Source organism: Dendropsophus ebraccatus, chromosome 3, assembly GCF_027789765.1.
Source record: "Dendropsophus ebraccatus isolate aDenEbr1 chromosome 3, aDenEbr1.pat, whole genome shotgun sequence".
Taxonomy (NCBI): Eukaryota; Metazoa; Chordata; class Amphibia; order Anura; family Hylidae; genus Dendropsophus; species Dendropsophus ebraccatus.
Window position 1 is genome coordinate 177,852,106 of NC_091456.1, and position 144,179 is coordinate 177,996,284.

The 144,179-nt window shown below is 43.3% G+C and overlaps 2 protein-coding genes across 6 annotated transcripts; both read left to right on the forward strand.

The window, feature by feature from the left end:
* Window positions 1-11,970: 11,970 nt before the first annotated feature.
* ZBTB7C (zinc finger and BTB domain containing 7C) lies at window positions 11,971-90,009 on the forward strand. 4 transcript variants are annotated; one of them, XM_069963217.1, is made up of 3 exons: window positions 11,971-12,034; window positions 85,218-86,390; window positions 89,053-90,009. In XM_069963217.1, exons 2-3 carry the CDS (start codon window positions 85,234-85,236, stop codon window positions 89,648-89,650), a joined length of 1,755 nt encoding a protein of 584 aa, XP_069819318.1. In that variant the 5' UTR covers window positions 11,971-12,034; window positions 85,218-85,233; the 3' UTR covers window positions 89,651-90,009. The 4 variants fall into 4 exon arrangements, with proteins under 4 accessions (XP_069819318.1, XP_069819317.1, XP_069819316.1 ...); XM_069963216.1 differs by lacking the exon at window positions 11,971-12,034 and adding an exon at window positions 35,733-35,939; XM_069963215.1 differs by lacking the exon at window positions 11,971-12,034 and adding an exon at window positions 66,717-66,904.
* Window positions 90,010-101,759: 11,750 nt separating this feature from the next.
* SMAD2 (SMAD family member 2) lies at window positions 101,760-142,879 on the forward strand. Of its 2 annotated transcripts, XM_069963219.1 has the most exons (11): window positions 101,763-102,227; window positions 117,254-117,519; window positions 127,753-127,842; window positions 130,206-130,399; window positions 134,256-134,390; window positions 136,217-136,291; window positions 136,881-136,934; window positions 138,277-138,489; window positions 138,587-138,724; window positions 139,575-139,719; window positions 141,207-142,879. In XM_069963219.1, the coding sequence occupies exons 2-11, from the start codon at window positions 117,284-117,286 to the stop codon at window positions 141,328-141,330; spliced, it is 1,404 nt and encodes a 467-aa protein (XP_069819320.1). In that variant the 5' UTR covers window positions 101,763-102,227; window positions 117,254-117,283; the 3' UTR covers window positions 141,331-142,879. The 2 variants fall into 2 exon arrangements, with proteins under 2 accessions (XP_069819321.1, XP_069819320.1); XM_069963220.1 differs by lacking the exon at window positions 127,753-127,842 and having other exon boundaries at window positions 101,760-102,227.
* Window positions 142,880-144,179: the final 1,300 nt, after the last annotated feature.

Genomic DNA, 144,179 nt, shown 5'->3' on the forward strand with positions numbered 1-144,179 from the left:
CCTAGCTTGTTTCCAAGAGATCTGAAACAGGTCATTTACTTGGAAATCTTCGCCCAGCCCAATAAAACACACAGAACCTTTAGGATCTAAAAATCACGTTCAATTTGGCTGAAATAAGTACTCCGTACGGGACCGCATGGAAATCCACGGCCGTGAGTTGGAACATTTCCGTCCTCAAACAATGGTCTTGTTCATTTTTCACGGCACCGTATACGATCCGGCCGTAAGCTCATACGTAGTGTGCATTGTGCGGGCGTATATCGTATACTTTCAAGCGAACGCATCAACCTCAGAACTACGTGTGTATATTCGCGGTTCGCACTACGGCCTGAAAGATACTTAGTGTAAACATACCCTCATGGTGTGTTTATACAGACAGATTTATCTGACAGATTTTGGAAGCCAAAACCAGGATTGGATTTGAAAAGAGGAGAAATCTCAGTCTTTCCTTTATGACCTGTTCCCAGTTTATAGTCTGTTCCTGGCTTTGGCTTCAAAAATCTGTCAGATAAATCTGTCTGTGTAAACGCACCATAACACACCAGGCAGCATCACACATGATAGGCTTAGATACACTGACAGAAAACAAGTCTACATTTTATAGGCTTAGATACAAAACCCAGCAGACACCATCACATATAACAGTCTTTGATACAGTGGCTTATAAAACAAAATTGCACACAAGTGGCTTAGATACATCAGCTCAGAATACAAATGTACTGTATTTGTGACAGGTTTAGATACATTGCTCATGAGACAGTATTGCAAATGATTGGCTTACATACAACTGCTATTTAGACTGTATCACACATGGCATACTTAGATAAATTATTAGTAATCAGTATCTCACATGTTAGGCTTAGATAAATCAGCACATCAAACAGTATAGCAAACGGTAGGCTTAGATACAGTCATTCAGTATCATGCACAGTATAGAGTGTAGAGTGTAAGCTCCAGTGGGCAGGGTCCTTAACCCTTATTGCTTGTACACAGATCTGGAATCAATCGAGATTTAATTAATAAATAAATTAATTAATAATAATAATAATAATAATATATAAAATTAATTATAATAATAAAATTATAAAATTAATAATTATTATAATAAAAATATAATACGAAATAATTCATAGTTAGATACACTACTTACCAGACAGCATCACATATCATGGGCTTAAATTCATTGGCTAAGAAGACAAATCCATATATGATAGGCTTAGATACAAAGCTCAGCAGACAGTATCGCACATGATAGGCTTAGATATCGTATCACACATGACTGGCTTGGATACATCAGCTCAGAATACAAGTTCATACAGGACAGGCATAGAAACAAGGCTCAGTGGAGAGTATCACACATTATAGCCAATACCAAGGGAGGGCCTGATCAATACAGGGTTACATAAGGTTCAGGAGAGAAGAAACTGAACAGAAGAACAGATCAGAAGCAACATGAAAAAATATTACTTTACTGAAAGAGTAGTTGATGCTTGGACGAAACTTCTAGCAAATGTGGTAGGTAAATCGACAGTAAGTGATTATAAACCTGCCTGGGATATACATATATCTGTCCTAAGATAATAAAGGAAATAGCATAAGGGCAAAATAGATGACCCGACAGGTCGGCGCTCACTTGCTCCTTACTATCGGGCTGTGTAATACGGCCCATAATATGAGGTCAGGTTGCTGATGAACTCACTGTGATTAATCCTCCTGGCTGTACAAAGTTGCTACAAAGTTGCAGATAGGGACTTGTTTACATCAGCCGTCTCAGAAAGGAGGGGGTTGAGAGCAGAGACGGACTGAAGAGCTCAGGCAAAGTTTTTTGTGTCTTCAGCAGAAAGCAGCAGCTCAGAACTTGGGCAAGGAGACTGAATAGAAAATAACAACACATCAAATGTTTTGTTTGAGCAGAATACTCCCTTGACGTATACCAAGGGGGTACGGTACCTTGACAAAACCAGAAGTGGATCCAATAGAAGACAGAAGTACAAGTCCTCCCTTTATATTCCCCATCCTGTTTGTATCCACTTCTGGTTTTGGCACAAAAACTGCCAAGTGTGAAACCAGCATAAACAGGTATTTCTATGCTGCATCTGTATATAGTAGCTGTGTACGGGCAATAGCATAGCTGCACTGACCCTCCTTGTTCCCATCGCTGTCTATATCTATATAGCCATACCAGATACCATATTGGGTTCTAGAGATAGCGTCATCAGGTTTGGCGTCTGATAAAGCTATGAAGATACACAGCACAGTTGAGTATGTAGTGCCGGCGTGGCTGTGTCATCCCTGCTACTGCCCGTGCTTAGCTGAGTATAGGCAGCAAGAAGTTGTTCCTAGTGCTATGTACCTCTAATAGCTTAATCAGATGCCATTCCCAATGCTCTGTATCACTGGCATCAGGTGCAGCATCTCGGATCGCTATTCATAGACTGACAACATCAGGAGCAGGGAGGGACAGTGCAGCTATGCTACTGCCCGTACACAACTAGTCTCATGAAAATAAATTACAAAAACTCTTCATTTAAATAGTTACCAATTAAAATTATTTAAAAAAAAATTAAAAAAAAAGTTTTTAATTTTCACTTCAAGAATTGACATTGAGGATTCCACGTGGAACTATGCCCTTGCCCGTAAAAATTCAGAGGATTTCTTAAGAAATTTATCCTACCCATTCGCTCAGTGTGAACATACCCTAAGTGTGCAGCAGTGCAAATTCACAGTGCTGTGATTCACGGGGCCCCATAGCAAAAAAGTTTAAGGGCCCCCTCCCCTACGCACAACACAAAGCAATGCGCACATATATGCAGGCTCTATGATGTGGCCAAAAAAATAAAATCTCTTGTGGCCAGAGGCACTGACTCTGTCAGTCCACTGTTTTTAACTATAAGGGCCCATTAGGAGCCCTTATGGATAAATACATAGGTGCAGGAGCAGACTACCTTCTGCTTAACCCCTTATGTACTGAGTGTAAGTGACCCAAAGTTCAGAAGACAAGGAGATGTCTGCTTTACTGCTGGTGCACTGATAACCCCTGACCTCTGCGCATTTTCCTACTTTATTGCAGGCAGCCAAGAACAGAGGTCAGAGGTTATCAGAACAGTGAAGCAGAGATCTCTTTGTCGTCTGCTTGTTAACCCTTTTTTGTGTTACAGCATGTAAGTAAACATTTGGTCACTTACACACAGCAGTACATAAGGGGTTAAGCAGAAGGAAATAAGATAGCTCTTATCCTCTCCCCTGGGCCCCCCTGCTGCATGGGCCCCATAGCAGCTGCCTATCCTGCCTCTATGGTATCTACACCACTGCTCCTAGGTGATGACCTCCGATGGTGTAAAAAAAAATTTTTGTTCAAGGATATTTCCACATAATTTTTTGAAATTTATGAAACTTTTTGGGGGAAAACAGGAAGTGCGGTGACATCCCAGGCACACCTCTAACCTAAATGCAGTTGTAAACGGTTAAAGCTTATTCCTGGTGATCTGTCAGACCTATGATTTGCCTGCGCCGTTTTGTTTTCCAGAAATAACCCTTCCATAACACTGACGTTAATGCATTTTGTCTGCGGAGAGTGCCCCCCCCCATATACTCCCCCCCATCCTGCCTTCCTCCGTCTGTAATTACTGAGCCCGGCTCCCGTCCACGCAGACAAGTTCTCATTGGTCAGTGTCATCCTGGATACGCTGGAGAATTCTTCCTGACATGGATGTGACTGTAGGGACTTCATCAACACCTCCAAGGGGCTCAGCAGCCGAGCTCAGTGTCTGACGTGACAGCAGGAAAAGGTCCAAGGTGTATAGATCTGTTTTCTAAAAATGCCATCTCCAGGCTTCTCATCTCATCAGTATTCAGGAAGAGCTGTGCCAAGGGCACCGGGATTATCTGCCAGAGACCAATATGTATCTCTTGCAGTTTGCTCACACAGCTGAGCATTTCCACTTAATACTCCAGGAGAGACGGAATTCTTACTTAATACACTCATATACCCTGAAGTGTTATTTCAGGGATTAGTCCGGGTGAATTTAAAGGAGAACTAAACACCCCACCCCCCATGTATGGCCGATTTATACTGCGGCGCAAATTGTCATCTGCCCTGGGGCCTACACCATTCACCGCCTTATATTTCTTTGCTAATGTCTCCCATTGTAGTGTTATATCAGCACTACATGGCGGTATTATTTCGACTCCCTTGTCTGCTAAGTGTCTTCTGTAGGTATTATTAGATTTAGGTGCTGTATGATGGAATTGTTTAGGGTTTTCTATGAACTGTTCACTGTAAGACATTATTATTATTATTATTATTATTATTATTATTATTATTATTATATTTCAGCACTATATGGCGGTTTTACATCATCTTACCTGACGTGTTCAGTGTTTGATTCTTCTATAGGTATTACTAGGTTTCTCCATCTTCTACGAAGTGTTAACTGTAGGATTCCACTCTAGGTGCTATTATGTTTCAGCACTGTATGGCGGTATTATTTAGGATAGATATTCCTGTAAGTGATCACTGCAGGACTCTACTGTAGCTGTTTCAGCACAGTATGGCTGTATTATTCCGGTTCTATCCTCCACTGAATACTCACTGTAGGACTCCACTGTAGCTATTATTATGTTTCAGCACAGTATGGCTGTATTATTCAGGTTCTATCCTCCACTGAATACTCACTGTAGGACTCTACTGTAGCTATTCTTATGTTTTTATGCTGTATGTTTTGGTATGTATGGCGATATTATTTAGACTCTATCTTCTTATGAGTGCTCACTGTATAACCATATTGTAGGTATTATTCTGTATTTGTACTGTATAGCAGAATTTTATAGGGTATACTACCACAAGATATCCACTGTGTGACCCTGATGCAGCCAGTATTATGTTTTGGCACTGTATGGCAATATTATTTAGAGTTTACCCTTCTTTAAGTGCTCCTTGTATAACTCTAGTGTGAACATTATTCTGTTTTTGTATTGTATAGCAGAATTTTATAGCATTTACTAACACAAGATGCTCACATGCTTACAGTATAGCAATTATTATGTTTCGGCACTCTATGGGTGTTTTATTTAGGCTAGATATTCCAATTAACGTTCATTGCAGGACTCTACTGTAGGCATTATTATATTTTAGTGCTGTATTAGTCAGGCTCTATCCTCCACTAAATATTTACTCTAAGACTATACTGGAAGCATTATTAAGTTTTTATGTTGTATGGCGGTATAATTCTCTCTTCTGCACTCTATTCTTAAAATGCTCATTCCAGGACTCTGCAGTAAGTAGCATTATGTTTCAATACTGGACGGCGATATTAGTTAGGGTCTATCCTCCACTAAATGCTAACCATAGAATGTTACTGGACGCATTATTATGTATTGGTGATGTATGGCGGTATTATTTAGGCTCTATCTTCCTTTAAATGCTCATTGTATAACCCTAATGTAGGCATTATTCTCTTTTTGTACTGTATAGCAGAATTTTATAGGGTTTACTACCACAAGATGCTCACAGTGTAGCCATTATTATGTTTTGGTGATGTATTGTGGTATTATTTAGACTTTATCTTTCTTTAAGTGCTTATTCTATAACACTAATGTAGGCACATTTTTTTTTCCGTACTGTATAGCAGAATTTTAAAGGGTTTACTACTACAACGTGTTCACTGTGTGACTCTGGTTCAGCCATTATTATGTTTTGGCACTGTATGGCGGTATTATTTAGAGTTTATCTTCCTTTCAGTGCTTACTGTATAACTCTAATGTAGGCATTGTTCTGTTTCTGTACTGTATAGCAGAATTTTATACGCTCATAGCGTAGCCATTATTATATTTTGGCACTGTATGGCAGTATTGTTTAGGCCATATTGTCCACCTGTGCGTTGTGTGATTATACTGTAGGAATTATTATGTGGGTTTCTTACAGTATTGTGTTCTTATTTACAGGGGGGCATAAATATTTTATCTTTTATAGAGGTGTGAACAACCGAACAGCCATTGTTTTCCATTAAAACAAAGGCCGTTCTTTTCATACTGCAGTGATATGCACTGAAGTCAATAGAACAATAACTGTTGTTTTCACACAGTGCATTGCACTCATTGACTTCAGTGCAAACCATTGCAGTATCAAAAGAACGGACGTTGTTTTAATGGACACCCATGGCCGTTCTTTTAAAAAATAGTACGTTGTGTGAACATAGCCTTGTTCTTTAACCTGTGGCCTGACAGCCTTTGGCACATGTTGGCACAGTAGGTGCACTCTACCTAATGGCTTTGGCTTGCTCTGGATGAACATTTCCGGCTGTTAGGCCGTCTATCCTTTCCAGCCCTACAAACTAAGTTACCCCTTTAATTCTGAAGTAAACTAAACCTATTACTTCTCTATTGGCGAGATCACAAAAATCTATTTTCCAAAAACAAATATGGATCCAAGCTTGAAGTAGAAAAGCGATGCGTCCGTGTTGACATATTGCGTCTTATAAGTCATCCTCTTCCATCTGGCCTCACAGCTGCCACACGTTCCCATCTCCGTAATTAATGAGCGGTGTATGATATTAAGAACCCGCATTTCTTTATTAGAAGTTTTTCACAGTTTTTACTTCAGTTATTGGGTTTGGAGTTGAATAACTTCAAGGAGTACGTTAAGTCCCTAGGTAGACCTCCCGGTGTCCTCCAGAATCTCATTAGTCAAGAGGAGTATGAAGAAATGTGCAGATCAGCCGGAACATTAAAAGTATAAGAATAAGTGAATAACTTAAAGGGATAGTAAAAAAAAAAAATCTTTCAAATCAACTAGTGCTAGAACATGCAAGATAATTTACTTCTATTTAAAAATCTCAAGTCTTGCAGTACTTATTAGCTGCTGTATGTTCTGCAGGAAGTGATGTATTCTTTCCAGCATGGAGAGCAGAAGAGGTTTTCTATGAGGATTTGCGCCTGCTCTGGACAGACATGGACGGAGGTGGCAGCAGAGAGCACTGTGTCAGACTGGAAAGAAAACATCACTTTCTGCAGGACAAACAGCACCTGATAAGTTCTGGAAGACTTAAGATTTTTTAATAGAAGTAAATTACAAATTTCTTGCACCAGTTGATTTTAAATAATTTTTTTGTGAAAAACCCCTTTTAAATATCTGGTTACAATGGTGCCATCAAATATTTTTTTAAAAAAAATTTGAATTTTCACAGTTATTTAACATAGTTTCCATGTATGGCTTCTATTGTCTCTAGAATAGTCACCACTGGAAAAGTCTTTATTGTCAGTGTTAAAGTGATCATTGTTTAAAAATTTCCTTTTCAAATAAATAAAACATATAAGGTAAAGAAGTACTCCGGAGAAAAAAATTCTCTTTTTCTAACTGGTTACATAGCTTTGTAAATGGCGTCTATTTAAAAATCTCTTTCAGTACTTCTCAGTTGCTGTATGTTCTGCAAGAAGTGGTGTATTCTTTCCAGTCTGCTGACACCTATGTCAGGAACTGTCCAGAGCAGGAGAGGTTTTCTATGGTTATTTGCTACTGCTCTGGGAAGTTCCTGAAGCGGACAGAGGTGGCAGCAGAGAGCACTGTTTCACACTGGAAAGAATACACCACTTCCTGCAGGACGTACAGCAGCTCATAAGTACTGGAAGACTTGAAATGTTTAAATAGAAGTAATTTACAAATCTGTCTAACTATTTGACACCAGTCGATTTAAAAACACGTTATTTTCTCCAGAATACCCCTTTAGGCCTAATGGTAAGAACGAAAACTGCAAGATTTCAGATAGTAAAGTAGCAAATTAGTAAAAAAAAAAATCGCCAAAAATCCTTACACATATATGTTTAACATAATTTAACCCATAGTTCATCTTCTGGTGACACATTCCCTTTAAATGTTTTACTTCTGACTTCCATCTCAGTACATGAAACTACATCAGCCAAAATGGTAACTCAGCTCACTGCCTATACAAGCTGTATGGACCGTTGTTATTACTTAGGATTGGGATATAATATATATTGGGGGGTTTTTTGTTTGTTTTTCCTGCTGGATTCTAGATAGGCAGGACTACACAATGGCTGATTGGAAAGTGTAGAAATGATCATGTAGGCCAGGGCTGTTGAAACAAAATGAGAGCTGTGCTCTGACTGGTTGCCATGGGCAACACAGTGTTTCTTTGATAAGTGAGGCCTATATATAGGCCTCTAAAATGGCGTGTGATCTGTATATGGTGCACAGGCAGCCATTTTGATATTGCCAATCAGTTATACATAACTTATATTACTGATTCCCAGCTGTGTCCAACCTGTGTCCTACCACCTGTTGCAAAACTACAATTCCCATCATGTCTGGACCGCCAAAGCTTCGCTTTGGCTGTCCAGGCATGATGGGAATTGTAGTTTTGCAACAGCTGGAGGCCGGAAGGAACCTCATTCAACCTCTTCCAGGAAACTATTAGCCTGTGGGTCTCCTTCAGTCCTGGTCTTTGCAGCAGCTGTAAAGCACAGACACCCGTCAGGCCTACGCCTGGTCCGTCCATAGAATTTGTGACACTCTATATATCTCACGCTGTGTTGCTGTGCGGTTACTGTTTGCTATATTATATCATTAGATTTGCTTGCAGTCGGGTCTCAGCGCCAGCAATGTTAATCTCCACCTTGTCTTTGGATCTATCTGTAACACCTAATCCTAAGAGACTGATTAGAACCTCGCAGCACTTGGCAGCCACGCAGAACGTCTGATCAGCTCAATGTAAAATTTCTGCCTCAATGCTCCCTCCTGCATGATCCGGGGAATTAATGGACTGGAGTCAGCACTATGGCGACTCCACCTGACCCCGGACAAGAACACTGGGGAATTCACATAGGTTTTCTAGATGTATAACGTATAGACAGACAGTGCTTGTATATCCTGCAGTAATGGGGACAGGCTTCATATAAGAGGCAGGCGGTTTTATAATTGAAGCCATATGGCTAGGGCGACATGGCGACAACGAAAATGAGGAGGTGGTATACGTGGAGTTTCCATATACCCATATACACTTGAACCCCTACCACCAATGAACCTGCTGCATATACATGTTCTGACACTTAGGAGTAGGCATGAAATTGTGGATGGGGTAATCTTATGGGGGGGACATCACATGTATCAAAATGTGCCATAGGGTTACACCATGGAAAAGGGGCAGATTTGTCCCGTATCCCCCCACTTACCTGATAGGTAGGCAGGGGGGACTGGGTCAAGGCGGGGAGGAGAAGGAAGGGCCCCCTCCCGTGTCTGATTTATCACGATTTATGACTGCCCGCAGGCATAAATAATGGCACAAATGTACACCTGCCCCCGAGCAGGTGTAGTCTTGTTGCACAATGGCCTGGGCCAGTCTGATTTAAAGGGAATATGTCACTAGGTGTATGGTGCCTTAAATGAGGGCAGCATAAATTAGTGACAGAAATGCTGAACAGATTGGTGTATTACTTACATCATTCTGGTCAGTCGTTCTTCTAATATGCAGGAGAATAGGAGTCTTGTCACACCCCTCCCCCCACCCGCCAGCTGCTGATTGACAGCTGACTGCCTATACACAGCATGGATTGATAACTGCCAATAAGAAGCTGGTGGGCGGAGTTTGCTCATGCTTATGAATATCTAGAACAACTGTGCTCATGCACATAATGGAGAGGACTACTTATTGTCCATGTTATTCAGGAGGAGATCTCTGGATCAGCTGCACAGAACAATGTAAGTGACACATCATTCTGTTCACCTGCCACTAGTTTATGCGACCCTAAAATAGGACACCACAAACTTACTGAGTCTCTTTAAGAAGAGGCGTGCGCTTCTTAGTAAATCTGTCCAGGAAACTGGGGGAGGGGCTTTATTTAAGACTGGCGTACTCGTATACCAATCTTAATAAATGTCTCCCCATGGTTTGTAGCTGGCCACAGAAGCCAATAAGGACTTTTACATGGACTGTCTGCAGGGTTAGTTGTAAGGGGGTGGCACACTGCTGATTCTTCTCCCTTCCCTTCTCAGAGGGTGAGACTACCAATAGTGGCCTGAATTTACCATTAACCCCTTATCTTCCCTAGACCACTGATGGGGTTTATTACAGTTCAGTGCTCGGAAATGCTCTGCGGTGGTGGTGTAGGCGCATTGAGTGCTTCACAGTTGGACCCCCCCAAGGATAAGAAGTAAAAGCATATTCCCATGTCAGCTTATTATTCCCTATCCTAGGGCATAACAAGTTGAGATAGGAATACCCTTTTAAGTCTTTAAAACTAAGGGTCCTATTACACAGAGCGATTTTTAATGATTAACGATAAACGATCGCAAACGTGATTGTTTATCGTTAACCTGAAATAGTTCACCATATTACACAGGACGATAGTCGTTAGATACGATCATTATTAAATCGTTATTGCGATCGTTTATGCCTTCTGATCCCAGGAAAACAATGGGCAATGTGCTATTACACTGAACGATTAGTGAAAAAATGCGGAACTTGAGCGAACGAATGTGGAATTATAGCGAACGATTAACGATAATTTTAGGTTCAGATCTAAATCAACGATCGACACACAAACAATTTTTCGATTGTTGCCTGCAATTACACAGAACGATTATCGTTTAAATTCGAACGATATAACGATTTTTCACACGTTAATCGTCCCGTGTAATGGGGCCCTAATGCTGCGTTTACACGTAACGATTATCGTGCGAATTTGCGCGATAACGGTCGAATTCGAACGATAATCGTACGTGTAAACGCAGCGAACGATCGAACGACGCACGATAAATCGTAGATTTTGATCTTTCATCAGGTCATCAAATCGTTGTTCATCGTACGCAAAAAATTCGCAAATCGTTCTGTGTGAACAGTCGTTCGACGATTTAACCAATGTGTGAGATAGGCTTAAACGATCGCAAAACGATCGCAGTGCGAATTTTCGTACGATATATCGTACCATCTAAACGCTGATCGTTATAAAAAATAAATCGTAAATCCGACATCGCTAATCGTACGATCGGGCCAATAATTGTTACGTGTAAACGCAGCATAAGTCTTTACAAACTATGTAAAGTGCTGAGGAATCCGTTGGCACTATACAAATATTAAAGGGGTTATCCAGTGAAACTTTTTTTTTTTTTTTTTTTAATCATCCAGTGTCAGAAAGTTATATAGATTTGTAATTTACTTCTACTTAAAAATCTGAAGTCGTCCAGTACTTATCAGCTGCTGTATGTCCTGCAGGATGTGGTGTATTCTTTCCAGTCTGACACAGTGCTCTGTCCATGTCAGGAACTGTCCAGAGCAGTAGAGGTTTTCTATGGGGATATGGACAGTTCCTGACATTGACAGAGGTGGCAGCAGAGAGCACTGTGTCAGACTGGACACAATGCACCACTTCCTGCAGGACATAAAGCAGCTGCTAAGTACTGGAACACTGGAGATTTTTAAATAGAAGTGAATTATGAATCTATTTAACTTTCTTACATCAGTTGAATTGAATGAAAAATATTTTTGCTGGAGTACCCCTTTAAAAAACAACAAAGAAAAAACATTTTATTACAATAGAACTTAACCTTATATCTATAGAAACAACCCTGGTAGTGCACGCCGCCCCCGGTGTCTCCACATCTCAGTTGCTCACCAGTCCTCTGTATACTGCTCTTATAATACGTGGATGGGCTGTAGAGATGGGGATGTGAACGCTGTTTGACGCTCTATGAGACCTATGCTACATCCAGTGCCCATTCAGCTCATCACAGCGCACAATAGGTTTGGTTCACAATCCCTTGCCAGATGAATACAACAGTAGAAACAGACTTTGGTTTGCTACAATATATCAGTGCAGGTGGGAAATGTAATATCCAAAATATATTATTACTGTTTCATCTCTTTTTTTATTCACTGACAGTAAGCAGAGATGTGGAAAACGATGACATAAAGTATATGGAAAAGTAGAACTTTGTGTTCTTTTTATTTTCTAGAATCCATAAGAACTTTTCTTGGTGCTGAAAAGAACTGAATGTAGACATCAGATGTGGGTGTAACTTTAGGTGAGTTGGTTTATAACCGTTCTAATTTACTATTATTCTGAGGTTTTTGTATTATATCAACTTTTAAAGGGGAACTCCAACAATTTATTTCTCAAATCAACAGGTACCAGAAAATTATATAGATGTGTTATTTACTTCTGTTTAAAAATCTCCAGTCTTTCAGTACTTATGAGTTGCTGTATGTGCTGCAGGAAGTGGTGTATTTTTTCCTGTGTGACACAGTGCTCTCTGCTGCCACCTCTGTCCATGTCAGGAACTGTCCAGAGCAGGAGAGGTTTTCTATGGGGATTTGCTTCTGCTCTGGACAGTTCCTGACATGGACAAAGGTGGCAGCAGAGAGCATGGGTAAAAAATACACCACTTCCTGCAGGACATACAGCAGCTGATAAGTACTGGAAGACTTGAGATTTTTAAATAAAAGTACATTACAAATCTATATAACTTTCTAAAACCAGTTGATTTAAAAGAAAAAGATTTTCATTGGATAACCCCTTTAAGGAACACATTCAGCTCTGCTACATCTCAGCAAATTTTTTCGTTCTTCTTATTGACCAATCCTTTTCCCTAGGAGATATCCTGATCCTATACAGGGTTGCATCTTGTGTTTTTCCATATATTGTATATATTTTCTGGGGCCGGAGCTCATCTCAGTAACCATAGAGCAGCCCCTGCTAAGAGACATGGCAGCCCCTTAGCCTTGCACTTTCAGCATCCACTCAATAAAGTGATTTATAGAAACAATGAGAGCAATAAGCACCGCACCGTGGATTTTTCTTTCCGAGCTTAAACAAACCAGCGGGCGGTGTTGGGGAGTGTGCCGGCGTTTTCTTTCTCCGGGCAGAAGAAAGGCGCAGGCCTGCCGCTGACATCCAGTTGGCACGAGAGCAAATGATTTAAGATCAATAGTAAAATCAATGGTGATGCAGGCGCAGCTGACGGGAGAGGACGGCGGGCACCTGAGCGGTGACAGTGCACAGGGAGGCGCGCTATACAAGAGGCTGCCTCCCCGGTGTGAGGAGAGCGCTCCGCCGCTGCCTGCTCTTTATTGAAGCTGTAAAGCTTTTGTCATTTAAGCCACATTATGGCAGGAGACAGAGAAAAAAATTCTACAGATGCCAGTATACAAAGTGTACAGACACATGGCCGTCCCTGGGTGTTTAACCATATTCCAGAATTTTTCGCTTTTTCTTAAAGGGAATGTGTCGCCTCCATTTTATGTTACTGATTGGATCTTGATACTGAAACCTGTTCTTTTTTTTCTAATCTATTTCTATATTGTATTTTTTTATTTTTATATGTAGTCCATTATTATGGGGGAAGCAATTTTGCCTGAGCTGTTTATTTTACAGCATTTGGTAATATGCTTTACAGCAAGACTCATGGACATAGACACAATAAACATCTCCAGACCCTATTCTTTGTATGGGATAAATTTGTGAGCATGCTCTGTGACCTGTGCAAAAGTCATTTTAAAGATAGAGGGATATTTCTGCTTTTGCTGGATGGTATGGGTAGAATTTTATAATGTAGATTAAAGAGGTACTCCAGCAAAAACGTTTTTCTTTCAAATCAACTGGTGTTAGGAAGTTATACAGATTTATAATTTACTTCTATTTAAAAATGTTACATTTTCCACTACTTATCAGCTGCTGTATGTCCTGCAGGAAGTGTATTTTTTCCAGTCTGACACAGTGCTCTCTGCTGCCAGAATCCTGATATGGACAAAGGTGGCAGCAGAGAGCACTGTGTCAGACTGGAAAGAATACACCACTTCCTGCAGGACATACAGCAGCTGAAAAGTACTGGAAATTTTGAGACTTTTTAATAGAAGTAAATTATTAGACTTTATAATTTTAAAAATTGAAATAAATGTTGGAGTACCACTTTATTGTTTTTATACTGACCACAGGGTAATGCTCCACATTAACATCAATGCCCAGGTCGTTTTTAGACATCATAACGATCCCATAAGCAGAAGTCCCTATGCCTGCCCCCCTCTCCTCTGTCCCCTGCCGCTGTTACAATCTTGTGACAGCGGCAGGGGAGAGAGGGAAGAGGGCAGAGGGCAGAGCGCACAGCCGCGCTCCCTGCCTTCCTTCCCCCCGCGGCCTTCGTAGCCAGGAAACTGAGGCTACAATGGACACCGGATAGATAATTCTCCCTCTGTAGAGGGAGAATTCTCTCTTAGGAGCCCTATAGATGCTGCGGTCGTGCTGACCGCAGTATCTATAGGGTTAACTGTCAGCACCGGAGTGCGGCTCCAGTGCTGAGAGTTGCGGCAGGTCCCCGACCATCACTGATAGCCAGGACCCTCCGCGGATGACACAGGCGCAGCTTCTATGCCTGTGTCATCCTGCAACGCAAATAAACGTCGCTGCAGCTTCAGGCATAGGCTGCAGCGAAATTAATTTACTGTGCAGCGGCGGGAGGGGGATAATATTGCAAACAATTTTGGACTGCGTACAATCCAGATGTGACATAATTATATGCAAATCCTATTTTTTTTATTTAATGGGGAAAAATGGTATGCAAATAATCTCATCTCCAGAAGGAGGAAACCCGTCTTATACTGGTCCAACCAGTCTCCTCCAAAAGGATGAGACATCTCTAGACATTCATCTTCCTTCTTGACGAGAGCTAATTTGCATACAGTTTTTCCCATGGAGCATTGTCTCCTTACTCCAACTGGTTCTCCTCAATGAGAATCAGTACTGCCCTGGTGACTCTTCTTTTTGCAGGATACTCTGGTTTTGCTAGTATGAAATAGTTTGCAGGCTATCTTTCCTTAAAATATCAGTGACCCCCCCCCCTTTTCCCCATCACTTGTCTGTATTGCTTTATTGTTTGTTGTTATAGGATTGTTAAGGTATGCGGGAATGTTAGTGTAGCGTGTGGTATGATGTATAGCATAGGGAGCCTGTGCTGTATGTTGTACTATTGCGCTGAGTATGTATTGTCTTATTTATTTGACTGCGCTGCGTCACAGTTTAAGTATGCTTGACGACGACTGATTGTAATAAAGATATTTTCAATCAAAAAATCAGTAAGCAGGTATGAGGGACCAAAACACGGATCAAAATGCATCTTTTTTTTTAGCGTACACAAAAATGTGGTCGACCACGTTGTGGTGTACGTTAAAAAAAAACATTTGGATACGCTTTTTGTTCCTTTTTTTTTTTGTTATAATGGAAGTAGGGATGGTCCAAACCTGGTTCGGACGGGGTTCGTACGAACCCGAACCATCCGCAATGATTACCGCTGTCTGCCCGCTCCGTGCAGTGGGCAGATCCAGTGGGAGGAACACCTGGAAAACTGGGATACAGCCATAGCCATAGGCTGTATCCCAGTTTTCCAGGCGGTCCTCCCGCTGGATCCGCCCGTTGCACGGAGCGGGCAGACAGCGGGAATCCGATGCCGAGCGTTCGGGTTCAGCCCATCCCTAAATGGAAGTCAATAGAAAAACAGATCTAAACTGATGCACACAAATGCACCAGTTTTTTCATCCGTTTTTCTTCAGTTTTTTTGCATAAAACAGATGAAAAGACGCAGTGTGAACCCAGCCTTACACATTGGGGGAGATTTATCAAACATGGTGTAAAGTGAGACTGGCTCAGTTGCCCCTAGCAACCAATCAGATTCCACCTTTCATTTTCCAAAGAGTCTGTGAGGAATGAAAGGTGGAATCTGATTGGTTGCTAGGGGCGACTGAGCCAGTTTCACTTTACACCATGTTTGATAAATCTCCCCCATTTTCTATAGAAATCAGGACATAGTGGATCCTCTAGAAACAAGTAGCCACTTCTTGCTCAGTTACAGACTCTCCACAGTAAATCCTGAACGTCTTCCTAGGGTGCTTGGAATTTTTTATTTCCTATCTGAGACAAACCCTTCAATCCGGATATGGAACTGACTTATTTCATGATACTGATCTTATTTCACAACTCATTAACAGCGCGGGAACGTTATTAAAAACGGATTATAACCCGGCCTGGAGAATAATTAGCAATGTTCATCACTTGTGCTTTAATCCAATTTTACCTTTATGCAGAATATTATCCTGATGTACTGCCCCATCCCTCAGGTTCCCAGGCTCCTCTCCATACTTCCTCTTATTGTTTTCTCTTCTCTTTCCAACAAACTATTTTCAACAGTCTAATAAATGAACTGATACTAGTGAAGTTATTTTACTACCTTTCTGTGGTTTCTCCTCTGTATTCATTGTTCTACGTCCAGTTTAGTGTACATCCTCTAACAGACTTCTTTTTACTGCTTTACATTCTAGCCAGGAATTCAGCCAACGTAATCTCCCTCACAGTACAGTAATACCTCGGTTTACCTTGGTATTTGAACACTTTGGTATTTTAACTAAATTTACCCCTAAAGTTTTATTTGGTACTTGAACATTGTTCGGAGATAACTGTCAGCTGAAATATTGTTCGAGAACACCAAGGTTACAGGACCAGGGATTTCCCTCATAATGAGGGGAATCCCCGCTATAAACTGGTGTTCCTCACAGCAGAGGGAAAGGCAGGAACAGGTGGCTGTTTGAACTTACTGCGCCACTCCTGCTTCTCTCTGCTGCGGGAAATAGCTCCTCCAGCCTATCCCAGCTTCCTGGACCCTTCTCCAGGTGGTTAGCGCTAAAGCATGGGCACTACTGGCAAAAAGCAGGAGCAGCACAGCAAGTTCAAACAGCTGCCTGCTCCTGCCTTTGCTGCAGGGAACACACTATAAAGGAGCGGGGATTGCTCGGAATCCCTGCTCCTTTATAGTAAGAAGTGATGCAAGATGAACCGCTACTGATAATCTTTACACGCTGTGGGCCGGGCGCTCTGCACCTGACCCATGGGGTGTAAAAAAAAAAAAAAAAAAAAAAGACATTTACATTGTTCCCTATGGGAACACAGAGCTCAGTTCTTGAACTGCTTGGTTCTGGAACAGCCTTCCAGAACTGATTAAGTTCGAGAACAGGGGTATTACTGTATACCTTTTTTGACAATACCCATTCAATACCCACTACATTCATAAATCTTCTGCATAGTTTGTTGGCTGAATTCGCAACTAGAGTGTACAACAGGAACTGGAAGTCCATTACATGATGTAGAATAGGGAAATGAAGATAATCAAGAAGAAAGAAAGCCAACAGAATGATAGTAAAATCATGAGGTAGCAAAAATCATACAGTAAATTGGTAAAATATATTACCAGTAGGATATGGATACTGTCTGCTGTCCGTATACTTTACCAGGTCATATGGGTTACCCACTACTGAGATCATCCACAGTGCCCATAGTTTTGGTGATGGCTCCCATAGTTGTAGATGGCCTGGGGATGTTCTGCCTTGTATAATATGGTGAATGCGTCTTTCATTGGGGCCTGCAGACAATAGGCCATTGTTGTCCCACTTCCTATATCGGCTTTGCTCACCACTTGGACCTCTTCTTTCGTCTTCCAGGACGCGGGTCGCGGCTGATTGCTATGAAACTACATGCATCTCGGAGAGGGCTAAAATATTTATAGATCCTCAAAATGCAGCAAATCTCTGAAGCCGGGGGCTGTAATTGTCTTGGATGACATTCGCTGAGGCTACTTGGCCCCGGGAGCCGAGATTTAAAAGATTTAGACCAATGTAGGTGGATGACGTCTACACAGAAATAGCTTAAAGGCATAAAACTGTCAATCATTGCTGTAAGTATTATTGCCTCGAGATCAGTGAGTACAGGGGGGTGAAGAGAAGGAGGAGGAGGAAGAGGAGGAGGGGGGTCATTGATTGTCACACAGTCATCCCCACATGTCACCGTGGTTGGAGAAGCTCTGAACACTTCTTTCCATTGATCATGGAACGTCATTTCATGTGACAGTACTGCGGGGGGTTATACCGCCATACCATGCTTACTATTGATCACCACCTAGTGACGAATAATACCAAGATACACAATGGGGGAGATTTATCAAACATGGTGTAAAGTGAAACTGGCTCAGTTGCCCCTAGCAACCAATCAAATTCCCCTTTTCATTCCTTATAGATTCTTTGGAAAATGAAAGGTGTAATCTGATTGGTTGCTAGGGGCAACTGAGCCAGTTTCATTTTACACCATGTTTGATAAATCTCCCCCAATATTCCGATCCTATTTTCCTTACAGTGACAATATAGTGGTAGATATCATATAAGGTTGCAGTTACATCTAGTGACCACAGGGGGGCGTCTTCTCTGATCTGAGTTCTTTGCTTTCCCTTTCTTCCATCATCTGGTCCAGACTTTCTCTTCACACCCCAAATGCAGTGTTTCAGCAGAAGAGCCTTGCTGGGTAACTCACATTAGGTAGGGTTGCCCGGTAGGTAGACACATGCTCCCATTAGGTAGGTGGATAATTTAGGTGGGTTCCACCATTAGGTAAGTATGTCCCACTAGGTGGGTAATCTAGGTAGATTTCCTGTAGGTAAGTAGGTGCCCCCAGTAGGTAGACAGTTACTATTACATTAGGTAGATAGGTCCGCCAAGTAGGTATGTTATTTTATAGATCCCCCTGGCAACCTCTGGGCCCATACTATTAAAGTGGGCGCAAGTTAGCAGGGCAAAAATGTGAAACTGCCCCCATGTGTGCACTGATAGAAGCTCCTGAGCTCACTTCATAGCGCCGCCGGACCCACTGGCGTATTGGTCTGTGTGGTCACATGACAGCAATGGGGAAGGGTGTGTGTGTTCAGCATGGACCAGGAAGTGATAATCAAAGAGCTGTGCAGAAGGACAGTGACAGAAACTTCTCTATACAGCAGTGTGAATGGCTGAGTGTAAGTGCAGGCAGATGTGAAACACAAGGGCTGACAGAAATTGCAGGGAGTATGACGGGCACAGTATAGCAGCACTCTCTGTCCGGGGAGAGAGGGGTTACAGCTATGGAGAAATTACCTCCACAGTCCTGTCCCCTGATGCAAGCCCCAGCCTGAAGTGGATCTGCTATGATTTGGAAGGTGAGGGAGACTTCCTGGGTCAGGGAAGAGTGCTGTAGACCACGCTATGCAGACCATGCCCCTCCCCCACTTCCCCTCCTACCCAGTACAGGGAGCTTTTACACCAAAGCAATGCTATTACACCAAGTAACAATTTTGAAAAACTGTGAGCTCTTCTTGCAAAACGCTCTTAATCCAAATTACTCCTAAACCAAGGTACCACTTTATTTACTTTTCAGTCTGACGCAGTGGACTTATGTAAATGAAGTGCTATCTAGACACCCCAAATCCCACAAAAAACAGTTGGAGAGCAAAATATGCTGCATCCTAAAGGCTAAAAAATTAATTGTGTCCTTACAGGGATACAACATAATATAAGACATGCAGCAGGCTGCTTCCCCGTTCTGTATCACGATGTTGTGTGCAGATTGTTTATCTGGATATTTCAGGCCATCTAACCCCATATTATGAACTGTTGGAGAAGACGCGACCTCTGCGGCGTTTCATGTTATCCACGTTGCTGCATTAATCCATTCGGCCGATCCCGCTGTACAAGAATAATCCCGCCGTTCCAGGCCTGTGCTTAGATAGCGCTCCTTTAATGTCGTGTAAGATGCTCTGTAAAGATTAGTGGCTCCCCGGACCTGCGGCGCTCGCCAGGACGCCGGGGTTACTTGTCCTTATGTGATAAGAGGTGAAATATTAATGTAAAGCCGAGAGGAAGAAATGGAAAAAGACAGATGTTTGTGTCAGAGGTCGTGGCAAGGTCACACACTAGATTATTATTATGTGTAGTGTTTTATCGGTATAATCAGAGTAATGAGTGCAAACATTTCCTTACCAGATTCTGGACTGAGTTACGGCTTATGTTTCTATTTCACTCATGTCTTAAAGTTACACTACAATGAGTTTGCTTACCCTTTTAAAGCATATTGCCTATTACAGGGCTTCAGAAAACTTTTTTTTGGTTGTTTTTAAAGGGAATTTGTCAGCACCTGGGCCCTAAGGTGCTGACAGTGTGCTGTAGCTGGCAGTTCCCCAGTGAGCATGGTGCCTTTAGGTAATGTGTCCATGCAGTTGATTATGTACAATCTCAGGTCTCCTACTGTAATGAAGAGTCAAAGAGGAGTTGTTGCTCAGCATTTGTGCAGTATTCTGGCACTCCTCACCACTCCTTCCTCCTCCCTCTTCTTCATGAATAATCAATGCTTCTCGGCCTCCTGCTCACTCAGCTATCAGTCAGTATCTGCCAACAGAGGACTGATCTGCAATCAGATATAGTTGAATGTCCTAGCCTATGTTGGAGCTGTGGTCAAAAGGTAAATCACCTGTCTAGAGACCACCAGTAAGTCCTTCTGTGGTTCAAATACCCTTATGAAAGTGAAATATAGGTCTTTTTTATTTCTTTTCTCATTATTGTATCATTTTTAACAATGCAAAGAATTCCCAATCAGGTCCAAATTAGTTTAGGTTCTTTTTTTATACAATAATGAGAAAAAAAAATAATATATATATATATATATATATATATATATATATTTTCCACATCTGATTGCAAATTCTTCACACTTTTAGGCCGGGTTCACACTACGTATATTTCAGTCAGTATTGTGGTCCTCATATTGCAACCAAGACCAGGAGTGGATTAAAAACACAGAAAGGCTCTATCTACACAATGTTGAAATTGAGTGGATGGCCGCCATATAACAGTAAATAACGGCCATTATTTCAATATAACAGCCGTTGTTTTAAAATAACAGCAAATATTTGCCATTAAATGGCCGCCATCCACTCAATTTTAACCCCTTCCCCCAATATGACGTCGAGGGACGTCATGAAAAGCAGTGGCAGAATGCATCATGACGTCCCTGGACGTCATGCCTTCTCTGCCTCCCCCCTCTGTCCCTATCTGAGATCGGAAGCAGGAGGAGGCTGTGTCACACAGCCTCCTCCTGCTGCCACTGCCCGGAGGGGTGCCGTGCTCCCCCCATGACAGTTAACCCCATAGGCGCCGCGGTCGTTGTGACCGCAGCGTCTATGGGGAGATCTGCTGTCTCCCTCGCCGATCGGGCGGCAGGAGGAGGCTGCGGCACATTGCCTCCTCCTGCCGCCACTACTGATGTCCTCCCCAGGCCCCCCATGCAGCTCCCTCAGCTTCCCCTGTCCTCCCCGTGCCTCCAGCCTGCCGCCCGGAGCTTGCAGTGCCACCCCCTCCCGCCCGGCCGGCCGGAGCTTGCAGCCACAACCCCTGCCTGGAGCCTCCAGTCCCCCCCGCCGCCCGGAGCTTCCATTCCTCCCCCCGCCCGGAGCCTCCAGTACCCCCCGCCGGGAGCTGCCAGCTAGCCGACCCCCAGAGCCGCGCCCCCGGGTTACCATAGTAACCCAGACGCTACCCGGTGCGTCTGGGTTACTATGGCTAGTGACAATCAGGACCCTGCACAGTGCAGGGACCTGATCGTTAGAATGAGCTGTCAGTGTGTAACACTGACAGCCCATTCACTATATAATGCAGTACAGCACAGATCAGGTGCTGTACTGCATTATATATATACCTGTAAAAGTGAAAGTAAAAAAAAAACACACACACACACACACAAATAAATACATAATTAAGTAATTAAGTAATTAATTAAATAAATACATAAATATATACATAAATAAATAAATTAATTAAATATATAATATATATAATATATAAATAAATAAATATAAATATATATACACATTCCCCATTCCCCTTTATAAATGATCCCCTATGAATAAGATACACATATTTGGTATTGTCGCGTCCGTAATGACCCTGTCTATTAACCAGTTATATTAATTATCCCGTCCGATTAACGCCATAAAAAAAATAAAAAAAACTAACCAAAATGACAATTTTTTATTAATCCCGCCCCCTAAAAAATATATAGAAAAAAAGCTATCAATACGATACATGTACCCAAAAGGTACCACTAAAAATGTCAGATTATGCCACAAAAAAAAAAAATCTCTCACATAACTCCATTGGCAAAAAAATTTAAATATTACTGCCCTTACAATACGCAAGACACAAACAGTTTTTATAGTATAATTCCATAAACTATAACAAAAGTTATATAAAATGGATATCACTGTAACTGTACCGACCTGATGAATAACGATAATATGTCATATGTAACGTATAGTAAATGGCGTACAAAAAAATGGTGAAAAACAGCTGCTAAATTGTGTTTTTTATTTGTACCACCTCATAAAAAATGTCATAAAAAATGATCAGGGTGTCAAATGTCCCTCAGAATGGTACCGATGGGAACGTCAACTTGTCTTACACAAATATTTTGGCACCGCAAGGCCTCTGTGACATGGTATAATGGCTAAAAAAAAGTGAAATAAAAAAAGGCCCCAAAATTCACCAGGTCTCTGTCATGTCTGAGGCCTGTGGTTGAGTCAGGTGACGCACTGCGGCCACATATGGGGGATTTCTAGAAACAATGGAATAAGGGGAATAAATAGAGAGTGGTATTTCTCAGTTAGTATTTGCTGTGTAAGAGGAAAAAATGAATTAAAATGGAATATCTGCCAAAAAAATTTACATTTTAAATTTTGCCTCCAACTTGCTTAAATTTCTGTGAAACACCTAAAGGGTTAATAAACTTATGAAATGTTACTTTGCATACTTTGAGGGGTGTAGTTTTTACAGTGGAGGGATTTATGGGGGTAACTAACATACGGGCCCCACAAATCCACCTCAGAACTGAACTGGTCCCCAAAAAAATCTGAATTTAAAATTTTCCTGAAAATTTGAAAAATCGCTGCAAAATTTCGGAGCCCTCTAACATCCTAAAAAGTAAAAGGACGTTCACCAAATGACATCACCATAAAGCAGACATGTTGTAGATGTTACAGTAATAATTAGTTCATGTGACATGACTATCTTTCTTAGGAAAAGAGAATTTTGAATAGAAAGAAATGTACATTTTTCTAATTTTTGTGCAAATGTTGCGTTTTTTACAAAAAAATACTGAGTGTATCAACCAAAGTATACTACAAACATAAAGAGGAATATGTCACGAAAAAACAATCTCAGAATAACCACGATAGTTAAAAGCATCGCAGAGTTATCACTACATAAAGAGAGACAGGTCAGATTTAAAAAATAGTCCTTCGTCATTAAGGCCAAAACAGGGTGCGGAGGCAAGGGGTTAACATTGTGTGAACAGATCCTTTCTGTGTTTTTAATCCACTCCTGGTTTTGGTTGCAATATGAGGACCACAATACTGACTGAAATATACGTAGTGTGAACCCAGCCTTAAAAATGATACAATAATGAGGGGCGAAGAAAGACAAAAAAAACCCTTGTATTTAATTTCAATCAGGGGATTCGAACCAAAGAAAGAACTGCTGGTGGTCTCTAGATAGGTGATTTACCCCTAGACCACAGCTCCAACACATTTAAGTTTAGAGATTCAACTATATCTGAGTGTTTCTTTCAGACATAACCTGCCTACAGAGGACTGATCTTCAATCAGAGACACTGGCTGACAGCTGAGCAAGCAGGAGGGCGGGCAGCATTGATTATTCATGAAGAAAAGGGAGGAGGAAGGAGTGTTGAGGCGGTCAGAGTGCGGCACAAACAACTTCTCTTTGACTCTTCATTACAGTAGGTGACCTGGGATTGTACATAATCCACTGCACTGACAAATTACTGAAAGTCACCATGCTCTCTGGGGGACTGCCAGCTACAGCACACTGTCACCACCTCAGGTAGGGCCCGGGTACTTACAGATTCCCTTTAAGCTTTTCTTTACTAATAAACTTTATTAATAGGAACCTGTCACCATGATATTGCTTTTTATTCTATCAGTCTCATGTTATAGAGCAAGAGTAGTTGGGAAGGTTATATCTTCAGTAAAATGTAATTCCTTGAGTAATATCTCTAATTTTTCATGCTTAGGAGTCCAGTGGGCGGTCCTATCATTAATGGCACTGCCCATTGGACTTCTAAGAATAGAATGAGCAGGGATTTTGATTAATATATCGTAAATTATACTGATTATTTCCCGACAAAAATATATATAAATCTGCTTAGCTTTTCTAGCTCTATAACATGATGCTGATTGATTACATAGCATTTACATGGTGACAGGTTCCCTTTAAACTCTTTTTCAGTTCTACTAGAGCTTAGAACCTCCCAGTCACCCTTAAACCTAAAAAACCTATATTAGCCCCTTGGCTGCCTTGGCATACCAATGGCACTTGCATTGCAGGGACACTGATCAGCCTTCAACCTTTGTCAACCCACTTAGGTGGAGAGATGAGTGAATTTCGGGTTCGTCTGAACGCTCTGAGAGCCCGAGTGTGGCCGAAATTCACTCTCATCTCTACTTAGGTGCCATAGGTGATATTGACTGTGGCATCTAAGGGGATAAATGGCCAAAACAGGTGTTATATCTGATCCTGAAGTTCTGCAACCTTCTACTAAGCTTTGCATTTTACTCTCCCATGATTTGCAAGACCTACGCTTGCTGTTAGCGAATGGAAACAGTCTTATTTACATGCAAAGGTTGCGAACATTTGAGTTTTATTTTTGTTTGTTTGTTTTCTATTTTTAGCTGTATTGGGTAAAATAACACATAAGCCGTACCCCTGTCGTCTACTGGTCTCCTGCTGGCCTCTGTTCACATTGTCACATGACTGCTGCAGCCAATGACTGCCCGGGACAGTGATGCCAGTATGTACAGCACATGGTGTCTACATCAGCCAAGTGTCAGTATAACATCCTGTATCCAAAGACTAGCAGAGGATCATGGGAATGTCAGCACTGAATCAGCAGGGGATATAGAAGGTGATTATGGGCTGATGGGTTATTTTAGCTATTTTAGCTCAGCTGACTTTTATTCTCAGAGCTGAGGGTTTGTATCCAGTCTAGACAGTCCGGCATGAGACTCTGTTTGTGCTTCCAATATACTTGTCTCACAAAGAATTTCATAGACTCGATACATTGTTGCAAACCGCAGCACTGGGAAGTATTAGCTGTGTACAAGGTTTCAGCTTCGGGATCTAAATAAGAATCTTTCCATTCATTGACAGAAAGCAGACATTCCGATATATGGTAGCACTAAGCATGTAGCACTATTTAAAGGAGAAGTCCAGCGAAAATTTTTATTAAAGTATTGTATTGCCCCCCCAAAGTTATACAAATTACCAATATACACTTATTACGGGAAATGCTTATAAAGTGCTTTTTCCCCTTCACTTGCTACTGCATCAAGGCTTCACTTCCTGGATAACATGGTGATGTCACTTCCTGGATAACATGGTGATGTCACTTCCTGGATAACATGGTGATGTCACGACCCGACTCCCAGAGCTGTGCGGGCTGTGGCTGCTGGAGAGGATGATGGCAGGGGGATGCTCAGTGTCCCTCCAGTGCCCTGTGTCCCTCAGTGTCCCCCTGCCATCATCCTCTCCAGCAGCCACAGCCCACACAGCTCTGGGAGTCGGGTCGTGACATCACCATTTTATCCAGGAAGTGACATCACCATGTTATCCAGGAAGTGACATCACCATGTTATCCAGGAAGTGAAGCCTTGATGCAGTAGTGAAGGGGAAAAAGCAGTTTATAAGCATTTCTTGTATTAAGTGTATATTGGTCATTTGTATAACTTTTGGGGGGCAATACAATACTTTAATAAAAATTTTCACCGGACTTCTTTAATCTCCAGGAACAGGTATGAAGAGCATTCATATAGTTGGCAACATTGTCCGCTTGGCATCAGAGCTCCCTGGCACCCTAGATCCCATATAAAGAATCTATACCAGGAGACTGACAGGGCAAGGATATGATAGAAGTTGTGATACCTAATATACAACGATGCTACGCAACTAATGCAGAACTAAAAATATATGAATCACTCAAAATTATAATCTTTCCCTTATAGTCAAGTCTTGTTACTGCCTCTGTTATATTGTGGATTGACTGGTTTCAGAAAGTTATATAGATTTTTAATTTACTTATATTAAAAAATCTCCAGTCTTCCAGTACTTATCAGCTGCTTTATATCCTATATGTAGTGGTGTATTCTTTCCAGTCTGATACAGTGCTCTCTGCTGCCACCTCTGTCCATGTCAGGAACTGTCCAGAACAGGAGATGCTTTCTTAGGGGAATTTACTACTGCTCTGGACAGAACAAAAGAGCCAATAGAAGTGAGCTCATACAATACCAAACAAGGCAAGAAAGCCGTCGGGCACCCCTGGTAATCACCTACAACACCCCCCCCCACACACCCCCCCCCGATATGAGAAGCTGTCAGTGTCACTAGTGCTGCATCCTCCTCTGATGTCTATATATTACATGTTACCAGTAGAATAGACATTACACTGGGGGAGCTGTCTGTGTCACTAGTGCTGCAGCTTCCCCTGATGGCTATATAATACATATTACCATTAGAATAGACATTACACTGGGGGAGCTGTCTGTGTCATTAGTGCTGCAGCTTCCCCTGATGTCTATTTATTATTATTATTATTATTTATTTTTAAAGTGCCCTTGATTCCAGAGGGCTATACAAGTGATAGGGGTTAACTATGTATTACATGTTACCATTAGCATAGACATTACAATGGGGGAGCTGACTGTGTCACTAGTACTGCAGCCTCTCCTGATGTCTATTTATTATTATTATTTATTTTTAAAGTGCCCTTGATTCCAGAGCGCTATACAAGTGATAGGGGTTAACTATGTATTACATTTTACCATTAGCATAGACATTACAATGGGGGAGCTATCTGTGTCACTAGTGCTGCAGCCACCCCTGATGTCTATATAATACATGTTATCATTAGAATAGACATTACAATGGGGGAGCTGTCTGTGTCAGTAGTGCTGCAGCCTCTCCTGATGTCTATTTATTATTTATTTCTAAAGTGCCCTTGATTCCAGAGCACTATACAAGTGATAGGGGTTAACTATGTATTACATGTTACCATTAGCATAGACATTACAATGGGGGAGCTGTCTGTGTCAGTAGCGCTGCAGCCAAAGCACAGTGTCACCGAGCGAGCTGGGATAGCTGTCACTCACTGCTTGCTCTGCTACACTGTTACTGGAGCAATGTGTCTTAATGTGTCACATGGCTATGTGGGCACTGTGACTGACACTTTTAGGCACACTGTGACTAGGAATGCTATTGGGGTTACTTTTAAAGGGGTCTTCCAAAATTTTAAAAACATGGCTTTTTTTTTTTTTTTTTTCAAAAAGCAAAAAAAAAAAAAAAACACTACCTCTGTCCTCAGGTTTGTATTTTGTGTTTTTGAAATCAACGCTATTGAAGTAAACTGAGCCATGTTGTAATACCACACACAACCTGAAGACAGGAGTGGCGCTGTTTTAGGAAGAAGGCGGACATGATTTTTTGACTAATTTTGGATAACTTCTTTATATTTTTTGCACTTTTTAAGCCCACTGTATCCCTGAAAAGTCATTGTAATTCTCTAGATACCAGCATGGCACTGCCCAGGACACACAGCTCAGACGTTACCCCCACGTATATGACTGAACCCATAAAATGTGATTGTGGTATCTTTAGGAGTGACTATAGGAAGCCCAGGAGATGGATGGAGGGCTATGCATGGCTGATTTGGACATTTGGAGGGGCGGCCTGTGCCCACCCTGGGCTGTATCTCTGGGTGGGTTGCAGTGTCAGAGATTCTGCTGTGTGAACATGTGTGGGAGAGGCTTAGAAAAACATTCCATCCTGAGCAGAGATTGGGGAGGGGGAGGGCGGCTGCGGCTGAAGTCATGTATTTTTTAGGAGAGGGTGTTTGTGGATACAACATGTTCCTAATTCTGTCTTCTCTCCAAGCTGAATTACTGCTGGCAGGGGCACGGGGCAGATGATCCCTCGGGCATCAGACGGGCATTTTTAGGGGTATATTATAGGCATTATATAAATAGATGTTATAATATGATTTACTAGGTTTGTCGTCTACAGGTCGATGCAATGTGCTGCACCTGCTACATCCGAGAATATGCAGAATAGCATTGCTACAGGGTCTGGGATCATCTACACCATCAAGCTTTACAGATGTTTGTTAAAGGGGAACAACTTTTTTTTTCTTTCAGATCAACTGGTGTCAAAAAGTTATATTGATTTATAACCTACTTCTGTTTAAAAATCTCAACCCTTCCAGTACGTAGTAGTTGCTGTATGTCCTGCAGGAAGTGGTGTATTATTTTCAGTCTAACATGTTACATTAGAATAGACATTACACTGGGGGGAGCTGTCTGTGTCACTAGTGCTGCAGCCTCCCCTGATGTCTATATAATACATGTTACCATTAGAATAGACATTACACTGGGGGGAGCTGTCTGTGTCACTAGTGCTGTAGTCTCCCCTGATGTCTATATATTACATGTTACCATTAGAATAGACATTACACTGTGGGGAGCTGTCTGTGTCACTAGTGCTGCAGCCTCCCCTGATGTCTATATGTTACATGTTACCATAGAATAGACATCACACTGGGGGGAGCTGTCTGTGTCACCAGTGCTGCAGCCTCCCCTTATGTCTATATGGTACATGTTATATAACACTGGGGGTAGCTGTTTGTGCTCTCTGCTGCCACCTCTTTCCATGTCAGGAACTGTCAAGAGCAGTAGCAAATACCCACAGACAACCTCTCCTGCTCTGGATAGTTCCTGACATGGACAGAGGTGGCGGCAGAGAGCACTATGTCGGACTGGAAAGAATCCACCACTTCCTGCAGGGCATACAGCTGCTGATAAGTACTGGAAGACTTGATATTTTTAATTAAAAGTAAATTGCAAATGTATATAACTTTCTGACACCAGTTGATTTGAAAGAAAAAAAAAATGTCTCCGCAGTTCCCCTTTAAAGACAATATCATGGAGCATCTATGAGCAGAAATGACTTCCTTCCTCTTTTCCTCTTCCTGAGCTCCCTGCAGAGCTGTGATGATACAGATAGCCACATGACACATATATAATATGCATTGGGTGTCTGTCAGCAATACCACCACTAGAGGGAGCTCAGGAGAAGGGCTGACCTTAGGGGAGCTCTGATGATGTAACTGTCCATATAAGGTAAGTGTCCATGTATGGGCAAATACATTATCAGTCACTGGGGGCGGGAAGCCACTGTAGTCACTGATTGGCTGAGCATGAAGTTCATCAGCCGGGACGGGCATTTTGGTGGGGGATCAGGCAGGGCACCGCAGGCTCGGGGAGAGGTAAGCAATGCTTCAATGTTATTTCCTCCCCTGCTGGCTCTGAGATTATGCCACCGCCGGACTTCTCCTTTAACCCTTTAAATGTGCTGGTTTTTGCTGAATCAGATCTGAAGTAGATTACAATATAAAGGGGGGCGCAATTGCAAGAAAGTCTATGGAGAGTTTTCTCTCTGCTGTGGTGAAAAGTGGTATTGCAAGTAAGTAGAGATATCTATCTGTGTGTGATATGACAGGGAGATGGTGATGTAGGCTGGAGGGGCGGGCCAGAGATGGTGACATCACTCAGGGGGTGGGGCTAGAGCTCAGAGACAGTATGCAGCCACGCCTCCTGTGACATCAGAGGATGATGCGTTGTCTATTATTTCAGATTGGTGCCAGTTTAGCGCAGCCTTACGGGACACTGGATGATGACAGCTACTGTATAGAATAGCAAATAATTGTCTGACATGAGGATTAATGTGTCTACTCCCACAAGCTGAGGATGAGCAGGTGGAGCGTCTCATCACAATAACATATATATATGTAGGTGGGGCTCTGAATATCATAAACAGAAGTCAATCACCCGGTGATCAGCAGAATAATAGATCAGCAGCGTACAGGATTAAACAGAGCAGAGGCATGAAAACTTATGTTGTGGTCCTCACTGGCTTCCAGAGTCTCAGACAGAAAGTAACACTCTCTCAGGGCTAACGTCTATGTCACTGAGAGGGTCATCCCCTTCTTTATCTGTTTCCATCATGGAAAACAGTCGGGCAGCGTACTGACACTTATTGAAGAGAATTGGCAATGCTGCATGGGAAACAAATATGCAAATGACCTAACTGACACTGATTAATAAGGAGAGATCCGCCTTCTCCCACCCTCTGCCTATCCAGAGCCACCTGCGTCTATTTGAAACAGCTCTGCTAGCTTCGCCCTGCCTGAGCATTGTTGCATCTTTGCATATGTAGCAAAGGTGTTTGTCTGCTATCCCTGTTAAATTTCCTTGTATCCTGACCTGTGCCTGTTCTCTGGATAATGCTTTCCGCATGACCCTCGTCTGTGCCGTCTGCCTCTCCCACTGTTGATTCAAGATTGTCTAACCTTCTTCTGAAGCTGCTTGCCCTAACCCTTCACCTGTCTGACTACGACACCTGTCTACCCCTGGTACTACGTTGCCTCGCCTGCTGACCATGTATACTTGGCCTGCTCCCCGGTGCCTTGCCCCGATTCTGCCTGGTTCTTAGGAACCAGCTGCCGCTCACACTGGGACCACACTTGTGGAGCGACCTGGTGCCCTCTAGCCGCAGAAGTCCAGCTTCCACATCCTTAAGCATAGGCCCCGCCTTCTCAGCGGTCATTGGTATGGGCTGACCTAGAGTGGGTGGGGCCAAGACCTTTATGCTGTCCTGTTCCAATGGCCGTTGAGGGGGGTGGGGCCTAAGCACTGATGTTGTCACTGGGGGAGGGGCGATGTGAGCGGGGCTAAGTGGTGCTTTGGCTGTGAAGACCCGCCCAGGTAACATAATCCACAGATGATAAAAGATCACTTTTTAATGGAACAAGCACTATAAGGTATGGCATAAAATAAGGTATGAAAACTGGACAGTTCCTGACATGGACAGAGATGGCAGCAGAGAGCACTGTGTCAGACTGGAAAGAATACACCACTTCCTGCAGGACATACAGTAGCTGATAAGTACTGGAAGACTTGAGATTTTTTTAATAGAAGTAAATTACAAATCATTCTAACTTTCTGACACCAGTTGATTTGAAAGAAATTTTTTTTGGGTGAACAACCCCTTTAAATAGTCATAGATCTATCAGTGAAGGCTGGTGGGGTGGAGAAGAGTCACCCTGATGACTCAAGGTCCAGAGACCATGAAAGTGATGACAGGTTCCCTTTAAATAGAAACTAAATCCCTTGTCTACACAATTTATTGTTCCGGCACTGCTACACGTGAATAAGCTGCTGACTGTTGCCCTTTAAGAACTGTCCATTCTTATTTTCCTGTGTTCATCATATAGGGATGACATTTATAGCTCACAGGGGCCGTGTCCCTTGACAAATATGATGGTAGATCCCACAATTGTCTAGGGGGGGCGGAGCGCAGGGCATACTGTATGTACTTGCATCAGCATTGCATGGAAAGCAATTCATAACCAAGGCATACCACTGAAATCATGGGGTGGTTATTGTTTTAAGGGGTAGTGCCAGATGTGTGTAATTTAAAGGGATAGTTCGCAAAAAATTTTTTTATTTTAAATCAACTGGTGCCAGTAAGTGCCAGAGATTTGTAATTTACTTGTATTAAAAAATCTCAAGTCTTCCAGTACTTATCAGCTGTTGTGTGTCTTGCAGGAAGTGGTGTATTCTTTCCAGTCTGGAGAGCAGAAGAGGTTTTCTGTGGGGATTTGTTATTGCTCTGGACAGAGGTGGCAGCAGAGAGCACTGTGTCAGATTGGAAAGAATACAACACTTCCTGCAGGACATACAGCAGCTGGAAAGCACTGGAAGACTTGAGGTTTTTTAATAGAAGTAAATTACACATCTCTGCCACTTGCTGGGTCCACCTGATTTGAAAGATTTTTGGGGGGGTGAACAACCCTGTTAATTGTATTAAAGGTGAAGTGCGTCGGAAATTTTTATTAAAGTATTGTATTGCCCCCCCAAAAGTTATAGAAATCACCAATATACAATTATTACAGGAAATGCTTATAAAGTTCTTTTTTCCCTGCATTTACTACTGCATCAAGGCTTCACTTCCTGGATAACATGGTGATGTCACTTCCTGGATAACATGGTGATGTCACTTCCTGGATAACATGGTGATGTCACTTCCTGGATAACATGGTGATGTCACTTCCTGGATAGCATGGTGATGTCACTTCCTGGATAGCATGGTGATGTCACTTCCTGGATAGCATGGTGATGTCACTTCCTGGATAACATGGTGATGTCACTTCCTGGATAACATGGTGATGTCACGACCCGACTCCCAAAGCTGTGCGAGCTGTGGCTGCTGGAGAGGATGATGGCAGAGAGATGCTCATCCTCTCCAGCAGCCACAGCCTGCACAGCTCTGGGAGTCGGGTTGTGACATCACCATGTTATCCAGGAAGTGACATCACCATGTTATCCAAGAAGTGACATCACCATGTTATCCAGGAAGTGAAGCCTTGATGCAGTAGTAAGTGTAAGTAAAAAGCACTTTATAAGCATATCCCATAATAAGTGCATATTGGTAATTTGTATAACTTCTTGGGGGTAATACAATACTTTAATAAAAATCTTCACCGGACTTCTCCTTTAAATAAAAATCTCATGTCTTCCAGTACTTACCAGCTGCTGTATGTCCTGCAGGAGGTGGTGTATTCTCTTCAGTCTGACACAGTGCTCTCTGCTGCCACCTCTGTCCATGTCAGGAACTGTCCAGATCAGTAGCAAATCCCTATAGAAAACTTCTCCTGCTCTCCAGACTGGTAAGAATACACCACTTCCTGCAGGACATACAGCGGCTAATAAATACTGGAAGACTGGACATTTTTTTTTATAGAAGTAAATTACAAATCTCTAGCACTTGCTGGGACCAGTTGAATTGAAAGAAAAATAAAATTGGTAATCAGCCCCTTTAAAGTGGATGTGTATAGCTGGAAGATGGGGTCCCCAATGGAGGACAAGCTGCCTATTAGGGTATTAAAGGGGTTAAGTATAGCAGATATAGCAGTAGACATAGTATAGCAGATATACACTTTATGATGGCGTACTACTAGAAAATTAATATATATATGTAAATGATTGCACCTAATGAGGGTGATTATAAAGGTACTTGGCATTCTGAGGTTTTTCTGCTTTATTCCTGTCTATGGGTCACATGACTGTCTAATATACCCCCCACCCCTTTCCCACTTGCCTCCCAGCTACACAAACACACCCAAAAACAAAATAAACACGCCACACCTAGAGGATAAGGCCAAATCATGTATTTAACCTTCCACTGTAAATCACATCCCATCGACATGGTACACGTGGATCATAGCCACAGCTCATCTCTGCCGGTGGATGAGGTCAGTTTGGGCCTCCGGTAGCTTCTCCTTTGATGACTAGTACGGATAGTGAGGGGGATTTATCAAACATGGTGTCAAGTGAAACTGGCTCAGTTGCCCCTAGCAACCAATCAGATTCCACTTTTCATTCCATTAAATTTAGGACAATAATTGCATCACCTGCCGAACAAACCCCAGGACAGATCTTGGATTAAAAGCAGCTATCTGAAGGTACAAGTGGTTTGGGGGGTCAGATTGTGGATACAGAGTCACTATATTGTGAAAGATAACAAAACTCAAAAATAACAGAATTGTTTTTTGTTTTTTTTGTTGGTTTCTCCATGTATTGTATGAGAAAATAAAGGATGCTATTAAAAGAAAAACTTGTTCCACAAAAAACAAGCCCTCAAAGGAAATGACTGCTAAGCAATCATATGACCTTTTTTAGGGGTAGAGGTACTGGCATAGCCAACATGGAGGCAGACCACGCATCTGCTATGGGGCCTGTGCGACAGGGGACCTGGGCTGCTTTGGCGAAACGTGGTCTGCCTGCATGGTACATCTCACTCCAGCATCCCAACCCACTCCCCAGACAGCCAAGAGCCCAGACAGCATCACACCCGCCCCCACCGTCTCTGTCAGTCTCTGTCAGTGCATCACCCCCTCCCCCCCAGACTGCCTTGGCTCACACCGGTCCCCTGCCCTCTCGCACCGCCATACAAATGCTTTATGCTCCCCTAAACTGGCTCAATTCCCCCGGTGCTCGACCAACGTCACTCACTCGTGCGTCAGGGAGCCGGGAGAATGAAGTAAAGCTGTAGACTTCATTGGGCTGAGTGAGTATAAGGGCATGGGGTGGGGGGGAGGTTGCCAGTGCCTGACTGGCGAGGGAAGGCGGGGAGGCCTACAGTATTCATGGGGCCCCATGCAGTTTTTTTACTATGGGGCCCCATGAATCCTAGCTACACCCCTGGGTAACGGTATAAATGTTGCAGTGCAAATTTGCAACACAATTGTGCAGATCTTAGTACAGATTTATTGCAAATTTTTCACTATAAATATTTCTGAGAATTGTGAAAAAAATAAAGAGTAAAGCCAAGAGATCTAGAAGGATGCTCCAGAATTTTTTATTTTATTTTAATACATTGCTTTAATAACGTTTTATTACTTATAAATTCAATACAACAAATGTATAATGTTTTATTTATCTATTATTATAGCTTGAATGGCAGCAGGAAGGGGCGGCATGGGCCTCTCTGCTGCCACCAGTGGTTGGGTTGGGAACTGCAAAGCTGCCCTGCTCTAAGAGTTGCTCCTGATTCGGCCTCTGTATCTTGTATATTCCTCTGTATTTGTTCCTGTTACAGTCTGTCATTTACTTTATTCTTGAAGTGTTTTTTTTTTGTTTGTTTTTATGTTATGTTCTATATGTTAACCCCTTATCATATATACAGAGCTCTGTAATCAGTAATAATAACACTAAGGCCGGGTTCACACTACGTAAAAAACACGGCCGTATTTCAGAAAAACGGCCGTGATTGCGCAAACGGCCGGTTTTATGAAATGCGGACGTGTTTTTTTACATAGTGTGAACCCGGCCTAATAATACATATACAGCACACAGGGGGAGGGTGGCTGTCAGTAGTGGTGTGTGTGGCAGTGGCACCTTGCAGTACCCGACACAGGCAGCAGAGAGGTCTGTGTTGTCTCTTACTTCTGCCACTCAACCTAGAAGAATAGTAAAAGAACCTATGAAGTTGTTTTTGTTTTTTACAATGTAATATAACTTTTTTTTTTTTTTTTTGCTATTTTCTGTGTGAGTTTACCTTATACTGTCAGGGGTGTTTTTTTGTTTTTTTTTTTGTGGGGGGGGGGGGATGTGTTCCAAGGCAATTTGGTATTATATTGTGTCCTTTGACAGGGAAAAGTTGTGTAGAAAAAAATTTAAATAAAGATTTTATTTTTTAAATTACTTTATTAAAGCTTTATTCTCTCCGGAGTACCCCTTTAAATTTTGCAATCATAGATGTTGCATTTAATCTGCCACTAATCTAAGGCATCCTGTACCAAATCTGCAATGTTTCCAATGTACATGACGATGCAGAGGTCAGGTTCTGCGCTGATATTATTCTTTCCTAAGTGATTTCTTATAGTCCAGGATCCAGATGAAGAACTTGCGGCATATCCACTATGTGTGAACATACCCTTCAGGCTAGGGGTAGGGAACACTGGCACTCCAGCTGTTGCAAAACTACAACTCCCATCATGCCTGGACAGCCTTCGAGTTGTAGTTGTGCAATAGCTGGAGAGCCCAGGTTCCCTACCCCTGCTCCAGGCTTTGCCCCAGCAGTTCTGGCTTTGGTACATTCCTGTACATTGTATGAGAAGTCTCGCCCAGCTCGGGGATAGGAGCGCTGCTGATGAGAGATGGCACAGCACATAGTCCCACACAGAGCCCAGAGCTTAATTGTACAGGTGGACGGGAAGGGCTCCGCGCCAAATACTTTTGGTTACGAGGGAGTGGTGGGAGTACATTCATGTAACCACTCCTAGGGAAGCCTCGCTCTCTTCATACAAATCAATGACAATTTCCAGTCCACCCCCCCCCCCCCCCACTGATATTTTTCCCACTTTTGGAACAAACCAGCATTTCTATAATAGCTGCCTGCTCCGACGGACACGGCTTAAAGGTCAGTGCAATGATTTCTCCTACAAGCCGGAGTATTACAGGATCTCTGCTACCCTCACTGAACGCCTCGCTGCTGCTGCTGCTTATACTGCAATAAAAGAAAGAAAAAATTACAAGCTAAAAGGGATTACGGCAGATAGGATGGAAATCCGGCTGGGAGATGGAGTTTGGATGATCGGGCCGGGTGGCTGTGTGCGGGGAGAGTGTGCCGGGTTTTATAGGATGATCTGTGCGGTGTGAATTATGCTGCTGCTGTCAGGGCATGCTGGGAGTTGTAGTTCTAAAAGTTGGAGATCATTGCTTTATAGTGGATAGCGGGTGAGTTGTATGATTCAGGAATAATAATAACAATGCATTAAAAAAAATTCCTTTAATCCAGCAACAAATTCTGATAATCCGGAACTTGTCTCATGCACAATACTGTGATGTGACCAGAAGAGACAATATTGCATTTAGACAATTATGGTTGCATGGGCAAAAATTACTGCAATGCAACTCTATTTATTTTTAATAGGTACAAGGAAACTCTATTTCCATTAGCTGCAATGCAACTCTATTTATTTCCATTAGCTGCAATGCAACTCTATTTATTTCCATTAGCCGCAATGCAACTCTATTTATTTTCATTAGCTGCAATGCAACTCTATTTATTTCCAATAGGTACAATGCAACTCTATTTATTTCCAATAGGTACAATGCAACTCTATTTATTTCGAATAGGTACAAGGAAACTCTATTTCCATTAGCTGCAATGCAACTTTATTTCCATTAGCTGCAATGCAACTCTATTTATTTCCAATAGGTACAATGCGACTCTATTTATTTCCAATAGGTACAATGCAACTTTATTTATTTCCAATAGGTACAATGCAACTTTATTTCCATTAGCTGCAATGCAACTCTATTTATTTCCATTAGCTGCAGTGCAACTCTATTTCCTTTAGCTGCAATGCAACTCTATTTTTTGCCATTAGCTGCAATGCAACTCTATTTATTTCCATTAGCTGCAATGCAACTCTATTTATTTTCTTTAGCTGCAATGCAACTCTATTTATTGCCATTAGCTGCAATGCAACTCTATTTATTTCCATTAGCTGCAATGCAAATCTATTTATTTCTAATAGGTACAATACAACTATATTTATTTCCATTAGCTGCAATGCAACTCTATTTATTTCCAATAAGTACAATGCAACTTTATTTATTTTCATTAGCTGCAATGCAAATCTATTTATTGCCATTACCTGCAATGCAACTCTATTTATTTCCAATAGGTACAATGCAACTCTATTTATTTCCAATAGGTACACTGCAACTCTATTTATTTCCATTAGCGGCAATGCAATTCTATTTATTTCTAATAGGTACAATACAACTCTATTTATTTCTATTAGCTGCAATGCAACTTTATTTATTTTCAGTAGCTGCAATGCAGTGCGATTTAAAGGAGGTGTCCATAGTTAGAAAAACATAGCTGCTTTTTTCCCCCCAGAAACAGCGGCACTCTTGTCCACAGTTTGTGTATAGTATTGCAGCTCAGTTCAATTGAAGTGTAATACCACCCAAAGGCAGAGGACAGGTGTGGCGCTGTTTTATTGGAAGAGAGCAGCTATGTTTTTTAATGCTTAAAGGGGTAGTTCCCCCCAAAAATTCTTTTAAATCAACTAGTACCAAAAAGTGCCAGAGATTTGTAATTCACTTCTATTAAAAAATCTTCTGTCTTCTAGTACTTATCAACTGTTGTATGTCCTGCAGGAAGTGATGTATTCTTTCCAGTCTGACACAGTGCTCTCTGCTGCCACCTCTGTCCATGTCAGGAACTGTCCAGAACAGTAGCAAATCCCCATAGAAAACCTCTTCTGCTCTCCAGACTGGAAAGAATACATCACTTCCTGCAGGACATACAGCAGCTGATACATACTGAAAGACTTGAGATTTTTTAATAGAAGTAAATTAAAAATCTCTGGCACTTTTTTGCACCAGTCAATTTGGAAGAAAAAATGTCTTGTTGAACAACCCCCTTGATAACCACTTTAAGCAGCGCAGAACAAAAATCTATGGCGACCTTTGTCTTGCCCAAAGTTGTCATGTAGCCCTAACCTAAAGGGGGATTCCCACCATCATAAGTGATGGCACATTGTTAGGATATTCCATCACGTCCTGAGCGGAGGGGGGCTGGTTAGCAGGACCTCCACACAGACTACAGCACTAGCTTTTTCCCCTTTGCAGCCACACTGCCATCTACTTGTTGTGTGAGGTACTGCAGAAGAGCCCTATCCACTGGAATGGAGCCCAACATATGTTAGTATGCTGGGCTGCCATCCTGTAGGTTCTTGCATATCCAGCTATGTTAGATTTTTTGGATTTTTTTTGCACAGGAGATGGTGCAATCTCACAGGTCACTTCGGGTCTCCTTGGAGCTCCAGTCTAGTTGGACAGATTTATACATTGCACTTTTCAACCTGTAAGGTCCTATTTATGTTGTTGTTGTTGTTGTTGTTTTTTTTCACTTTACCATAACTGATCAATAGTGTTTTTTTTTGTATTTTATTATTAGTGACTTTATTTTTTTCTCTCTTTATTCACTATACATGTATTGTGATTGGACCTCTCAGCATAAACCATCACCCATGTTCTATATACTTATTGGGCTTCTTTGCTTTTTTTATACCTTGTAAAAAAAATTTATTTTTCTAGGTGTTCACATCTGGGGGATCCTGCCCAGGCGTGGGTGGTGGATTGAGGAGTTTTATTATTTTATTTTTTCAAATCAACTAGTGTCTGAAAATTATACAGAATTGTAATTTACTTCCAATTAAACATCTCCAGTACTTATCAGATGCTGCATGTCCTGCAGGAAGTGTGTATTCTTTGCAGTCTGACACAGTGCTCTCTGTTGCCACCTCTGTCCATGTCAGGAACTGTCCCGGTTTTCTATGGGGATTTGCTGCTGCTCTGGACCATTCCTGACATGGACAGAGGTGGCAATAGAGAGCACTGTGTCAGACTGCAAAGAATACACACTTCCTGCAGGACATACAGCAGCTGATAAGTACTGGAAGACCTGATATTTTTAAATAGAAGAGATGGGAGGACTTGGATGGGAGCTGATATCCAGTGGGGCCCCCGCCTGTGATAAGTATATTGGGCGCTTTATCTGCCCCGCCTAATAAGTGACAGCCCCACCAGGGCCCATAGTCTATGCTGTTATCTCTAGAGCTCTGACCAGGAAGGACAAGCCCCATGCTCCACTATGCTGAGCACAGATCCAGCAGGCAGCTTCCCATTGCTTCTGCTGGATCCCATTCAGCCAGCTGCTGTACAGTTCTCAAGTTCAGCAATGTCAACCACATGAAACAGGCAGGCTGCGCCTTTCCTCTTCTCCGGGGGAGTACTACATCCAGCTAAATGTTAGCTAAAGTCCTGTTAACCCTATATCTCCTGCCACATCTATGTATCATTCACTAAAACTTACAAGACATCCAAAGACAACAGAAAGCAGGAAACAATCCTTATCTCTAGCATTTTACTTGGTAAAGCAGCAGTTTGTGCCCCAGAGCTGCGCTTCATTCAGTTCAATTTTATTTCAGATTTTAAAAAAGCATGTTACACAACTGATGTATTTCAGGCTCTTCTGACCCCTATTCATGGTCACACATGCTCAGTGTTCCTCTTCTCTACATAGAATTTATTTGGTTAAGCAGCAGTTTGTGCTCCAGAGCTGCACTTCAGGCTCTTCTGATCCTGATTCATGGTCACACATGTTTAGTGTTCCTCTTCTTTACATGGCATTTCACTTGATAAAGCAGCAGTTTGTGCTCCAGAGCTGCACTTCAGGCTCTTTTCATTCTTATTCATGGTCACACATGCTCAGTGTTTCTCTTTTTTACATAGCATTTCACTTGATAAAACAGCAGTTTGTGCTCCAGAGCTGCACTTCGGGCTCTTCTCATCCTTATTCATGGTCACACATGCTCAGTGTTCCTCTTCTCTACATAGTATTTCACTTGGTAAAGCAGCAGTTTGTGCTCTGGGACTACACAGGACGGCTGACTCCAACGCGTTTTGTCAACTTCCAGCCCTTATTCATAGCCATGAGCCAAGAGAGGGAATAGCCTAAAATGTGTTGGCGTCAGCAGTCCTGTATTATGTGATTTTTATTTATCCCCAAAGCCTTCTATTTTATTTTTTTTTAATAAAATTTACATACACCCAATGTTCCTCTTCCCAAGGTATTTCAATTGTTATAGCAGCAGTTTGTGCTCCAGAGCTGCACTTCTTACTGCAAATAAGTAGTTCCACCAATTTTAAGCCATTGTGGAGTTATGATGCTAGGACTTATGGTCACCCAGTCACCCACATACATATGTAGACAGACACTCTCTCTTTTCTCCATATTTATTAGGCTTATAGATGCTAGAACCTATGCACATGGCTGCAGACTGCTATGGATCCTAACTCTACCAGGTCACAGAATCACACAGTCCCCGCCTCCTATATAAAACCTTTATACATGATTAGCGTTGCTCTTCTCCGCAAGGCGTTTCACTTGCTAAGGCCCCCTTCACACGTCCGGAAAATCTGTCTGTCTGTCGTAGGCTAACATTAGACACGGACACCCCTCCGGATTTTTCCGGAAGGGTGTCCGTTCCGGAAAATAGGACCGTATTTTTTAGATCCTGGCCTATTTTCGTCCGGAAATCCGGCACGGACGCCCCCATAGAAGTCTATGGGAGTGCCAGAATCACGGGCATTTTCCTGATGTATATCAGGAAAGTGCCCGCGATTCCAGATAGAGAGCCAGCCCCGGACCCATACCTGCACTCTGGCCGGAGCCCGGACATTACCAGGGGACTGGGCGCCGGCCGATCACCCGAACCCCCCCCCCCCCCCCCCCCCGCCGCTGCACCGCACACTGTGCCCGGTACTACAGGGCTGGCCGGCCAGAGTGCGGTGCAGCCGCGACCTCCCATCGCCATATGTTTAGTTACCAGTAACCAAACTCATCCCATACCCCCATCAGCCCCTTTCATCTGCATGGATCTAATCTGTCTATGTACATATATTGGCCATTATATGGCTGCCTCTTCCCTCACCGGTAATGAATACAGGCTCACACTCAGCTCTGCTGTTCCCTCGCTCTCTCCTCTTCCTCTTCTTCACACCCCACTCATTTGTACTCTTTCTGCCAGTGTGTGGGAGAGAGGACCCCACCCATGTGGATTCCCGTCCAGGTGATTTCTGCTCTGGCACCGCTTGGCTTGGCATAGTCAGTGACTAGATGTCAAGTGAATGTAATGAACCAAGATTGTTTGTGTGCAGAATATTTAGGAGGAAAGAGAAATGTAAGAAAGACATAAGTAATGACTGTATAAAAAATTGTAATAGTTCATCCAGAAGCATAACAAGATCTCATGAGGCTTCAAAGAAAATATTGCTCTGGGGCTCCCTTCAGCTATGATAACAGGGGCAGGAATCAATTGTATAGCTGTAAGTCATATATATATATATATATATATATATATATATATATCTCAGGAAAGCCTTTTATTTCAGAAAAGAAAGGGAAAATGACATATCTGAAGAGCCCAGCAAGTAATTGGTTTCTTTAAGGCTATGTCCGGAATATGGCCGTCATCCTGAAAGCCGCCATATTAGATTAAGGGTGAGGTTTTTTGCAATGGTCATGTACAGGGCCGGATTAAGGTTGGTGGAGGCCCCGGGCGACAATCTCCCCCCCCCCCCAAAAAAAAACAAAAAACTATACCGCGATCTATACAGATGGCTGCTTACTGTAGGTGAATTAGCACAGACCCCTCCTCACTCCTGGCTGTATGGGTCAGCATCCTCCTCTGTTATGCACGTGGTCAATAGAGGCTGCAGTACAAGGGAAGATGCCAGGCCCTAGAGACAGGAGCAGAGGGGAGGGGGGTGGACTAAGTATCAGAGTGTATTCCCACATTGTGTTTGTGTTAATAACACAATGTGAGAACACAGCACTTTCTGCGCGCTGTTGCCAACTGTGTTAGGGCCCTATTACATGGCCTGATATCCTGGGTAAGCAGCACCGTTCTGCTAGGGTTCGAGCTGTTGGGGGCCCCTTAGTGGTGGAGGCCCTGTGGCACGTGCCCCTGGTGCCCGCTCTTTAATCCGGCCCTGGTCATGTAGCATAAGAGGAAGACCATAGTCTGAGAAATTGATTGATTTGCAACATTACTTTCAGTTCAAAAGTTGTCAGGGCAGAAAGTTGCACCAAAGTTGCCTTCAGCTCCGTGTTTAGCACCAAGGACAACACGTTGAACATGTCATATAGCTATGTATCGCAGGGAACGTTCCCAATTGTTGCAGCTTTCTGTGTTGATAACTTTTGAACCACCATATGGGGCACAGGAGGACATTATTTCTATAGGAGGGCACAGGATGGCATTATTACTATATGAAGGCACAGCAGGACATTATTTTTTTTAAACTCATTTTATTGAAGTTTGTACAAGTTTTTATATCCCGAAGATTGGGACAACAAGTGGAATGCAATCCAGCAGGACATTATTACTATAGGGGAGCAAAGGGGGACATTATTACTATAGGAGGGTACAGGAGGACATTATTACTATAGGAGGGCACAGGATGACATTATTACTATATGGGAGCACAGGGGGACATTATTACTATATGGGAGCACAGGATGACATTATTACTATATGGGAGCACAGGGGGACATTATTACAATATGGGAGCACAGGGGGACATTATTACTATAGGAGGGCACAGGGGGTCATTATTACTATATGTGGGCACAGGAGGGCATTATTACTACAGGAGGGCATTATTACTAAAGGAGGGCACAGGAGGACATTATTACTATAGGATGGCACAGGAGGGCATTATTACTATAGGGGGGCACAGGAGGGCATTATTACTATAGGAGGGCACAGGAGGGCATTATTACTATAGGAGGGCACAGGGGGACATATTTACAATATAGTGGCCTAGTAGGACATTATTACTATAAGAGGGCACAAGAGGACATTATTAAGGAGTGGATGTACTATTGGTGCATTATATGTACACGGCATCACAGTTGGCCCATTATAACTAGAGGCCTTATAAACATTGGGTACATTAAGTGGGCAGCAAACTCTTCTGAGACGAGTCACAGTTGAGAGAAGTCATCATAGTCATCCAGGACGGATAGAGAATGAAAAGAAAATTGAGTGACTCTAATTAGACAAGATGCCCGCTGTGAGTCACTGGATATAACTGCACTGTACTCACTTACACAGGCTTCAGAGCTCCTATATAACTCTGGTACCTAAAAATACATGGCGAGTGAATAGGGGGAAACATTGCAGTAGATATAGTATATGTGTGGTGTCATCAGGTTAGATTCATATATGTGCTATCAGCAGGTTAGATTCATCTAACTTTCTACTAGTTTCCATTTTATTATTTGTTATTTCTTATTACATGGGGGGTCAAAAGATAATCCTAGAGGCGTATGCACCAAAGCTTTTTAACCCTGCATTGTTGCTCACATAGCATCTTGCACAACCAGTGCATCAGTAACCCCTTTTCCCCCACTACATGTCATCGATAGTATGTGTGCACTGTTATTGGCCTGAGAAGTAAGGGAAGTAAAGCCATGTGAGTGTACTACTGGCAAACAGTCTAGTTTTGAAATGGAGAGAATGAATAGTTGTGTACTATGGAGGGGCTCGGAGACAGCAATGAGGCACTAAATCACTCCTGGTTAATCTTGGGTTTGTCCCAGAAAATTGAGCAGGAAAGAAAGAAGGCCTGTATACAGCACTTTATTTAATAAGCGCAGTAATGTCTATTAGAGAGATGAAACAGGATATCTTCATCTGGTTCATAAGCTTCACATACTAGAGGATTGACAACTTTCCCCTGCACCTGAAGTGGGTTCACAGCGGGTGACGGCTGCCCCCCTACCCCTCAGTTATTATACAAGGTCATGCTCAAATAAACTAAACAATGGAGGATGGACATGGACCTGTGTTATTGTTCTGCACAGTCTCAGGCCCGGGGATCTCACATTCAGGGGGAGGGCGGCAGGGTTTTATTATAAGCATTGCATGGGTCAGCTCAGTGTCAGGTTGCAGCTTTATATCCAAACAGCCATAGGTTTGAATAGGAACATAAAAAGAATGGTGGAGGTTTTCCAGTACAGAGATATCGCAGTATTGTGTTGGGCGATTACACAGGTGTCTAATTGTACGTGGGGACTTGGCGTAGCCACGCTATGGGTTCCCGCGGTAAGATAGGCCTTTATGTTTTATTTTATTTTTGGCAGAGAAATAGAGGGAGGAGATTAGGATTTCTGCTCTGGCTCCTCCACAATAGTCAGAGCCTTTCTGTGCTGTAATACGACGTCCAGGTGGGCCGCTCTGTAATCTCATGTTTAGTACGTTACATTTCATACCCGTTACACATCCTCAGGGTCAGACGGCCGCTATAGCTGTATATGTGTATATATCAGAGAAAGTCAGACTGTGGTGGATGCTGGGAGTAACCAGGAGGAGACTGGATCAGTCAACAGCACAAATTAAATATAATAATAATAATAATAATAATAATTATTATTATTATTATTATTATTATTATTATTATTATTATTATTATTATTATTATTATTATTATATTGTTTCATTATGGGGTCACTCTGGTTGTTGTTTTAATGGGGTCACTGTCTGTATTATGGGGTCATTGTGGCTGTCTGTATTATGGGGTCACTATCTGTATTATGGGGTCATTGTGGCAGTCTGTATTATGGGGTCACTATCTGTATTATGGGGTCATTGTGGCAGTCTGTATTATGGGGTCACTATCTGTATTATGGGGTTATTGTGGCAGTCTGTATTATGACACTGATATGTAAGATTTGTGTCTTCATCTGTCACATATTATGTAACTAGTCTCCACATTTGTATAGAGAGAAACATGAAGCAACATTGTTACCCCGGTCCTGGAGAAGCCTCCTGAATATAAAATGGGGAGAGACAAATATGGCACCAGACACCACTCCAGGAATACCGCTCCATCCTGGGTGACAATTAGCAGTCCTGGCTGCCGGTGTTGAGTGATAAACACAGGGTGTAATATTCCATTCTCTTCAGGTGCTGGGAATAGCCTGAATACATCTCATTGGTTTCTTCCACCTTGAGATGAAATGCAATAGATGCTTAAAGAAGCCTATGCTCCTTTGTGGCTCCCTGGAGTAGTAGTACTTTCCTGCTCAGCTCCCTGGAGTAGTAATACTTTCCTGCGTGGCTCCCTGGAGTAGTAGTACTTTCCTGCATGGCTTCCTGGAGTAGTAGTACTTTCCTGCGTGGCTCCCTGGAGTAGTAGTACTTTTCTGCGTGGCTCCCTGGAGTAGTAGTACTTTCCTGAGCAGCGCCCTGGAGTAGTAGTATTTTCCTGCTCGGCTCCCTGGAGTATTAGTAGTTTCCTGCTCGGCTCCCTGGAATAGTAGTACTTTCCTGCACGGATCCCTGTAGTCGTGCTTTCCTGCTCAGCTCCCTGGAGTAGTAGTACTTTCCTGCGCTGCTTTCTGGAGTAGCATTACTCTCCTGTGCGGCTCCTTGGAATAGTAGTACTTTCCTGTGCGGCTCCTCGGAGTAGTAGTACTTTCCTGCGCTGCTCCTTGGAGTAGTAGTGCTTTCCTGCACGGCTCCCTGGAGTAGTAGTACTCTCCTGCACAGCTCCCTTAAGTAGTAGTACTTTCCTGCTCTGCTCCCTGGAGTAGTAATACTTTGCTGTGCGGCTCCTTGGAGTAGTAGTAGTACTTTCCTGCGCTGCTCCTTGGAGTAGTAGTACTTTCCTTCTCAGCTACCTGGAGTAGTACTCTTCTGCACAGCTCCCTGGAGTAGTAGTACTTTCCTGCTCAGCTCCCTGGAGTAGTAATACTTTCCTGCTCGGCTCCCTGGAGTAGTAGCACTTTCCTGCGCGGCTTCCATGAGTAGTAGCACTTTCCTGCATGGCTCCTTAGAGTAGTAGTACTTTCCTGTGCGGCTCCTCGGAGTAGTAGTACTTTCCTGCGCTGCTCCTTGGAGTAGTAGTGCTTTCCTGCACGGCTCCCTGGAGTAGTAGTACTCTCCTGCACAGCTCCCTTAAGTAGTAGTACTTTCCTGCTCTGCTCCCTGGAGTAGTAATAACTTGCTGTGCGGCTCCTTGGAGTAGTAGTACTTTCCTTCTCAGCTACCTGGAGTAGTACTCTTCTGCACAGCTCCCTGGAGTAGTAATACTTTCCTGCTCGGCTCCCTGGAGTAGTAGCACTTTCCTGCGCGGCTTCCATGAGTAGTAGCACTTTCCTGCATGGCTCCTTAGAGTAGTAGTACTTTCCTGCGCGACTCCCTGGAGTAGTAGTACTTTCCTGCGCGGCTCCCTGTAGTCGTACTTTCCTGCTCAGCCCCCTGGAGTAGTAGTACTTTCCTGTGCGGCTCCTTGGAGTAGTAGTACTTTCCTGCACGGCTCCCTTGAGTAGTAGTACTCTCCTGCACAGCTCCCTGAAGTAGTAATACTTTCCTGCGCGGCTTCCAGGAGTAGTAGTACTTTCCTGCATGGCTCTCTGGAGTAGTAGTGCTTTTCTGCGCGGCTCCTTAGAGTAGTAGTACTCTTCTGCACGACTCCCTGGAGTAGTAGTACTTTCCAACGTGGCTCCCTGGAGTAGTAGTACTTTCCTGCACGGCTTCCTGGAGCAGTAGTACTTTCCGGTGCGGCTCCCTGGAGTAGTAGTACTTTCCTGTTTGGCTCCCTGGAGTAGTAGTACTTTCCTGAGCAGCTCCCTGGAGTAGTAGTACTTTTCTGAGCAGCTCCCTGGAGTAGTAATACTTTCCCAGGCAGCTCCCTGGAGTAGTAGTACTTTCCAACGCGGCTCCCTGGAGTACTAGCACTTTCCTGTGCGGCCCCCTGGAGTAGTAGTACTTTCCTGCACGGCTTCCTGGAGTAGTAGTACTTTCCTCAGCAGCTCCCTGGAGTAGTAGAATTTTCCTGAGCAGCTCCCTGGAGTAGTAGTACTTTCCCGGGCAGCTCCCTGGAGTAGTAGTACTTTCCTGCGTGGCTCCCTGGAGTAGTAGTACTTTCCTGAGCAGCTCCCTGGAGTAGTAGTACTTTCCTGGGCAGCTCCCTGGAGTAGTAGTACTTTCCTGAGCAGCTCCCTGGAGTAGTAGTACTTTCCCGGGCAGCTCCCTGGAGTAGTAGTACTTTCCTGCGTGGCTCCCTGGAGTAGTAGTACGTTCCTGTTTGGCTCCCTGGAGTAGTAGTACTTTCCTGTTTGGCTCCCTGAAGTAGTAGTACTTTCCTGTTTGGCTCCCTGGAGTAGTACTTTCCTGTGTGGCTCCCTGGAGTAGTAGTACTTTCCTGTGTGGCTCCCTGGAGTAGTAGTACTTTCCTGAGCAGCTCCCTGGAGTAGTAGTACTTTCCTGCACGGCTCCTTGGAGTAGTAGTACTTTATGCTGTACAGGCGAATGTAAGCAATGGCGGAGATGTGCTGCTTCTTCTGCAGGTCAAGGCTCCCTTACTTGTGATCAATCTCTACATTCCAGCGGTAACAATAGCCAAAGAATTTTTATTCTTCTTCTAAATCCATTACCGGTATAGAAACCTTGTCCTCTTGACTCTTGTTCTGTGCTGTTTTGCTATATAAAACCTTAACTTTATTGCACAATTCACATAGCCAGTGCACACTGCTGAAAGCGGGGCCTGTGTACAGAGCTAGAACTTCCTATGTAGATATTTTAATACTATTGTCTCGGTCAGGCTTTGCTATAATTCCTGATGTATCTATTGGTGCCTTTACACAGAGAGAGTTATCTGACAGATTTTTGAAGCCAAAGCCAGTAATGGATTTGAAAAGAGGAGAAATCTCAGTCTTTCCTTTATGACCTGTTATAGTCTCCTGGCTTTGGCTTCAAAAATCTGACAGATAAATCTCTCTGTGTAAAAGCACCCTTAAACAGGGCTGTCGAACTGGCAGCCATCCTCCAGCTGTTGCAAAACTACAATTCCTATCAACCTTTGGTTGTGGCTGTCCAGGCATGATGGGAATTTTAGTTGTGAAATACCTGGAGGGCTGCAAGTTTAAAGGGGTACTCCAGAGGAAATATTTTTTCTTAATAACTCAACTGGTGTCAAAAGGTTACACGGATTTGAAAATGACCTCTATTCGAAAATCTTCAGTCTTCCAGTACTTATCAGGTGCTGTATGTCCTGCAGGAAGTGGTGTATACTTTCCAGTCTGACACAGTGCTCTCTGCTGCCACCTCTGTCCATGTTAGGAACTTTCTACTTTCTATGTAGAATTTCCCTGGTTACAGACTACAACCTCTATTCTGTCTATTACCTCTTAGGTATGTCCCTATAGGGAAACTAAATGCAAGAAACTGGATCCCATCCAGGACTCTATAGGCAGAAATAGGGCATGGCACTAAACCTATGGGCACAGCACCATACCTGTAAACTTGCCAGATTGAAAAACACAGTATAAAACATAAGGCAAACAGTGCCATATGTAACCACACCCTTATTTTATTGCATTACTTAGAGCAGTCAATACCTACATTCCCATAAAGCAAGGAAGGGTCCCCATCCCTGCCATAGAGGGATCAAGGTGGTCACACAATACGCCTATCAAACTTAAGGTGTGACTGAGGTCACCTGAACTTCTTGCTCCTGGTAGCGCATGGGCCAAACCCCGTCACCTAGGACTGGCCTATGGCCACGGGTTATCTAAAAATACACATGTAAAACATAGAAATCTGGTCTTCATGACACCGTGTTGTGTTTTTCCACTGACTTTGGCAGAACGATATCTTCAGCTCAGTTTTCTTGGCTCCAGGATGAAAGTCAGAGCCTGGGGGCCTTGGCGAAATCCTTGCATTTTCATGGTTTTGCCCATTTCTGATGGTTAACAGTGAAGCTTGCAGAGATTCTATTTTTTTTTTAAGACGTAAGAGAATCAAAAGATGAGTTGAACATATGTTCTTCACTCTGTATCTAATCTCCAAGCCACAAAGCAAATTCAATTTTCATGGAAATGGGGTTGTGAGAGTCCGGATTTCTGATAATTATGGGTTGAGTGTGGTCATCTCCTCTTCCTCCTTATAGAAATAGAGGATTTTCCCTTTAAATCACATGATTAGAAACAGAGCAAAATGATCATACATATGCTACTAATGTGATCACTACAGCCGGGGTGCTAAATACTCCAAGAAATCAAGGTGTCTGCCATATAAAAATGTACGTAGAATCAGGGCAGGAGGGAGGGACGCTTATGGGATGGCTAGGACCTGTGCTCCTCTGCCGGGCCTGGTTGTGGTCACACTGTCTCGAAGGATCCTACAGGGTTATCGAACGCACAGGGTTGGCACAGTGAAGGGGGCGCTGTACAGACGTGTATATGGTAGGGGGCGCTGTACAGACATGTATGTGGTAAGGGCATAGGAGTGTCAGGCCTCATAGTATTAGGGAGGAGGGCTTGTTGTTAGGGAGCAGAGAGTAAATCGTATGTTAAGGTAGTAAATAATGAACAGTCTTTACTTCATAAAATAACTGGTGGCGCAGACTTTTTAGAATGCAGCTGAATAATAAGGCTGGAACTGGGATCACTTCTGTAAAGTCAAATGTTGGGATCCTTAAAGTGAATGTACCATCAGGTACATCGCTTTAAGTTTTTTACATGAATGAATTGGAGCTGGCGCGGGGTTGTCGGTGCTGCAGTACTTTCTTTGAACTGGTGCCCGTAGACTGGTGCCAGTCTATTCTCGGGCACTGGCTCAGCTTGAAGCACTGGGGGCAGGCCCGCCAGCCCCCATTGTGACGATCCCCCTTCCCCTTTGTGACAAAGCTCTATTAGAATCATTTCGTCACACTGGGGGCTGGCGGGCCCACCCACAGTGCTTCATGCCGGGCTGGTGCGTGAGAATTGGGCGCCAGTTCAAGAAAAGGACTGCGGCACTGACATCCCCGCGCCAACGCAGATCCATTCTTGTTAAAAAAATTAAAACAATGTATATGATGGTCCATTCTCTTTAAAGAGGTGATGTCACAAAAAAAACCAACCAAGTCTATACTGATGCACTGTAGTAAATGAAACGTGTGAAATGTGTGAGGGATATAGACTCACTAATCCTCCATAAGCTGCTTTGTTTAATAACCTGTTGCCCTTGGTTACGACCTGCCAGGCCTCCACTAGCTCGGGTCACTCATGCTCAGTTCAATTGCAGTCACATGATCTGTCCCATTAGTACTGGTTGTTGGTTTTCACTTCACATGCAGCAAGGGGGATTGTGGGAACGTGCTTGCTCTGGCGCATGGCAACCGCAGGGTCACAGTTCAGAGAGGAAACCAGGAAGTGATCAGATGCATAGAGAAGACAAATGGTACAGAGATGTAAGTTTGTTTACTAAAAACAGCACATTTCTTCTCCTATACATATCTGTATGTGGTAGACATCTGATTATACCTTCTTTGCTTTATGACGTTTCAGGCTTTGCTCTAGCCTGTACAGCATTTCTAGTCCTGACTCTCACTTTCCTGAGGTGTATGAATACATTAACTTATTAAATACCAAAAGACTTTACTTATTTTAAGCTGCAGTTCAGACTGTGCAGGATTTCTGAAGAAATGTAGTTGGGTTTACTACTTGATTGCTAGGCCCGGTCTGAAGCCCTGAAAGGTCCTAGAGTAAGTTATGGGGCATATGTGCAATTTCCACCCTATGGCTCTGTATTATCCATATTACTCCTATTCTCTTAATTTCTATTTCAGGAAGGGACTAGGTAAGTTCACCGGCAGGGCCGGCTCTAGAGTTTTGCGGGCCCTTGGGGGAAAGAGCCTCAGCGGGCCCCTCATCCGTCCACCATGCATCCATTATCAACACTCTATCCACAATCACTTGAGACACCACTAACATACACTAACACACATAACTGACACAGACACTGACTGACTAACACTGACACACAGCACTTACAGCTCAGTCTTCTCCCTTTTCCTCTCTGTGGGGCTGCTCTCCACACTGTAATGTTGAGGACCTTCGGGTCATGTGATCAGGTCCTTCACCCTTTTCTCTCTCTGTGCAGGTCCTGCTCCATCTCCTGTGTCTTCTGATGTTCAGCGCTTACCCTGCACTACAGTGATAGGGCTGAACATCAGAGTACTGGGCCACTCTCCCTCTCTGGGCCCCTTGGGGCACTGTGGTCCCCTGCTCACCAGGGTAAAGTAAATTTGGGCAAGCTAACTGTTCATGTGTATACAAGGATCAGCAGAGATACATGTCAGATGAAAAAGCGTTCCCCCAATAGCTGTCTTATGTGTATAGCTTTCTGTAGGGGGGCATTCAAATGGGGTGGACCCACTGCATCCCTCCCTGTGTTGCAGATTTCACTGTGAATAGAGGATTTTTGTTGGGGAAAAAATCTGCAACACAGAATTCATTGCCAATCTCCCATAAAATCAATAGAGACATTTTGCAAAAGAAAATGAGCAACAGGCTGCCTTATAATTTCCGCTCTGCAGGTCCTTTCCTGCACTGATACAAGTCTATGACATACCAGTCCATTATGGACTGTCTGCAGACACAAGTTACTGGTCCCAGATTAGTCATCCCTATCCAACCCTGGAGACTGAAAGTAATGTAATGTACACTCACAACTTTATGCTGGGACCCCAGATGTTAAATGTGCTGACATGGCAGAAGAGATGTCCGGTAGATATAGTAAAAATAATTCCCTACATATAAACATAGCAATGGGGATATGAAGGATTCAGAACAATCCTAGTCGTCCCCCCCGCCCTTCTTCATATTCTTTGCAGGAAGCTCCCCTGGCACATTCGCCTGGCACAGTGAACCTGGCCTGCCTCTACCTGCTGCACCCTGTGAGCTCAGCTAGATCAAACATTCTGACATTTGGTGTTTGCATTGTTAAATACGCCCTTCTCTCACCCCAACTCCTGCAGCCCCACACCCAACTTCTTAGAATATCCTTCTGCCGTCCCCACCCTCACTGTCAGTGACTCAGTCCTACACCCTGCATGATATTATTTCCCAGCATCTGTTGCTTATTTCACTTGCTATGTAGTAAAATTCCGACCCCCCCCCCCAGTATATATATATATCTGTATATGTATACACATCCTGGAGGGCAAAGCCTCTACTAGATACTTGCATGACGGACAGAGTTATCACCATGTGTTTATCTGACTTTTTCCATTCTGTTCTAAACTCTTTGAGATGTTGCGGTCGGGAAATGGTCTGAATTTTATTTTGGAAAGGAAGAGAACCCACCCAGAGTGGGCTGCAGCTGAAATAGTATCTCCCAGACTCTTCCCAATCTGGGTTTACTTTGGGAGGGGGGTTAGTGGGTTGCTTCCTGTGGGCACCTGAACAGAGAACGGAATTATATTGTCAAGTGTGGATACAGACCGGTGTCCCGTAGAGGTGACCGCTCCTAAGGAGTTCAAGAAAACTTTGCTGATGTTTTTCCTAGTCTTGGTGGCCAGCCACAAACTTCCACAATAGATTTGAATGAGTCACCCGGCCAGGCAGTAATACTGACACCCTGCTGACGGCTTCCATACTGTAGGTAATATCATCACACAGAGGTATACCTGCCCTTCCCAACACCTTCCAAGATTCATAACCTTTTAATTTTATTATATTTTTTTAAAAAAGTAGTCTCACTGCTCTTAAAGGGCACCTATCACTTAAACAAACTTCTGACATGATATAGCAACATATCGGAGGTTTGTATCGGTCGGGGTCCGGATGCCGACCCCCCCGCCGATGGTTAGAATAAAGGGTCCAGGCGCATGTAGCAGGGTGCGCTCTGCCTCCACATCGCTGTCTCACTGCTAAAGTAGGGGTGGACGGAATTATAATGGAGCCCTATGGAACTTTAGGTACAGTGAATAAAACAACGGCCGTCCTTGCCTTAAAATAATGAACTGTATTGAACTCTATGGGAACAGAAGCCGTTCTTCACACACTATATTGAACCATTACATGTCAATTATTTTTGGATATTTTTGGTCATCGTTCACACTCTGTTGACACAATGTATGGACGTTCTAATGGACATACATTGTATTGAGTTCTATGGTAATATGGTCTTTATTACATGGAGCGATAATCTGCCAAATTGGCCTGATTGGGCACATTATTGCTCTGTGTAATAGGGCCTTTAGAGTAAAGAATTCGCATCTGTGCTGATGGTAAAATCTTCTTTCCTCTAGACATAGAGCATTTGACCTTGTCATGGTTACAGACCTTCAATAGGTGTAAAAAGATCTCTGTACTGTCCATTCATATATTTGTACATTGTGATCAGATCGCCCCTAAGACGTCTTTTTTCTAAAGTAAATAACCCCAAGCTTGATAACCTGTCCTGGTACTGTAACCCACCCATTCCCTTAATGACCTTGTTGCCCTCCTCTGCACCCGCTCCAGTTCACCTATGTCCTTTTTATATACTGGTGCCCAAAACTGTACACAGTATTCCATATGTGTTCTGACCAGTTATTTATACGGAGACAAAACTATGTTTTATCATGATAATTTTTTCCTTTATTGATGCATACTTGGAATGGCCACCCTGCAGCACAATTGGAGGGTGCCAATTGATTGTTATGACAGCCAGGGGCATTCTGAAGCCTCCCTGTTACTGCCATGATAGATATCTTGTAATGCCATCATTGACCTCCTGGGGACCACGCCTTATATTGGCATAAACTGATCATCCATGCCAGCTATTTTACAAAACTGACAGCAGCATTTAAATGGGGTTAAAATGGCTTCCCTGATGGTCCAGTAGGGGGATTGGCTACCTACACTGTGATCATGGGAAACTGATCTGTTATACTTACCACCAGAAGCCTCTGTGACACTGCTGTCTTGGATCTACGATTTTTACAGGCAAGTACTCATAACATCAATCAATGCAATACATAGGTATTTCATTGATCTCTACGAGCAATCATGGTATAGTTCCTAGAAGGGACTACAAAAATGTGTAAAGAAAAAAAAAAGTTTTAAATCTTTTTCAATTTCACAGGGCAAATGTTTTTTTCCCGATTTTCCAGCATATTTTATGGAAAAATTAAGTGGGTCATTAGAAAGTTCAATTGGCTTTGCAACAAATTGGTCCTTAATGAGTTAAATCTCTCTCTTTCAAATGTCTCCTTCCCATCACCCTGTAGATTGTAAGCCCTCGCGGCAGGGTTCTCTCTCCCTGTGCATCAGTCTGTTTCTACTTGATTTTACATTGCGATTTGTATGTTAACCCATTATAATTTATACAGTGCTTTGGAATCAAAGGTGTACGTATAAAGAATGAAAAAAATAACTACAATAATAACTACAGAATACCACAAAAGAAACACAATAGATGGGGAATTTTTTTTTAGTTTTTTTTTTTTTACAGTATTATCTATCTGTAAATGGTTTAAAAATGAAACCCTGTAAAAGTTGCAAAATTGCAGGATTTTGTTTTCTCCTACAAAAATTTTACATACAATGTGTACATACAAAGAGTGAAAAAAAAGAATCTCCAAACAGCTCCATCCATTTTTTTTTTTTTTTTTTAGTAGTAGTAATATCTATCAGTGAATGGTCTAAAAATTAAACCCTGGAAAAGTTGCAGAATAGCAGGATATTTTTTTTGTTTCCCCCTACAAATATTTTAGATTTGCTATTCATTGCATTTTATGGTAAAACGTAGGGTAAAACGTAATTTTTTTTTTTGGGGGGGGGGGGGGGTAAACAATTCTAAAAAAAACCCCCACATTTATTTAATATGAAAATGATTTTTTTTATTTAGTTAAAAACTATTAAACATCTTTATTTGAACAAGTAATGGTACAATACATTGCAGTGTATTGCACTGTGACGGCTGTCCTAGAAAACTTATATTTAAAGGGAAACTATCAGCAGTAGAGGTGAGCAAAGCACAATTCAGCTTTTGAATCCCGCTGTCTGCCCGCTCCTTGGAGAAGGTGGAGAGAGCCCAAAAACCTTGTTGAAAACATGGATCAGAAGCAGGATAGTTTGCCTTTTAAATGGTTTTCCAGGATCTAGAACTGTTGTCGATCAACTGTTCATCACTGTATAGTGGCCATGCTGGGTTACTGCAGTCCTGCTGTCATTTACTTCAATTGTAACTGAGCTGCAGTAACCCAGCACGGCCACTACACAATGTATGGAGCTGTCTGCTTCCAGCTTTGGTTCTCTGTACATGTTAACACTGGAGCATTCTCTGTGGCGCTTCTCACACTCCCTTTCATGTGATAACATTTCCTTTCAATCATTTGTGCATTGCAATAATTTTTATAGGAAGGTATGGTGTTATAAGGAAGTCCATCAACACAGCCTATTAGAAACTATAGACATCATAGAGGGTGGAGGTAAATTCGCTCATCACTCCTCATAATGTCTTCATTGCCTATGGCTGTGCCATGTCTGCCATGTTGCTGCCATATACTGCAGCGCTGGCACAGGAAGCCGATGTGTCTGCATCCAGGCTGATTCACAGTGTCATAAATAGCCGCGGACTATTACATCATTCTTTATAGACTCTTACACCCAAAAGGAAGCAAGAACAAATGACAGATATAATATATGCAGTATCCATTATACATAGACATGCAATAGGACGGAGGAGAGGTGTGGGCATCAATGACGGGAGGGAGGGGATCTCCTTCCTGACAATTCCCTCTCGTCCAGCAGGATGCATATTATTGGGATTGGTCTGCCCCATTGAGAGCACCTTCACCTTTCACTTCCATATAGATATAAACCTCGGTGGTGATGGGTGAAGGGGAGGAATTATGTCAGCTTAAATAGTGGGAAAGGAGAGGTCACTAGTAAGGGAGTAGTGAGTTATGTGGCTCCCTGTGCCATGCTATACATAGGCCGGATTATTTCAGACTCTTTTCCTACTACATATTCATTGCATTTAGACCCATCATTATTACTGTCACCACTAGGGGGAGTGTTTTGTCACATTTTATACCCGATTGTATTTGTACTTGTGACAAAGGGGACTATTTGGAGGGGATCTGTCCCTGGCCTGACACTCTGCTGTGGGGATTCTGACAACCTTGGCTACAGTTGTGTTAACTTTGAATAAAGAAGAATACCCATACTCACAACTATGAATGATCCGTCAATGCTGTCCATGTACACAGAGTGGAAAGTCCAGTAATGCAGGCCTAAATTTGCACAATTGGCATGAGCTTCCGCCTCAACTTATGCAGGGAAAACAGCAGGCATGTCGGAGAGTAGCAACTTCTCCAACTGCGTTAGATAAGTCCTGGTACAGACTGACAGGATTTGGACTTGTGAGCAATACTCCCCTCAGCATGGACAGGTCTGGTTTCCTTGCCTGTGGTAGTTAACCCCTTGTAGCTTTAGCAGGCTATAGCCTTGTTTTCAGGAACTTGAAGAGAACAAGAACAGATTAGACTTAGTTACTTTAGGCCCTGGCCACAGGACCAGTCCCTGGAAAGAACACCCTCAGGATACTCTGCTATGCTGTATTCTCTTTACACTGCAACCAGGAACTAAGAACTGACTTAAACCTTAGCACATGGCTTTCTCCACCCCTACTTATAAATCCCTACACCCCTGTTTGGGTGGCCATGGGCTCCCCTGGAGCTCAGGGCCCCGGGCTACTGTTCAAAATGGACCTATTATAATCCACTACTGACTTACACATGGGGCCCACTTATGCATACCTTTGCAAGAGTGGACATGGGTTCTGGGGCACTGCATGTAGGATAGAGGAGGGCGATAAAAAGATGGTGGGACATCTATCTCTATCTCCAACTGGAATACTGCCACCATGTGGTTGGATGACTGCGTGACACTTTAAGGCGTTTAGATATGTGGGCCAATAGAGGGGGGGGGGGGCTTGACACCTAATTATTTAGACTGTAGAGGGTACTGTGGCCCACACTCCCCATTGGTGGGTTGGGGGGGAGGGGGGGTGAATAAAAGGAGATAAGGGAAAATCATGTGGTTGACATGATGACATGCGGACTAATGATGTCATAAGCATGATAATAATGAGACAAGAAGCAACGGTGATGTCATAAGTGTAGTGATGATAGGAGTGTGCAGGTTGACAGGAGCACAGGTAGCAGTGGTTGTATATATGGAGTGACTCCGCTCCTCTCTTTTCTCAGTCCCTACCACTCCCTGAGGGAGAGGGGCCCTGGTAATAATCATCCCGCCCAGGTTTGAATAAACATGGTTGGGATTTCGTGTTTGTATGTGTCTCGCTACTTAGATTTTAACAGGTGCTGAAACACCTTCTTGCCTGGGGGTGAGCGCTGGTTGCTATTAGGGTGGGTGGTGTAATAACACATTATCCCTGAGACGAAATGTACTAAATGTAGGTGTGCAGGGAGGAGGAGAGCCGGCCGCATTGTCCTCTCTGCATTGTGCTCACTCTGCAGATCAGGGCTGTCACCCTGTGTGTAAGGGAATCACAGAGAGAAAGAAAACCCTGAGCCCTGCTGGATTATGTGTGTGCATGGGAGGAAGGCTGGATACTGAGCTCCCTGTGTCGGGGGCAATAACACAGGCAGAGCTGTGCTGGGTGGTGCCTGACTGGGTATTTATTCCTGCAGACTGTATCATGCAAACATAATAATGGGCAATACCTGTAACATAAGGCTACAGTATACGGGGGTCCTGGGCTAAAGCAGTGACTACTACAGTACTATGGTCTCCCAACACATGGGGTATATCATACATGAACATCTGACTATGGCAGCAGTTAGGGCCCTTTTACACGGAAAGATTATCTGCCAAAGATTTGAAGCCAAAGCCAGGAATGGTCTATAAACAGAGAGCAGGTAAAGGAAAGCCTGAGATTTCTCCTCTTTTAAAATCCATTCCTGGTTTTGGCTTCAAATCTTTGGCAGATAATCTGTCAGATAATCTTTTTGTGTAAAAGGGCCCTTAGGCTAAGTTTGCACTAAGTTTTTTTCATCCGTTTTTACAAAGGGGGAAAAAAAAAACAGAAAAAATGGGTGCATTTCTGTGCATTCATTTTGATCCGTTTTTCCATTGACTTCCATTATAAAAAAGGATCAAAATGCATCCGTTTTTCTTTAGAGCACACAAAAGAGGTCGACCAAGTTTTTGTGTATGTTAAAAAAAACAGGTGCGTTTTGATCTTTTTTTTTTTTATATTGGAAGTCGATGGAAAAACGGATGCACACAAATGCATCTGTTTATTTAAAAACAAATGAAAAAAAAAAAAAAATAGTGTGAACCCAGCCTTACTCCCAGGTGTCACATGATTTACTGACATGACCAGTGACTTGTCTATATACTATACTCTTCATTATAGTGTGATCCTTTCTTTCTTTTTTATATTGAAATGTTTGGAGAGAAAAGTTACATTTAAAAAAAAAATTGGGAAATTTGGGCGGTCCTGTGATGAGCAAGGGTGGGATTTAAAAATGTTTCAAGAGGTTAGAAGACATCTATACCGCTTCCCAATGTGACCATACTCCTGTCCATAGGTAATAGGATATGTTGCATGCAGTAAATAGTATTGGAGTGTCAAAATGTAAACTTGAAGCTACTGGTAGCTAATAGGGTGTCCGATGATGGAGGCCCAGTTGTAGGTGTAAAAGTTGTACCTGGGTCCTGGGACCTCCCCCTGCAATAGAGGAAGACATCAGTGTTATCAATGACCCATGATAGGTGAGTGGTCTATTCCAGCATTTGCAATGGTGCTCAACAATTTTAAGAAAACACATTGGGGAGCAAAGAGAAGGTGAAGCCAATGTACCAAGGCGTGCGTGTGTGTGTGGCGGGGGGGGGGGGGGGAAACTGGTTTATACTATTACAGAAAAAGAGACAATATGACCTCATTGACCGCGTAGCTGAGCAGAATGTGACGCTGAGCTGACATGATATACAATAGGGCCGCATTGGGTATGTGAGCCATGGCAGGCCAAAGCGGTGCCACGCTCCTACCCTTCCTCGAGACGTCACCTGGCGGTCATACAATGGCGATCGCGGCATTGGGCATCCTGATGACCTGGAGGACCACTATAGGGTCAGGAGAGGTATTGTGTGTGGGGATGAGGGGCAGCCAGGAATAAGGTGGCATGGTTTGCTTATGGGAGGGGCCAGGCAAATTATTTGCACGCCTTGCCTATGTAGTCTGTGTCTGCCCCTGCTCTAGACCTTTGGACATGATCCAGTTTGTCTATGGTTTTTTGCAGCTTTTCATATATATATATATATATATATATATATATATATATATATATATACTGTATATATATATATATATATATATACACCTAAATGTACATGGCAGCTTAGGCCTGGTAAAATAAACCTGATGGAACAAGCCTCAGTACACGGTGATGCAATGAGGATCATCAGGTGTTAGGTTTGGTTAATTGTTCTCTTAGGTATTGCAAAAAAGAGGTGTGAAAACCGTGGGCACCATTGTGATAGACTCTATCCGCAGGATAAAGTTATACTCTGCATGACGTATACGGTTGTAGGATATGGTAAGGCTGGGTTCACACTGCGTTTTTGCAATCCGTTTTTTTAATCCGTTTTTTGCAAAAAACGGATGCATTTGTGTGCGTCCGTTTTTCCATTGACTTCCATTGTAAAAAAAACGGATCAAAACGGATCCGTTTTTTTTAACGGACACAAAAGTAGTGTCAGCTATGTTTTTGTGTCCGTCCAAAATCCGTTTTTTTTTACAATGGAAGTCAATGGAAAAACAGATCAAAACGGATGCACACAAATGCATCCGTTTTTTTCATCCGTTTTTTGGAAAAAACGGATAAAAAAAGCGAATTGCAAAAACGCAGTGTGAACCCTGAAATCCAATGGGTTATAGAAATTATCAACCAATACTGAAAGGATTCTCATTACCAGGCAACAAATTCCCAGCCACAAACTGAGAGTGCAGCTTAATAATGGGGATAATAGACAGGATTTCCTGCTGCCAGGTCATGAACATGGCATTAAAGGGATACTCCACTGATTATTTTTTTTCAATCAACTGGTGTCAAAAAGTTATATAGATTTGTAATTTACTTCTAATAAATATCTCAAATCTTCCAGCACTTATCAGCTGCTGTATGTCCTGCAGGAAGTAGTGTATTTTTTACACAGTGCCCTCTGCTGCCACCACTGTTCATGTCAGGAACTGTGCAGAGCAGGAGAGGTTTTCTATGGGGATTTGCTACTGCTCTGGACAGTTCCTGACGTGGACAGAGGTGGCAGCAGAGAGCACTGTGTCACACTGCAAAGAATACACCAGCTGAGTACCCCTTTAAGTGTTCAACCTCTGCATCAGATGCCTTCTTTTCCCCAACACAATCTTGTCTCGCTAAGCAGTGAAAATGAAAAAAAAAATCCTATATACTCACCTCCACCCTTCCCTCATTGCTGCTGCTGTCCAGTCTTGCAGTCACTGCTGTAGATCGCTTCTTTTTTCTTCCAATGATGTGTTGTACCTGTTCAGCCAATCGCTAGACTACGTGAACAGTTCTTACTGGCAAGAACCATCAGCGGAAGAAGGACCACAGCGGGGATCAGAAGACTTAACAGTAGAGGAGCAGGAGAGGTGAGTATGCAGGCTCTTTTTATTTACTGTGTACACTGAGATATAGAACAAAAAAGTAAATTATGCAAAAAAAAATAGTTCAGAAGCATTTCCTCTTTAGATGAATTAGTTAATAACGCCACTAATTTTCTAGGTGTAAAAGCGTAAAATCTGTATGACACTGAGATAGTGCTTTAAGCAGCCATTCAGCACCAAAAAGCGACAGTCCGCCATTCTCTTTATTGGATTTTCCACCATCGTACGAGTCTCTTACTGCTAATGAGATAAGCCGCTAGACTGTAACCTGTCGCTGACATCTGACTCTTATGTGCTCTTAGCTCTGGTGCTAATGAAAGAAAATTACACCGAGGTCCTGTTATTACCAGACTAGGCCGCATCGCATCATCCGCAATCCTGTAGCCAGAGCTATCACAGCCCCATCGTCTCTTCATTTATTTTCAGGGCATAAATCCTATTTCATGTAAATAAAGCCCCAGACATTATACAATGAAATGTTCTGCAGTATGTGTGTATAATATATATATATATACTCTGTGGAGGAGATTCATAAAACATGGTGTATAGTGAAACTGGCTCAGTTGCCCCTAGCAACCAATCAGATTTCACCTTTCATTCCTTACAGACTCTTTGGAAAATGAAAGGTGGAATCTGATTGGTTGCTGATGTTTGGTAAATTTCCCCCTATATATATATAATTATTTTTTTTTATTAAGGATTTTGACCATTTTCATTGTAGCAAACAAAACAAAAAGTAAAACCAAAACCATTTGCATATTGGCTGGGGTATACACTGGACATTGTGACACATCTCTCCTGACACAATGTGGACCAAACTTACTGGGAGTGGCAGATACATGATCAATGTCCCTCCTCACACCAACATCGCCAGACAGGTATCTAATGAAATATATGCCATTGTGGCAAACCGGATTGTCCGCTGGCAGAGAATTTGGGCAGAGGGAGACTAAGAGCTCCTAGTGTGTTGGCATGGTCGTTTAGACAGTACCACTAAGCACCATTTCTAGTATTGCCCTTTAAATTTCTTCATCTGGTGGCCGAAGTTGGTCCAATTTTATAGTAGCTATATTTTTGTACATAGGAGCAGTATTATAGTAGTTATCCAACGAGGGAGACAAAGAAGCTGTCCCCAGGCCAGAAGAGGCGTGATCAGTCACGTGAAACGGCTGTAGCCATCGGACGCCCCTGCTTCCACTTCCCCTCCCCACTTCGGTCTATCTAGACAAAATAAACGGACTTATACCGCAGCGGTTTTTGGTGAGTGCAAGCTTCTTTGTCTCCCTCGTTGGATTACTTATACTCTTGTTACAGCTTAGCACCCCTATGCTGCACACCGTAAGCCTACTATCCTTACCATACATGTCCTAGCTCACGGGTGTACATGATATAACATTGGACTCTGGTGCTAACTCAGACCTTCTTCCCTTGTTGGATTATAGTAGTTATATTCTTGTATATAGGAGCAGTAATATAATAGTTATATTCTTGTATATAGGAGCAGTAATATAATAGTTATATTCTTGTATATAGGAGAAGTATTATAGTAGTTATATTCTTGTATATAGAAGCAGTATTATAGTCTGTTATATTCTTGTATATAGGAGCAGTATTATAGTAGTTATATTCTTGTATATAGAGGAGCAGTATTATAGTAGTTATATTCTTGTATATAGGAGCAGTATTATAGTAGGTATATTCTTGTATATAGGAGCAGTATTACAGTAGTTATATTCTTGTATATAGGAGCAGTATTATAGTAGTTATATTCTTGTATATAGGGGGCAGTATTATAGTAGTTATATTCTTGTATATAGGAGCAGTATTATAGTAGTTATATTCTTGTATATAGGGGCAGTATTATAGTAGTTATATTCTTGTATATAGGAGCAGTATTATAGTAGTTATATTCTTGTATATAGGGGCAGTATTATAGTAGTTATATTCTTGTATATAGGGGGCAGTATTATAGTAGTTATATTCTTGTATATAGGAGCAGTATTATAGTAGTTATTGAAAACATAGAAAAGAGAGCTTGCACTCACCCAAAAAATAGCTGCAAATCAATCCATTTATTCAGTCTTGGCAGACGTGATGGCCATCAGGACGCCTCTGCTTTCACTTCCCCTCCCCACTCACGTCTGCCAAGACTGAATAAATGGATTGATTTGCAGCTATTTTTTGGGTGAGTGCAAGCTCTCTTTTCTATGTTTTCAATATATTTACTCTGCTATTAGCTTTTTGCACCCCCATGCTGCCCTCCATTGCCTAGATTCCTCACACGCATGATCCTAGCTCATGGGTATACAGCTGAGACTACACAGACTCTGGTGCTAACTCAGACCTGCTCCACAAGTTATTATAGTAGTTATATTCTTGTATATAGGAGTAGTATTATAGCAGTTATATTCTTGTATATAGGAGCAGTATTATAGTAGTTACATCCTTGTATATAGGAGCAGTATTATAGTAGTTATATTCTTGTATATAGGAGCAGTATTATAGTAGTTATATTCTTGTATATAGAAGCAGTATTATAGTAGCTATATTCTTGTATATAGGAGGCAGTATTATAGTAGTTATATTCTTGTATATAGGGGCAGTATTATAGTAGTTCTCCAAAAAGGGAGACAAAGAAGCTTGCACTCACCAAAAAACTGCTGCGGTATAGATCCGTTTATTTCATCTTCATAGACGAGAATGGGGAGGGGAAGTGAAGGCAGGGGCGTCCGATGGCTACAGCCGTTTCACGTGACTAATCACGCCTCTTCTGGCCTATATTATAGTAGTTCTATTCTTGTATATAGGAGGCAGTATTATAGTAGTTATATAGTAGTATATTCGCCTATATACAATAATATATTCTTGTATATAGGAGCGGTATTATAGAAGTTATAACTACTGTAATACTGCCCCTATATACAAGAATATAACTACTACAATACTGCTCCTATATACAAGAATATAACTACTATAATACTGCTCCTATATACAAGAATATAACTACTATAATACACGGAAACTGGAGAAAAAGGAACGGCTGCACATCCCATCTATGGCTGATACTAATGCCGCTAGGCCTATATTAAAAATCAACACCAGAGTGTCTGTATATGAATTGATCAAGCCATATTGCCCCGTGTACCACCGCGCAGGTCCTCTGGTCCACACGGGTCCCTACGCGGCACTAGTATCAGCCATAGGTGTGAGGTGCAGCACTCTGTTTCTTCCCTGAACCGCATTTTGTTTCTCTCTTTTCTCCGTGTATTGCACTCCTCCTGGTGAGACCCACATGACCGTAATTAGCAGGAGACACCTGAGTGCACATGGTTTTAATCCCTCCTGTTTTTTCCCATTCTGTTTGCTGCAGCTATGGTGAGTGTAATACCTTATCCAGACTTGTGCTGCTTGGGGGCGACCTTCTCCGCCGGCGGTGCTGGCCGGGTTCTGGTGTGGTGTTTTTGGGTCTGGTCCTGTGGCATGGGGGTCGCAGGGCCGTCCCATGGCCCCCGTTCCCTGGCTGTGCACGCCTGCGGGGTTGGTGGCCACTGACTGGCACGGTGTGGACTTAGTGTAGGGACCCATGTGTATCAGATACCGGCACGAGGTACATGGGGCAGTATGGCTTGATCAATTCATACACAAAAATCTGATGTGTTTTTTATTTAGCCTACCGGCACTAGTATCAGCCATAGGTGTGAGGTGCAGCACTCTGTTTCTTCCCTGAACCGCATAACTACTATAATACTGCTCCTATATACAAGAATATAACTACTATAATACTGCCTCCTATATACAAGAATATAACTACTATAACACTGCTCCTATATACAAGAATATAACTAATATAACACTGCTTCTATATACAAGAATATAACTTCTATAATACTGCTCCTATATACAAGAATATAACTACTATAATGCCTGTGCTCACATGTCAGTACCTTATGTCTTCCCCTCTCTGTGAGTGCAGCAGTGGTAAGTGTAATACCATATCCATACTTGTGTCGTTTGGGGGCAGCCTCCCCCATCTGTGGTGCTGGCCGGGTTCTGGTGGGGCTTTTTGGGTCTGGTCCTGTGACATGGGGGTTGCAGGGCCGTTCCATGGCCTCCCTTCCCTGCCTATGCACGCTTTGCGGGGGTGGCTGTCACTGACCGACACGGTTGTGGAGTTGGCGTAGGGACCCTTGTGAACCAGAGGACCTGCGCGGTGGTACACGGGGCTATTATGGCTTGATCAATTCATATACAGACACTCTGGTGTTGATTTTTAATATAGGCCAAGCGGCATTAGTGTCAGCCATAGATGGGATGTGCAGCCGTTCCTTTCTCTCCAGTTTCCACCCATAACTACTATAATACTGCTCCTATATACAAGAATATAACTACTATAATACTGCTCCTATATACAAGAATATAACTACTATTATACTGCTCCCTATATACAGGAATATAACTACTATAATACTGCTCCTATATACAAGAATATAACTACTATAATACTGCTCCTATTTACAAGAATATAACTACTATAATACTGCCTCCTGTATACAAGAATATAACTACTATAATACTGCTCCTATATACAAGAATATAACTACTATAATACTGCCCCCTATATACAAGAATATAACTACTATAATACTGCTCCTATATACAAGAATATAACTACTATTATACTGCTCCCTATATACAGGAATATAAGTACTATAATACTGCTCCTATATACAAGGATATAACTACTATAATACTGCTCCTATTTACAAGAATATAACTACTATAATACTGCCTCCTGTATACAAGAATATAACTACTATAATACTGCTCCTATATACAAGAATATAACTACTATAATACTGCCCCCTATATACAAGAATATAAATGCTATAATGCGGTTCAGGGAAGAAACAGAGTGCTGCACCTCACACCTATGGCTGATACTAGTGCCGCTAGGCTAAATAAAAAACACATCAGAATTTTGTGTATGAATGGATCAAGCCATACTGCCCCATGTACCTCGTGCCGGTATCTGATACACATGGGTCCCTACACTAAGTCCACACCGTGCCAGTCAGTGGCCACCAACCCCGCAGGCGTGCACAGCCAGGGAACGGGGGCCATGGGACGGCCCTGCGACCCCCATGCCACAGGACCAGACCCAAAAACACCACACCAGAACCCGGCCAGCACCACCGGCGGAGAAGGTCGCCCCCAAGCAGCACAAGTCTGGAAAAGGTATTACACTCACCATAGCTGCAGCAAACCAATGCTATAATGCTATAATACTGCTCCTAAATACAGGAATATAACTGCTATAATACTGTACCTATATACAAGAATATAACTACTATAATACTGCCCCCTATATACAAGAATATAACTACTATAATACTGCTCCTATATACAAGAATATAACTACTATAACACTGCTCCTATATACAAGAATATAACTACTATAATATTGCTCCTATATACAAGAATATAACTACTATAATACTGCTCCTATATACAAGAATATAACTACTATAATACTGCCCCCCTATGTACAAGACTATAACTACTATAATACTGCTCCTATATACAGGAATATAACTACTATAATACTGCTCCTATATACAGCAATATAACTACTATAATACTGCTCCTATATACAAGAATATAACTACTATAACACTGCTCCTATATACAAGAATATAACTACTATAATACTGCTCCTATATACAAGAATATAACTACTATAATACTGCCTCCTATATACAGCAATATAACTACTATAATACTGCCTCTTATGGACATGAATATAACTGCTGTAATCTTAACTCTATGTTGCTGGTTATGCTGTGAATTACAGTTCACCTCCAGACTGTAGCAGCCAGGCAAGGGTTAAACAGAAGTGGGCATAGCACAGAACCGTCAGTGTTTTTGTAGCAGAGATATTAGCAGGGAAAGCTGGGGCTGGGCCGTGTGATTATTGGCTCGGGTGTGGCTATTAGGCAGGTTTACAATCACACTCTTGGCCCAGATTCCATGTTCTGAATGAAGACACAAGGGTTGGTCTTTACCTTCTGATCTGACGTGCTGATGTTGTTGGGTGGGGGGGACTAGTAGGGTTGTTTAGTAGGTGGTGTGATTAGAATGCAAGCCAAAATCTCAGGCTTGTCTGGAGCACAGTCTAACCCTTAGGGACTGGGTGTCTCATCACTTCCCTGCATTGGATCACTGTACATAGCTCTGACTGCAGAGGCTTGAACCCAATGATTGCAAACTGCACCAATCTGCTCAGATGGGGTCATACCCCCGGCACCGCACCGACACCAAGGTACTGTACCATCTGCTCTTCTGAAAATCATATAGCAAATTATGGGCACAAACCTGGGGGTACAGGCAAAACAGGGGGAACATACTGTCAGTTGGTAACTCAGCTTTTTAGGGTTAGATTGGTTGTTCAATCTCATAATAATAAAGATTTTCTGGAAAGTTCTATAGACAGCACAAAGAACATGCAAAATGACAAACTGAGCTCTGCTTCATCTGTAGATGAATTCGTATATCAGAACTGTTTTCTGCTGGATAGATTGTTTGCTGATCATTATGTTTTATGTTTGCTTTTATGTCTATTGTAAACCATCAGGTTCGCCAACACTTCCCATTCATTTCACTGAACCCTTTCAAACTATTTTTTCAGTTCCTTAAATTCTCTCTCTATATTAGACAATTAAGTAATTAAGTTGAATAATATTTATTTTAGTTAAAGGGATATTCCAACCCATAGGAATAATTCTTAAAGTACCATCCAATGTCTCCAATACACGAGGCCCCCACTGCACGCTACTGTCACCGCTACATTGATGACGTTTTTTTTTCATTGCCATGTGATTGGAAGTCATGGAATGGACTATAGAGTCTGTCAGCTGCAGCCACATGGTAGTGGGCGAATTGTTATCATCAGAAGATGACAATGAGACATAGTTCGAAGAGAGACCCCTATACTGACAGCCAGGGACAGCCCCAGTTGTTTTAGCCCAATATTAAAGGGTTAAGTGATTTTTTTAACATTATAAAGGAAAATAATCATCATATATTCAGGGTATTAACTCTCTAATACATTGTAATCTGTTAAGGAAGGGAAACGTTTTTGTTTGCAGGACCCGTCATCAGGAGGACGCAATAGGCGCCACATTGTTTTTGGTCATCCTCTTTAGAGTGTAGCCAGCTCCATAAATATAAAGGACAGACACTCCTATATAAAAGTGGTGGGGCTTCCTTATAGAAGGGGTGTGGCTTTAGTAAATTGGTTGTGACCTAATATGTGATTTGATCTGTTGCAAAATCTATAAGGCCACTTAATAGTTGGTCTAAACTTTAGACTTGGAAGTATAAGGATGCAACAGATGTATCAAACAGCCTGATGCACTGTAATAAATATAGTGCTGCTTAACTTAGAGGGTCCCTGTCGCTTTAAGAAACTTTTGGCTTTTAAGAGACTGAGTGTCTGAGTGTTCAGATCCTGACCGATTGCTAGAACAAGCAGGGAGAGAAGCATTCGACTGAGTGCTTCTCCTGCTGCTCGGTTTACAAGCGCTCCATAGACTTTCATTGAATGACCATCTTGGTCACGTGGTACAAGGGTGGGAGAGAATGCACTTAAAAAATGTTGGTATGTCTCTACCACATATCAAAAGTTTCTTTTAGAAGACAATGTTCTTCTAAACTATCTAGTCTAAAGTTACAGTGTCTCAGAGTTTTAGAAAATCTGGGACAATGTCTGGGGACTAGTGGTCAAAAACTGCTCCTTAAAACATAGGGGTGACTTTAATGGTCTCTGTTTTAACGCACTTAGGGGAATCCTCTATTCGAAGATCATATCGGCCGTTCAGTATTAGCAAAGACTTAGTAAGAGAAGGACTTAGGGGTAGTGATTTCTGACACCTCACAATCAGTCACCAGGGCAACCAGGTGGTAGGGAAAGCTAATGGTATTCTGGGCTGTATATATATATAATGGTATGCTGGGCTGTATATATATATATATATATAAATATATATAATGGTATGCTGGGCTGTATATATATAAATATATATAATGGTATGCTGGGCTGTATATATATATATATATATATATATATATATATATATATATATTGGTATGCTGGGCTGTATAGCTAGAGGTATAACCAGTAGGAAGATGGAGATTGTGATGCGGCTGTATAGAGCTCTGGTGAGGCCACATCTGGAATACTCTGTCCAGTTCTGGAGACCTTATCTACAAAACGGATATTAATAAAATAGAACGGGTCCAAAGATGGCTACAAAAATGGTGGAGGGTGTGAGGTATAAACCATATCAGGAAAGACTTAAAGGGATTGTCCATCAAAAATCTTTCTCTTTCAAATCAACAGGTGTCAGAAAGTTATATAGATTTGTAATTTACTTCTATTAAAAAATCTCAAGTCTTCCTATACTTATCAGCTGCTGTATATCATGCAGGAAATGTTGTTTTATTTTCAGTCTGAATAAGAGCTCTCTGCTGACATCTCTGGTCGAGACAGAGGTCTGTAAGATTCTGGACAATATACATCTTGAAGTAATGGCAGATGTGCCCACCATTTCCTTCTTCGGCCTCTGATTATCCTTCATGATCTCTGCTTAGGCTGGGTTCACACTGTGTTTTTAGCATCGGTCTAACGGATCCGTTTTTTTTGACAGACAAAAAAAACTTAGCTGACACTACTTTTGTGTCCGTTAAAAAAAACGCATCAGTTTTTTTTTATAATGGAAGTCAATAGAAAAAAGGATGCACACAGTGGCATTCGTTTTTTGAAAAAAAAAAGGATGAAAAACGGATTGCAGAAACGCAGTGTGAACCCAGCCTTAGACTTATTGTTCCAGAGAAGGTTTCTTCATCACATAGGTAAACCTGTTACGGCACTGGATAGGTTAATTGATGACCCCAAGATCCGCTTGCCGCTGCCTGTCTCAGTCTCTCCGCCGACGCCTCCTCCTCCTTCTCTTCTTCTTCTTGGCAGCGTTTGGGCATTTAATATCTTTACTGTTGTACTTGCTTTGCCCTCTAGTGACAGAGCAGACAGCAATAAACACACCGCCCCTCCACCCAACCAAAAATGATTACATGCCGCCTGCTTTAAGAATATGAAATAACAGGAAACATAGAAATAGTAACTTTCCGAAAAACACGTAAAAAAAAAAAAAAGAAACTTAAAAGAAAAAGTGGATTTTTCTCAGACGGTTTAAAACTCAATGATGCGATGAAAAAAAAGAGAAAGATCCCCATAAAAACTATAAAGTTTGACATTGATTTTAGTTAAAATGGTCTGGGACCCTCAGAGATGAGACGTAAACTAATTCCAATGGGCAGGTTAAAGGGCTTTTTCAGGGTAAGGAAAACATAGCTGCTTTCTTCCAGAAACAGCGCCACCCTTGTTCTCTGGTTATTTGTGGTATTACAACTTCATTCTATTGAAGTGAATTGAGCTGGGTTGCAATACCGCACTCAACCTGAGCAGAGGTGTGGCACTGTTTTCTATCCTATTACCCCTTTAAGTAATTTATGTATTATTTTTAGTCTTTCAACACACTCTCTTTTCTGGCTCAGAGGGTGGTGAACAGGACCTCCATCTCTTTTTATGAGGTAGGCCACTTTGGGCAATCAATAACTGTTACACATGATAAGAGTGTTCTCCTGTTAGGAGCCAGCAATCACTTTAACCCCTTAAGGACAGAGCCAATTTCGATTTTTGCGTTTTCGTTTTTTCCTCCTTGTGCTTAAAAGGCCATAGCAGTTGCATTTTTCCACCTAGAAATCCACATGAGCCCTTATTTTTTGCGTCACTAATTGTACTTTGCAATGACAGGCTGAATTTTTGCATAAAGTACACTGCGAAACCAGAAAAAAATTCAAAGTGTGGTGAAATTTATTTATTTGGGGGAAATGTGTTTTTACGCTATTCGCCCTGGGGTAAAACTGACTTGTTATGCATGTTCCTCAAGTCGTTACGATTACTATGATATATAACATGTATAACTTATATTGTATCGGATGGCCTGTAAAAAATTCAAACCATTGTCAACAAATATATGTCACTTAAAACCGCTCCATTCCCAGGCTTATAGCGCTTTTATCCTTTGGTCTATGGGGCTGTGTCAGGTGTCATTTTTTGCGCCATGATCTGTTCTTTCTATCGGTACCTTGATTGCGCATATACGACTTTTTGATCGCTTTTTATTACAATTTTTCTGGATTTGATGCGACCAAAAATGCGCAATTTTGCACTTTGGGATTTTTTTGCGCTTACGCCGTTTACCGTGTGAGATCAGGAATGTGATTAATTAATATTTAGGGCGATTACGCACGCGGCGATAGCAAACATGTTTATTTATTTATTTGTTTACTTTTATTAATAACCTGGGAAAAGGGGGGTGATTCAGACTTTTATTAGGGGAGGGGGCTTTTTACTATTAACAACACTTTTTTTTTACACTTTTACACTTATACTAGAAGCCCCCCTGGGGTTAGGGTTATTCCCCCTAGGGTTAGGGTTATTCCCCCTAGGGGACTTCTAGTATAAGTGCTTTGATCTCTCATAGAGATCTCTGCAGCATAGATATGCTGCAGAGATCCATGAGATAGGCACTCGTTTACTTCCAGCTGCTGCAGCCGGAAGTAAACGAGTGCCTAGGCGGGGACGGCGCAATCTTGGAGCGGTCCCCGGCCAGCTTCAGAAACGGAGATCGCTCCTCCGGGATAACATCCCGGAGGAGCGATCTCCGCCACTAGACACCAGGGATGACGCTGCGTCCGGTAATCGGATGCAGCTGTCAACTTTGACAGCTGCATCTGATGACTGTATTAGCGGGCATGGTGATCGGACCATGCCCGCTAATACCTGCGGTCCCGGGCTACAAGCGGCACCCGGGACCACCGCGGTTCAGAGCGCTGCCGCCGCGCGGCCCCGCTCTGAACGTCCCTAACGGCATCAGGGCGTAAATATACGCCCTATGTCGTTAAGGGGTTAAGGGGGAGATGTATCAAACATGGTATAAAGTGAAACTGGCTCAGTTGCCCCTAGCAACCAATCAGATTCCACCTTTCATTTTCCAAAGAGTCTGTGAGGAATGAGAGGTGGAATCTGATTGGTTGCTAGGGGCAACTGAGCCAGTTTCACTTTACACCATGTTTGATAAATCTCCCCCATTGTGTTATTTCTTCCCTGCAGCACCACCACAGGGAAAAGAAGGCATTACATGTATTCATTTAAACCATTGTGTAATGTACAATGGAGGCCAGGACAGGTCCTCCAGAGCAGGAGACGCTCTTTGTAACTGCTCTACTCTCTAGCTAAGAGATAAAGAATTCTAAACAGAGGAGCTTACTATTATAAATCATGATTTATAAATGAAAACATTAAATAAAAATAAGCTATCGGCAAGGAACGTTGCTAGAATACTCGGCCCAAGTAAAAGTGGCAGCGATCAGCTGAGGGGCAGGGAAACGCCCAGCTTGACAGCCTCAAGTTGGCAAACGCTCCTTAGAGGAATTTATTTAAAAAATTAAGTATTTATTATTTATATATGGTTTTTAACAGTTTTGGAATGTTTTTCCTATTTTATCACCTACAATAATCTTCGGTTTTTAATCTGGTCACTAGGCTTAAAAGTAAGGTGAGACGTCATGTTCTGTTTGTGATGATAAAGAGGAGGCTGCTGTAAAAAACAATCTGTTCAGTAAAAGACAACAGATGAAGCTCACAGCTCGGCCTCCCCCTCCCTGGTGAATGACTTTTGCAAAGGTCACAGAGCACAAATAAATAAATAGTCTGGTGATGTTTATTGAATCTATGTTCATTAGTTTAGCCGTAAAGCATGTCACTAAATGCTATTAAAGGGGTAGTTCACAAAAAAATAAAAAATTATTTCAAATTAACTGGCACCAGAAAGTGCCAGAGATTTGTAATTTACTTCTATTAAAAAGTAATACACCACTTCCTGTATGTCCAGCAGGAGGTGGTGATTCTCTCCCGTTTGACTTAGTGCTCTCTGTTGCCACCTCTGTCCATGTCAGCAACTGTCCAAAGCAGGAGCAAATCCCCATAGAAAACCTCCCCTGCTCTCCAGGCTGGAAAGAAAACTAATTTCTATAGGACATACAGCAGCTGATAAGTACTGGAAGACTTGTAATTTTTTTTATACAGGTAAATTACAAATCTTTGGCACTAGTTAATTTAAAATACATTTTTTGTGGTGAACAGCCCCTTCCAAAACAAGATGTCAGCTCCCATAGTAATATACTAGGAATGAAATTTGAAGAATTACAATCAAATTAGGAATAAAGAACATGTTCCAGTATGTGACTCTGATCAGTATAAGAAAACCTAGGCCGCAAATTCCTTTGAGGGTGCCTTCACACCTACCGACTCGCAGCGTTAATAACGCTGCAAGTCGACTAGGTCCTGGCAGATCACTGTCAGTACATACACGCAGCGGTCTGAACGACTGCTGCGTGTATGTAAATCTGCCGGCCACTTAACCCCTTCTGATGCCGGCCGGCCGCCTCCCGCTCAGCTCTGTATACATTACCTCCTCGCTCCACGGGGTCCCGGCGTCCTGCTCTCCCGCCCAGCCAATCAGTGACTGCGGCAGGGAAACACACTGATTGGCCGGGCGCGAGAGCAGTACGCCGGGACCCTGTGGAGCGAGGAGGTAATGTATACAGAGCTGAGTGGGAGGCGGCCGGCCGGCACCAGAAGGGGTTAAGCAGCCAGCAGATTTACATACACGCAGCAGTCGTTCAGACCGCTGCGTGTATGTACTGACAGTGATCTGCCAGGACCTAGCCGACTCACAGCGTTATTAACGCTGCGAGTCAGTAGGTGTGAAGGCACCCTTAGGCTATGTTCACACTACGTATGTCTCCGGCCGTAGCGCGTTCCGTGAATAAGCGGCCGGAGATTTACATAGTTTGCGTACAATGGAAAGTATACGATCTACGGCTGCACAGTTCACACTACGTACGAACTTACGCCAGGATCGTACGTGGCGCCGTAAAAAATGAACCAGACCATTGTTTCGGGACGGAAATGCTGTAACTTACGCCCGTAGCGTAACATGCGGTCCCGTACGGAGTGGTGATTTCTTCATTTTTACACTTTGATTTGCCTATGCAAAAGGTTCTGTGGGGTGTCCGGGGCTAGGCGAAGATATCCAAGTAAAAGAGCGCTGTCAGATCGCTATGTACGCCGCTCGGGAAGCGTACGTAGCTTACGGGTCTAAGTTCGCCGACCGTACGTAGCCGGCCGCAACTTGCGTAAATCCCGTATATGTCCGGCCGTGAAAAATATGCGGCCGGACATATACGTAGAGTGAACATAGCCTAAGGGTGCGTTCACATGTACAAGATCTGCAGCAGATTTGATTACTATGGAACTTACTTTGTGCTGCCTTCTAAGGAATCCCGGCCTGGAGTGTATACACAGGGTATACACTCCAGCCGGGAGTCCTAGAGGCGCCGCTGCAAGAAAACCCTTTCAGTTCACACAATGGAGCGTGCGGCTCCCGTATCAGAATTCAGCTGCAGTGAAGATCATCCGGCCGATGCTGCAGTACCGGACAGTATGTCCTTCTCTGACACCGGCTGGTGTCTTACAGAGTGGGAACATGGCCTTAGGGTGCGTTCACATGTACAGGATCAGCAGCAGATTTGATGGCGCAGATTTGATTCTGCAGCAGATCCGCAGCAGATTTGTTGGTCCACATTTGATTTACTTTGAATCTGCATCTTCAAATCAGCGCCATCAAATCTGCTGCAGATCCTGTACGTATGAACGCACCCTAATTAGTAAAGGACATCTTGTCTGATACAATGTATTAATCCTAAGAAGCATAATATTTACTGATTGGAGAAATATTTCCCTGCTTTTCATTTTCTCGTTCCGCTGTGGGAGTGTGATGAGCCTGAATATCATGTGTCTGCCACTTCCAACCAATGTCTCCCCAGGGCCTGACACGGCCTAAGATTAAGAAAACAATTACTTTCTTTGAGCACTTTTCTAGTATTCCAGGAGAGATGGCTATATTTTTTATTGCCGTATTGATCCTACAATATATCAAGGTTAACCAGGACAATGGCTGCAGGCAGCGCGCACCGCCAATTAATGTGTTCTGTATATACTGAATAAACAGGATCCTCTTCTATTTCTCAATTAAATATCGACCTGTGAACGTCTTCTTCCTCTACAACGTGAAAAATCGAAGCGTGGGGCAATGTAAGGGCTGGTGATCTTAATGACGGGCGCTGGCGAGTGTTCACAGTGATTCAAGAATGTTTCTTATTCCCAACATTATCCGCAATATGCCGCTTAAAGGAACATTAAACCTTGCAAACATGCAAACCATATTTCTTGCAGTGATGGGTGATAACCAGTATGTCTACCATAAGGCTCCTACAAGCTATAAGAGTAGCTATAAGGTGTCTGCTTGGGCCCCATGCACCCCACTTCCTCATTAAAAAGCATCAGTATTATACATAGGTGGGGGGTCCTGTTATTGGGGGTCCCCATATTTTATATTGCTTCATGTTATGCTTTTTAAAGGAGTTATCCTTATCATTGTGGGTAGTGTCAACTATTCCCCTATCCTTGTGGGTGGTGTCAAATATTTCCCTACCCTCGTGGGTGGTGTCAAATATTTCCCTATCCTCGTGGGTGGTATCAACTATTTCCCTATCCTCATAGGTGGTATCAACTATTTCCCTATCCTCCTAGGTGGTATCAACTATTCCCCTATCCTCATAGGTGGTATCAACTATTTCCCTATCCTCATAGGTGGTATCAACTATTTCCCTATCCTCATAGGTGGTATCAACTATTTCCCTATCCTCATAGGGGGTATCAACTATTTCCCTATCCTCATAGGTGGTATCAACTATTTCCCTATGTGTGTGGATGGTATTAAGTATTTTATTATCCTCGTGGGTGGTATCAACTATGATCCCTTTAAATGTAGACATGGCTTTCCTTTTACCCCTAGCTGTGGCATGGACAAGCATAGCTCCATCTTCTCTGTGTCTGCCTATAAGGTAGAAGCTCCTGCCCTGGTATGGTTCTGTTCACATTACCATCTATGCATTTATCTTCCCATCAAATCAATGGACAACATAATGAAACCCAATAGACCTCATTATAAGTCTGTGCGGTCCATCAATCAGGCCCAGTTGCTGTTTCCACTTCCACTGCTATGGTTTCCATTGTAATTCCTTGGCACTGCAAGGTCCAAGCCACCTAGGTTCATGGTCACTATAGCTGTTAGCACGTCCATGGTTGTTACCATGGAACACAATATTCCTAATAATAAGGCATCACAATCCCAGTGGACTGAGTCATGACATGTAAGGATCTGGACACTAAAAATCAATCCGTCCCTGAGTCACTTTTGCCCATGGGATGGAGTTTACATTAGGGGGTCAATGAGGGGACATGACTGTAGAATTCCATTGCTAGATATCATATGATCATGCGTCAGTAAAAAAATAAACAGTAAAAGACTTGCTATATTTTATAATATAACTTCTTTAAGAGGAAAAAAAAACAAGAAAAAATTGGTCTCCAGAGCAGATACAACAGGCTGACACTTCCTGCTTTCTTCAGCTTTGCTGTATAGACTAGGACAGAATAAGCAGGGTCATCTCATTATTCTTAGAGGGTGGGTGAGTTGCAGACAGCTCAGTTGTACTACAAAAGAACTAGATAAAGCAGGAGAGTAAAGGCCCTAACACTATATACTATACACAGCTGTATGCAGCTCTTCTGGTTTCAGGGGAAGGAGCTGTACTCAATCATTTCCGAGAGACTGTAATAATCTATGAGGTTTCTCTGTTAGTTCACCTCATTCATTGCAGCTGCCGTAAAGCACTGCTGCAAATGTCTGTACAGACAATACGGGAAGGAAGGTAAGGGAGAGATTTATGGCACTGTCTTGTACTTAGTTTCTCTTTTGTTGCCCATAGCAACCAATCACAGCTCAGCTTTCATTTTACCAGAGGAATGTGAGAAATGAAAGCTGAGCTGTGATTGGTTGATATGAGTAACAAAGAGAGAACCATAACTTTCCCTCCTGTATTCCCAATATATGGTGCTGTTTTGGGAAGAAAGCAGCCATGTTATTGCATGCCTGCATATCACCATTAACCCCTTAACGACATCGGGCGTAAACTTACGCCCTCGCGCCCTGGTACTTAGCGCATCAGGGCGTAAATTTACGCCCGATGTTTCCCTGATCGCTGCGTGTTCGCACACAGCGATCGGGGAAGATGGCCTGCTATAAATCATAGCAGGCCATCTTAGCTTCTCGCCACGGGGGGTGGTTAACACCCCCCGTGCTTACGATCGCCGCTATTGGCTGATCAATTCAGATCAGCCAATAGCGGCGATCGGAACCTTTCCGGGTCATCGGTGACCCGATGACCCGGAAAAAAATGGCGGTCGGTGCTGTCCGAGGACGGCACCGACCGCCATTACTGTAAAAAGTAATGGTGGTCACGGTGCCACCGGCTCGATCGCCGTGAGCGGCCGGCCGGTACCGTCCGGCCGTTCACGGCGATCGGGCCGGTGGCACGTCGATCAGAGTCCCCCAAAATAGTAGCTAGGTAGCTGAGGGGTAGCTGAGGGGTCAAGAGCAGGTATTTGTACATTACTCACCTGTCCCGGGGTCCTGATCGGCGTCTTCCGGGTTCGCGGCGTCCTCAGTCTTCTCATTCGGTCTTCGGCTCTTTCCGGCGGTCCCCATTGGCTTTTTTCAGCTATTTTCGGCTCCAGCCTCGTCTTTTTCTGGATTTTGCGCTCTGCTGCCCCCTAGCGGCTGATATGTGTAATACACTTATCAGCAGCTACAGGGATGTTCAGAATGTAGAAAAAGTTCTTTTTTTCCAAATTTTTTTTTTTTCTATTTTCCGCACCCTATCGCCGCTGAGTGTTGATCAGCATCGCACGAAAGTGCGCTGCTAATCAGCAACTCCTCCTTTTTGGCGTAGGGTGTTTTTTTTCTATATCCTACTGCCACGGTCTGCTGATAAGTGCGGCATTTATCAGCAACGCCTTTGTTGGCGTAGGTTTTTTTTTTATACTTACTGTAAAAAAAAAAAAACACGTAAAAAACACATTACACCACACTACATTGAATAAAGTTTGACACTACACCACTACATACCCCATATACCAATCCCCGTATAAAGATGGCCCCCAGGGTGTTTTCGGCATCAGAGGGATACGTTATTATTGCCTCCGACACCGAAACAACCAGTGAGGATGAATGGGGGGATCCTTCTTTCCTCCATTCATCCTCATCATCCAGTGACATGTCTGGGGGGTAGCGTAGCGTACGCTGCCCCCCAGACACGTCTTTTCCGCCAGTACCGTCCCAATAAGAGATGACGATATGGCGTGAAATTCTACAAACTCTGTGAGCGTACCTCTGGGTACTCTTACAGATTTAGGGTACGTGCACACTGCGGAATGGCGAAGGATAACCCTTTGTGTATTCCGCAGCTGGCACCCGCCGGTGGACTGATGCGGGCGCGTGTCTCCACCCGTGTCATAGACTCCATTCTATGCACAGGCGGATTCCATCGTCCATCCAAAGAATGAATACGTTGGACGGAGAGCGGAATCCGCCCGTGCATATAATGGAGTCTATGACACGGATGGAGATGTGCGCCTGCATCACTCCGCCGGTGGGTGCCAGCTGCGGAATGCACAAAGGGTTATCTGTCGCGATTCCGCAGTGTGCAAGTACCCTTAGAGTGTATGAAGGAAGGGACACCCGAATCCAGCCCCCAGATGCCCCCAGATGCCCCCTCCCCCCCCCATCCTCGGAACAAGTGGGAAGATCGTCCGGGAACTGATCTTCCCACTGCTGGATAAAGGTTACCACCCGTACGGGGATAACTTTTATACCAGCACCCCCTCTTCCGGTCCCTCGCTGCCTTGTAGCTTGCGGCACGATCCGAACATATCAGAAGTAGTAATAGAGCCCTTATATTTAGCAGCCATGGAGCGGACCCAGCGCTTCTGGATATGAAGGACCCCGTATCGCACCAGGACAACATTTTCCAGGTGACGTCCCCCACACTGGAAAACAGGAGACCCCACAAGAAGTGCAGAGTGTGGCGTAACAGGGGGATCAGGAAGGACACCATTTTCCCGTGTGACACCTGTCCTGATCCCCCCGGCCTCTGCATACTGGATCGCTTCAAGGTGCACCACACGTCATCGGAGTTCTACATTATCTAAATTCCGTCCCTTATTCCTATTTCAGGGGTCACGTTGATCCGGGGATTATTCTGATCGCCATTATGGAGTCGGGAAGGAATTTTTCCCCTGTGATGAGGCTACTGTCGTCTGCCTCACGAGGGGTTTTTTGCCTTCCTCTGGATCAACACAGATTGAGTTTGATGGACACCTGTCATTTCCAACCTTATAAACTAATAATTGGCCTAATACCCCCAAATAAATTAGAATTGTCCCTTTTCCCCAGCTAAGTAGGTATGGCCACCATTCCCATTAGAGGATGCCATGATGCAATTACAAAGCCTCTGTGCGGCCAGGACAGTAGAAACCCCCCACAAGTGACCCCATTCTGGAAACTACATAAGGAATCTAACAAGGGGGGCAGTGGGGATATGGCCCCCTGGTGACGGCCACATTTGGGACGTGAAAATGAAAAAAATGGTATTTTTTATTTTCTCGGCACATGTTCTACGTAAGTGCCCGTCACCAGTGGGGTCCATGTGCTCACTGCACCCCTTGTTAGATTCCTTATGGGGTGTAGTTCCCAGAATGGGGTCACTTGTCGGGGGTTTCTACTGTCCTGGCAGCACAGGAGCTTTGTAAATGCGACATGGCCTCCATCCTCCATTCCAGCCTCTAAATGGCGCTCTGTCCCTTTGGTTGCTTGCCCTGTGCCTATATGGCACATTATGCCCACATGTGGGGTATTTTCGTACTCAGGGGACACTACCCTACACGTTTTGTGTTCATTTTCCTTTTTAACCCCTTGTGGAAATGGAAAAAATCAAGGCTAGACCAACATTTAGTGTAATTTTTGTAAAATTTTTACTCTAAATCATTAATCTTTTCATTTTCACAAGGGGCTAAAAGATAAAAAAAAACACTAAATGTGTAGCGTAATTTCCTCTGAGTACGGAAATACCCCACATGTGGACATAAAGCGCCATGCGGGTGCAGGGTAAGCCTCCGAAGGGACGGAGCGCCATTTGGTTTTTGAAGGCTGGATTTGGATGGAATGGATTTCGAGGGGCCATGTTGCATTCAAAAGGCCCCTGTGTTGCCAAGACAGTTGAAACCCCGCACAAGTGACCCCATTATGGAAACTACACCCCTCAGGGAATGTAACAAGGGGTGTAGTGAGCATATGGACCCCACTGGTGACGGGCACAAATGTGGAACAATGTGGCGTGAAAATGAAATATTACATTTTTTACACTATAATGTTGGTTTGGCCTTGAATTTATCATTTTCACAAGGGGTTAAAAGAGGGAAAAAAAACAAAATGTGTAGAGCAATTTCCCCCGAGTCCGTAAATACCCCACATGTGGACATAAAGCGCCATGTGGGCGCAGGGCAAGCCTCCGAAGGGAAGGAGCGCCATTTGGATTTTGGAGGTTGGATTTGGCCAGAATGGATGATGAACACCATGTCGCATTTACAGAGCCCTTGTGCTGCCAAAACACTGGAAACCCCCCACAAGTTACCCAATTCTGGAAACTGCACCCCTCAGGGAATCTAACAAGGGGTGCAGTGAGGATATGGACCCCTTGATGACGGGCACATTTGTGCCATGAAAGTGAAAAAATGAAAATTTTCCCTTTCACGTCACATTGTTCCACATTTGTGCCCGTCACCCCCTTGTTAGATTCCTTGAGGGGTGTAGTTTCCAGAATGGGGTCACTTGTGTGGGGTTTCCAGTGTCTTGGCAGCACGAGGGCTCTGTAAATGCGACATGGCCCTTGAAATCCATTCCAGTGAAATCCAGCCAATTGGCGCTCCTTCCCTTTGGAGGCTCGTCCTGCGCCCCCTTGGCACTTTATCGCCACATGTGGGGTATTTCCGTACTCGGGAGAAACTGCACTACACATTTTGTGTCTTTTTTTTCCTCTTATCCCTTTAAGAAAATAAAAAATTGAAGGCTAGAACAACGTTTTAGTGTAAAAAATATATATATTTTTTTCACGCCATATTGTTCGGAAAATCTGTGAAGCACCTGTGGGGTCCAAATGCTCACCGCACCCCTTGTTACATTCCTTGAGGGGTGTAGTTTTCTAAATGGTGTCCCTTTAGGGGTGTTTTTCAGGTTTTGGCACCCCAGAGCCTCTGCCAACCTGAAGTGGTACAGTCAAAAATGACCAAATATAACGGAGGCATTGAAATTCACTAGGCGCTCCATTATATCTGAGGCTTGTGGTTGCGTCAAATAGCGCAATAGGGCCATATATGGGGTATTTCTATAAACTGCAGAAACGGGGCAATAATTATTGGGGTGCATTTCTCTGGTAGTAGGTTTATAATTATGAAAAATATTGGATTACAATAAAATCTCTGCACAGAAAATTAAAATTTTCAAATTTCTTACACACTTGGCTTTTATTTCTGTGACTCCCCTAAAGGGTTAAAACACTTTCTGGATATGCTTTTGCAGAGTTTAGGGGGTGCAGTTTCTGAAATGGGGTGCTTTGTGGGGCTTTCTAACATACAGGCCCCTCAAATACACTTGAAAGCTGGGTTCACACTACAAATATTTCAGTCAGTATTGTGGTCCTCATATTGCAACCAAAACCAGGAGTGGATTAAAAACACAGAAAGGATCTGTTCACATAATGTTGAAATTGAGTGGATGGCCGCCATATAACAGTAAATAACGGCCATTATTTCAATATAACAGCCGTGGTTTTAAAATAACAGCAAATATTTGCCATTAAATGGCGGCCATCCACTCAATTTCAACACTGTGTGAACAGATCCTTTCTTTGTTTTTATCCACTTCTGGTTTTGGTTGCAATATGAGGACCACAATACTGACTGAAATATACGTAGTGTGAACCCAGCCTAAACCTGAACAGGTCCCTAAAAATATCTGATTTTGAAATTTTACTGAAAATTTGGAAATTTGCTGCTAATGTTTTAAGCTTCCTATTGTCTAAAAAAAATGAAAGATCGTTTAATAAATGCCGCCAACATAAAGTAGACATGTTGCTAATGCTATTTAATATATAATTTATGTGGTATAACCACTTTCTGTATACGCAAAAAAGTTTCAAAGTTGGAAAAATGCAGTTTTTCACATTTTTTCACATTATTTGGGGTTTTTTCATAAAGATTCGTTATGAGTATCGACTCCAATTTACCATAAATGTAAAGTACAATATGTCACGAGAAAACAATCTCAGAATCAGCCGGATAGGTAAAAGCATCCCGAAGTTATTAATGAATAAAGTGACACTGGTCATATTCATAAAATTTGTCTCTGTCATTAAGGCCATTTCAGGCTCTGTCCTTAAGGGGTTAAGCAAAAAATGTGCAAGAATTATCAAGGTACTTGCGTCTGATGATATATATATATATATATATATATATATATATATATATATATAAGCCAGACCACTGCTTTTAGAGTAGAGTGGTGGTCTGTAATGTAACCCAGACAATGAGCTGTCAACAATAGGAGGGAAGGAGCAGGAAATCAGGAGCAGGAGACAAGTTTACTGTATATGAATGTATATTTGAAAATATTTAACTTGACAAGGCCTACAAGTATAACTGTTAACTGAGATAATACCCCTGTAAGGGAACGTCCCATCAGTATGGCACCTGTCGTATCCTATTTGGTAATATGGACGTCATAGTGGGGGATCCTTCCGGGATGCCTATCTATTGGCCTGAGGGGACAATATATAGAAAAAGAGGCCGCGGTGGTGTTGACGTGTCAGAGTTGATACGCGATACCTATGGCCGGTGTAGGAAACGTTATTACTGCAGCTTAGTAAATGACGGCCAGAGGGGAATTAGTGACCCCTTAGCAGGTCAGCATCTTAGTCACCTGAATAATGTAATTTAGCTGTGGATTTTACCCGCTGTAAATAATATATTACGTTCAGCAGTTCTCAGCAACCTGTGGGCCCCCTGTGGCACTGTATTACATGGAACTAGTAGCTCTGGTGTAATACAGCTGTGACGGCTTATGACATGATGGGAAAATGATCCTCTGGAGACTTTACTGTCCCCGCAGAGAGGGGTCAGCGTCCTGAGCGCCTCATAGATGTAGGTAGCCCCCCCAGCTGCTGGAGGGTAATATTTACACATCCTATTTCCCATGGCCCCAGGCTTCCTGCTCCCACACGCTAATCATGTTGGTGTTACTATCTGGGTGTGTGGGGGTGGGAGGTGGACAGAGATCAGGACAAGGTCCCTTGTATGCACTGATCTTCCATGGAGAGAGAGGAAGCCAGCGCAGCGTGTAAATTCCACCGTGCAATGTAAAGGTGTCCTGATCAGGAATGAAAAACACATGAGGACACGGGAGTTGCTGGTTCTGGGATGTAGCGGTGTTATATCAGGCGTCCATTCCCTACTCTTTTGGTAATAGTGTCTGCACCACCTGGTGTATGGAGTCTTATACTTCAAGCAATGCTGCCTAGGAGAAAGAAAAATTATGCAAATTAAAAAAAAATGTCACTCTGATGCCACCTACAGGTATATTAACTTACAGTAAAGCTACCTCCAGTAGGTGGCACTAGAGAGACATTTGCATACCCCTTATCCCAGGGAGCATTGCCTGGCCTATAAGACTTCCAACACCAAGTGGTCTCCACAATGAGAAGCACTGTACACTGTAGTATACAAGCTGTATGAGTAGTATATACCTAAGTACATATACAGGACCCTTGCTCTTTTCATTAGAAGATTCTCTGATACTGTCTATAACAACCTGTGATTATCACATGACCAGGACAGTTTTTTATCCTCAATTAAAGTTTCTATTCACTGACAGCAAGTAGATAATTAAGTTCCTGGGGAACTGATATAGAAGGTAGAACAATGGTTACGCTTTATTTGATGAAACCATGATACCCCATAGAAGTATATCTTCCTACATTTGACTGTTTTGCTTAAAGATACTCTGTCAGTAGGTTTAAGGTGTCCTATTCAAGGGTATCATAATCAGTTCTGTGCAACTGATCCGGAGATCTCCTCCTGAATAACATGGACAATAAGTAGTCCTTTCCATTATGTGAGCTCAGTAGTCCTAGATATTCATGAGCAACAGCAAACTCCACCCACCAGCTGCTGATTGACAGTTATCTATCCATGCTGTGTATAGGCAGTCAACTGTCAATCGGCAGCTGGAGGGCGGGGGAAGTGGTGCTGCACGAGTCCTATTCCTGTTCAAAACAACTTTCCGAATCTTCTAATAATAACAAGGGACAATTTAGCAATAAAACAATTAAACGTTAACAACCAATATGGCTGCAACACCACAGAAAAATGCCAATATCTCTGTATGTAAATAAGATATAGTCACCAAGCGTCATCTGTTACCCCATCTCCTTATTTACTAATACATAGAGAATATTCAGGTTTGGGTAGAAATCCCCTTTAAGATTAGTAACAATTATTAGAAAATGATTTGACTCTCCATCAGAGTGGGTGGTGTCGGCCCTTAGTAAGAGGCATGAGGTCATGGTACGCTTAAGTCCTATTGGGGAGGGACATCTTCATTGTGCCAGACTAACATCATGGACAACATGATGGTGTCCCAGCCTAGCTACATCATCGGAAGATCATATTGTAATCTGTATAGGAGCCCAAATGAAGTAGCCTGTATGACTGGCGCACAGTAATCAGTTATTGTAAATAACTGGAAAAGTCATAGCCTGGTCTTGAAAAAGTTTGATCTTCAATTGAATAATAAGGTTTACCAGCACCAGCATATTCTAATAGGAATTCTTTAAAGGGGTACTCCGGTGATAAAAACCAACAAGTTTTCAGATTAACTGACAGAAGGTTACACAGATTTCTAAATTACTTCTATTTAAAAATCTCCAGTCTTCCACTACTTATCAGCTGCTGTATGTCCTGCAGGAAGTGGTGTATTCTCTCCAGTCTGACACAGTGCTCTCTGCTGCCACCTCTGTCCATGTCCAGAGCAGTAGCAAATCCCCATAGTAAACCTCTCCTGGTCAGGACAGTTCCTGACATGGACAGGGGTGGCAGCAGAGAGCACTCTATCAGACTGGAGAGAATACATGACTTCCTAAAGGACATACAGCAGCTGAACAGTCATAACTTGAAACTCCTAGCCCCTAATGGAATAGGGCCCCAGCTTACCAAGTGCAAATTATAATTGTGGTGGAGGAGCATTTGGGGTCCCAGCAACCAGGGTTGGGATGGAACCAGTACTGCTGCCTCCCCCATGCTATGCCCGTCTGTTGGCATTACCAATAAGAGTTCTCCAATGGTATCTCCAAAGCTGTCCATCTATACACAAAATTGCATTGTTTCGGTATGTGATACCATGCTTCTATACTGATCTCGAATCTCTCTATTGTAGGACCACTCATGAGAACATGGCAAGTGGCGATGAAGATCTGATCGGTATTCCATTCCCTAACCATAGCAGCGACATCCTATGTGGACTCAACCAACAGCGACACGATGGCTTCCTCTGTGATGTCATCCTCATCATCCAAGACCAAGAGTACCGCACGCACAGATCCGTCCTAGCAGCCTGCAGCAAATATTTTAAGAAGCTCTTCACCACGGGATCGGTGGTCGACCAGCCCTACATTTACGAGATTGACTTTGTTAAACCGGAAGCATTTTCCGCCATATTGGAATTCGCTTACACGTCAACGCTGACCATCACCACGTCCAATGTGAAACATATCCTGGACGCGGCTGAGATGCTGGAGATCCAGTGTATTATCAACGTCTGCCTGGAAATCCTGGAGGCCCCAAGAGACGGTGAAGAGGAAGAGGAGGAAAAGGAAGATGATGAGGAAGATGAGGATGATGACGAAGATGACACAAAAGACTTTGTGAACCAGGAGAACCCAATGGATATTCAGGAAAGCAGCTGCCATCAAAGCCCTTCTGCCTCGGACCATCCAGAAGAAGGCTACCATGGATCTCAGAAGGACTTACCATCCCAATACTCTTCCACCCATAATCCTTCTGGTCACCAAAGTGCTGTCAAAGACTTTTCAATAGAGTCTTTATTAAGTGAAGACTCCCATCCTAAAAATAACATATCAGACAAAAGACCAACCCTTTCCCATTTTGTTCCAGGCTTCTTTCCACAGCTTTGGAATGGAGATCTGGCGGCCTTTTCCCAACTCCAAGAGCCGCAGGTGGATATCGGACCCCTGAATCTCGTGATCAAAGATAAGAAAATTAAAGAGGAGGAGAACGATGAGATACCTACCCTACCCTTTCCCGCTGATTTCTTCAAAGACATGATCCTGGACCATTCCTCTAAGCACTTTGGGCAGATCAAGGCCGAGATGGACTACAGCGCCTACCTCAGCTTCCTCAGCGCCGCTCACTTGGGTATGTTTCCACCATGGCCATTGGAAGAAGAGAGGAAGATAAAGCCAAAGGCTTCTCAACAATGTCCCATCTGTCATAAGGTCATCATGGGAGCTGGGAAACTTCCAAGACACATGAGAACGCACACGGGAGAGAAGCCATACATGTGCAGTATCTGTGAGGTCCGATTCACCAGGTTAGAACCCGGCTGAAAACGCCAACAATGGTTTTATATATATATATATATATATATATATATATATATATATATTTATATCTCAGCATTATATAAAAAATATTTATAACTTATTCACTCTGCCACCTGGGAGTATCTAAATAATTCCTAAAAACATGAAAAATCTTTCCGCCTTGTTCTTTTTTTTTTTTCTCTTTATCTAATGGGGTATGAAGACGTCTTGTAAATAGCTCCGTACCTTTAAACAACATTCACACATCTCAAGGTCTGTTTTGAGAACTGATTCAGAAAGTTTTACCTAGATGACAACTCTCATCTACGCACAGAACAAGTCATATGTGGTCAATAATGATATAGTGCCATCTAGTGGTAGATTTTGGTATTAGTCCCAAAATTTTTTTTTTTAAAGGAGTTTGTTCCATCGACATCACTTATTACCTATGCACAATATAGGGGATAAGTTTATAATTGGGGGTGGGGAGCTGAGCTCTGGAATGTTCCGCAATCACAAGAATGGGGGGTCCTAAGTCTCTTGTCCAACATGGTACTTGTCTATCTTCAATAGTCCCGTAAACAGTGATTATGGAGGTCCAAAGTCTTTTTTTTTAAATAAAAACAAAACAAAACATTAACGTATTAGAAGTTGACGTGAGTTCGATTGACTTGTTGGTTACTTACTATTTTCATAATAATATCTTGACATATTGCAATTTTTGCGCTGGCCACTAGGGCGCACACTAGGCTGATTTTTTTTTTCTCTCTGTGACTCACTTGCCAACTTTGTTGAAGAGATTGGGGCAGAATGAGCAGAATTCATTATTATCAGGGAAAAGTGGATTTAAAGGGTTTTTCACAGAGAACACTTATCGTTGTTTGATAGGTGGAAGACTTCTCCATCACCAGAACAGGACTGATGTAGATAGCTATCCTTGGCTTTCCATTTGCACGTATACCCAGCTGTCACTCTATTCAGACCCTGCACCACCATCTCATCATCGGTGGGACCCCCATACACTTTATACATTTGGGGGAGATTTATCAAACATGGTGTAAAGTGAAACTGGTTTAGTTGCCCCTAGCAACCAATCAGATTCCAAAGAGTGTGTGAGGAATGAAAGGTGAAATCTGATTGGTTGCTAGGGGCAACTGAGCCCGTTTCACTTTACTCCATGTTTGATAAATCTCCCCTTGGCCTGTTAAATGTTGAGTAGTGTGAATGGGGACCCCAATACTATACACATGAATCAGGCTCTTCTACAGACTTACATCTGAATACGCTTTCTCTTTATAACCCCTTCCCCTACGTGTGATGGTCATGAAGCCCCCCGGGCAGTTTGTTAAGCTGAGCCGCAGGAATCCATGATCATCAGTGTTACTAACACAATGTCAGATATAACATGTTCTCCTTCTGTTCACAGCTATGTCCGCGTCTTATCTGGTGCTTTTCCAGCCAGGATGATGGTTCTGTGCCAGAAACCGTCTGTGTAATAAAACATTACTGTGTCAGGCACTTGGCCCACGGTCTTATATTTCGCAGCAATGGCTTGTGCAGGGCCGGCTTTACACATTGTACATCAACACAGTCACATAACATATATATATATATATATATATATATCTATCCATATCATCTCACAGTTCCTGTGTCATCACGACCCCACAGAAATTACCCGCTCAACCAATTAATGACTGCAGAGGTGTCCCGCCTCTGTCACTGATTGGCTGAGCAGGTATTTCTGGGTGGGGTTATGACATCACAGGAGATTATGTTCCAACCACTCAGTGCCCTACTTTTTTTGTTTTATGTTTGCCCCTTTAAATAAGCATGTTAGATGTTGGGTAAGTACATCCTCCTCATTAGGTGGGTTCGTATATTCTGTTAAATAGGTAGGGGGTTGCCATTAGGTAGGTTGTCCCCTATTAAGTAGGTACATAGGTCCTCCTAAAGGAAATTGGAACCTCTATAGGTAGGTAGCTCCCCTAATTGGTAGCCCCCCCCATCATTTTAATATCTCCCCCCCGTACAATATATATATATATATATATATATATATATATATATATATATATATAAAAAAGATCCCTGCCCCCATACAAAACATCAAGGACTACCCCTCTTCCCTAGTACAGAGTGATGTCATCTTGTGTACTTACACCAGGATGCTTTAAGAAGCTGGTGGCCTACAATAGTAAGTGATGGGGCAAATGTATTCAACTGTATGATTGTCTTGATGATGTGCATACAGTTGAAAGCATCGCCTAAGGCTGTATACATGTTTTCCAGGACTCCCTAAGGCGGCATCCAAATTCTCCAGTCAACGGGAGTTAAATGTCAAATGTTCAAGTCCATTCAACACTAATGGGGATAAGTTTGGTAAATGACTTCATCAGCCAACAAATGAGTTCTGGTCACAAGGTGATATCAACCTGTTTGGCCAGTAATTGACCTGTGTAATAGGGTCCATACTGTAGAATAACACGTCTACTATCATGGCATCTGTTATATATGTCTGTTGTGGTCCTGTATATTCATATTTTGAGCCCCAACGGAAACAGTATGTCGTGTCAATCTCTGTACGATGCTGCAGAATATGTTGGTGCCACATTAATGATATAGGCATTTGTAAATCAAGTGAATAAACATAAATATCTTATTTTTCAGGCAAGACAAGCTGAAGATTCACATGCGGAAACACACCGGGGAGCGGCCATATTTGTGCATCCACTGCAACGCTAAATTTGTCCATAACTACGACCTTAAGAACCACATGCGCATCCACACAGGCATCCGACCTTACCAGTGCGAGTTCTGCTACAAGAGCTTCACCAGGTCCGATCACCTCCATCGTCACATCAAGAGGCAAAGCTGTCGAATGTCCCGGCCCAGGAGAGGCAGGAAGCCGGCCTACTGGAGAACCTCAAGCCTACTGTTTGCCCGCAACAGTCGTCCAGAAGACGAGACCTTTGTTATGATGCCACCAAGTCTGGAGAGCGGTGGTAACCACAGGGCCAATGGGACTATTGGCGTACCGGGGAATAGCCCCAAACATCTACTTGAAGAACCTAAAAACATTCTAAATTTGCAAGACTTGGACAAACAATACGAGAGAACACGTTTGGAGTCGGACAGGCATGGTGGCCTTTACGCGTTTTCTTTGGCGCACAATGAGAACATCTCTCCTCAGCCATTTTTTGTCGGAGCAGGCGATCCCTGGAATATGACATTGAACCACGCTCCACTTTCTGACGCTAGTAACTAGAACAAAACCATTGGCTTAAAGGGGGTGCCACTTCATGGAGGCAGCCATGTTGTGGACTGTACCAATCAGGGCTGAAAGTGGAGTTCCCTATTGTCTGCACTCCCTCTGGACACAAGCAATGGTTGCCATAATCACCGACTAGGTGGCCGGTCCACACCAACATGCACGCCATTGTATCCCTTGTAGATTCTTTTCTTTTTTTTCCTATGAAATCTATACTATGGATATTGACAGTCAATGAATCATTCCAAAGAAGCACAGATCTGGTATATATGTATAGTGTGACTATATGTATATATAGGAGTATAAAGTTCATTTATGCATGTAAACTTTTTCTTGTAGTAAAGTTTTTGACATTAGGCCTGGAGTCGTAGTTCACGTTCCATGGAAGTAATTTATTGTAAAATTGGATTCGGTATTAAAGGGGTATTCTACTCAAACATAAATTTTGATACGTTGCTGCCCATGGTGAGACTAACAATTCCTTCCATACTTGTTATTATCTATTCGGTCTCCTTCCCCCAGTTCTCAGCTGCTGCTTTCTGATAAAGACACAAAAACCTGTGTGTGAGCTTTTCTCTCTGTCTCCTCCTTCTCTCCCTCCCTTTTGAGACGGCTGATGTAAACAAGTCCCTGACTGGCTTTATCTGCAACATTGCAGCTTCTTTTAATGCTGGGAGGGTTATTCTAAGGTCAAGTTGCTAATAAACTCACTTTGATTAACTCTCTCATCGCTACAAAGAAGATACAAAGTTGCAGATACAGTGAGTCAGGGACTTGTTTACATCAGCCGTCTCAGAAGGGAGGGGGTGAAAAGGGGGAGACAGAGAGAAAAGCTCACACACAGATTTTTGTGTTTTCAGCAGAAAGCAGCAGCTGAGAATTGGGGAAGGAGATTGAATAAATAATAACAAGTATGGAAGGAATTGTTAGTCTCACTATGGGCAGCAACATATTAAATGTTATGTTTGAGTGGAATACCCCTTTAATTGAAACCAATCTCTACAAAAACAGCCGAGTTTGCACAGTTTATCGGCATCCAATCCCCTCTCTGTGTTTCATGTACTGAGCATGTACGGTACTGAGCAATGGCGTCGGCACTCGGGACATTACAGGATGGCCCCTTCCGTGACGCTGCAGGCCCCTCCACTCCCAAAGAGAAGTAGTGAGATTTTTTGCTCCATTCATGACTACTTTGCCACTTAGCATCGCCCATGTGATCACATAAGGGTAATTTACATATGAAGCGGGAAATTGTTTTTCGAGGCTATGAAGGAAGCTGACAGCGATGAATTATATGTTTGGAAACCATGCAAGGGGCTTTATATCAATGTATAAATAGCTGCATAGCCGTTTTTCAAGAGATTGGTTCCCTTTAAATTTATCCTTTCAGCCTTTAGCTACATAAGCACAATAGGACACATTTATATAAAATGGTGTAAATCTAGATAGTATCTGGATGCCAATAGAAATCTTTAAGAGGACCCTATACTTACCATCTGCACGTTAGGCTACCGGTGTCTCCTTATGTGGCTCGTTCACACTCTATACAGGGGGATCTTTAGATTGTCCAGGCGGCCCATTGAAGAGAGCGAGGATCTGCTTTTATTGGATAAGGCCGGTCGTACCCTTTTCCCCTGTGGTCGGGGTCCTGTCGGGTTGCTACCGGGTCCCTTGGGATAGTGTCACAGATGATGTAGTCACAGGTGGCCAGAGCGGTGTAATGACCCTCCCGGATAGTAGGACCCGCCACCCACAGAAAGGGGAAGTGTCCCAAGGTTGCGGTGTATATGCTGTGCAGGTGGTGATGAATGATCACAGACTCTTGGAATAAAGTTGAGTTGGTTTACTACTTGTAAATGTGCAGCAGGTAATACAGAAAGTCTCGGGTATACACTTGACAAAGTTACAATACAGACTTGAACATAGGACAACCAAATCTGTAGGATAAGTGCAGTGTAGGAGATAGCCATGTTGGTAGAGTTGTGCTGAGGTAGAGTAGCAGAGAAGAGGATGCCGTGAGAGTCTCAACCCATGTAGTAATGTGCTCTGCCGGGATATTGAAGGATATAATAGAATAATGGTAGAAGAAGAAGAAGACGAAGAAGACCTGTGCCCGTGTATTGACCTTTGCTTTCAGTCTTCACACCACCATATGCCCACTAGCGTTAGCCAAACCCTACTAATGGGTGACACAGGTCCCAGACCTTGTTACCTGGGCTCAGCGGAATGCGGAGGGTTCCCTGCTGACACCCGCGCTGCGAGATGGAGTTCATAGGCTTACTGAAACTTTGCTCCACCGGGATCAGTTACTTGCTCATTGGCTCTATAGTGCATACTGTCCTGCACTGTTACTTCTCCTTATCCAAGGTGTGGGTTGAGGTTATCTTTTGGCTGGTCCTCTCCTAAGAGGTTTAACACTGCATAGTACTTGGTGTAGGGACTTGTGAGAAAGTTGGTAACAGTGTGCTGTCTTGCGTCCTACCCATGCGGTGTACTGGCTAAGGCTAACTACACTTCCTGTCTCCCGTGTGACTCATTTTCTCCCCAGCGTGTACGGTGCGCTGTTATTGGGTGAACAGAACGCAATAGAACAGAGAGGTGATAGGAAAGAAGAAAGCAGAAATCCTACTGGACTTCTGGTACACATAAACACAATAACCCTTTGTGATCCTTCAGCTGTGCAGCTTCCATATAGCAATACACAATACGGTGACATCTAGTGGTCAACTCTTAATACTGCTTTCACTATAATAAAACCACAAAAAGTACAGACTTTTGTGAAGGGTGTAGGCAATAGTAACACCCCTAGTAGGACACCACACTCACATTAGGTGCCGTCAATGATAGCTGAAGGAGGGCAGGTGGTGCTGGCTAGGCAGAAACTTGTCATAAATGTCCAACCAACAAAGGAGGAAGAAAAGCCGCACATAGGCCGTATTCACACGTCCGTGTTCTGAAGATAAGTATACGGCATTTGGAAAATAAAGAATCTCAAGGCTACTGTTGGTGAGTGCGGCTTTTCTTCCTTCTTTGTTGGTTGGACATACATGACTCCGACTTTCATTGGCCTATTTGTATCACTTGGGTTGTTCTCCGATATGTAGGACTTTAGTCTGATTCACATCCATACGTTATTTTTGTACATTTAGCATGTGACCAGTAAGTAACAAAAGCAAAGACATGTTATATGAGTGTGTCCTAAAATCAACTTGTGACAGAAAGTTATATAGATTTGTAATTTACATCTATTTGAAAATCTCCAGTCTTCCAGTACTTATCAGCTGCTGTATGTCCTGCAGGAAGTGGTGTATTTTCCCCAGTCTGACACAGTGCTCTCTGCTGCCACCTCTGTTCATGTCAGGAACAGTCCAGAGCAGGAGAGGTTTTCTATGGGGAATTGCTGCTGCTCTGGACAGTTCCTGATATGGACAGAGGTGGCAGCAGAGAGCACTGTGTCAGACTGGAAAGAATACACCACTTCCTGCAGGACATACAGCAGCTGATAAGTACGGAAAAACCTGGAGATTTTTTAATAGAAGCCATTTACAAATCTATAGAGGACCCTTTTAAGCTGATCCTATAAGAACTCATCATATGAGATACGGTCACTGCAGATAAGGAGTACAACTGATCAGACCATAAGGATCGTACAGTGAGTATGTCATCAGTATAAATGATCGGACATAAGAAATAAGCAATGGTGCTTTATAAGAGGTTGATTGATCTGTGCACACCATTTGGGGACCCGACAGTCCTTCATTTATACCAGTTGTGTTGTTTTGAAAAAAACTATTAACCTAAGGGGGATGAGTTAATATTGAGGAGGGGGGGGGGGGGGCGCGGATATGAATAAGCACTCTTCATGGGGAAATATGTACAGACGCAATCGAGCGGCAATCAGCGAGATCAGAGCTTGTTTGCGGTGCCTTCATAAATTGCACGGCTGGGCGCCCGAACGATCTCTATTGTTTGTGTGGCCATTAACATTAGAGATGAGCAAACCTGGAGCATGCTCCAGTCGATCCATACCCGAACGTTCAGTATTTTATTAGCGGCGGCTGCTGAACTTGGATAAAGCTCTAAGGTTGTCTGGAGAACATGGATACAGCCAATGACTATATCCATGATTTCCACATAGCCTTAGGGCTTTATCCAACTTCAGCAGCCCCCGCTAATCAAATGCCGAAAGTTCAGGTTCGAATGGACTCGAGCATGCTCAAGGTTCGCTCATCTCTAGTTATCATTCATTAACCTTATTGTTATTTACGCGGGATTTAACCACCGCACAAAAGGTCAAATCAGCAGATGAGCGGCCATTATCCCTAAGGTCTTCCTGATCACTGCCACCGTTACAAGGGTCGATTATGGGCCCTATAAGTGTTTCTAGGAACGCTCATTGCTGCTGATCGACTCCTGTAAAAGGGCCTCTAGTGTCAGTTCACATTACATTCTAGTAAAATAGCACAATTTTCACAGAACACACAAAAAAAGTGTGAACGCAGCCTCAGAGGAGGTGTATGACTACAGTATAGCCAGATCCCATAGAAGTGGGTAGGGAGGAATCTGAGAGCAGCCAGAAGGGATCTGATAGGTGATGATGCCATCCTGTAGTTCACAGGAAGTCAGGTGACCCAGGGCAGACCACTTCGTCTAATACATTAAAGGGGTTGATCACCCCCCCCCCCCCCCCCCCCAAAGTGCCAGAGATTTGTAATTTACTTCTATTAAAAAATTTCCAGTACTTATCAGCTGTTGTTCGTCCTACAGGAAGTGATGTATTATTTCCAGTCTGACACAGTGCTCTCTGCTGCCACCTCTGTCCATGTCAGGAACTGTCCAGAGCAGGGGAGGTTTTCTATGGGGATTTGCTGCTGCTCTGGACAGTTCCTGTCATGGACAGAGGTGGCAGCAGAGAGCGCTGTGTCATAATGTAAGTTTTTTTTTTTTTATAGAACTAAATTACAAATTTCTGGCAGCGTTTGATTTGAAAGAAAAAATATTTGGTGAACAACCCCTTTAAAAGGAACCAATAAGCATATTTGTACTGATTAAGCTTCCAAGGATGCATCACAGATCTTGCAGACATGTTACCATTTTGGGGGTTCCTTGCTCGGTATCTTAATCAGCACAAATGTACTGATTGGTTCCCTTTAAACCAGGGGTGGAGAACTTTTTCCCTGTCAAGGCCCTTTGGGCATTAATAAAATTATTCGAGTGCCGCAGCACTAAAATCTATACTGTGCACGGCAGTAGGGTAGCGTGGGTTCGCAGCACCCGGGGCAAGGCAAAGTATTGTTCCCCTAGTGCCCCTGCTATTGTAGTTAACCCTCTGTGATCCTTAGTGATGACCGGAAGCCAGAGTTAACCCCCAGTGATGTCTCTGGTAGTCTAGTTAACCCCCCAGTTATGTCCCTGGTAGTCTAGTTAACCCCCCAGTTATGTCCCTGGTAGTCTAGTTAACCCCCCCCCCAGTCATGTCCCTAGTAGTCTAGTTAACCCCCCAGTTATGTCCCTGGTAGTCTAGTTAACCCCCCCCCCCCCCCCAGTCATGTCCCTAGTAGTCTAGTTAACCCCCCAGTTATGTCCCTGGTAGTCTAGTTAACCCCCCCCCCCCCCCAGTCATGTCCCTAGTAGTCTAGTTAACCCCCCAGTTATGTCCCTGGTAGTCTAGTTAACCCCCCCCCCCAGTCATGTCCCTAGTAGTCTAGTTAACCCCCCAGTTATGTCCCAGGTAGTCTAGTTAACCCCCCCAGTCATGTCCCTAGTAGTCTAGCTAACCCCCCAGTCATGTCCCTGGTAGTATAGCTAACCCCCCAGTCATGTCCCTGGTAGTCTAGTTAACCCCCCAGTCATGTCCCTGGTAGTCTAGCTAACTTCCCAGTTATGTCCCTGGTAGTCTAGTTAACGCCCCAGTTATGTCCCTGGTAGTCTAGTTAACCCCCCAGTTATGTCCCTGGTAGTCTAGCTAACCCCCCAGTTATGTCCCTGGTATTCTAGTTAACCCCCCAGTTATGTCCCTGGTATTCTAGTTAACCCCCCAGTTATGTCCCTGGTATTCTAGTTAACCCCCCAGTTATGTCCCTGGTAGTCTAGTTAACCCCCCAGTTATGTCCCTGGTAGTCTAGTTAACCCCCCCAGTTATGTCCCTGGTAGTCTAGCTAACCCCCCAGTTATGTCCCTGGTATTCTAGTTAACGCCCCCCAGTCATGTCCCTGGTATTTTAGCTAACCCCCCAGTTATGTCCCTGGTATTCTAGTTAACCCCCCAGTTATGTCCCTGGTAGTCTAGTTAACCCCCCCAGTTATGTCCCTGGTAGTCTAGTTAACCCCCCCAGTTATGTCCCTGGTAGTCTAGTTAACCCCCCAGTTATGTCCCTGGTAGTCTAGTTAACCCCCCAGTTATGTCCCTGGTAGTCTAGTTAACCCCCCAGTTATGTCCCTGGTAGTCTAGTTAACCCCCCAGTTATGTCCCTGGTAGTCTAGTTAACCCCCCAGTTATGTCCCTGGTAGTTTAGTTAACCCCCCAGTTATGTCCCTGGTAGTCTAGTTAACCCCCCCAGTTATGTCCCTGGTAGTCTAGCTAGTCTCCCAAATATAAAAAAAAACATCCCACTCACCTTTCCTCCGCTCCCACACTGCCCAGGTTGTCTTCTCTCTCCTCTAGCCTGTGCCGGTCTTCTCCTTCAGGCGGTGCACAATGGAATGAAGTCATTGCACGCGACCCGCTGGAAAAAGAAGACGTGCGCCGCTCTGGGGGGGAAGGAGCCGGCACAGATGCTGAGTATGCCCGCTCCTAACCCACCAGAGCGGCGCACGTCACAGGAGAGCCGCGGGCCGCATTAGGAGGTCTCAGGGGCCAGAGGTTCCCCACCCCTGCTTTAAGCACTGTGATTTTTTGGTTTATCACATGACCCAGCTACTGTAATAAAACAAACAGATGCAGCTGTGCTTGATTGAAACAGATGGCACTGAAGGACAAGTGATGGTGAGTGTCTACTATATGGGCAAAAAACAAACTGCTTCTTTAAATACAAGGCTTGATCACATTCTGCCTGATAGACCCTTGGGGGTACATTCCCACTGCGGGCAAACGGTTCGATCCGGGATTGCTTGGAAGCACAGAGAGAGTAACTGGAGAAAACTCGGAAGAAGGTCATAATATACGACTCCAGAAAGTCACAGCATTGGACAGAATCTGACAATGAAGCTTCCTTCTTCTCAAACCTTAAGAAAAGTAGGTCTGTGAGTGGAGTGCTCGTATTCATGCTGCATTATACCGTGTACCCATGGCCTTTCCACAAGTAAAAGGGGCTATGTAGAGGCGTGATGGTTATCCAGCTTCAGGGCGCACTCTCCGCAGCTCAGCACTGTCCCTTAGCTTAGTTATTCCCATGCTATCCCTGCTCCACATGGTGCCCAGGTGTCCCGGTGTCCCGCTGTGATGTTACTAAACATCCCAGACTACACGTGCCTACATCATTTATAGATAGAGACAGGGAGGCAGCACTATATGTGCCTACATCATTTATAGATAGAGAAAGGGAGGCAGCACTACATGTGCCTACATCATTTATAGATAGAGACAGGGAGGCAGTACTACATGTGCCTACATCATTTATAGATAGAGACAGGGAGGCAGCACTACATGTGCCTACATCATTTATAGATAGAGACAGGGAGGCAGTACTACATGTGCCTACATCATTTATAGATAGAGAAAGGGAGGCAGCACTACATGTGCCTACATCATTTATAGAGACAGGGAGGCAGCACTACATGTGCCTACATCATTTATAGAGACAGGGAGGCAGCACTACATGTGCCTACATCATTTATAGATAGAGAAAGGGAGGCAGCACTACATGTGCCTACATCATTTATAGAGACAGGGTGGCAGCACTACATGTGCCTTTATCATTTATAGATAGAGACAGGGAGGCAGTACTACATGTGCCTACATCATTTATAGAGACAGGGAGGCAGTACTACATGTGCCTACATCATTCATAGATAGAGACAGGGAGGCAGTACTACATGTGCCTACATCATTTATAGATAGAGACAGGGAGGCAGTACTACATGTGCCTACATCATTTATAGATAGAGACAGGGAGGCAGCACTACATGTGCCTACATCATTTATAGATAGAGAAAGGGAGGCAGCACTACATGTGCCTACATCATTTATAGATAGAGAAAGGGAGGCAGCACTACATGTGCCTACATCATTTATAGATAGAGACAGGGAGGCAGTACTACATGTGCCTACATCATTTATAGATAGAGACAGGGAGGCAGTACTACATGTGCCTACATCATTTATAGATAGAGACAGGGAGGCAGTACTACATGTGCCTACATCATTTATAGATAGAGACAGGGAGGCAGCACTACATGTGCCTACATCATTTATAGATAGAGAAAGGGAGGCAGCACTACATGTGCCTACATCATTTATAGAGACAGGGAGGCAGCACTACATGTGCCTACATCATTTATAGATAGAGAAAGGGAGGCAGCACTACATGTGCCTACATCATTTATAGATAGAGAAAGGGAGGCAGCACTACATGTGCCTACATCATTTATAGAGACAGGGTGGCAGCACTACATGTGCCTTTATCATTTATAGATAGAGACAGGGAGGCAGTACTACATGTGCCTACATCATTTATAGAGACAGGGAGGCAGTACTACATGTGCCTACATCATTCATAGATAGAGACAGGGAGGCAGCACTACATGTGCCTACATCATTTATAGATAGAGAAAGGGAGGCAGCACTACATGTGCCTACATCATTTATAGAGACAGGGAGGCAGCACTACATGTGCCTACATCATTTATAGATAGAGAAACGGAGGCAGCACTACATGTGCCTACATCATTTATAGATAGAGAAAGGGAGGCAGCACTACATGTGCCTACATCTATTATAGATAGAGAAAGGGAGGCAGCACTACATGTGCCTACATCATTTATAGATAGAGAAAGGGAGGCAGCACTACATGTGCCTACATCATTTATAGATAAAGGGAGGCAGCACTACATGTGCCTACATCATTTATAGATAGAGAAAGGGAGGCAGCACTACATGTGCCTACATCATTTATAGAGACAGGGAGGCAGCACTACATGTGCCTACATCATTTATAGATAGAGACAGGGAGGCAGTACTACATGTGCCTACTTCATTTATAGATAGAGACAGGGAGGCAGCACTGCATGTGCCTACATTATTGATAGAGACAGGGAGGCAGCACTACATGTGCCTACATCATTTATAGCTAGAGACAGGGAGGCAGTACTACATGTGCCTACATCATTTATAGAGACAGGGAGGCAGTACTACATGTGCCTACATCATTCATAGATAGAGACAGGGAGGCAGCACTACATGTGCCTACATCATTTATAGATAGAGAAAGGGAGGCAGCACTACATGTGCCTACATCATTTATAGAGACAGGGAGGCAGCACTACATGTGCCTACATCATTTATAGATAGAGAAACGGAGGCAGCACTACATGTGCCTACATCATTTATAGATAGAGAAAGGGAGGCAGCACTACATGTGCCTACATCTATTATAGATAGAGAAAGGGAGGCAGCACTACATGTGCCTACATCATTTATAGATAGAGAAAGGGAGGCAGCACTACATGTGCCTACATCATTTATAGATAAAGGGAGGCAGCACTACATGTGCCTACATCATTTATAGATAGAGAAAGGGAGGCAGCACTACATGTGCCTACATCATTTATAGAGACAGGGAGGCAGCACTACATGTGCCTACATCATTTATAGATAGAGACAGGGAGGCAGTACTACATGTGCCTACTTCATTTATAGATAGAGACAGGGAGGCAGCACTGCATGTGCCTACATTATTGATAGAGACAGGGAGGCAGCACTACATGTGCCTACATCATTTATAGCTAGAGACAGGGAGGCAGCACTACATGTGCCTACATCATTTATAGCTAGAGACAGGGAGGCAGCACTAAATGTGCCTACATCATTTATAGATAGAGAGAGGGAGGCAGTACTACATGTGCCTACCTCATTTATAGAGACAGGGAGGCAGCACTACATGTGCCTACATCATTTATAGATAGAGCCATGGTCCGATCGCCGTGCCAACTAATTAAGTAATCAGATTCAGCTGTCAAGGTCGACAGCTGCATCTGATTACTACTTGCAGCCGATTTCCTGGTGTCTAGTGGGGGGATCGCCCCCACCCGTGACGTGATCGTGGAGGGGCGATCCCCGTGTCCTTACCAGGTCGGGGTCTGCGCCGTAATGGCGCTGATCCAGGCTCGGGACTCGGTTGTTTTCGGCTGCAACAGCCGATCTCATTGATCTATGCAATATATCTATACAGCATAGATCTCAATGAGAGATCAGTGCACTTATACCAGAAGTCCCCCAGGGGGACTAACCCTAACCCCAGGGGGGATAACCCTAACCCCAGGGGGGATAACCCTAACCCCAGAAGGGATAACCCTAACCCCAGAAGGGATAACCCTAACCCCAGAGGGGATAACCCTAACCCCAGAGGGGAATAACCCTAGCCCCAGAGGGGAATAACCCTAGCCCCAGAGGGGAATAACCCTAGCCCCAGAGGGGAATAACCCTAGCCCCAGAGGGGAATAACCCTAACCCCAGGGGGGATAACTCTAACCCCAGGGGGGACAACCCTAACCCCAGGGGGGATAACTCTAACCCCAGGGGGGAATAACCCCAACCCCAGAGGGGATAACCCTAGCCCCAGAGGGGATAACCCTAACCCGGGGGGAATAACCCTAACCCCTAACACCCTAACTTCTAGTATAAGTGTAAAAAAAAAAAAAGAAGTGTTATTATTAATAAAGCCCCCTCCCCTAATAAAAGTCAGAATCACCCCCCTTTTTCCATGTAATAAATAAAAATAAATAAACAAACATGTTTGCTATCACCGCGTCCGTAATCGCCTGAAATATTAATTAATCACATTCCTGATCTCGCACGGTAACGGTGTAAGCGCAAAAAAATCCCAAAGTGCTAAATTGCGCATGTTTGGTCGCATCAAATCCAGAAAAATTGTAATAAAAAGCGATCAAAAAGTCGTATATGCGCAATCAAGGTACCGATAGAAAGAACGCATCATGGCGCAAAAAATGACACCTGACACAGCCCCATAGACCAAAGGATAAAAGCGCTATAAGCCTGGGAATAGAGCAATTTTAAGGAACATATAATTGTTAACAATGGTTTGAATTTTTTACAGGCCATCCGATACAATAAAAGTTATACATGTTATATATCATTGTAATCGTAACGACTTGAGGAACATAAATAACATGTCAGTTTTACCCTAGGGCGAATGGCGTAAAAACAAAAACCCTTCAAATAAAAAAAATTTGTTTTTTATTTTTCAATTTCACCACACATTTAATTTTTTCCTGCTTTTGCAGTGTACTTTATGAACAAATTCAGCCTGTCATTGCAAAGTACAATTAGTGGCGCAAAAAATAAAGGCTCATGTGGGTCTCTAGGTGGAAAAATGCAACTGCTATGGCCTTTTATGCACAAGGAGGAAAAAACTAAAACGCAAAAATTTTTATTGGCCCGGTCCTTTAAGGGTTAAGCAGTGGGGCCACACAAGGCTCTACTCAGGCCAGGGAAAATGATAGAAGAAACCTCAGTAATCCCTGATGTGTAGGACATACGCCCTCTAGTGGCGGTTGGAGCGCCTGCTTATAACTGTAAGCCCATGTATTGCGCCGCGCTCCATAGTTATCCTACCGCACATGCGCACTAGCCTTCTTATCCTTCCGTTCATCAAACGCAAGCACGCTGCAATCCAAAGCGCGTCATCATCACGGGCGGGACTTCCTCTTGATTGACATCCCTTTCAAACGTCATTTTCATTGTCTCTTATAGCCTAGGACACGCCTCTCAGGGGGGCGGGGATTACCCACGGAAAAAAAATGCAGCTTGACGTATAAAGTAGGACAAGAAAGAGGGCGGAGCTATGATGAATGACAGTACACACGGCCAATACGATAGCTTGGTTCTTTTCCGTGCGCCAATGTAATACAGCGGTTGAGGCGAAGGGGAGGGGTGTCCGGGACTGACAGCTGAGCCGGCCAATGAGTTATCCGGATGTTTTTCTCTGCGCCAATGGCGTTGCGCGGTTGAGGCGGCGGGCGGTGCTGCGGGCCGTGGCGAGGTTGAGGTTGGCCGGTTGCGTGCGCGGCTTTGAGGAGATTTTTTTTGCGGGAGAATAATAACAATATTAATAATAAATATAATAATAAGAGCGGTGACGGGAGCGGGGACGGACGACGCGGGGCGCCGCTGCGCGGGCTCTCCCCTCCCTCCATCTTGAATAGGGGTCGTCGTTGCGTATCCCCCCCCCTCCTCCTCCTCCACCTTCCCCGGCCGTCTAGGCCTCTCGCCGGGCTGAGGATCCCGCCTGGACCGCGGCCTTCAGGGGGGGAGACGGGAGCCGTATCCGGGCCACAGCTGACAGCGGGGCCCCCGGCCTGAGAGACAGCGGACCTCCGGTGCCAGCCCCCTCCTCCAGGTAACCGCACCGTCTGACTGAGGTGTTATGTGTGACCGGCCTGTGGAGTGCGAGCTCTGCTGCCCAGTGTGCTGGGGGACCCCGGGGAGAGACCATAGAGAGGCGAGGGTAGAGCGGGGGGACGGGAGGAAGCCCCCTCCTCAGCTCTGTTTACATTCCTGCAGCTCCCCCTCCCCCACCACAGCCGGACTTCTCATCTGCTGGGGGAGTGTAAGCTCTGCGGCCCAGGCTGCACTCACACTGTGTGGGGGTCAGTGATAGATTAGAAGAGTCACCCCCTATAGCAGTGTGTTACTGTGCAGGCTCCTATATCCCCCCTATAGCAGTGTGTTACTGTGCAGGCTCCTATATCCCCCCTATAGCAGTGTGTTAGAGTGCAGGCTCCTATATCCCCCCCTATAGCAGTGTGTTAGAGTGCAGGCTCCTATATCCCCCCTATAGCAGTGTGTTAGAGTGCAGGCTCCTATATCCCCCCCTATAGCAGTGTGTTAGAGTGCAGGCTCCTATATCCCCCCTATAGCAGTGTGTTACTGTGCAGGCTCCTATATCCCCCCTATAGCAGTGTGTTACTGTGCAGGCTCCTATATCCCCCCTATAGCAGTGTGTTACTGTGCAGGCTCCTATATCCCCCCTATAGCAGTGTGTTAGAGTGCAGGCTCCTATATCCCCCCCTATAGCAGTGTGTTAGAGTGCAGGCTCCTATATCCCCCCTATAGCAGTGTGTTACTGTGCAGGCTCCTATATCCCCCCTATAGCAGTGTGTTAGAGTGCAGGCTCCTATATCCCCCTATAGCAGTGTGTTAGAGTGCAGGCTCCTATATCCCCCTATAGCAGTGTGTTAGAGTGCAGGCTCCTATATCCCCCCCCCTATAGCAGTGTGTTAGAGTGCAGGCTCCTATATCCCCCCCTATAGCAGTGTGTTACTGTGCAGGCTCCTATATCCCCCCTATAGCAGTGTTACTGTGCAGGCTCCTATATCCCCCCTATAGCAGTGTTACTGTGCAGGCTCCTATATCCCCCCTATAGCAGTGTGTTAGAGTGCAGGCTCCTATATCCCCCCTATAGCAGTGTGTTAGAGTGCAGGCTCCTATATCCCCCCTATAGCAGTGTGTTAGAGTGCAGGCTCCTATATCCCCCCTATAGCAGTGTGTTAGAGTGCAGGCTCCTATATCCCCCCCTATAGCAGTGTGTTAGAGTGCAGGCTCCTATATCCCCCCCTATAGCAGTGTGTTAGAGTGCAGGCTCCTATATCCCCCCCTATAGCAGTGTGTTAGAGTGCAGGCTCCTATATCCCCCCCTATAGCAGTGTGTTAGAGTGCAGGCTCCTATATCCCCCCCTATAGCAGTGTGTTAGAGTGCAGGCTCCTATATCCCCCCCTATAGCAGTGTGTTAGAGTGCAGGCTCCTATATCCCCCCCTATAGCAGTGTGTTAGAGTGCAGGCTCCTATATCCCCCCCTATAGCAGTGTGTTAGAGTGCAAGCTCCTATATCCCCCCTATAGTATTGTGTTAGATTGCAAGCTCCTCAGTCCAGAATAGTCACCCCCTATAGCATTGTTAGATTGCAAGCTCCTCAGTCCAGACTAGTGTTGCTCTCTCAAGTATTGTTAGATTGCAAGCTCTTCAGCCTAGGCTGCAATCAGCCTTGTGTGATTTTTGAGTTAGATTGCAAGCTCCTAAGTCCAGACTAGTCACCCCCGCCCCCTCTAGCAATGTGCTATGGGGCTAAATTGTAAGCACTTCAGTGTAGACCAGGCTCTGCCTCTTGTAGAGTTGTATTAGATTGTAAGCTCTTCAGGCTAGAGCAGAATCAGCCTTTTGTAGTGTGGTGTTAGATTGCGAGCTCCTCAGACCAGAATAGAGTCACCCCTTATAGCATTGTGTTAGAGTGCAAGCTGTTCAGTCCAGGCTAGTATTACCCCCGCAAGTATTGTTAGATTGTAAGCTGTTCAGCCTAGGCCGCATTCAGCCTTGTGTGGTGTTAGTGTAAGGGTCCTATTCCATGGGCTGGTGGGGCTCCAATCAACGATGAATCTGCTAGGTCGCCGCTCGTTTACTGGGCCTATTCCACGGCCCAATAATCGTTGAGCGAGGGCTACAGGGACATCGTTACCGATGTCCTTGCAGCCCTTGCACCATACATTACCTGGCAGGACTTCTCCGCTCCGTCTTCCTCCCCGGGTCCCGCGGCGCAGCATCAACTCTGGTGCGGCCTGTCTGAGCTGTCAGACCGCTCAGCCAATCACTGGCCGCGGTGGTCCTTGCCTGTGATTGGCTGAGCGGTCTGACAGCTCAGACAGGCCGCTCCGGAGCTGCTGATGCTGTGCCGCGGGACCCGGGGGGAAGACGGAGCGGAGAAGTCCTGCCAGGTAATGTATGCTGCTTCTCAAATCGTTGGTCGCCTGCCGCACACCGCTATTCCACCGTAGCGATGCCCGGTGGGGGACCGATGATCTTAGCTCTGGCCCTATATAAACGATCAGCCGATGACATGATCATCGGCTGATCGTTTTCTCTATTCCACCAAGCTATAATCGGCCGAATGGGGCCAATTTGGCCGATTATCGCTCCCGTGGAATAGGCCCCTAAGGCTGTGTTTACACACAGATAGTTAACCTATTTATCTGACAGATTTTTGAAGCCAAAGCCAGGAACAGACTCTAAACAGAGACTGAGATTTCTCCTCTTTTCAAATCCATCCCTGGCTTTGGATTCAAAAATCGATCATAAATTTGTCAATTATCTGTGTGTATAAACACAGCCTTAGTCTTAGCTCAGTCTAGACTAGTATTACCCTCTCAAATGTTAGATTGTAAGATCCTCAGACTAGAGCAGAATCAGCCTTCTGTAGTGTTAGATTGCAAGCTCCTAAGTCCAGACTAGAATCCCCCCTTTAGCTATGTGTGTTAGATTGCAAGCTCTTCAGTCTATATTTGTCCCTCCTTCTTACATTGTTTTACTGTTAGATTGCAAGCTCCTCAGTCCAGACTAGAGTCACCCCCTCTAACAACGTGTTATAGGGCTAAATTGTAAACCCTTCAGTGTAGACCAGGCTCGGCCTCTTGTAGTGCTGTATTAGATTGCAAGCTCTTCAGTCTAGAGCAGAAGTGGGGAACCTTCTTCCCTCCAGCTGTTGCAAAACTACAATTTCCATCATGCCTGGACAGCCAAAGTTTCGCTTTGGCTGTCCAGGCATGATGGAAAGTGTAGTTCTGCAACAGCTGGAGGGAAGAAGGTTTCCACATCCCTGGTCTATTGATCAGCCTCCTTTAATATTACTGTATTAGGTTGTAAGCTCTTTGGTTTACACCAGCATATAAAGTTAGCTTGCAAGTCACATGATCAGGATGACAGTACTGTAGTATATTAGTGTCAGTTATCAAGCTCTTTGGTCTACACCAGAATCTGCCTTCTTTAGCCTTTCATTATAGGGATAGATTGCACGCTCTTCAGACTAGAACAAGAGCATCCTTCTCTGTAGGAACAGGAGACTGTGAGCACTTTGGTACTGTATTATTGCATTGCAAACTCTTTGTTCTAGACTAGAATCAACCTCCTTGTGTGGTGTGTTCTGTTGCTAGATTGTAAGCAGAACAGGGTCAGTCACCTCTAGTATTATGATACAGTGATAGATCGCAAGCTCTTCAGCCTGGGCTAGAATCACTCTCTTCCAGTAACCTTGTAAGATTAGATTGCAAGATCGTTGCTTTACAACATTATTGGCCTCACTTAGTTTTATATTAGATTGCAAGCTCTACAGTCTAGACCACAATCAGTCCCTCTTTTATATAATAATATACTTAGGGGCCTATTCCACGGGAGCGAGATTCGGCCGATTATCGCTCGGTGGAATAGAGAAAACGATCAGCCGATCGTGTCATCGTCTGATCGTTTATTTAGGGCCAGACCTAAAATCGGTCCCCCACCGTGCATCGCTACGGTGGAATAGCGGTGCGTGGCAGGCGACCGACGATGTGAGAAGCAGCAGCATACATTACCTGTCTGGGCTTCTCCTCCGCTCCGTCTTCCTCCTCGGGTCCCGCGGCACAGCATCAGCAACTCCAGAGCGGCCTGACTGAGCTGTCAGAGCGCTCAGCCAATCACAGGCCAGGACCGCCACGGACAGTGATTAGCTGAGCGGTCTGACAGCTCAACCAGGCCGCTTCGGAGCTGCTGATGCTGTATCGCCGGTCCTGGGGAGGAAGACGGAGCGGAGAAGTCCTGCCAGGTAATGTATGCTGCAAGGACATCGGTAACAATGTCCCTGCAGCCCTCGCTGAACGATGATCAGGCCGTGGAAAAGGCCCAGTAAACGAGTGCCGATCTAGCAGATCAGCGCTCGTTTACATCGTTTATCGGGTCCCCATCGGCCCGTGAAATAGGACCCTTAAAGACTTGGGTCTAGACCAAGTATCCATGTAGCTGAATACAATACAAACTCTTCAGTCTACAGTAGCATCATCCTCATACTGTTGCGTTACAAGGTCAGGCTATGTTCACACTAGGTTTATTTTCATAAAAGTACTGCCGATTGCAACAATGGCTGTAATTAATACGAAAATATACATTACGTTGCCGTCTATCGAATTCCGGCCGGAGAGTATACACCTAGTATATGCTCTGTCCAGTATCTCTAGCGGCGAACTGAACTGACATGTCAGTTTTCTGCGGACGTTATTCATTGAATAGCGGTAACGGAGAACCTGTCAGTGCACACTATGGAGCGAGCGACTTTGGCTGCACGCTCCATTGTGTGCAGTGGGGAGTTCTGATGCGAACACACTCTGCATCAGAACTCAGTGGGGCTAAAGATCATCCAGTAAGCTCTTGAGTCTAGACAGAAATCGTCCTCCTGTACTAGTGTATATAAGATTGGAGTGTGAACTGTTCTGTGTAGAGTAGAATTGTCCTCAAATATTTTATTATAATGTTAGATTGTAACCTTCATCCTCTAGTGTCGTATCAAACACTGTCTAGAACCAAACTGTACTGTCTTATATAGATTATATTCTTATCTCCTGTTCCCCAATTCAATGCCAGTTAAAGGGATCTCTAGCCAGAAAAATCTTTTAAATCAACTGGTGTCAGAAAGTTATATAGATTTGTAATTTACAGAGCAGGAGAGGTGTTCTATGGGGATTTGCTCCTGCTCTGGACATTTCTTGACATGGACAGAGGTGGCAGCAGAGAGCTATATGTCATACTGGAAAGATTACACCACTTCCTGCAGGACATACAGCAGCTGATAAGTACAGGAAGACTGGATATTTTTAAATATAAGTAAATTACAAATACTGTATAACTTTCTAAAACAAGGTGATTTGAAAAAAGAAAATGTCTGGAGTACCACTAAATAAGAGTATATTAGGTTTTCATCACTTTATAACATTTTAAGGGACTTTAGATTATAAGTAGTGGTATGCATTTACATCCTGTATTATACTCAAGAGCTGCACTCACTATTCTGCTGGTGGGGTCACTAAGTACATACATTACATTACTTACCCTGTACTGATCCTGAGTTACATCCTGTATTATACTCCAGAGCTGCACTCACTATTCTGCTGGATGTTATTGGAAAGCTTCTTATGGTACAGACCACATCATAGGGCAGGTAATTTTCTCTGTCATATTACTGTACATTATCCAGCATGTAAAGAGTCACTTCCTAAAGGCAGAGATGGGACATCAGCTGTGAAGTGTGTAGACTTGTGAATGGATTTGTGAAGGACCAGATAGGTAAGTTATATGTGATGATAGGAATATACTTTAAGGGTGCCTTCACACCTACCGGATCTGCAGCAGATCTCACTTCTGCGGATTCGCAGCGAGATCAGCTGCGGATCCAGTATCAATTCACCCCTATGATAGCACATACTTGCAGTGGGATTGACATCCCGCTGTGAATATGTGCTTTAACCCCCCGCTGTCCGCAGCCCCGCCGTCGCATCCCCCATCCCCGGCCGCATAAGCCCATCCCGGCCGCATCCAGCAGCCCGCACCCCCACGGCGCATCCCCCCACCCCCGGCCGCATCCAGCAGCCTGCATCCTCCCATCCCCGGCGGCATCCTGCAGCCCGCCGCCGAGAGCATACAGTACCTGCTCGGCAACGCGGCTGCAGTGAGGCTGCCGGCTCCGGTCCCGCTCAGATCAGCTGAGTGGGACCAGAGCCGGGAGTCTCACTGCAGCCACGCCGCCGAGCAGGTACTGTATGCTCTTGGCAGCGGGCTGCAGGATGCGGCCGGGGATGTGGGATGCGGCGGCGGGCTGCAGGATGCGGCGGGGATGCGGCGGGGCTGCGGACAGCGGGAGGTTAAAGCACATATTCACAGCGGGATGTCAATCCCGCTGCGAGTATGTGCTATCATAGGGGTGAATGGTAGCAGTTCTCGCTACGAATCCACAGAAGTGAGACCCGCTGCGGATCCGGTAGGTGTGAAGGCACCCTAAGCTTGGAGATAGATGACTGGATTCCTTCTCATTAGTATTCCAGCCCTCTTCCTTTTCTCCTATCTATTAGATTGCTAGCTCTTTAGCTGAGCTCTGAATGCTGCTATGTGTACATCTTCCTGAGGAGCAGCTATGTTATGTCCCTGCCTAGTCTTATAAACTTAGATTGCAAGCTCTTCTTTCAAAACCCGCACCCCCACTGTAATTGTGACTATTCATTGCAGTTTGGATCTCTTCGCATTCTTTACGGCTATGTTCACACTTGTGTTGGAAGCTCAGTCGCCGGTTCCGTTTATTTTGCCTGATCTTAGTTGTAAAAAGAAAACCTGCAAGCAATCATTTTTTGTCTGGAGAATAAGGGCCCTATTTCACCGGACGATTATTGTTCGCATAATCGTTAACGATTAACGATCTCAAACGACCGCTATTGCGAAAGACCTGAAAACGTTCACTCATTTCCGTGGAGCGATAATCGTTACTTATGATCGTATTTGCGATCGTTTTTTCTTCGCTATTGCGTTCGTATATACTGCGAACGACCAAACGACGTCTTATTCAACCCAAGCAGACCATCGGTGTATCAGAAGAGAACACGTCTGCAGGGGTATTTTCATCTCCTTGATTGGTAAAGAAGGGAAGTGATGACTGCACCGCACACTGGCAGGATGGAGCAGGTCCTTTAGGGGCTGCTTACACCTCTACCCCCGTCTCATAATGTAAGGTTACTGTGTTATGCCATCACTGAATGGGAATCACAGCCTTGAGGAAAAGGGGGCTGCAATACTTCAGTGCTTTGGACCCTTTACTGCTTCCCCCTACACAACCAGGCTTTAAAGTGTCACGTTAGTTTTTTTTTTTTTTTTTTGTTGCAGAAATCAATAGTACAGGTGAATTAAACTTTGTAATTGGGTTTATTAGGCAAATATGCCATTATCTGCATTCAAGAAGCCTTTTCCCAGCCCCCCCCCCCCCCCCCCCCCCGCCTCCTCTCTCTCATTCACTGCTCATTATCAGGAAATCTCGACTGGTTTACATCAGACGGGCCCTGTGTAACCTATGGAGAGGGGAGGAGGGAGGAGGGAGATTAGTCGCCAGCAAAGAACAAAGGATTACACAGTGGGACCTGTGTGAAAGCTGGTATTCAGAGGTCAGTGCTGACTTCAGAGGAGAGAGCCTGGTGATGTAGCTGTAAATTAACTCTTTGTTGTCCTGTTTTGCTTCCTCATCTTCCTCCACCCCTCCCCTCTCAATAGAGAACCACAAAGCCAGGGAGGAGAGCTTCAATCTGGGTTTTCAATGCATTTTTCTGGTAATAAACCCAAATACAAAGTTTTTTTTTAAATCGCCTGTACTATTGGTTTCTGCAAAAAAAAAAAATTAAACGACAGTGACACTTTAAAGCCGTAACACACAGGACAGTAATAAGCCGAGCAGACAACTACTGCTCTGTGATATAGAGCTTGCGATTAGCTGGCAAATGAGCATTTATGGCCCTGAGAACTGCGCTCCTGTAATGGCCGGACCAGGCCTTATTCACTTCATCAATTACAGCGCTGTAGTCCCTTTTCCAGTTTTGGGGTCCCATAAAGTTTTGGCCTATCTTAGTTTTATGTCTCCACTTTGAGATGGGAATGCCCCTTTAATTTTTCCTTAGGTTTATTTATTTAGTTTTTTGCTTAGAGATTTTGCAAGATTTTTTTTTCTGTGTACAGGCTGGTACCGGCCTAAACATAAAGTAGCTACACATCCCTATCCCTGCAGCCTGTGCTCTGAGGTCCCCCATGGGGCCTGCTGCCAGGACATCATGTATATTGTTCCCATAAGACCTCACTGGTCTCTGTGTGTATAGAAGGTACAGTGATTGGCTGCAGTGTCACATAAACAGTGTACATGCTGGCGTCACCAGCTGGGGACGTTGTTGGTAGATATTTTTTTTCCTCTGTCTAATGCAAAGGCCGAAATCGGCAACGGATTGGAACCGCTGCTGATCTGACTATCCATCCTGTGATTTACTGCAGGGCAATTCTGCTACTTATCATCTCCTCTCAGGATATAGGAGGCCACAGTTATCACCTACTGCTATATACCTGGCGTCAGGATTTAAAAAAAAAAAATAGTTTTGCATCGATGCTTCATGGGGATGAAGCATTGCAGGCCTCACTTATTCTCCTCTTTTCTACCTTGGATCACTTGACCTTACAAGTTCATTTTGATGGTGGTGTATGTCTGACTCCTGCCTATACTGGTAAACCCTGTGCAGACACTGAACAAGCAGGAAATACAGGGAGACTTTAGAATTGTGACTATATAGTAATTCGGGATCAGTACAATATAAGTATAATGTCATATACCCAGTGATTTGTGTTACAGTAATGTGGAGTTACTCTGAAGCTGCAGTCACAAGTGTGAATTCTCTCCGCATGTCCTGCTTGTTCAGTGTCTTCCCCCCCCCCTTTGTGTTAGGGCCCTATTCCACTGGACGATTATCGTTTGCATATCATTAACGATTAACGATCGCAAACGACCACTATTGCGAAAGACCTGAAAACGTTCACTCATTTCCATTGAACGATAATCGTTACTTATGATCGTAATTGCGATCGTTTTTTCTTCGCTATTTATTCGCTATTGCATTCGTATCTATTGCGAACGACCGAACGATGTCTTATTCAACGCGAACGATTTGCGAACGAGCAACGATAAAAATAGGTCCAGGTCTTATAAAGCGATCAACGATTTCTCGTTCGGTCGTTAATCGTTAACTGCATTTCAACCGAACGATTATCGTTTAGATTCGAACGATTTAACGATAATCTGAACGATAATCGTCCAGTGGAATAGGGCCCTTAATGTCTGTTCACCAGGCACTGTATAGCTTTAATTCTCATAGCCCTCTTCTTGCTGTATTGTGTATCTCCATCTATTCTTTTTGGTTAGAAGCTTCTAGAGCAGGGGCACATGTTTGACACGCATTGTTTTAGAGTCTAGTCTATCTGTAACATTGGGTATTCTTTTAAGGGCCAGTCCACTTGATATTGAACTGAGATGTGAGGGTCCTCTCCTTTAATATTTTGGTTTTTGACCACTTTACAAAATGTTTTGCATCATTTTTTGAACACTCTTTTTGTGGCCATCCATCCCCATTGTATATATGACCTATGAGAAGAACTCCCCAATAGGATATAGTATATCTCCTCGCTATTGGGCTGCAAACAGGACATGCATCACTGCATGTGAGCTCCCTCCTCCCCCATACTGCTTACAGTCCTGTATCTCCCCCCCCCCCCATTCTGCATTATACACCAGGGGGACTTATTGGCAGAAAATGATCTAGTCTCAATCAATGTGTCTGCACTAGATGTTCCCCTATAAACCTGTCCATCCTAGCGGGCTGCGTACGTGTCTTCTTCTCCAGGCCATTGTGTATTAATGCTTGCAGACAGGTCAACGCTCATGGCTCGTGATTTTCTTCTTTATAGGATAACGCAGCCGTATGTAGAGCGTTTGTGCAGTGCACCCCTCTGTAGGAGGTCCGGTGTGGTCTGGGGTGGTGTAATGTCACTTACTGTGTTTTTATATATATACTTTTTTTTTTTTTTTTTTTTTTTGGGGCAGAAATCAATAGTCCAAGCGATTTTAAGAAACTTTATTACTGGGTTTATGAGGCAAATATGCCATTATCTGCGTTAAAAAAAACGTTCCCCAGGTCCCCCCTCCCTCCTCTCTCTCATCCACTTCTCATTATCAGGAAATTACGTCTTGTTGCATTAGACATACTCCTTTCTGTTCTATGGAGGGGGGAGGAGGGAGATTAGTCGCCTGCAGAGAACAAAGGATTACACAGCGGAAACTGTGTGAAAGCTGGTATTCAGAGGTCAGAGAGGTCGATGCTGACTTCAGCAGAGAGAGCCCGGTGATGTAGCTGTAAATTAACTCTTTGTTGTCCTGTTTTAGTGCCTCATCTCCCTCCACCCCTCCCCTCTCCATAGACAATCATGAAAACGGGGAGAGCATCAAACTGTTTTTTCATGATAAAAATGCATTTTTTGGCTAATAAAACCAATTACAAAGTTTCCTAAAATTGCCTGTACTATTGATTTGTGCAAAAAAAATAAATAAATAAATTAAACGACAGTTCCTGTGGGCTGTTGTAGTGATTTTTGCATTACCCTTACCACATGTGTGTTGAGTGATCTTTGCTTACCACAGGCTTGCTATCTCAGGATGCAACATAGTGTATTTAGAGGGGGTTATCTCAGGAGAGTCATCGATGGCACATGACTAGGTGTGACACCCGCTGTTTGCAGCAGTGTAAGGAAGGAGTCGTCCATTAAACGTTGATGCTATATTTAGCCTGTATAACATAAGTGTTTATTATAGCACAGTGTGATCATCTCCCATTGATGGTAGCTTGTACTGATCCTGTATTACTCCAGAGCTGTATTCTAAATTCTGTAATCTTCAGAGCTAAAATTCCCCATCATTTTCTCATTGTCCAGTCACCAGGTCCTGCTGACTGTCTAATGTGTGCAGGGACCTCTTGTCTCTCCCTGACAGGTGATGGGGAGAAAAGAATCATGTTGGATTTATACTGCCTAGTTCTTTTTTCCTGAAGAAGTAAGCCACTACCAAAAGAATTCCTCAGTGGCTTACCCCTCCGCTCTCCATTCAGAACACAGAAACATCTGCTGAACGTTTATGTGTGCAGAAGTCATCAGATATCCTGTATGTTACCAGCCCTTGTGCAGTATAAAACACACTCATTGGTGGTTTTGAGGGACAACCAGCTTTGTAGTGAGTACAGAATGTAACTCAGGATCAGTACATAATAAATAATGTATGTACAGAGTGACCCCACCAGCAGAATAGTGAGTGCAGCTCTGGAGTATAATACAGAATGTAACTCAGGATCAGTACATGATAAGTAATGTAATGTATGTACACAGTGACCCCACCAGCAGAATAGTGAGTGCAGCTCTGGGGTATAATACAGGATGTAGCTCAGGATCAGTACAGGATAAGTAATGTAATGTATGTACACAGTGACCCCACCAGCAGAAAAGTGAGTGCAGCTCTGGAGTATAATACAGGATGTAACTTAGAATCAGTACAGGATAAGTAATGTATGTATTTACACAGTGAACCCACCAGCAGAATAGTGAGTGCAGCTCTGGGGTATAATACAGGGTGTAACTCAGGATCAGTACAGGATCAGTAATGTATGTATGTACACAGTGACCCCACCAGGAGAATAGTGAGGGCAGCTCTGGAGTATAATACAGGATGTAACTCAGGATCAGTACAGGATAAGTAATGTAATATATGTACACAGTGAACCCACCAGCAGAATAGTGAGTGCAGCTCTGGGGTATAATACAGGGTGTAACTCAGGATCAGTACAGGATCAGTAATGTATGTATGTACACAGTGACCCCACCAGGAGAATAGTGAGGGCAGCTCTGGAGTATAATACAGGATGTAACTCAGGATCAGTACAGGATAAGTAATGTAATATATGTACATAGTGACCCCACCAGCAGAATAGTGAGTGCAGCTCTGGGGTATAATACAAGATGTAACTCAGGATCAGTACAGGATAAGTAATGTATGTACACAGTGACCCCACCAGCAGAATAGTGAGTGCAGCTCTGGAGTTTTATATGGGATCGTAGCTTTTAATGTAGATTTAGGTGAGTGTCACGACTACATGTCGGGTCCCAAACTGCTGACATTGCTAGATGCTCTTGGGTCCAGGAGACACCTGGTACCAGTCCGCTTCCATAACGTAGAAAATGCCTTCTTTCTCTGGTGCAAGAAAAGTCAGAGAGACTCCTAAGATCCATAAGTGCTGTAAGCTGGAATACCTCCTCACTCCCCGTTCCATCATTGTTTGCTTGATTGACAGTCAGCTGGTAGATAAGTCTAATCATGTCATATATGGGAGGGGAGCGAGGAGACCTTCCATCTTACAGCACTTCAAAGAAAATTGGGAAAGCCTCCGACTCTCTGCCCCATAGAGTAACAATAACTATCTAACAGTGTCAGCAGTTTGGAACATGAATTGCAGCTGACAGATTCCCTTTAATTCGTTACATTACATTAAGCGATGTACACATCCTCATTGAATGCTACAAAAAATCCCAGATGACCCCATTATAAGCTGGTGGGGTCTATTGGGAGCAATGGATCCAGCACAATAAAAACAACGCTGGTGTAAACAGAGACTAAACTCTAATAAATAAATAAATAAATAAATAAAACAAACAAACATACACCGTGAGGTTTATCCTTGTGTATAGAAATCTCTAGAATCCCAAGCTGTAATGATCCTATAGATGTATTTATGGCTGTGTATCTCCCTGTGGTGTGGCTCCATCCACAAGTGACGATTGTTGCTGCATGAGAACAGATGTGTCGGGCTTCGGCTTACCTCACATGGCACCGGCCTCATTGTTTTTTTCTGTGGTTCAGACACCTTAACTGGAAATTGTAGCATGTTACTTTTCTCTGCGGCGGTCTACTTCCCCCACAAGAATGTGTTATGTTCGGTATTTTTATGTCATAGTGTAATAGAAATAACAGATTGACTCTCTTCCTGTATGGAGTGGAAGTCGTGAAGGTAGCGCTTCAGCACCACGCTGGAAATGACTGACTGTGATAATAATATATGCCAGATCTGGTTTAGTTGGCGGATGCAATATTTAGTATATGTAATTCTTTATGTAGATTCTTTATTGGTATGGCAGGTATACTGAGGGGAAACTAGCTGAACATAGGGATAGCAGCAAAAAAGTGTGTGAGAGATATATATATTTATATGTATGAAGGGGGGGGTGTAAAAACAATAATAACTTGGAGCTACCTATAGACTTCTTGCATTAAACTCTGCGGCCTCATTCATAGGTTAGTTTTTCAGGATCATATATTATGTCCACAATCTTCGTCTGCAATCCGAAACACTTTAATCCGTAGTGCATCCATAAACTACGTTTTTGCGGATATGCAAGCAATGGGAAGGTGATAGTTAAATTAAAGTGATTTTTTTTTTTTTTTGCGGACGTTACATCTGCAAAAACATGCGGATCCCATAGACCTCTATTGGCTAATCCGTTGTGCAATTATGTTATGTACTAGGACATGTCCTATTTTTTTTGCGGCACAGATTGCGAATGGAAAGTGTAAATAGCCCTAATCCAATTTTCAATTCTGGAAAAATTTACAGAACATGTGTTTAAAACTAAAAAATCTGTGAAATCTCCCAATCTTTCTTACTGTTCCTAAAGAGGGTGACCCCGTGCCAGTCCCAGTGCTCCTACTGCCCCTACCGGACCAAGGATTTTGGAACAAACCGTGTGGGAACGCCGCAGAGGTTGAAGGTAACAGCCATACCTTCATCCTCAGGGCCCCGTGCGTACTAGGGAGCTATCCGCAGGTTAGATTCCCCTTTAAGGAGAACCTATTGAAGGAGAAGTGTGGCCAACATGAATCCACAGAAGGCATGAAGGTGTGGGAACATAACAAAGAATTATACTTACCCTTCCCTGTGCTCCGGCAGCACTGTATGGCTGCTCCAGGACCCCTAATGGGTTCCTGCAGCTCCCGCTCTTGCCACTTTAAGACTCCGATTCCTGATTAGGCAGTCAGTGAGGCGGGACACTGCTGCAGTCTCTGATTGAGCAATTGTTTTTCCGTGATGTACCAGGAAGCTAGTAGAAACTAGAGCCTTGCGTCGGTCAGGGGGCTGCGGGGGCATCAAGACAGGTAAGTATATAATGTTTATTATGTTCCGGCTCCCCATGCCTTCAGTAGATTTTTCATTTTGGTCGGACTTCTCCTTTATATTAATCACGCAGTCCACGTTGCAGACGGCAACCTAGAAGGACAAGGAGATAAACAGATTGAAATATAGTTGTATGGGAAAATACGTATTCAGTAGAATTGGTAATAGAGTCTTTCCAGGTTTAGGAGTGCTGTGTGTGGGGGTCCTACACAGTGACTGACCGCTTGCCCTGTATAAGAATACTTACAGAAACTGATGGGACAGCCCCAACCTGTGCCTCTTCAATAGAGTGTGGCTGTTAGGACATGATGGGAGTTGTAGTTTTGCACCAGAGCCGCAGGTTGGAGAGCCCTGATCTGCACTGTTCCATCTGTCTCCATCATTGACTGAGCCTACACATGTTTGTTCTCTATGAACAAAAGGAATGAGTAAGTTTCCAAATGAATCATCTGCTTGGCTCAGATGTATACGGGGCGTCAGCATTTATATGCTTTACTTGCACTTATATGTAACAACAGCTCAGTTTCCATTGGAATATGGCTTTCCTGATCATTGTAAATGGACTCCAGTAAGGATATACTGGATATTATATGGTACTTATTCATACTAGGTAATGTGCACTTGGCAACTATAGTAACATTTTCTCCATCATGCAAATTGTAGCTTTTTTCCATTTTTGCTATTTTTGCTGTATATGTCTTTATCATCGTGTTCCCTTCTTTTATTGCATGAATTTTGGTTGTGTTAGTTTGTGCCTAGATGGTTGTCACCTAATCCACCCTATATCTCTCTCAGGTCAGACTTCAGAGTCGAAACGACACCATTATGTCCTCCATATTGCCCTTCACACCTCCCGTCGTGAAACGTCTCCTGGGATGGAAGAAGTCGGCGAGTGGCACCACCGGAGCTGGCGGCGGGGAGCAGAACGGTCAGGAGGAGAAGTGGTGCGAAAAGGCAGTGAAGAGCCTGGTGAAAAAGCTGAAGAAGACGGGACAACTGGATGAACTCGAGAAGGCCATCACAACGCAGAACTGCAATACAAAATGCGTTACAATCCCAAGGTATACGCTCAGGTTACCATACCTGGTCTCAATTTTTGTGGAGTTTTTGGATGAGCAGGCCAACCAAGTATCTGTTTAACCCCCTTGGCAGAGCGTGGCTTAGACAGGTTCTCTTAACTTGTATTACATCACTAACATTTGACATGTGCTAGCAAAACTACAGTTCTTATCAGGCCTGGAGAGCCTTTGGTTGTTCAGGCATGATGGGAGTTGTAGTTTTGACACAGCTTTAGGGCCACAAGTTTGACCCCCCTGACACAGCGGATGCTTCCTTTGCACATCTGTATAAGCTGTCTTGTAATCCGTACGTTTGGCGTCTTTTGTTTTCCTTTTAACCACATTATGGTCTTCTATAACAGCTGGAAAATATCTCAGCAGGATCTTGCTCTCGGTCTATATCCTAACACCCGGAGGCGGTCCATTTAGCAGCGTCACTGAATTACTCATCCGAGTGATGTCACTACTTCCTGGTGGGCCGCATAGTGCTTCTTGCAACATAATGGCTATATTTATCAAGCTGCTGTGTTACCCAGTTACCGTGGCCTCACATTTTCTATTGCTTTACAGCATATATTAGGGAAATGACACTTACAATGTATTTTATTATCAGACCAGCTGCATTTAGTAGCGGGAGTGGAATGACCAGTTTCTTAATGGCTTCCTTTCCCTCTGTTCTAAGAATTATAGCTTATTGTTTATACCTAATAATCCTATGGTAAAAAAAAAAAATTATATATATATATATATATATATATATATATATATATATATATATTTTAATAACACAGCAATTTTTCCCATTTTTATTGGTATTTATAATCTCAATGAGGAAATTAGCAAGTTAAGATGGATAAAAATAATGAATTCAACAAAGTAAATCAAGATTTTTGACTCTTCAAAAGTAACATCCTCAAGCTGATCTAACAACTTTATGCAGTCCAGACATTCTTTCTACTATTGCATTCAGCTATGGTTCAGAAATTTCTTCCATCATTGTTTCTTTGCTTTCACCCTTCCTATACAAGTCACCCCCAAACAAGCTAAATGGGTTTTAAAGTGTACCTGTCACTACAGATAAGTCTTGACATGTCATCAGACTACTCAAACGTTAGTAATCACAGCTGGTCTCCCTGCTGAGACCCTCTGTAGGGAGATTGCAACAGCGCAGTCCACTCCCTAGCCTGCCACTCGTTCATCAATATTTTACACTGACAAATTATTGAAGCAAAAGGCAGGAATACATTTGAAAAGAGAGGGAATCTGTCTTTGCTTTATGACCTGTTTTGTGTAAAGTCTGTTTCTGGCTTTGGCTACAATAATCTTTCAGATAAATCTGTCTGTGTAAACACACCCTAAGGGCCCTATCATATGAAACTATTATCGTCTGTACTTGGTCGTTCCGGACGATAATTGTTTCATATAAAAGCTCATGTTAAAAGACAACGATCAGCTCACATGTACAATGTGGGCTGATTGTTGTCTTTCAGCATGTTGAATAAAAACGACAGCAATAATGAGGGTCTGCTGGCCGTCCGGGCAGCCCCCTATGGCCCATAGCCCCCCTGCTTCTCCCCGCTTGAAGCTTGTCTGTCCATGTAATGTGACCGACAGTGAACTGGGAAAGAGGAGCAAGAGAGCGCTGACCTGACGGGTCCTAAATATCAGAATGTGTAATAGTCTATGAGAGAATTTTGACAGACTGAGCAACTGGCTGGGGAGTGGAGGGCACTTCTGCCATGTCTCCTGATCAGAGTGGTTGTCAGTAGTGAGACCTGCTGTGATCATTAACTTTTTTTTTTTTAAACTGTAATTTTTGTTGAACTTTTGTAGTATAACAAAAAACAGCGTCATCACTTACTCATGGCTTTACAGTTCAAGTCCAACAAATTAAAGTCCATCTTCGGTGTCAGTCCAGCACATGCTTAGCGGGAGTAACTTTTAACATGTCAACACTTATTTGTAGTGACAGTGCATATAAGTCTGGAGACTGTGTGCCCATTCCATTCTTTGAAGTTTTCTGCTTTTCTTGGGACGTTCTAACATAACCTAGAAGAATGTATTCGGTCATTGATTTGCTGTAATATGAACCCACTGTGGATCCAGCAAAAGAACTTCTCACCATCTCACTCCTCCTCCATTTTGATCTAGGTAGTGTTTTCTCCACCCCTCAGTGTGCTTAGCCCAGGTAGTACTTTTTTCCTGTCAGTATAATTGATCTTGGTAATGCCGCCTTCCCCTGTCAGTGTAGTAGGCCATGGTAGTGCTTTCCCCATGGTCAGTCTGGTTGTCCAATGTAGTGCCACCTTCCATGTCAGAGTGGTCGGCCCAGGTAGTGCCACCTTCCATGTCAGTGTGGTCGGCCCAGGTAGTGCCACCTTCCATGTCAGTGTGGTCGGCCCAGGTAGTGCCACCTTCCATGTCAGTGTGGTCGGCCCAGGTAGAGCCACCTTCCATGTTAGTGTGGTCGGCCCAGGTAGTGCCACCTTCCATGTTAGTGTGGTGGTCCTGGCTAATGCCACCGCTGTTAATTCCATGTAAGACTAAAATTGAGCATTTCCTTGATATATCCTATAAAGCGGATGTTTTCTTACATGCAGCTAAGGGCACCTGATGCTCTCCGCAGCATTTCTGTGTCTAGTAGCTTCAGTTTAGTCCAGGCAGAACCCAGTTGACCTATAAAGGGGTCGATCATAAACCTTGGCAATATTTCCTTGGTCAACACTTCAGTGTAATTTTAAGAACTCCCAAATTTTAGGGCATGGGTCTCCAAACTGCGGCCCTCCAGCTTTTGCAAAACCACAATTCCCATGATGCCCGGACAGCTAAAGCTTTGGATTTGGCACTCCAGGCATAATGTGAAATATAGTATTGCAACAGCTGGAGGGCTGCAGTTTGGAGACCCATGGTTTAGGGTAATCCTCTTCTGTTCATCTTGCTGGGAGGGCTCATTTCTCCTTCTCCATGGCTCTTAGTGATCTTTCTATTTAACTTGGACAGTGAAGAGTTTCTGTTCATTCTTTTCCATATACTGTAATAGAGACACAAATCTCACATTCTGTCATTGTACTTAATATTCCTTCCCTTACACAACCCCGCCACGTCCAGAAGGCCTATGTCATAGGGGTATCCACTAAGGCTGCATTTCCACACTCCATAAATACGGACTGGAGCACCATCATCTTTTATGAGGCCAGGAGCTCCGAACCTCTTAAATCTCCTCGCTACTGTACAGATACAGCTGTGTCAGTACAGTAGCGTGAAGACTGAACTCTGATACAGTAAATGGCTTCCAAATAGTTTCTGCTGAACAGTTTAGGTCTTCAGGGCACAATCGCTTTTTATAACGTGAGACACCCTGTGTGCATGGGACAGAAGTAGTGCTCTTCTTTATACAGGACTAACACATTTTAACCTATACCTTTCTACACATAGGAGAGCTCCTAATATGTTCTCACGCTATTGGTGGCAAGGTGTCCTTGAGTTATACGCCATTCTCATTGCTGTCTATAGATGACACCACAGTTTTATATGAATAGGTTATATTATACACATGGCACATGATATTTGGAAATGCTCACACTTCTTGCTGCAATATTTTCCAGTAATACTTATAATGTCTATCTTGTTGCCTGTTTTCAGTCATTTTCAGATTTGCACCTAAGGCTGGTGATAAAGGGGCCCATACATATAACAAATGATATTTGGCCAAATCTGCCAATATCAACAGGGACGTCCATCTAATTTAACTGGGGGGGGGGGGGGTCATCCCTTCCACCTTACAGCAAATGTCTATGGTAGGAAAGATAGATCGGCCATGCAGAGTTTTCAAACCGCAAAGATGACAGAATAGTCTGGCGGCGGCCTATTACACTTGCTTAATTGAGAAGCAAGACATGGCAGGGCCCAACATGTATCTGCATGGAGGAGATAGGGGAAAATAGGCGTTACCCCACAGATATGTACTAATATTCTATATAATCATGTTTCATCTATCTTAGCTGTTTTGGTGTCTGACCTTTTGCAGTGTGTACATGTCGCATGCATTAGCAGCACGACTATCCAGCTGTGTTGGCTCTGTACTATAGGTTGTGTCAACATATAGTTTGCTGTTTGTTCTGCATCATGGCAGGCTGCGCAGATATGCTCAATGTTGTATCGATAAGTTCCGGAATATGTGTGCGTGTCCTGGCGAATTATAATTAGTATTGGTGTAGCATGAGGGGGGTTGTCTGTTGTACTGGAGTTATGTGTGTGTGTGTGTGTGTGTATAATAAATATATATATATTATATATATATATATATAATAAAAAAAAAAATATATATATATATATATATATATATATATATATATATATATATATATATATATATATATAATTTTTTGTGTGTTTGTATGTGTAATTTGCTTTCCTTTTGGCATTGATTTTTGACATACAATTGATTGTAATTCAGTGGCTCGGCAGTGATATCACTGTTATAAAATCTGTAGCAGTCGGGGGATTTTTTTTGTTTAAGCGGGTTGTCCAGCAAAAATCTTTTTTTTCTTCTTTCAAATCAACTGGTGTCAAAGTTATATGGATTTGTCATTTACTTCTATTAAAAATCATTAAAAAATATATTTCCTGCAGGACATACAGCAGCTAATAAGTATGGGAAGACCTGAGATTTTTTAATAGAAACAATTGACAAATCTATATAACTTTCTGACACCACTTGATTTAAAAGAAAAAGATTTTCGCTGCATAACCCATTTAAAGCTACAGTATAGCTAAAGGTGCCTGGATCTAGGAGTGAAATAGATGCTTAAAGGGGTTATCCAGCGCTACTGTTGTCTCCAGTTCAGGTGCAGTTTGCAGTCAGCTCCATTTACTGCAATGGAATGGAGTTTCAAAACCCCACCCAATCTGGAGACAACAGCAGGGGGAAAGTAGCCATGTTTTTGTAGCGCTGGATAACCCCTTTAAAACCTGGGGTAGTTATGCCGCATCTACAGTATGAACAGGATAAGGCATAACTAAGAGATTGTGGGGCCTTTGACCACTAGGGGGCCTCATGATCTTCAAAAAGGGCGCCTCAGAATCACCATTGACTAGAGCTGTGAGCTGCTACTCCTGTCATTCTCTATGGAGCCTATAAAGAGAGTGGAAAGATGCCTTTGCCTCTCTTTGGGGGTTCATAGGGCCACAGCTATGTTCAGCATGGATTTCTATTTTCCTTATCCTGTGCCTACTTTGGATAGGGCATAACTACCCTAGATCCATGTATGAAGCGAACAGTCATGTAGAAATCCTGAAGCATTCGTGAATGTGGCGACACAGTGTAGTATACAGTTTTCTTTCCTATGGTTGATGGGGGACGTTTAGTGTTTATTATCGGGGAGCAGTCCTCTCTTTATAGCTTAGTGGGTCCACTCGTGGCTGGGTGATGGATGAAGCGTCGGAGCCTCTGGACTGATCTCTCCGCTCAGGATAATCTGATATAAATATAATTCCACGTTGTTAGTGTAATTGACTTTGGCTGGTCTCCTATAAATTGCAGTGTGTGTTGACTGTCTCCCCATGCGTCCTACATTTCGTAATCGCGTCTATTAAATTATCTTTGTTTGCTTTGCGGCCTCTCAAATATTTGATAAAAATACCAGAGGTCAGCTCCACTGCAGCAATGTAGAAACCACAGAAAGTATCATAAAGTTCCAGGGCTAAGTTACCTTATCACCGGCTGTTTCGTCTGCTCCGGCCTCCCGTCCCCAAAACACGGGCTCTTCATTTATACGTGACCAGTGAGCTCAGCGGAGGAGACGTCATCTACGATCTATCTGAGCCGGCCATAGAACTCTCCACTGCAGACTGCCCCAAAGATGGACGGTCGACCAATCAAGTTCAATTTAAAAAAAAAAAAGATTCTTGAAGCAACAAATCATAAATAAGCTGAGCTGTGATTGGTTGTTATTCTTTGAAAGGTTTTTATTGGTTGGTGTTTGAGCATTCTGACCTCAACGCATCATGAGAATGAGTGCGGAAACTTTGCACCTCTTTGGTTTGAGACCTGGACCGCCCTATAGACTTTTATCATGAATCTGTCAGAGCCAGGAGAGAACACACTAAGGGTAGTATTACACGGGCCGATGGGGGCCCAATAATAACTGTAAACGAGCGCCAATCTGCTAGATCGGCACGCGTTTACTGGGCCTATTACACGGCCCGATAATCGTTTAACAAGGGCTGCAGGGACACCGTTACCGATGTCCTTGCAACCCTTGCTTAACCGTCGTACATTACCTGTCCATGCTGCAGGGCTCCTCTTGTGGTCCGCTTCTCCCCGGGTCCCGCACGCTGCCGCTTCAGAGCGTCCTGTCTCAGCTGACAGGCTGCTGAGCCAGTCACTGGCTGCCCCGGTCCTGGCCTATGATTGGCTGAGAGGTCTGTCAGCTCAGACAGGCCGCTCTGAAGCTGTAGCGTGCGGGATCATCGGCTGATGGTTGTGTTTATTACACGGAACGATAATCGTTCAGATAGGGCCGATTATCATTCAGTGTAATAGTCCACTAAGCACTCCGCTCACTTTATTGGAACTGGGCTGCAATACCACACACAGACTAAAGATGAGAGAGGTGCCATTGCTGCGTTTCTATTCTCCTGGATAACCCCTTTTTAAACACTTGCCACCATTGGCCTTCATCTTGTTACGGCTTCCGCAATAAGTGCTCTCTACATGACGGCACAATATGTACTCAGCGTGCCTGCACCGCATCCTACGTGTCCTCCATTATTACTGGATGAGATGACCTCATGTACTTTATATCCAAAGACAAAAGAAGTAGGTCGGCGTGTGTAGGCATCACGCACTGTAATAGTCTCCTTTTACCTCCTTTTACTTACTGAATACAACGTGCGTGTGGTCTATGTACAATGCATCATATTTAATCCGAGCCGCCGGATATTGTTCATCACTTGAAAAGAAGCTTATTGGGAGCAGCAAAGACTCGCCGGTCCACACTCCAGACCTTGGAGTTTGTTCAGATTACAGACACTGACATCAGAAGGAGCCGCTCACGTCGTCCAGGATCAGGATGACACAGTTCTTACTCATAGCATCAGAGCTTAGGAGACATCCAGTTTGTATTGGAGGAAACAACAAGTGAAAGGAAGAGCAGATTGCTCAAACTTTGGCTTGTGGATGGATGCACTTCCTGTTTTTTATTTTTTATTTTTTATTGTTCCTATGACTAGGGAGATGGTATGGAGCTATGGTGCAACTAGTTTTTATATAGGTGGCCTGTGCACTTTGGTTGTTCATTGCTTTCTTCTTTTGGATGTTAATGTAGTATACGCCAGTGTATGTACTGCAGGAAGTAGCAGGCCGTCTGGCACAGGAGTTGGACTTTCTATGCGTTAGAGCAGGGGTGTCAGATTCATAGCCCTCCAGCTGTTGCAGTACTACAATTTCCTTCATGCCGTGATGGCCAAACGCATCATGGGAAATGTAGTTTGGCGGTGAGTTTGGCACCCGTGCATCAGAGCATTGATCTCAAGCCTGTGGCAAAACTACAGGGCATGATGGGAGATCTAGTTTTGCAACAGCTAACCACAAGTTGGAGATCAACATAGAGTCCATCTGGACTATGCCTATCAGGCACACCCTCCCCAGTAGTGATCATCTCACACCGCAATGTATACAGTGGGTAGATAACGTGTACGGAGTGTGTATGTTCTTGCCAAGTATCCTGGTCACCTCCCACACTCCATAAGCTACAGATTTGGTTTCCTATGAAATTTTCTTTAGTATTTATGTATGCTTTTGAGATTGTGAGCCTTGTCGGGGCAGGGACTGATGTAAGTGATGATGAGAATGGGTACACTACATGTATGACAATTAGCCCCATCTCCTTCCCAGGTGACACTAGGTCAGCAATACCTCTGACTGCAGTGGCTGCACTAGTTTAATATTGTTAGATGTCAGTATTTAAAAAAAATAGTAATCTGCTATATCACAGTACTACGGTTGTATACAGTGCTACCTCCTAGTAACTATAGAAAGTGCCAATCTCTGAAAATACACTATCATAATACAGTGATACATCTGTTATCAAACTTAATTGGTTCAGAAAGGCAGTCTGAGAACTGAGCAGTGTTTTCCTATAGCAAAATAATGTAAATGTGTTTCCCACCAATAATTACTTACAATACTCATATATTACGTTGTAAAGTGCTCAGTATAATCCCTGCAGGACATTACAGAGCAGCACTGTAATGAACTGTACTGTATAGAATCCCCACCCCCCCACCCCAACACTGTAACAGATGGGAGATGGTGGTGCACTGACTGTACTACTACTGTACTGTATATGTACTCCAGCAGTCTTATACAGTACAGGATGGGAGATGGTGGTGCACTGACTGTACTACTACTGTACTGTATATGCACTCCAGCAGTCTTATACAGTACAGGATGGGAGATGGTGGTGCACTGACTGTACTACTACTGTACTGTATATACACTCCAGCAGTCTTATACAGTACAGGATGGGAGATGGTGGTGCACTGACTGTACTACTACTGTACTGTATATACACTCCAGCAGTCTTATACAGTACTGTACAGGATGGGAGATGGTGGTGCACTGACTGTACTACTACTGTACTGTATATGCACTCCAGCAGTCTTATACAGTACAGGATGGGAGATGGTGGTGCACTGACTGTACTACTACTGTACTGTATATACACTCCAGCAGTCTTATACAGTACAGGATGGGAGATGGTGGTGCACTGACTGTACTACTACTGTACTGTATATGTACTCCAGCAGTCTTATACAGTACAGGATGGGAGATGGTGGTGCACTGACTGTACTACTACTGTACTGTATATGTACTCCAGCAATCTTATACAGTACAGGATGGGAGATGGTGGTGCACTGACTGCACTACTACTGTACTTTAAATAGAATTTTACTGCTGAAAAAAGGGATTTTTTTTTAGTTAAATTTTTTTTAACTAAGTTATTACTTTTAATACTTAGTATTAAGATGCTCTTGGTGCACATTCACATTACTTTTATGGGAAATTATATATTTACCATAAAAGTAATGTGAATGTGCACCAAGAGCATCTTAATACTATTATATATTTTTAAATATATATAATATATATATATATATATATATATATATATATATATATATATATATATATATATATATATATATATATATATATATATAATATATATATATATATATATTATTATGGTCAGAAAACAGACCTTTTCATTTTTGTATTTTCAGTTATTAAAATTCGCCTTTTTTTTCTCATGTGGTGGTGGGTAAAAAACATCAGATGTTAGGGAAATCGTCTTCTATAGACAGGAAGTTATGCGGCTGATTATGATGACTAATGTGGCAAAATCCTCAGCAGATCGCTATCCCTTTTACACAGGCCAGTTATCGCCCCTTTAAAGGGATTTTACCACCATAGATACATATACCGAGGAGATAAGAGTCTGATAACTGGTTGTCCGGCAGCTGGGAAAGCCTTACATATAGTGAATGGGACTCCCCAATCTCCCATTTGAACGGAGTGGCACAGGGATAGTCCAACCCCTAAAACGTGTCCGGTATTCACACGTGGTACTGACTACTACAGCTCTCATTCCTAAGGCTCTGCTCCATACATGAGCGGGGTCTGGCAGGTGCTGTCCATCATGCAATGCATCCAACATTTTGGCTTGGAAATGATGCTACAACTGCTGTAACAATGTCGTGCTCTGTAATCCTGTATATAGCCACAAACTACTGTGTGATTATATGTTATAGTATTCTAGTGTTATATAACGTTGTATTAGCTGCTGATCTATAGACAATAAATCAGTTCTTCCCGCTGGACCATCAATCGCTTAGTGCCGTTCCCATTGTTACTTGACGTCATGATTTCACTCACTTACTGAAGGGTTGGGTTGTCCTCCATCCTCCGTCTTCCAAGCTGCATTGTGATCTCCATCCAGTCTCCGCTCCTCTGTCTTCAGCTTTCCACATTGTCATAGCTTACCTCCTCCGATCACTTCTTCCATTATTTAACCCCTTCCTTTACACTAACGATGCCATTCTTCTGTATCTTTATATGTGAAGGAAGTGTTCTGTACATTTTCTCCATGTTTTGACCTCATGGTATATCCAAGTAACCATGCTTCCATTGTTCACATCAATTTTTGTTTTTTTTTTCAATTTATTGCACAGCACTTGCTCTGAAATTTGGGGACTGAGTACACCAAATACCATAGATCAGTGGGATACCACAGCCCTTTACAGCTTCTCTGAACAAACCAGGTGAATATCTTCCACTCTGTCGCATAGAGCTCTGGGAGGGGGAGAGGTTCTAGACGTGTATCGCAGGATGCTGCTGCTTCTTCTCAAATCACTTTACAGATGCATTCTGGATGTTTTATCTATTTATTTTTTTCCTTTTTCCTTTTTGTGTTTTTTTTTTTTTTTTTTTTTTAACTTTGTTTTATTAGCTGATGTTTTGACCAACGAAATCTGACTTTGGAGTGTACGTGTTGGTCGGCCACAGCGGAAACGGTCACTTTTGTGGACACAAACGTTAACCTATCCCTCCCCTGTGATAGATCACATGTACATTTTAAACCCATCGATCTCGAGTATTGCAGTATAACGGACCCCAAGTATAGTCTATAGAGCTTACTGTTCAACCCATCATTCCACGGTTCTTTTTCTCAGCTGTTTTGTATTGGTTGAGGAGCAAGTTCCACGCTTCAAGCAATACTAGATATTACTTGGTTTATGTTCTTTTTTTTTTTTTTTTCTTTTTTCTTTTTTTTTTTTTTTAATATATATTTTTTTCTGTTTGTCTCTTTTTTGATCATTTCATAACCATTTACATCTGCATTTGTGTACGTACATATGCAGTTAGTCTTCATGGTCTTATTGTGCCAAAAGCAAGTGGGAGGGGGCAGTATATAGGGTAGGTTCACTATTAAAGGGGTTATCCAGGGCTACAAAAACATGGCCACTTCCCCCCTCTCTTGTCTTCGGATTGGGTGGGGTTAAAAACTCTGTTCCATTGAGGTAAATGGAGCTTAATTGCAAACCACACCACAGAACTGGAGATGAGAGGGGGAAAAGTGGCCATGTTTTTGTAGCGCTGGATAATTCCTTTAAACACCATTTTGCTGATAACGTCTTTAGACTACCTAAAGGTTTCAGTCACTTTAAAACATATGTATGATAAATTTTAGTGAGTGAGTGCAGCTCCGGAGTATAATACAGGATGTAACTCAGGATCAGTACAGGATAAGTAATGTATGTACACAGTGACCTCACCAGCAGAATAGTGAGTGCAGCTCTGGAGTATAATACATGATGTAACTCAGGATCAGTACAGGATAAGTAATGTAATGTATGTACACAGTGACCCCACCAGCAGAATAGTGAGTGCAGCTCTGGAGTATAATACAGGATGTAACTCAGGATCAGTACAGGATAAGTAATGTATGTACACAGTGACCCCACCAGCAGAATAGTCAGTGCAGCTCTGGGGTATAATACAGGATGTAACTCAGGATCAGTACAGGATAAGTAATGTATGTACACAGTGACCCCACCAGCAGAATAGTGAGTGCAGCACCGGAGTATAATACAGGATGTAACTCAGGATCAGTACAGGATAAGTAATGTATGTACACAGTGACCCCACCAGCAGAATAGTGAGTGCAGCTCTGGAGTATATTACAGGATGTAACTCAGGATCAGTACAGGATAAGTAATGTAATGTATGTACACAGTGACCCCACCAGCAGAATAGTGAGTGCAGCTCTGGAGTATATTACAGGATGTAACTCAGGATCAGTACAGGATAAGTAATGTAATGTATGTACACAGTGACCCCACCAGCAGAATAGTGAGTGCAGCTCTGGAGTATAATACAAGCTGTAACTCAGGATCAGTAATGTGTATAAAAAGTGACTCAAACATTTATGTAGCTTTATTCTCTGTATAAATGATGCTGGGTAGTGGACCTGCTTTATATTGGGTATATGCTTTTGTTTTGCCACGCTTCTCTCCTTAGTGCATCTTGCGGCCAGTAGTTTCTGCTTCTCTACCAGTTGGCCTCTCTGTGAGTGTAGGTAACCGTCAGAATAGAACAGATAGGGGGCGCTATAGGTGCATTCCTGACTTCTCTCTTCAGGACGGTTCTGCTGTGCAATATGCAGTCTCCTGTAAACATTAGGATACATGTCAGTGTCTGGCGTTTTATAGCTTTTGCTTATGTTTTTTTGCTTTTCTTTTTTTCCCAGCGCTGCTGCTATCGCTGTCTTTGTGTTTGCATGATGATCTAGCATCCGTTTTGCTGCAGCTTCTCTCTCCGCTTGGTTGTATACTCAGCCGCTCCAGTCTCTCGAGCGTACCTTCATTTTTATTTCTCTACCTCTCAACTAATTGTCTTTTTGCCAGGTGTATGTGCTATGTGTCAGTGGCGGGTACATTCATCCACAGCCCTGTACCTCTTCGTCTCGGTGAATGCTCAACTAGCTCCTGCTTTCTCTGTGCGCTCTCTGCCGTATTCTTCCATCTTCTCCTCTTGCTTCAGTGTTTGCACCTGTAATGCCATGGAATAAATTAAAGCTTTTCTTTTTTTTTTTCTCCCTAATATCCATCTTTCCTTTGCCCAGGTCTCTAGATGGCCGCCTTCAAGTGTCTCACCGCAAGGGGTTACCACATGTTATTTACTGTCGACTCTGGCGTTGGCCAGACCTCCATAGTCATCACGAGCTGAAGGCTATTGAAAATTGTGAATATGCTTTTAATCTTAAGAAAGACGAAGTTTGTGTGAACCCTTATCACTATCAGAGGGTGGAGACTCCAGGTAAGTAAATGGTTCACTTGCTTTATGGTTATTTTCAGCATCTCAGCTTCTGTGAAATGTTTCCAGAATTGACTGAAAACCATCTCTGTACCATATGTAAAAACAGCAATTTTTACATTTTTTTTTTTTTTTTTTCCACATCTGTCATACTGAGGTTGGCTCTTATTGAGAAATTGAAGAGAATGGCCAAACTAGAGCTGCATTCGCACAACTTTTTTAAAAATTTTTTTATACAAGAACGGCCATTGTTAGCAATTGAAACAACGGCCGTTCTTGTCATAAAAAAAAGTTGCATTGAAGTCAGTTCAAACAACAACTGTTGTTCTTACAGTGTAGAGAACAAGTTGTTGTTCTTACAGTGTAGAGAACAATGGCCATTGTTTAATACGGCCGTGGAAATAATTGACATGTCAATTATTTCAAGCTGTTGTTCTATACACACAGTACCAGAAAAGTAAATGGGATTTTTGTAAGTCTTGTCCAAGTTGTGTAAAAAAAAAAAAAAAAACACAAAACAACCCAGCTATATTTACCTGTGGTGGGAATATGAAAGGGGTTATCCAGGATTGGAAAAAACACCTACATTCTTGTGATTACAGCGCCACCCTTGTCCTCAGGTGGTGTGTGATATTACAGTTCATGTCCATTTGCTTTGGTGAAACTGAGCTGCAGGACCCCCACACCCAACCTGAGTACAAGAGAAGTGATTTTTCTGGAAGAGACTGGCCATATTTTTCTAGGACTGGATAATCCCTTTAAATTAACAGTATGCTAACTGGAAATACTTTGGTTTTTCAGTAGAAAAGTCAATATCTGCAAGAACTGTGCAAGAACCTTTTTTTGCAGATTGTGCTTCTTGGCACAAAAGGCGTTTTTTTTTTTTGTTTTTTTTTTTTAACATTTGCATAATCTGCAATAGATCCACATAATTTGGGGCAGATTTTCATTTGCGTTTTTAGTGCAGAAACAGAAAGGCTGCAGTGTATCTATTCATAAAGGACGTGTCTTAGCGAATATCCATCTGGGACACCTATGGCATATACCAATCATATGGCATATACCAATCATATGCCATAAGTGTTTCCTTGATGTCGTCTCACTTTTGGGACCAGCACTAGAAATGAGAAAATCTCCGACACCGAAAGAAGAAGTTGGCTGCAGTGATAAGGAGTCCTAGAAAACATGGATACAGCTTTAGGCCGTGTGCATTTTTTCCAGGACTCTTTAGGATTGGATCCAACTTCAGAAACCGGTAATCAAATGCATCATCTCTAACCAGCTTCCATTTGGTGTTTACCGGTCCCATCTAATCTGTGGCTGAAAAGGTATGCTGTTTGCATAACTCCCATTGAAATCAATAGGACTTAGGCAACTTTCATACCTTATCCATCGGTTTCAGCTGTTTTTGGCTTGCATATGTCCATGCTGCCAGTTTCCAGATGAGGAGCTTCACAAGCATACCTTTTGGCTATGCTCTCTGATCTGATTTCTTCAGTAAAAAGCTGCTGTATCTTCAGGCTGGAGAGTGGGGCAGAACGCATCTCTGTGACACTGTCAGCCCAGAATATAAATTCTTTTTACCAAAGGAGCCGGATCACAGAGAATTGCCTATGGTACATATGCTCCCGTGATCGGCGTCTAGAAATTGGCAGCACGGATATATGTGTATAGATGCTGTCAGTTTCCCTTTAAATATGCTATAAGTGTCCCAAATTGGAATACCCCTTTCTCGGGCATCCTATTGGGGGACACGGATACCATGGGTGTTGTCCGCCAATGAAGTCTATGAGAGACATTTTACGGTAAGTAAAAAATCCTTTTTTTTCCCGATTTTTCTTATTGTGTGACAAGGCATCCATGGTATCAATGTCCCCTAATGAAGACTACAAGAAAGACATTTTACAGTAAAATCCTCTTAAAGTGTCAGTTATTTTTTTTTTTTTTGCAGAAATCAATAGTCCAGGTGGTTTTAAGAAACTTTGTAATTGGGTTTATTAGCCAAATATGCTATTATCTGCATTTAAAAAGCCTTTTCCCAGGTCCCCCCCCCTCCCTCCTCTTTTCCATCCACTGCAAAAAATCAGGAAATTGTGACTTGTTGCATCAGACGTACCCAGTCTGGTCTAGGGAGAGGGGAGGTGGGAGTTAGCCGACAGCAGAAACAGATAACAGAGGATTACAGGCACTGAGCTGGGTGACAGTTGTAATCAGAGCTCAGAGAGGTCAGTGTTGTCAGAGGAGATAAAGGGTGAGGGATTTGTAGATTAACTCTTTGTTGTCCTGTTTTGGTCTTTTGTTTAGCTCTCTCCATAGGAAAACAGTGAAGACAGGGGGGAGAGCTTCAAATTGCTTTTTCATGATAAAAATGCATTTTTCGGCTAATAAACCCAATTACAAAGTTCCTTAAAATCGCCTGTACTATTGATTTCTGCAAAAAATAAAATAAAAAATAACAGTATTTTTTGCAGAAATCAATAGTCCAGGTGATTTTAGGAAAGTTTGTAATTGGGTTTATTAGGCAAATATGCCATTATCTGCATTCAGAAAGACTTTCCCCAGGTCCCTCCCCCCCTCCCTCCTCTCTCTCATTCACTGCTCATTATCAGGAAATCTCCACTTTTTTACATCAGTCGAGCCCTGTGTAACCTATGGAGAAGGGAGGGGGGAGGAGGGAGATTAGTTGCCAGCAGAGAACAAAGGATTACACAGTGGGAGCTGTGTGAAAGCCGGTATTCAGAGGTCAGAGAGAGGTCAGTACTGACTTCAGAAGAGAGAGCGGGGTGATGTGGCTATAAATTAACTCTTTGTTGTCCTGTTTTGGTGCCTCATCTCCCTCCACCCCTCCCCTCTCCATAGCAAACCATGAAGACGGGGGAGAGCTTCAAACTGCTCTTTCATGCTAAAAATGCATTTTTCGGCTAATAAACCCAATTACAAAGTTTCTTAAAATCGTCTGTACTATTGATTTCTGCAAAACAAAAGTAAATGACAGTGACACTTGTCCATGTTCACACCTTTTTTGCCATTATAATGATTGTTCAGTCATGCACTTTTTGGGTCAGTTCAGACCTACAGACTCGCAGCGTAAATCTGGCTGCGAGTCTGTCAGGTCCTGCTTTGGGCTGGGCAACACACTGATTGGCCTGGCGGGAGAGCAGTATGCCACGACCCTGTGCAGCGAGGACAGGTAATGTATACAGACACAGCGGGTGGCGGCAGCAGCGGGAGCCGAAGGGGTTAAGGGGCCGGCAGAATTACATACACGCAGCGGTCATTCCGACCGCTGCCAGTATGTTGTGACAGTGAAGTGCCAGGACCTGACAGACTCGTAGCCAGATTTACGCTGCGAGTCTGTACGTCTGAACTGATCCTAAAGACCATGAAAGTCATGCAATCCCCAAAAAACACAGGATCTTAGCCTAGCAGTGTTTTTCAGAATCCCATTTACTACATTGTATCATGTGACGCCTCTGAAATGGTATACATGAATGTGCCCATGGCCTACACTCACACGTAGTTGTACACTCCTGAATACATGTCATTTGTTTTCAGTAGGCCTCACAATTTATACTGAATTAGAGCTCATAACATTTTTGATATTGCGGGATTATGCCTTTTATACACGTTAGACAGCAGTCACATTTACCCATCACCCTCATGGACATAAATGTGTGTATTATGCCAACCCTTTATTTCTCCCATCATAAAACTACTATGTAATGCTGGTGGATTTATGTTTTATGGATATCATAAGATAGTGGAATGATTTCAGATGGTATAAATGTTCCATTCTTCCTGTGTACAGAAGGTGCTCTGTCCCTGTATCGTCTAACAGAGTATTCTCCTCCTTTTGTAGTTTTACCGCCTGTTCTGGTCCCACGGCACACAGAGATATTAACAGAACTTCCTCCGCTTGATGACTACACGCATTCCATTCCGGAGAACACTAACTTTCCAGCAGGAATCGAGCCCCAGAGCAACTATATACCTGGTGAGATCATGAGCTTGTTAGCACCATACAATCCGTGTCACAAAAACTGTATATGGGCTTTCTGCCTGCACCTGGTGTTGGCGCTATTCGATGGGCCCAGATAACCATTTCTCGTCTGCATAGTCTCTGTTACGAGTTTGAAAACACAAGACTAGCCAGATATCCCTCCAGGGAAGGCCCTAGCAAAGGGATGACTCCTGTATGGAGACCACCAAAACCACCATATCTAGTTCAATTACGAGTCTGATATGATCAGGTGACCCTCCACAGACAGCTGTTTCGGGGTGTTGCCCCTCATCAGTGTGGAGCAGGATTCTGGCTAGTGGGAGCAATGCCTAGTAGACCATTACAGCAAACAGCTGATCTCAGGGAGACCAGCCAAAGATGACACTGTCAGCTGCTGGTTAAAGTGCTCAATACAGTGACATCCTGAGTGCATTGCCCCCGAGAAACATCAATGTGCAAAAAAGTCTGCGGGTTTTCACTGCATTGAGCGATTTAACCAGCAGCCGACAGTGTTTTCTTTGGCCGGTCTCCATGAGATCAATGATCTGTTTGTCATTCAGTCTGTGAGGTATTGGGTTTAATGGGGACTAAAGCACTTAAAAGCAAGTCTGTACCCACAATCTGTTCCCTCCAAACCACTTGTACCTTCGGATAGCTGCTTTTAATCCAAGGTCTGTCCTGGGGTCCGTTCTGCAGGTGATGCAGTTATTTTCCTAAAAAACAACTTTTAAACTTGCAGCCCCGTGGCCAACGGCCATGGCTTAGAGTATCTGTGCCCTAACTTTGCACCACCCCTCCATCCCTCCTCCCCACCCTCTTCATCATCAGGAATGCCCCTAGAACATTTTCTCCTGTCTGAACATTGAACAGGTGCCTTAACAATCCAGCCCATGGGCCGTTTTCAAACAGCTGATGAATAGGAGACAGTCTGCCTGGAGCATCAGGAGGGACAGAGCCTGTTACACAACTGGATAATCATGCAGCCATAGCGGCATGAACAATTGTTAGCTTTAGTCTTCTGTCGACAGTACATCACCTATTACACTGGTAGATTTGCAGCCGACAGCAGATTATTACAAGTTCATTATAAGTTCAGAATTGTGCGGTGAGCTGACATTTGATTATTTGTTGGCTGATCATTCACACTATTATATAGGTCTGCAGCGAATGATTAGGACTTGATAGGAGTTGTAGTTTTTATAATGACTGGAGAGCCGTGACTTGAGGGCCACTGATTTAACTAATCAAAGGATCGCATGTCCAAGTTCCATAGTAAGAATAAAAGGGGGAAAAATTATGAAAAAATATTGGTATTGTCACTAAACAAGAAGCAAAACAAAAATTGCAGCGTTTTGTGTACGTTAAACAGATGTGATTTGATCTGTTTGTTTTTTTTTTTGTTTTTTTAATGGCTTTTTTTTTTTATAATGAAAGTCCATGGAAAAATCGATCAAAACAGATGCACAAAAATAAACCTGTTTTTCATCCATTTTTTTTTTTTTTTTTTTTTTTTAATGGACTGCAAAAACGCAGTGTGAACCCAGCCAAAGAGTTAGTTAATACATATACTGAAATTTTTACCATAGTGGGGGTAAAAGATCAACATGGTGGTTTGAGTGCTTGCTTTTTTTGTGGAATTATATTTATATATATATATATATATATATATATATATATATATATATATATATATATATATATATATATATATATATATATATGTGTGTGTGTATATATATATATAATATGTTACAGGTCTTTTAAGGCCACGAAAAATAGAGTATTCTGGTGTTAAATCCTGTATAATTTTGTTACTGCAGAAACTCCACCTCCGGGATACATTAGCGAAGATGGCGAGACAAGCGATCAGCAACTTAACCAAAGCATGGACACAGGTACCCAGACCTCCAGTGTGCTTTGTATAGATTCATGATTAAGGAGGAAGACGTGTTCCATTTTCTGCAAAGAGAATATAAAATACAGCAGAGATATGGTGACTGTTTGCAGCAGACAGATAACCTTGTGTCCCTGCGCTGCAGCTGAGATTGTATACCTAGACATAATGCATCGCTCCTATACACAAACCACTGTAATGTGGTACTTAGGCGGGGATGGGGAACCTTTCGCCCTCTGACTGTAGCAAAACTACAATTCCCATCATGCCTGGACAGCCAAAGCTTTAGCTTTGGCTGTCCAGGCATGATGGGAATTGTAGTTTTGCAACAGCTGGGGGGCCCAAGGTTCCCCATCCCTGTGCTAAAGCAATACCTGAATAAATGTTGTGATCCCACAGCTGTGTGGCTGACTTGCTTAGTAATGAGGGTGAATGTTTTCAGCAAAGAACTTTGATTTATTCTTGTTACAATATAAAAATGTACTTGGAGTTTCTACTAAATAACATGCATCACCTCAAAGCCTGCCCATGTTATGTGACCAGCGGTAGTCACCCATTATGCTTTTTTTTTTTTTTTTCCTTCTCTATAGGTTCTCCAGCTGAACTTTCTCCTAGTACACTTTCTCCAGTCAATCATAATCTGGGTAAGTCTGACACACAGTTCCATACACTTAAGGGCCTATTACACGGGTTGTTAAGAGGAGCAAACGAGCGCTCTCAGCGCTGAATAGCGGCGGCAGCGAGCGGGAGGGGGCGGCGGGGAGGCTGCCCGGGTGATCACTAATCGTCCGGGCAGCCCATAGGATATAGCAGCGTCTGCTGCCGACGCTCCTATTCAATGGAGCGACGGCAGCAGATCATTGCTATATCAGTCGCTTGTTTTTCAACATGTTGAAAAACAAGCGACGGCAACGATCAGCCGACATGAACGATGTCGGCTGATCGTTGCACTCTATTCCACGGGACGATAATCGTTCCATGGAATAGGGCCTTTAGCGATTGGGCTGTTTGCACAGTGAATAACCTACTCATTTCTATGTAGTCTGACAGCAGAGTATTTCCTTATCATGGGCCTAACCCTTTTGGGCCATGCAGTTCATCTTGCATTTTACATCACTTTAAAATAAAAAAAAAAATCGTCATCGCTTAGAGGGATTATCCAGCCCTAGAAAAATAGACATAAAAAAGTCAGTCTCCTAATTCTGTCCTCTATGGGGAGGGGAAAGGCATGGTGAGAGCACACTCGCTGTGGTTTATCTCTCTGAACAAAGTAGTTTACCATCATTTTCCATCACGGCTGGTCCCTGTCACCACTGACACCTTATTCCAGTCTATGACCTTTAGTCTCGATGGTCACATGTAGGCATAGTTCGTCCAAAAGCTGCACAGTGCCACCATAACATCGAAGACACAATTATCAGGATTCACTCCTCCATATCTCGGAAGGGATACTTTTGACAGATACTTTTGGATTGAGAGGAAGTAAGAGATGGGGTGGAGAAGGCTACAGTAGTCTCCTGTGTCCTGGACAACCCCTTTTAAAGGGGTTATCCAGCGCTACTAAAACATAGCCACTTTCCCCCCTCTCGTCTCCAGGTCAGGTGTGGTTTGCAGTTAAGCTCCATTTACTTCAATGGAACTGAGTTTCAAACCCCACCCAATCTGTAGACAAGAGTGGGGCAAAAGTGGCCATGTTATTTTAGCACTGGATAACCCCTTTAAGGATCCTAATAGTAGCCCTCTTGCTGCTTCCTGCAGTTTTTGGGATCTGCCATCTGACAAGGTTATGGAGACAATTATGGCAGTCACTTTCTTGCCTTCAGGTGTAAGTGCACAGGTGCTCCCAATGATTTGTTTGTGTATCTTATGGCCCAATTCTTAGATCTATGAAATGGTGCCCTCAGGTAGTTTGTATATTGCTCACCTCACTTTGCTTCTATATGCTGTGATTGCTCAATTTTTTTTTTTTTTTTTTGGCTCCTACAGATTTGCAACCCGTCACTTACTCTGAGCCAGCTTTCTGGTGCTCCATAGCCTATTATGAACTAAACCAGCGAGTGGGGGAAACGTTTCACGCATCACAACCTTCGCTCACAGTTGACGGCTTTACAGATCCATCGAATTCTGAGAGATTCTGTTTAGGTTTACTTTCAAACGTGAATCGTAACGCCACGGTGGAGATGACTCGGCGCCATATAGGTAATGTCATCAGCAAGAGGTGTAGGAATGGATTTACTTTAAATTTTTTTTTTTTTTTTTTTTAACCCTATAACCACAATGTTCTCTGCTCTCACAGGAAGAGGAGTGCGGTTGTATTACATTGGGGGAGAAGTATTTGCAGAGTGCCTAAGTGATAGTGCTATTTTTGTCCAGAGTCCTAATTGTAACCAGCGGTATGGGTGGCATCCTGCAACAGTGTGTAAAATACCACCAGGTAGGTCCATCTGCATAGTACACAGTGGATACAAGAGCTTGGGCATGGCAGGGGCACCTGTGGCTTTCTATTTGTTTTAAAACTACAACTGGACAGCCAGAGCAAGTTTCGGCTGTCCATGCATGATGGAAGTCATAGTTATGCTGCAGCTGGAGGTCCCCCAGTTCCCCTTTCCTGAGGTAGCATGTTACACAGGCAGAATGATGCCCAAGACAGGTGCCGATCATGTAGATCTCTGCTTGTTTAGCGATCCTTTTATGTGGTTTGGTTAATGGTGCAGACATGGCTGCACAGAATGATTGCTGGATTGTTTGAATGGCCCTTTACTCCTATTATTTGTCAAATGCACATTCTCTATTAGGGTCGGTTTACACAGAAAGATTATCTGACAGATTATCTGCAAAAGATTTGAAGCCAAAGCCTGAAATAGATTTAAAAAGAGGAAAAATCTCAGGCTTTCCTTTATGACCTGTTCCCTGTTTATAGTGTGTTTCTGGCTTTGGCTTTAAATCTTTGACAGATAATCTTTCTGTGTAAATGGACACTTACACAAGGAGATCATGCAGTTAGCCAATGAATTGGTGTTTACTTTGTTGGTAAGCCTGTGTTCACACGCATTAGTGGTGTGTTTTTGCTACAAATTGGCGCCAAAATCGCCACACTAAAACATCTTTAACGCAAAAGAAACGCCATGTGTGAACACAGCCTCAGCTGATGGCTGGACCTAATACACAAGGCAATTATTGGCCTATTTTGACAGCATATTTACCTTACACAGTTCAGGAATAGAGTCACTAATGCATCCATGGGTTATACCTGGGTTGTTCATGGTCTTCATTTCTTCTCTTAGGCTGCAACCTGAAGATTTTCAATAACCAAGAGTTTGCCGCCCTCCTTGCTCAGTCTGTGAACCAGGGCTTTGAAGCAGTTTACCAGTTAACTAGAATGTGCACCATCAGAATGAGCTTTGTAAAGGGCTGGGGTGCCGAATACAGGTAGGTGAACGTGTACTATCATACAATGCACAGAATAAGGCCTTAAAGAGTCACTGTCATATATATATAATTTTTTTTTTTTGCAGAAATCAATAGTCCAGGTGATTTTAAGAAACTTTGTAATTGGGTTTATTAGCCAAATATGCCATTATTTGCATTTAAAAAGCCTTTTCCCAGGTCCCCCCCTCACTCCTCTTTTCCATCCACTGCAAAAAATCAGGAAATTGTGACTTGTTGCATCAGACGTACCCAGTCTGGTCTAGGGAGAGGGGAGGGGGGAGTTAGCCGACAGCAGAAACAGATAACAGAGGATTACAGGCACTGAGCTGGGTGACAGTTGTAATCAGAGCTCAGAGAGGTCAGTGCTGTCAGAGGAGATAAAGGGTGAGGGATTTGTAGATTAACTCTTTGTTGTCCTGTTTTGGTCTTTTGTTTAGCTCTCTCCATAGGAAAACAGTGAAGACAGGGTGGAGAGCTTCAAATTGCTTTTTAATGATAAAAATGCATTTTTCGGCTAATAATCCCAATTACAAAGTTCCTTAAAATCGCCTGTACTATTGATTTCTGCAAAAAAAAATCTCACAACAGTGACACTTTAAGTGCACGTCCATTTATGCAGACAGTGTGGAACAGAACAGAGTTTGGAGTTCCCAGCATCATGTAGCATTATGATGCCAGCAGCTCTTCAACTGTTTAAATGTTGGTACTACTGTACTGATACAGCCTCACAGGCTGTACCAATACGGTAGTGCGAACATTTAAACTGTTTTGGAGCTCCCATCATTATGATACATGATGCTGGGATGATGTGAATACGGTCTTCCACATATGGACCATATTCACGGAGTGTGTCAATGCATCCCTTAGTCAAATGCAGCAGGTCACCTCTCAGTAATGTGGCGGACGCCAGAAGTTTTACTAAGCTTGCCTCTTCATTGACCCTGAGAAGCTGAAATATGACATATGGAAGTGTTTTTTAGCCATCTCATAGCTCAGAATTCCCGAATAGGGCGACGTAGGTGACAATGGATTATTAAAAGTCTGTTTCCTTCTGGACAGTCATTGCATATCAATACAGAATGCCATAATTGTCCCCTAGATGCAGGTCTCACCTCTAGGACACCCATCTAGGTTGAGATTAATGGTTCTTCCAGGCCTGTTTGCGGTCATGAAGATTAAAAACAACTGAAGCCTTGACTTTATTGTGGGTTATGTAAACAGTGTAGCTAATGCCAATCATTAAAGTGTTAATGTCAGTACAAAAAAACCCTTTTGATCGGTCTGGGCTGAGTGCTCAAACCCTGACCAATCGTGAGAATGAGCCGTGATGAGTCGGACTCATAATGTAGCTCTATGAGGCCGTCTCTTTTCACCGACACAGAGCAGTCAGGTTCTCAGACCCATTCAGGTTACTGTGAGACATATTGGTAGTAGTGTGATTGCGCACTTTGTCCTCACCATCCATCTTCATTTTGTTTCTCTCCCAGGCGGCAGACAGTCACAAGCACTCCCTGTTGGATTGAGCTTCACCTGAATGGACCTTTGCAATGGTTGGACAAAGTGTTGACTCAGATGGGTTCTCCTTCAGTCCGTTGCTCCAGCATGTCCTAATGGGGACCCCTCTTTTTTTTTTTTTTCTCTCTTTTTCCATACAGTCTACGGGTTTTTAACCCCCCCTGAAGTCCTGACAACAGACTTTACAATACAGCTCGTCTGTCATAGTATTTGTGTATGGTCCCCATGAACTATTTACCATCATATAAAGAGAAAATACCAAGAAGCAGCACTTGAGGTCCCATCAGCTTTGAAAGCACCTTGTTTTCTGATCATCCCATAGAAGAAAGTGCAGTGTGGAGTCACTCCTTATCGGGAAGCTATATTTTAAAAGGACTTTTAATGTATTATTGGGCATATAGCGGAAGTGTCCGAACGGTTTAACAATAACATGAGTAGCCCCCTTCCCCCCCTGCGTATTTGTCATGTATAGTTAATCTGTTTTGCTGTTATACATTTTTAGATCCCAATTAGGGTTTGTCTGCTTTATTTTAGTTTTTTTTTTTCCTTCTATCCAAAAAATCCAAACATGGGTTAAGTTTTCCATTTATTATCTTTTTTTTTTTTTTGCTTATGTTTTTTTAATTTTGTTTTTCTTTTTGCTTATTTTTATAAGTTGCCCTAATCATGTTGCATCCGCTTGCTCATTTTCCTTATTTCGTCTTCTCGCCACAGCCGCATAGACCTTAGATCATATTTTCCACAGCTTTTGGACAGCGATCAGCGACTACTTTGGACAGGTTTGCAACTTTTTTTTTTTTTTTACCCCCCCATATTTTTTTCTTTTAGTTTTCTTATTCCCCCACAGTGCAGACCAATCAGGCAAAGATTTTAATTTTTAAGTGCATGTTATTTTGAACCCTTGGACACTACATTTTGCACCCTATAAAAAAAAAACTTTTTAGAATTATGTTATGGACATGCAAGGATAGGGACGGGTGGGGGTCAAAGGTTGTGTAGTAAAGGGTACTCAGAATTAAGTGTACATCTTATAAACATACAGTACTTGTTCTGTAGCTGTCTGTATTCTTTTATAAACGTGACAGTGTCAGACTTGCCCTTCTTCTCTATCTTTCTCTCGCTATCACCTTGGACTGTATCAGTGACACTAGTGTACTTTGTGAGTACCTCTAGTGGAAATCCTAGGTTTTCAGAACAAACTGGTGGCCAGTGTTACTCAGGCTTTATCATTGGGCTGATCCATGACGCCTCGTGGTAGGTGGCGATATACTGGCCCACCCTCAATAGGACACAAGTTGAGGGCTCCGCCTACAGACGTCAAAGTGGATGCTGGCCCAGAATGCCTTGTGTCCAGTTACGGGACTTCTGATACGATGCCCTGTTATGGGGACTTCAGTACCGCACCTGAGAACCCCCTTCTTCTGTTCTGCATATATTGCAGTCCCAAAAACCAAAAATATAATATCACGCTGATGTTAAACAGAAAGCCAAACCATTGAACCGTGACTGGCAAAGCATTTAACATTTGTGAACTAGTTTTACCAGTAGATTGTCGTATTGGTAGAACTTGTGAACTTGACGTAAGCTTTGTGCGTGTTGCATTTGCCGAGTATGTGAATACACTAATAAAAAGGATCAATTCTCACTTGGTGTGGTGGTGGTGTTTACTAGCCATGATAAGGTTTACTGAATTGCAGTCCTTCATAGTATAACAGTCTTTATTGTAAAAGTTAAATCTTTTTTATTTTATTTTTGCATAGAGCTGCTGAATGAACACAATAAGCAACTCTTGGGCCCACTTCACACGTCCAGAAAATTTATCCAGATTTGTTATGAAATCCGGATAAATTTCAAGACCCATCGGCTTCTATTGGGCATATAGAATATAGAACTCCAGAAAATATTGGACGTGTCCTATATTTTTCCGGAATTCCGGCACAAATGCCCCATAGAACCCCATGGTGGCATCCAGAATTCCAGAGAGCGCCGTATATACATCCGGATTCTAAAGTTCTGGATGAGTTGCATGGCAGCCCGGGCTAGTTCGAGTACCCGAGCAAGTGCGCCTGGTGCTTACTGTGTAAGCTACTAATCAGGAGTGCATACAGTTAAGTGCAGTGCTGTGAGTGCCCGGGCTGGGAGCCATTGGTCCCCGGCCCTGTCAATCACTCTTGTGGCTGGGCGGCAGCATTATCCCTCTGGCCACAAGTGGCTGCTACTTCCCCCCAGCATTGCAGCGCACAAGTGACATTACTTTCCTGAAGCCTCCTGAAAGGCTTCCTGGTCAGCATTTATAATGATCACTATGCATCCTGGCAACATGACTGAGCCTTGTAGTGGCTGTGCAAGCGAGCGCCAATCTTAGTGTAGAGAATAATTGTAATTAAAAAATAAAATGTCCTTCATATTCATTCACCCAATTCATATATCATTTAAAAAAAACTTTTTTAAAATAAGAAATATTCTACATTCTGACCCCTATAACTTTTTTTTTATATTCTATCAATAGGGCTGGGATCACTTTTTGCACTGTGATCTGTAGCTTTTATTGGTAACACATTTGCATAGATGTGAATTTTTTTTTTTATACTTTTTTTTTTTATTTTCGGGATGTGATATGAGCAAACTTGGCAATTTTTGACTTTTTTTTTTTTTGCACTTATGCCTTTGCCATATCAATGTGAAGAAGCATCTAGGAGGTCTCAAAATGCAGCAGATGATGACATCACCTTCTACAGCAATTCACATAGCGATGTCCATCATTGACATCAAGCAGTTTGGAAAGCTTTGTTAAAAGGGTTCTATTAACCCCTTAAGGGCGGGCCTGAAATGACCTTAAAGTGACACGGTCACCCCCTTTGTGCATTCTGACATCTCTACACAGGTATAAAGGGGAAATTTAGCGTTTTTCATATCATACGTCATGGTGTTTGTTCAAGTAAAAA

Bases quoted from the DNA above. Each gene is read 5' to 3' on its own strand.
- ZBTB7C (XM_069963215.1), top strand. From the start codon at position 66,840: ATGATTGCAAACTGCACCAATCTGCTCAGATGGGGTCATACCCCCGGC. The intron at 66,905-85,217 runs GTACTGTACCAT...TCTCTATTGTAG, and splicing joins GGCACCGCACCGACACCAAG to GACCACTCATGAGAACATGG. The intron at 86,391-89,052 runs GTTAGAACCCGG...CTTATTTTTCAG, and splicing joins TGTGAGGTCCGATTCACCAG to GCAAGACAAGCTGAAGATTC.
- SMAD2 (XM_069963219.1), top strand. From the start codon at position 117,284: ATGTCCTCCATATTGCCCTTCACACCTCCCGTCGTGAAACGTCTCCTG. The intron at 134,391-136,216 runs GTGAGATCATGA...TTGTTACTGCAG, and splicing joins CCAGAGCAACTATATACCTG to AAACTCCACCTCCGGGATAC. The intron at 138,725-139,574 runs GTAGGTCCATCT...TTCTTCTCTTAG, and splicing joins AGTGTGTAAAATACCACCAG to GCTGCAACCTGAAGATTTTC.